At 43.1% G+C, this 124,332-nt stretch overlaps 3 protein-coding genes across 10 annotated transcripts in view; 1 reads left to right on the top strand and 2 right to left on the bottom strand.

Annotated features, from left to right (window-relative positions):
- The window catches only part of ATP8A2 (ATPase phospholipid transporting 8A2), a 432,694-nt gene extending 402,629 nt beyond the window's left edge, over nt 1-30,065 (bottom strand). For all 3 annotated transcript variants that reach the window (XM_048492830.1, XM_048492831.1, XM_048492829.1), the window contains exon 1: nt 29,939-30,065. In XM_048492830.1, coding sequence (XP_048348787.1) covers nt 29,939-30,029 — 91 coding nt within the window. In that variant the 5' untranslated portion in view covers nt 30,030-30,065. The remainder of the gene's footprint in view (nt 1-29,938) is intronic.
- Nucleotides 30,066-40,007: 9,942 nt separating this feature from the next.
- On the bottom strand, nt 40,008-49,872 carry RNF6 (ring finger protein 6). Of its 3 annotated transcripts, none has more exons than XM_048494917.1 (4): nt 49,738-49,872; nt 48,019-48,233; nt 43,745-43,846; nt 40,008-42,120 (listed from the first exon to the last, which is right to left on the bottom strand). In XM_048494917.1, the coding sequence occupies exons 2-4, from the start codon at nt 48,206-48,208 to the stop codon at nt 40,565-40,567; spliced, it is 1,848 nt and encodes a 615-aa protein (XP_048350874.1). In that variant the 5' UTR covers nt 48,209-48,233; nt 49,738-49,872; the 3' UTR covers nt 40,008-40,564. The 3 variants fall into 3 exon arrangements, with proteins under 3 accessions (XP_048350874.1, XP_048350871.1, XP_048350873.1); XM_048494914.1 differs by lacking the exon at nt 49,738-49,872 and adding an exon at nt 49,490-49,534; XM_048494916.1 differs by lacking the exon at nt 49,738-49,872 and adding an exon at nt 49,333-49,390.
- A 2,992-nt stretch (nt 49,873-52,864) lies between these two features.
- CDK8 (cyclin dependent kinase 8) lies at nt 52,865-100,787 on the top strand. 4 transcript variants are annotated; one of them, XM_048493823.1, is made up of 13 exons: nt 52,865-53,427; nt 63,018-63,093; nt 64,576-64,686; nt 68,144-68,284; nt 81,238-81,295; nt 83,910-84,041; nt 86,545-86,688; nt 87,097-87,166; nt 88,116-88,188; nt 90,456-90,553; nt 93,679-93,757; nt 98,017-98,172; nt 99,472-100,787. In XM_048493823.1, the coding sequence occupies exons 1-13, from the start codon at nt 53,294-53,296 to the stop codon at nt 99,595-99,597; spliced, it is 1,398 nt and encodes a 465-aa protein (XP_048349780.1). In that variant the 5' UTR covers nt 52,865-53,293; the 3' UTR covers nt 99,598-100,787. The 4 variants fall into 4 exon arrangements, with proteins under 4 accessions (XP_048349780.1, XP_048349779.1, XP_048349781.1 ...); XM_048493822.1 differs by having other exon boundaries at nt 52,866-53,427; nt 98,014-98,172; XM_048493824.1 differs by having other exon boundaries at nt 52,867-53,377; nt 98,014-98,172.
- The last annotated feature ends 23,545 nt before the right edge of the window (nt 100,788-124,332 follow it).

The following is a 124,332-nucleotide window of genomic DNA, read 5'->3' on the forward strand; positions in this document are numbered from 1 at the left end:
GATGCACATACAAGCTGCATTGGCTTAGGGTGGAGTACCAAATTATGTTCTAGGTTCTTGTACTAACATACAAAGCCCTGAACGATCTGGGACCAGCATACCTGAGAGACCATCTCTTCCAGTATGTATCCAAAGGTCACTCTGTTCAGCTAATACAAACCTACAGATTTTCCCCAGCCCCAAAGAAATCTGGCTGGCCACTGCCTTGTAGAATGCTCTGTCCAAGGAGACCAGGGCCCTGTGGGACCTTGTGCAGCTCCGCAGGGCCTGTAAGATGGAATTGTTCCACCAGACCAGGGGTCGGGAACCTTTTTCCCTCAAAGAGCCATTTGGCTCACCCTCCCCCGCTCACCCCCCCCCCACCGCTCGCCCGCCCACTTGCTCGCTCGCGCCCCCCCCCGCCCACTCACCCACCCACCCCGCCTGCAGGGCAGGCGTAGATGGGCCCGGCGGCTCGGCCTTGCCGGCCGCCGGGAGGCTGAAGCGCCCGCCCTGCTGCTTACAGGGCGGGTGAAGAGCGGGGGAAGGCGGGGGAAGACGGACCCGGCGGCTCGGCCTTGCCGGCCGCCGGGAGGCTAAAGCGCCCGCCCTGCTGCTTGCAGGGCGGGTGAAGGGCGGGTGAAGACGGGGGAAGGCGGGGGAAGACGGACCCGGCGGCTCGGCCTTGCCGGCCGCCGGGAGGCTGAAGCGCCCGCCCTGCTGCTTGCAGGGCGGGTGAAGACGGACCCGGCGGCTCGGCCTTGCCAGCCGCCGGGACGCTGAAGCGCCCGCCCTGCTGCTTGCAGGGCGGGGGAAGACGGACCCGGCGGCTCGGCCTTGCCAGCCGCCGGGAGACTGAAGCGCCCGCCGGGGGAAGACGGGCCCGGCGGCTCGGCTCATGGAGCCGCAGAACAGAGGCAGAAGAGCCGCATGCGGCTCGCGAGCCGCGGGTTCCCGACCCCTGCACCAGACATTTGGTTGAAGAAGCTACAATTAACATCTGCACCTCCGCTGTCTATCAACAATCATTAATTTGGTAGGATAGTTTATATTATCTGTGCCCCTTGTTGCATGAGTTTAACATCAAGATGACTCTGTAATGCTGCAGCTTGAGGTAAGGTATTTTAACTGTTCCAATTAAGGGATTCTTAATTGTTGTATGCTATGAGGAGGAAGAGTTTGGATATATATCCCACCTTTCCCTCCTGTAAGGAGACTCAAGGCAGCTTACAAACTCCGTTCTGTTCCTCTCCCCACAACAGACACCTTGTGAGGTAGGTGGGGCTGAGAAAATTCCGAAGAACTGTGACTAACCCAAGGTCACCCAGCAGGAATGTAGGATTGCGGAAACACATCTGATTCACCAGATAAGCCTCTGCCACTCACATGGAGGAGTGGGGAATCAAACTCAGTTCTTCAGATTAGAATCCACCTGCTTTTAACCAGTTCTCCATGCAGGATAGCAACACTGATAGATAAATAAATAAAGTCGGCTTAGGATTCCACAGCAAGGCTATTAACTAGGTCGAAAGCAAACAAGGTGACACTGCCTAAAGCCAGCAAGTACAATATGGCACTCTCCTTCCAGAGTGTCTGCATAGATGAAAATATCATTTATGCCTCAGATATTGTACAACCCTACATTTGAAGATCTTTACGTCCTGGCAAATGTGGAGAAAATCCGTGTGCATTCCATGATTCATAGCCAGAACCATAAAGATTCTGCACACATTGCACTTTGCAGCCTCCTTTGCTTTCTTGCAGTAACTTCAGCATTTTCATAAACAGTTTGATCATAAATAGAAAAACAGATCTATAGCCTGTTTTGTTACCACACTGCAGTACTCAGCATACTGAAGCATCAGATTTTGATGCCTTCAGTCAATAACATTCTTATCCCACCACAACTCCATCAATAGCAAGAAACCCTTTGTGCAAGACTGAACAGATGGCAGGGGTGGATGATGATTGGACCCCCACCACCTCACAAACACACACACACACTTGCTACTTGAAGCAGAGACTAACTCATGATTGGGGCAGTTCTAATCATGGCCTTGTATTGATGAATTCCCATCTTACTTAAGCAGCACAGGATGATGAGAGATGTGCAGACTGTGGGGGAGACAGGCACATCTCTATTCCCCTTATTAAAAGGCCCTGGTTGACATGACAACAGAAAGAAGGGCAGCCATTTTATGTGATGGCCTGCCCTCCCACTCCAGCTCCTCGTCCAATTGTTCAAACATATCTTTAACTTTTTTTCAATATTATATTATTCTAACACAAAACTGCAGGTGCATGCTTCCCCATACACACTCGGTTTAACCACTTTTGTGGCAATTTATTTTCAGATGAGAATCTAATTGCTGCCCAGTGATATAATTAATCCTGTCATCCAGCCAGTGGACATATTTATTTTGTCAGCAGACCAAGACACCATTCCTTTTCTGTGCCTCCAGTATAAACCCCTGGCCTCCATGCAGCGTTCGGGCCGACAACTCACCACCTCTAAAGGCAAGATTAAAGATTTTCCTGCGCACAGCCTGACCCGCTTCAAAGCATTGTTCTCGCTGCTTCCACAGCTTCATGAAAGGCACAAGGCATCTGCTCCAGCAATGGAATATCAGAGGCATATTGTTCATCCTTCCTCTCTTTTGCACAGCAGGGTGATGAAGTCAGCAGCTGTCCTCCTAAGACTTCTGAATCATTAGAGGAGCTCAGAGCTGTTTAACAGGATCCCTGCAGTAGTGTACAGAACAGATGCCTCTGACTGTTCTGTATTTGATTTACAGATGAAGAGCGACCATATACATGGATCCGTGCATGAGCGAGAAAACAAATAGATTCCTCATATTCACACATTCCAGTAAACAAAACTCACATTCTACAGAGCTGTTCTTCTGACAGCTACTGGGACAGGGGTCGGCAACCTTTACCGCCCAAAGAGCCATTTGGACCCATTTTCTATGGCCCCAAAGATCTACCAAGCTGGAGAGGCGGCTCTGCATGGAACCGCCTCCGGTTCGGCCCCTCCACTCATATTTCCTTCCAGCACGCTCTGGAGGGCTGGAGGGGCATGCCCACGCTACCCTCCGACCTCTAGGCCATGTGGAGCCACAGTATAAGGCTGAAAGAGCCACGTGCAGCTCCAGAGCCGTGGGTTGCAGACCCCTGTACTGGGAGATCACCAGCATCTGAGTCCTAACAAATTCACCCAGGCCATGGGACATGCACTCTTCCCCATATCTGGATCAGCTGGCTTTCCACTGAGGCAATCTTTTTGCCTAGCGAATTATAAAAATGTCTCATTGGGGAACCTTACAAGAAATGGATGCATCTTAGTAGGTAGGAAATCAGAAGTGTGTTTGATAGGCCCTAGGGGTTTGGGGCAAAAGGATGCTATGCCAAAGGTAGCGTGCCATTGGGCTTCAGCGTAGTTATAATAAGACCCAGCTGGGTCACTTGGGATCTCAGGTCCTATCTGCATTCTCATCTTAATGAGCTTACTGAAATTTAGATCTGCCTGCAGCCTCTGCCTGCTTCCGCAGAAGAGCTCCCATGTCTGGCACACTTCCAAAATGGTCGTGTTCATAAACACGGCAGCATCCTTAAAGTGCAGGTGGCATAGCTGTAATGGGGACATCCGGGGACAATTTTCCCAGTTAAGTCACATGGGGAAAATTGCCCTCCACAACCCCTCTCCCTTCTCCCCACCCTTGGCCAGCCCCACCCCGACAGACTGAGAGCTTCCCTTAGAAATCATTATGGAAGCAGTCTGGAGCAAACTGGCTCCACGGGAAATAGGAGATAACTTTAGTGAGCTCTGAGCCGCAAAGCCAACTGCTAGCTGTGGTGGACGATTAATGTACTGTGCAAATTCTTACCTTGTCTTTTGTCTCTTTGTTCCCTCCCCCCACGTTTTACAGATATGATATCTATACAGAAACTTTAGACTCTGTTATTTTGGCTTTGTGAGATGGAGTGTATGAGTATAGGCAGAGGAAAGAAAATACTGAGACTGAGGGATAGCATTTCGTTTAAATTGTCTGGATGTGACGGGGAGGACAGTCATCGGTTAAAGAGAGCTTGAGTTCAAATCCCGAATCAGCTGCATCATTTGGTCACAGATGTAGGCCCTTTCTGCACATGCAGAATAATGCACTTTCAATCCACTTTCAATCCACTTTGCAGCTGGATTTTACTGTGCGGAATAGCAAAATCCACTTGCAAACAATTGTGAAAGTGGATTGAAAGTGTATTATTCTGCATGTGCAGAAGGTGCCGTAGATGGAGGTGAAACCATACAGGAGTTGCCTGCATTCCTGGCTGAGCACTGAGCAGAGCTGGAAGCACTAGCTGTTACCCTGGGGGTGGGGGGGAACAGCCTAGGGCTTCCCCACCTTAATATTGTGGTTAGCCAGGCAAACAGTGGATGCTGAGCTTATCAGTTTTTACCATCAGCAGTGTGCTTTGTGTGGACTCCAGTTATGCACCTAATCTCCAAAATGTAGTTCTGAAGTTTTACCCTAACAGCTGTACTTTGACTTCTCATATGCAAACTGGTAATAACAGTCGATTGTCTCTGGGATGTTGGTGAAAAACCAAGATTAAACTTGTAAAGTGAGGGGCATTTCTGATGATCTTATTGTTAAGTGTGTGATTGGTTCAGATTTGTGAGCTGGGGCATGTTCTATAATGGGAGGGTGACTTTGAGATGACCTGGTGCAAAAAAATCATTCTTTGGCCATAGTGGGGGAGGGCGGCCTTTGGTTGTGGTGGGGGAGGGTGGCCACCCATGGGGGAAGGGGTGCGTGCAAAACTCAGGTTTTGCCCCGGGGCTCCATTTTCCCCAGCTATGCATCTGGGACTCAATGGTATCAGCAGATCTATGAACTTCCCTTTCTCTGAAACTCAAAAATGTATGAAGAATCCATCCACATACACTATCTATCCTACTTGTGCAGGATTCATTTAGCTCTCATTAAATCTCATCACAGTGATGTAAATTGCAAGTAGTGTTTGCATTTCGACCATCATTTTGTTTTCAGTGAAGGCATTAGCATACTGTCATATATTTGTTATTCTTTTAACTCAGACTCCTACATAATGTATGAGAGGTTTCCTAATGGAAACAGGTGAATTCTGTAAAACACAATTCTCCTTTTACAGAGTTACATCAAGAAGCTCAATAACTTCCATCTACTAATCCTTTCAGGAATGCCACTGCCTCTGAAAGCATCCTGTGGTCTCATATTGTACCTTTAATATGAAGTCTAAAGTCTACAGAATATGACTGGCAACTTCCCAGTACAGCCTGGAGTTCTCTTAGAATTACAACTGATTTTCAAACTACAGAGATCAATGCTACAGGAGCAGCCATAAAGTCTAGGAGAAGTTGAAGTCCTAGAGTGGCAACAAGAAGGATTTTTATTTTCTCTATTGTATACCATGAAGATGAGGAAAAACTGTACAGACAGCAAAGGCTTGAGACTGGTTATGAGAGAGATGGAACTGCTATTGGTTGGCCTCTTCCTATGAATCTTCAGACTGCGTTTTTCTTTTTAACGCTAAGAAAAACCTGCCAACAATTTCAGAGGGTTTTTTTAAAAAAAGGTTAAGCGATATGAAGCACTTGATTTAAATTTAAAATTTGGATTTTGTGGGGAGGAAGTGACCTCACAGGAAAGGGAGAAGTCAGAGATGTCTTTTACCTGTATATGAGATCATGGGGAGTGACACATTCCACAGAGCTCATTCCCCTACCCAAGAATCGCCCTCAGATCGCCAAGAATTTCCCAAGCTGGAGTTGGAGAGTCTACTAAGGCTATGAATAAGTTTTAATAAAAAGGACTTTCTGGACTCAATAGTTCAATTCTGTTTTTATTTGCACTTAAGGGGAAAAGACAGTGATCACCCACATAATACTCACAAAGTATAATATATCAAAATCAGGGTTAAATTGGATTAACTGTCAATAGTTTGCCACACCATATTTATCAAGAGAAAAGGTGGGGTGCAAATACTGTAATAAATACCTGGGATCCATAACCAGAAGAAATTGAGAATTAACATGAGGGAAAGAACTCCCTTCTACATAAAATGGGCCCTTTCAGACTTCACTAGCTTCCTGTGCAGCTGTTGCTTTAATGTAGGAGATTTATTCCCCAACTCTCCAAAATCGACTTGTGGTGGCTAGAACAAGAAAAATCAATCAGTCAATAAAAACAAGTCAATGATCGTCAAAATAATATGATAAAATTAATCTGTCAATGTAAAACTATCCCTGTATAAATAAACAGACAGGGTCTTCATCCAGAGCACAGCTGCTTCGCCGAATTGTTGATGGCCAATAAAATTTGCAAAATTTGATTTTTAATGTGGTTTTTTTCATATTGTAAACAAAATTGGGCCTGCAATGAAGGGATAAAATAAGGTTAAAAGTGCCCTAAATAAATATATACATACATCAAACATGTATTAAAACAATCCATGAAACCAGCAACGTAAAACAATTCCAACCTTAAAAACATCCATAAATAGCTCCATGACTACATTTTGTGCAGCCAGGATATGAATGAGAAAACTTGGTGCCACCTAATCAGAACAAGAATCTTTCTTAATATAAAGCCTTTTTTGATCTATAAAAAAGATTAAAAAAAACAAAGAATACAGAGCTTAAAAATAAATCATTGTGTTTAGTAAATCTGATTACTTGTCCTTTTTAAAAGCTCACTGGTTAAAAGAAAACAGGACCTAAAGTTTATTGAATCATATCTAGAAGATCTACAGTCGATTGTTCAAGATGCGGAAGAGGCAAGCTTGGTCAGTACATATAAATCATGTGTCTCCTGGTTGTTGAACGTATCATATGACTGGCAGGTAACAGGAAGGGCTGACAGAAATTGAATTGGTTCAGAAGTGACATCCGTCATGCCAGTACTAGAGGCTCTAGTCCTGGTATAACATCCAAGAAGAAGAAGATGATGAAAGAAGAAAGAAGAAAATGAATTTGGATTTATACTCCACTTTTCTCAACCATAAGGAGTCTCAAAGTGGCTTACAAACTCCTTCCCTTCTCACCACAACAGACATCTTGTGAAGTAGGTGGGGCTGACAGAGAGCTGAAAGAAGTAACCCAAGGTCACCCAGCAGGTTTCCTGTGTAGGAGTGGGAAAATAAATCTGGTTCACCAGATCAGACTTTGCTGTTCTTGCAGAGTGGGGAATCTAACCCGGTTCTCCAGATTAGAGTGTTCCACTCTCAACCATATACTGCATTGGCTCTCAAGTGGTAAGCAGACTTGAAACACTACCAACATGCCTTTTTTTTTGTAATCTAGTAAAGATTTCCATCCTAATAACTAATGTCTGGGCTTGCAAAGATGGCAACTGTGGAGTTTTGCACCCATGTGGGGAGATGTGTAATGGCAGCCAACTTAGTTGGGTCACAAGATCAGACTATCTGCAAACATCTGCAGGCATGGAAAGCTGATTAACTACTGTAACCATAACAATTACCTACACCTTTGCGTGCAAAAGCTCAATACAGTTTGGTGAATTTCTGTCTTTGTGTATGTTTTGGACTTTGATTTTGAAGTACAAATTAAAAAATTGAAACTGTAAAAAATGACAATGTAGATAAATGAGATGACGTCATCTGCTCACAACAAATTAAAGCTCTTTTAACAGAGTTAAAAACAAGAAAATAAAAAAATGTTAACTCAGTTTCAGCAAACAGACAAAAGAACACAACAGTCTTTCTACTTCTTGTTTCATGGGGTTTTCCCCCCCACTATTAGAACTAGGATTGTGAAATCCTAAGAATAGTTAGCAATAAAGACTACAATACTTCCAATTAAGAGAGTTATTTTAATTGTTCTGTAACAAATGTTATGTATTTATCTTCTGTTATCAATTTGTATAATGTTATATTTCAATTCAATAAACTCATTAAAGAAAAATTTTAAAGAAAAGAATGCTGTTAAAGAAATGGAAACCATACAAAAAATTAAGAATTAGGATAGCATCTGGGCTGCAGAACATAGGTTGGATATTCAAGAAAAAAATCAAACAGAAAGGAATTAGTAATTTAATCAATTGCCTGTGCCATTAGCTAACATTGAAACTAATTGGAATATGCTGTGCTTAGTCACTGACAAGTTGTTGATTTTTTTTTCCAGTCACGCACAACGGAGTCTGGAACACTTCCATGGAAACAAAGCTGTGAGAAACAAGATCAGTAAACGGTTGAGCTACTTTTCTGTTGTTGTTATCTTAGTGTTAATCCACACTTTGAAAAATCCTACAACAGAGAAATGAGGGAAATCAGACACTGATGAATGGAACTCCTTCTGAAACTCCTTCACAAAACGGTTTTTGAGGTGGAGCATGAAAGTCAACTGATCCTCTCAGGGTCCATTCTTCCATTACATTAGTTCTGCAGTTACTGCTTCTGTGGGAGCATTTCCCACCTGGTAACATTTGAACCGAAAGGATGGGTGACATATTTAATTCACACACCAGTGCTGGCCCTCCCTGGTGAGGAAAGAGTGGGTTCTTAAAGAAGTCACTCTCATAGGTAAATTACACATTTAACTCCCACACACAAACACCAGTTGATGGTTTCACTCTTTTCTCTGTGCCCCTATCACCACTGTCTGTTTCTTACCCATACTAGTGTTGCTAAGCAACCCCAGAATGCCATTCGTGATCTCACATGCTTTTCTGAGATCTCAGTCGGCCCCCCTCAGTCAGACCCCCAACTGTCTAACTTGGAGGGCTTTTAAACAACCCCAATTTTTGTTACTACTTTGGGATTTTTCCTAGGTTTGCTGAAAATTGCCCTTTATTTGTACACTCTGGAACCGTTGTTTAGAGACACTTTTGTTAACATTTAGGTGTGAGGCAGGGCTGCAGCGAAATCCCAGCCCCTGGAAAATGCTTCACCTGATCAGAAGTGAAATGACGCTGTGAAAGACCGAGCATTGACATATGCTGTCAACACTCAGTTGTTTGACTTCTCAGGGACAATATACGCCAACAGCTGATAATTAAACCAAATTGTTCCTGTTACACACTTGTGATAGCAGGTATTTCTATGAACTAAAAGTGAAATCACTAAGCATAGGCCCAAATCACACAAACAGCAACTGAGGTTATAGATCTAGATCTGGGCTATTAACACCTCTGATGCCAAGAGTTCAAATGGCTGAACACTTATTCACGTAAAAAATAAATAAATAACAGTCCCAGCATACTCGATAGCAGATGTCTCTAGGAGAACAGTTCTATTCCCTAAGACGCTTACATAAGAACATAAGAACAAGCCAGCTGGATCAGACCAGAGTCCATCTAGTCCAGCTCTCTGCTACTCGCAGTGGCCCACCAGGTGCCTTTGGGAGTTCACATGTAGGATGTGAAAGCAATGGCCTTCTGCGGCTGTTGCTCCCGAGCACCTGGACTGTTAAGGCATTTGCAATCTCAGATCAAAGAGGATCAAGATTGGTAGCCATAAATTGACTTCTCCTCCATAAATCTGTCCAAGCCCCTTTTAAAGCTATCCAGGTTAGTAGCCATCACCACCTCCTGTGGCAGCATATTCCAAACACCAATCACACGTTGCGTGAAGAAGTGTTTCCTTTTATTAGTTCTAATTCTTCCCCCCAGCATTTTCAATGAATGCCCCCTGGTTCTAGTATTGTGAGAAAGAGAGAAAAATTTCTCTTTGTCAACATTTTCTACCCCATGCATAATTTTATAGACTTCAATCATATCCCCCCTCAGACGTCTCCTCTCCAAACTAAAGAGTCCCAAACGCTGCAGCCTTTCCTCATAAGGAAGGTGCTCCAGTCCCTCAATCATCCTCGTTGCCCTTCTCTACACTTTTTCTATCTCTTCAATATCCTTTTTGAGATGTGGTGACCAGAACTGAACACAGTACTCCAAGTGTGGTCGCACCACGGCTTTATATAAGGGCATGACAATCTTTGCAGTTTTATTATCAATTCCTTTCCTGATTATCCCCAGCATAGAGTTTGCCTTTTTCACAGCTGCCATACATTGAGTTGACATTCCCATGGAACTATCAATTAAGATGCCCAAATCCCTTTCCTGGTCTGTGACTGATAGCACTGACCCCTGTAGCGTGTATGTGAAGTTTGGATTTTTTGCCCCTATGTGCATCACTTTGCATTTTGCTACATTGAACTGCATTTGCCATTTCTTAGCCCACTCATCTAATTTATCAAGGTCCGCTTGGACCTCCTCGCAATCCTTTGTGGTTCTCACCACCCTACATAATTTGGTATCATCTGCAAACTTGGCCACCACGCTACCCACCCCTACTTCCAGGTCATTTATGAATAGGTTAAAGAGCACTGGTCCCAAAACGGATCCTTGGGGGACACCACTCCCCACATCTCTCCATTGTGAGAATTTCCCATTTACACCCACTCTTTGCTTCCTGTTTCTCAACCAGTTTTTAATCCATAGGAGGACTTCCCCTCTTATTCCTTCATTGCTGAGTTTTCTCAATAGTCTCTGGTGAGGAACTTTGTCAAAAGCCTTTTGGAAATCCAAGTAGACAATGTCCACTGGTTCCCCCTTATCCACATGCCTATTTACATCCTCAAAGAACTCTAGTAAGTTTGTAAGACAGGATTTGCCTCTGCAAAAGCCATGCTGTCTCTTTCTCAGCAGGTCTTGCTTTTTTACATGTTTTATAATTTTATCTTTAATGACAGATTCTACTAATTTACCAGGAACAGATGTCAAACTGACTGGCCTGTAATTTCCCCCCCCTAGATCCTTTCTTAAAGATTGGTGTGACATTGGCCATCTTCCAGTCTTCAGGGATGGAGCCTGATTTCAGGATAAGTTGCATATTAAAGTGAGAACATCAGCAATTTCATGCTTGAGCTCTTTAAGAACTCTTGGGTGAATGCAATCTGGGCCAGGGGATTTGGTAGCATTTAGTTTATCAATGGCTGCCAGAACTTCTTCCTTGTCTACCACTATCTTCGTTAGTTCCTCGGATTCGCCTCCTAAGAAGCTTGGTTCAGGTGCAGGAATTTTCCTCACCTCCTCTTGGGTGAAGACAGATGCAAAGAATTCATTCAGCTTTTCTGCAATCTCCCTGTCATCTTTTAGCACACCCTTTGTTCCTTTGTCATCTAACGGGCCTACCGCTTCCTTTGCTGGCTTCCTGCTTTTGATGTACTTGAAGAACTGTTTGTTGCTGGTTTTGATGTTCACAGCCATGCGTTCCTCATAATCCTTTTTTGCCTCCCTTACAGCTAACTTGCTTCTCTTTTGCCACCATTTGTGTTCTCTCTGGTATTCTTTATCAGTTAAGTTGGACTTCCATTTTCTAAAAGACATCTTTTTTTCCCTAATAATAATAATGCTTGTTTTCTATTGATCGGGAGTTGGGTGGTGAGACATTCCTTATCACAAGAGGTATGTACAATCCACTGCTTCTTCTGTTGATGAGACCACAGAATACTCACAACAACTCGGAGTACGGCAGAAAAATGATATATAAAATACATTTATATTTTAATGTATATTTATTAAAAAAATATTTATATTTACATAAAATAAATTTACATGTAAAAACTTTAAATAAATAAATGGAGCCACCTTTCATCTAGATTACTTGGTACATTATAATGTGCACAGGAGGGGGGAAGCAGTCAATCAAACAATTTCCCTGTTTACACTGGAAAGCAAGGGGTGTTGAACTTATTTGATATGAGGGCTGGACTTGGTCAGCTGGACTTGGTCAGGCTGGGTCCTGGGGAGGGATGCTGCCTCAGCTGCTGAGCCCCCCAGCAGGCTCACCAGGCCAGATCTGGGCTGGTGAGGGAGGGTGCCTCAGTTGCAGGTTCGCCAGTTCAGATTGGCACTGGGAGCGGCTCCCTCAGCTGGTGTGCCTGCAGATTTTTTTAAAAAAGACAAGCGTGGTTGTGACATGGAAGATAGGTGTCAGACACATCTTCATATTCCAGTGAAGTGGCCCTATTAGAATGTTAGGGGAAAAAACAACTCCCCCCCCCCTAAAAAAAACCCCTAGGGGTTTTGTGGCACTTCAGTGTTGTGAGATCAGCATTCTCATTGCTTGTAAGTTCCTGTTAGTAGTTGATGCATTTTCACACAGGTTTACGTCCAGTGTCTCTCTTCGCAGATGTAAACTGCAGGTTTTTATACTGGACATGAACCTGTGTGATACTGAACCGACCACTGGAGGGAGCAAAACTTGTGCTGATCAGGAAAAAACTAAAGAAAGAAACAGGAGGTTCCAAGCCAAGAATATGACAATGTGCAAAAGCCCTTTCCCTCCCACCTGTCCCTTATCAATCTCTTCCAGAGTCATATGGCCTTGTATCATTCCTACCATCTTGTGCAAGAGGCCTGGCCATCCGGTGGCAGAATGGGAGACTCTCCTGCTGCCTGCACTACTCCAAGCTGCTGACAATCAGCTATCACTTTTGCAGGTGTCTGAAGGGACAAGTCTCTGCAGCAGCCTTCTATTCTACAGTCGTCCTTAGGCAAGGTCAGGGGTACCCAAGCCGCTGGGTAGCCAGAATAAATTCATTAGTGTCTGTGCCACAGGACTCTGGTATTTTTGCTGCAATGGACTAACACATCCTGCTGACCCTAATGAGAGTAGTTTTGGAATGGTCTTTACAGGTGGCTTCCCCCAACTCTCCAGGATAGGAAAGGACAAATACTTATTTATGCATGAGCGACCATGAAACCTTTTGCAAAACGATTCAAGGCTAACCAATTCCTGGAGCAATGCCTTTCTGTTTGAAGGACACACGATTTCGCTAGATCATTTTGTTTTCAAAGATGTGATGAAGAGATCTTATCAGCGATTCAAAAGATCACTATTCATTTAAATCTCACTTCTGCTACCAACTCACAATGTAACATTATGCAAGTCATTCTTAGACTCTGGGATAATAACAATAACAATAATAATAACATTAGAACAAATTCGATCAAGGCCAGAATAGAAAAATCCTCAGATGATGCAAAGTACAGATTGTACAAAGAACCTGACAAAACTGTAGTTCATGTACTCAGCTGCTGCAAAAAGATCGCCCAGATTGAGTACAAACAGAGACACAACTCAGTGGCCAAGATGATCCACTGGAATTTATGCAAGAATTACAACATAAGATCAGCTGAAAACTGGTGGGAACCTTGTTCAGAGAAAGTCACGGAAAATGTGGTCAAGATATTGTGGGACTTTCGAATCCAAACGGACAAAGTGTTGGCAATAATACACTGGACATCACAGTGATCGAGGACAAGAAAGTGACCAACATAGCTGTACCCGGTGACAGCAGGGTCACTAAAAAAGAACATGAGAAGGTCACTAAATACCATGATTTGAAAATCGAGATACAGCATCTATGGCACAAACCATCTGAGGTCATCCCAGTGGTAATCAGTACCCTGCGCACCATTCCAAAAATGCTGGGGCAGCACTTGAAACATCTACAAATCAACAAAATCAACCTTTGTCAGATTCAGAAGGCAGCCTTGCTGAGATCTGCACAAATAGTACGCCGATACATTATACCTTCCTAGGCCTCTGGGTGAGGCTCAAATTGTAATGAAAGGCCAACAACCAGCTAAAGAACTGGCAGCTGTGATTTCAAACAAAACAATAATAATAGTCTATCTTACAAAGACTGTTGCAAAAACTGATGTAATGATAAATATGGAGCACTTTGAATATTGAAAGGGCTATACAAATATTTTCTTTTCTTTTCCTCCTTTCTTGCTTATTTTTTCTTTTTTACCTCTTAATGTTATTATAGTATGTAATGCACATATCAAAAATGGGAACAGAAAATATTTTCCCTTCAAAGATATGGAGATAATATGATAATAAATATATATGAAGTAAAATTAACAAACTTCAATATCACAGATAATTGTATACTCTTTCTATATGTTCCCAGATACCAATAATTTTGTTTGTATTGTTATCTTCTCTTGTTTTATATTGAAAATTAAATAAACTACTTAAAAAAAAGAAAGCGCTATACAAATAGTCAATAATTATTATCATTTTACTTCCTACAAGGCCATTTAATACAAGCCTACCAGGCTCCTTCAGTACTTCTTTTTTTAATTATATTTTATGGAAGAAGGGGGCGGGGAAGGAAAGGGCAAAGTGTTTCCATTGTTCTGTAGACGAACTCTTACGATATGCAGTTTCAGTCACAAATCTCCATCTATTAGGCAAATTCCCCAGGGAAATCTGTCCATACAGCCACAAATTCAGTTCTCCCAGACACATTACCAAGGCATACATGAAGCGTGCAGGCTCTGACAATTAATTATTTACACTGCACACCTGCTCAATCGGGCCTTAACTAAGATCTGACATTACCAGACACGTTCACAGAATAACAAACAAACCCACTGACAACAGGAGACACATCAGACACCAATTAAGAGAGATCATTTTCTCACAGACACACACCCATACTGCTAAGACCACACAAGATAACAGCTGGCCAACCTTGTGATATGGTACATGACAATACCCTTGAGGACTCTGCCCGGCTGAGCCCCACCAGCCAGGAAAAAGATGTACTCTTTGCCACTGGAAAAAGAGGACTGTCACAACCGTACAGGCAGACTGGGCAGAACACTTGAATCTGCCTTATTCCATCACAGCATTAGTCTATCAAGATAACTATTCTCATCAGAAGAGCTGCAAGACCAAGCCACATAAAGAGCCATCTAGAGGGAAAGTGTTCTTACCAGACATCAAGGGAACCACTGACCGTATAGGAAAACTGATGAAGAAACATAACCTACAAACAATCTACAGACCCACTAAGAAAATTCAACAAATGCTACATTCAGCAAAGGATAAGAGGGGTCCTCTAGCTACTGCAGGAGTCTGCCGCATACCATGTAGCTGTGGACAAGTCTACATAGGAACCACCAAACGCAGCGCTCAGACACGAATTAAAGAACATGAAAGGCACTGCAGACTATTTCACCCAGAAAAATCAGCAATAGCAGGACACTTGATAAACCAACCTGGACACAGAATATTATTTGAAAACACAGAAATTCTGGACCACTCTGACAACCACTACGTCAGACTACACAAAGAAGCCATTGAAATTCACAAGCACATGGACAACTTCAACAGGAAGGAAGAAACCATGAAAATGAACAGAATTTTGGCTGCCAGTGTTGAAAAACTCTAGAATCAAGACAGTGACTAATCAGCTCCGCACAAACACAGGACAACTATAGATAATAGCAATCAAAGGAAACAAAGACCAAGATACTTCTATTCAGATGCATTCACCTATTGACCTTGCTATCTTCATTGTTACTCCCAGGCTACAGACTTCTTTGTGACTCACATACCAGGCTACTCTATTCAGAGGGCCTCACCTTTTGACCTCACAGTATATATACTCCACTTGCTTTCCATTCCTACTATCAGATCCTCTGAAGATGCCAGCCACAGATGCAGGCGAAACGTCAGGACAGAATGCTGCTAAAACATGGCCATACAGCCCGGAAACCACACAGCACCCCAGTGATTCTGGCCATGAAAGCCTTTGACAGTACAATAAGACAGCAGTCAGTGAAGCATTAATGAAAATCCTGATGTATCACTAAACCCCTTCCAAAATATGAAAAAATATTTAACTGAAATTTTTACTGATATACTGGTTTATTAAGAATGAGATTAATTTTGACTTTTATACCACAGAAGGCTACAGGTCCATTTAGACTCAAACTGTTTCCAATATTGACGTATATGGATGTTGGCAAAATAGGTTTCAGCAGACCAATATTTCAGCTGCTCGTCTTACATTAAGGAGCTGATTTCAGTCCAGCGGTAGAGCCTAGAAGTTACATACCATTTTGCAGCCCTGTCTGATGCAAAGAGAAACCACATTTTAAAACTCTCCCGGGTGTAGAAAATAATTTGCGGTTCTGCAGAAACAATCCAAGTTCAGATATAAAACAAAAGCAGTGAGGCTGGCTGTATGTGCACATCTCTGATTCGCAGCCATTATCCATAAGGTAGCTAAGAGACCTTATTGGATTTTTCCCTATCTGTTCTCCCATGAAGACATCCCCTCTAAGTCACTTAATCAATTAGATGGACCTCCTCACCCCCACTTTTATCAATTAAAAATTAACCAACTGATCATCATGCTAAAAGCTATGTCAGGACAAAACCATGTAGTGAATTAGTTGGATTAACCGACTTAACATCTTGCGATCAATTAAAATTCATCAGTCATCTAATCCTTGACATCCATGATGTACAATGTATGCATGCAGCTCTGCATAAATGACAAAGACGACACAAATACAGAAATCCCCTTAGATGGTTAGAGGTCTGACTCAGATGGTAGATTTGCAGAAGGATTGAGATCTTTCTCAGCATCTACCTTTCCCCTTGGATCCTACCAGGGCAGAGGCGTAGCTTCAAGGGGAGGGGGGGTGCATGATGCACTGGGCGTGCGCCCCTGTGAGGGTGTGGCAGGGGCATGGCGGGGGCATTCTGGGGCAAGGTGGGGGCAGAGCATGCATCATTGCACTGGGCGCTTTCCCCCCTTGCTACACCTCTGTACCAGAGGCCACACCTCATGTTCATATCTTATCCTCACAATGCCGTTGTGAACTTGCTAACAAATGTTTCTTTTAATTGCTACTCGTTCAACAAAATTACACTTTGGGTCTCCCATAGATACCTCCCATTTTGTGCAAAGCCAACAAAGCATCCTCTCTTGTTTTCAAGGGGTTTTTTCCCCTCCCAGTTGGCTCAAAACTCTCCCTTGCCCATGTTCCTCATCTCCACTTCTCCTCCACCACTATCTTCTCTTCCCGCTCTCATGTTGCCCTTTGCCCTCCAGCTCTCTCCTCTGGCAAATGAGCCATAATTGTTTTGTCCCTGAGGACCTGCTGTGCCAACTACTCTGTTCTGTTCTAATCCTGCCTCCACTGCCTATAATTATCTCTTACATTCAGAATTTGGCCCTTGATCCTTTAATTGGCTTTTGTTTAACGCTTTGATCCCTTCGTAGCTTCCTCTGTGCCAAGCAATTTTATCCTTCAGGCTCTCGACCATCGTGCTTTTTTAATCCAGATATTGACAGTGGATTTCTTTTAACCCAGTTGGGTTTCCTTGTTGTTGCCTCCCTGAATAACTGGGGAGAGAAACTACTAACAACCATCACTCAGTTGCCCAAAACATGGGTTCTGTTCCCCCCCCCCATTGAAATATGCTTCAACCATGTGTAGCACCAGCTAAAATATCCAAGGCAATTATTTCAAAATGGTTCCATGAACTGGAAGCATTTTTCCAGATCAGTAATATTCTTTATTATCCAATTGTATTTTTTCTTGGATCTATCTAATCCTGTTCACTATTTCACTTAGTTGGCACAGAAGAGAGACAAAGCTAAAGTCTCATCAGTCTTCATGTAGTTTCCTGCAGTTAAAAAAGTTTAACCAGATCTCTTCTGGGTTGTTTTTTGACTTCTGCAAATAAGATAGTCCTTCTAGTTCAGTGATAGCGAACCTTTTCAAGACCGAGTGCCCAAATTGCAACCCAAAACTCACTTATTTATCGCAAAGTGCCAACACAGCAATTTAACCTGAATACTTAGGTTTTCGTTTAGGAAAAAACAGTTGGCTCCGAGGCATGCGTTACTCAGGAGTAAGCTTGGTGGTAGTTGGTGGCTTTGTTTTGAAGCAACCGTGCAACTCTTCCAATGGGGGAATCACGATCCTAGGAGGGTTTACTCAGAAGCAAGCCCCATTGCCAGCAACCAAGATCACTCCCAGGTAAAGGATCGTGCTTGAGTTCTTCCCAAGAAAATCAGTGGGGTTTATCAGCGTTTAACAGGGTTACTTTCCCCAAAACTAGGTCTTAGGTTTAATGCTCATAATTGAGCCCAGCGGCCCAGGCCAGCCTAGATGTGGGGGGGGGGCACTCTGTTTGTGCGTGCCCACAGAGAGGGCTCTGAGTGCCACCTCTGGCACCCGTGCCATAGGTTTTCCACCACTGTTCTAGTTTCATAGGCATTCACTTACTTGTGGTGAATGATGTTCTACAGTGGCATCCTAAGGACAGCTGGCAGAAAGTGATGTCAGGTTGTAGCCAACTTCCAATGACCTTGTAGGATTTTCCAGGTAAAAGATGTTCAGAAATGGTTTGCCGTTGCCTGTCCCTGTGTAGCAACCATAGACTTCCTTGGTGATCACTCACCCAAGTGCTAACTTGGTTAAGATCAGGCTAGCTTGGGTGATCCAGGTTAGGGCTAATGGCGAAGGAGAGTTGCATTCTTCTAAGTATAATCAAGGGTCTTAGAAGGGTGTGCCTCTCAACATACATGTTCTGGAAATGTCTAGAGCAGGGGTCTGCAACCTGCAGCTCTCCAGATGTTTGTGGACTACAAATCCCATCAGCCAATGCTGGCAGGGCTGATGGGATTTGTAGTCCATGAACATCTGGAGAGCCTCAGGTTGCCGACCCCTGCTAGAGTAATCTTGCAGCTGGTCTGGTTTTTGTAATGTAAATCAGACCTTTTTTGATGGTGGCCTCTACCTTCTGGCAAGGAAAGCAATGCTGCCTCTAAGGCTCCATAGAAGATGTAAGATCTTCCTCCTTAGAATGACATTTGGCTAAAGGGGTTCTAGGGTTATTAAGTAATTTACCGGTAACTCAGCAACTGCTTAAGTTAGAAAACTGCAGTATCTTCTCTGTCCAGCTACGCCAGTGATACCCAAATATATGGGGAAAATACCAGCAGCTACTTCATCCAACAAGCCACCATGGTGATAAATGATACCCCTTCATCCTAGTTCTCAAAATGTATTGTCAGTACCGGGCAGTTCGTCCTCAACCAGGGCCAGGGCCTTTTTTGGTTGGGGCCCCTCCCTGGCAAAATTCTCTGTCTGGGGAGACAATGGCTGTGCAGGCTCTGGCCCAGTTCTGCAGGGCCAGCAAGATGAAGATGTTCTGGCAGGCACATGGTTGAGGAATTTCAGCTGCTTTATTACACTCATTGGACACCAGACAGAGCCTCCCCCTCTTCTATATGCTCCACATTTGGCCCCCTCCCCACTTACTTTGTGGATGGTCTGTTAGTTTTGGGAATCAACTCTGCTGGGAGCTCAGGGTGCCATTTTTATTACGACTTATCGCACTGGTGAGATTCAAATAATTTAACAACCAGTTCCGGTAGTGGGATTCAAATTTAACAACTGATTCTGGTGGTGGGATTCAAATAACAACTGGTTGTTTACAAGCACCATTTTAACGAACGGTTCTGCCAAAGTGGTGCGAACCTGCTGAATCCCACCACTGACTTATCATGTGTAGGGAGTTTAATCGGTTTTGATTGTTTTTGATTTTAAAAGCATATTTGACTTGTTGTTACCTGCCGCAAGCCCTGTTGTAGTGTAAAGTGGGGTACAATATAATTCTAAAATATAAACAAACAAACATACCCCCTTCATACTGAGTTCTGGCCTGTAGAACTGGCCTGAAGAACTGTGAAGTTCTATCTCCTAAGATTCCATGAATGGTTATCTGAAGTTCTGAACTACTCTTTGCTTGTGACCCTGCAAGATACTGATCTGGGTCAGGGAGAGATGTGTTTTGAGCTGGAATAAATGGCCTTCAGAAACCTGCCACTGTTTTAACTTATGCATGGTATAGGGATTTATTTATTTTTTTATATTCAATTTGTATGCCACCCTTCCCCATTGCTAGCGGCTTCCAGCACATAATAAAACCATATAATCATAATTTTAACCAGCAAATCAAACAAGATGTCAACTAGCCAATATTTAAAAAATTCTCCCTATAATTAACAATGTACCCTAGAATCCTGGAAGGGGGGCGGGAAGCAAGTGGAAAAAGGTTGAGTAGTAAACCATAGTTGCCTCAACCTAAAGCCCCTTCTGCACATGCAGATTAATGCACTTTCAATCCACACAATTATTTGCAAGTGGATTTTGCTATTCCGCACAGTAAAATCCAGCTGCAAAGTGTATTCAGAGTGGGTTGAAAGTGCATTATTCTGCATGTGCGGATGGGGCCATAGTCCTGGTGGAACAGCTCTATCTTAGAGGCCCTGAAAAATTCCATCCAGTCCTACAGGTCCTGGGTCTCACAAGAAAGAGCATTCCACCAGGTTGAGGCCAGGACCAATAATGCCCTGGCCTTGTTGAGGTCAGGCAGACATCTTTCTGGCCAGGGATCACCAGCAAATTGTTATTCACTGACTGCAGCATCCTTCAGGGGACATGGGATGCATGACTGCTCCAGCAAACTATGTGGAAATATTGTACAAAAGGTATTGGAACTGTGGGATGAAATCAGAAAACTCTTTTGCACTCCCTTCCAGAAAAGCGTACAAAAGCATCTTGGAAAGGTTACGAACTGCCGCTATGAAGCTTTCCTTTGGCTACACATCACAGTGCTTGCAATCTCTTCCAAATGCTCAAGGGGGAGGTTGAGGTTACAGAGCAAATGCAAACAGGCAGAGACAAAAAAACCTCAATATATGCCATCCCAAAGGGCACACAAATTCAGTTCATAGCTGACACCCGAGAGGCAAACTGCTAATGCTGGTGCCTCTCCGCCAGGGATGCCCAAAGAGATTCTGAGTAGTCATCTGAACAAGCTGCCCTTTCCATGCTGCAGACAAAGTCACACAATATCTTTCATATAAAGCCTGTCTCCTCCTCTACATATTGTTGGGAAAGGACCAATCGCATGTATCTTGCTGTAAGGGTATAGCTGGGGGAAGCAATACAGCATCAGAGAGCACAACGTTTTTTGCTTCCAAAAGGTCCATGGCAGGAACTATTGAGACTCCTGCATCAGATGTATAAGCAGCCAGTGGGAATGATGGAGGTAACAATGTCCGCATACCAGCAAGTTCAGTGCGATGGAATACTTAAGGCTGCCGACTTTTTTGGCCCTGCCACAATACAGTTCCAAAGTAACCGGATGCATTTATCAGAAGACATTCAGAGATGGTTTGCCCCTGATTGTCTCTGCAGAGCAACTCTGGACTTTCTCAGTGGTGCCCCATCCAAGGACTAACCAGGACTGACCATGATTAGCTTCTCTAAAGAGATCAGGCTAGCTATGGCCATCCAGTCAAGTATTCTAGCTAAGTCTGTCTTATAATATTCTACTTTTCAACACTCCAGGAGGACAGAATTTTACATGGGGACATTTTTCCACTAGGCAATATCCCACCTGTAATGTGAATTGGTACAGTCTCATCAGGGCTATACATATCAAATTCTGCCCTCCAACACTGGCCTAGTGGAAGCCTGGTTAGCATTAACCACAGCGTTGTACAAGATGTAATCAAAATGTTAAAAACTCATAAAGAACCAGAGAAGGAATTCTATCTGGAAAGGGCAAGAGAGGAGAAAGGACACAGATCTAGGCTAATTCTAGGTTCCTAGAGCATGATCCATGGCATAATATCTGCACCATGCAACACTGTCTCCTGAAAATGCATACTACACAAATTTTCATATTGTTTAGAAAGATATTAATGGAGTGGAGTTCAGGATCTTCTGCAAATCTGAATACAACCTCCACTGGGAAGACTAGATAGAAAACGTTTCTCAACCAATTCCATACCATTCTTGTTTAACATTTACCGTTCAGTTCTGGAGATCTAGAAAATAAATACTGCACGTACTGCTTTGATGCAGCAGTGTGCTGACTTCCATAGCAGATAAATCACAAAAGATCACAACAGCACTCCTTTATTTCAATCAATATGAACAACGCTAACATTTGACCTCTGTATTTCTGCCAGCCTCCAGCGGTCTTTTTGATGAAGGAAAAAAGCACTTTGTAACCACCCTGGGTGTTATTGACAATGCCTTATTTTTAGTTCCCATAAATGAGCCAGGAAGGAAAGGAGGAATGTCTTTGCAGTCTGTGGCTTCCACAGAGAGCTTCTTAAGGAATAATTTAAATCAGAATCAATCAACGGCCTTGGCTATGACTGTTTCAATGCAGAGAGAAGGATCTGGATTTTGCTAGGCCATGGCTACTGAAATGGACATGAAATGCAAGGCAGATCAATCGAATCGGGGCAATTTAAACCCTAGAAAAGAACAAAAATCACAGACGGAAATCTAGATTTCCGTTTCCTAACTCATTGGTTTTCTGAACGTACATGCCTGTGAACCGATTGCTGTAACAATAACCTTTTTAATGACCCGAATCCTAAATCTACCCTCTTGCATCTGCACCAGAGAATTTATCAAGGGAGACTCTAAGAAACGATATGTTTCAATTTGGTTCTCTTTGGACCAATGCAAGAGCACGGAGCAAGATCATTTACCTGAAGATTGATTCTGAGGACTTTCTGAAACAAGGGCAGGACAGTGTTTCTCCTTGATGTGGAAAGTGAACAGCTGTGCTGTCTGATAGTCCAAGTATTACTTAGAACATTATAGCCCACCCCCACCCCCTGTTCTAATTAAACACTCTAGGAGGCTTACAACATTAAAATTACACACAAATCAGTTTAAAGAGCAGTAAAAAGGGAATTGGCTTGTTTCTAACTTCTTTGCATTATTTGACTGTTTTAGTTGTGAGCAACTTCTAGCAGGTTCTGAAGAAATGGCAGGGCTGACATCAGCATACCTTGAGGTGGGCAGCTGTCAGGGCCCAGAGCTTCGGTCCAAGGCCACAGCTGCTGGGCACCCGCTTGGCATCTGACTGTGCACCCTTCCCTGCCCATTCATTTGCAAACACCCCATCCTCGTGCTCCCAGCTTCCGAACATTGATGGGGAAGTACATGCAAGTGATGCAGAATGGCAGGAATCTTGGTGGACAGAGTACCAGTACCAAGAGCATGTGCCGGCTAGTGCCGTCATGGGAAGCACATAAATGTGCAGCAGTCTGCTGTGATCACAAGCCATGGGAGGGTTTGTGGGTGGAGAAAGGATGCACAGTTGGGTAGGGATAACAAGTGAGTGGATGAGGGTAAATCCCGGAGCCTGGTGGAACACTCTTCCTCCATCTGTCCAGGCCCTGCGGGATCTTGGTGAGTTCCGCAGGGCCTGCAAGACTGAGTTGTTCCACCCAGCTTTTGGAGGGGCCAGCTGCTAATTGCGCCCCCTCCCATCCCTAGCTGTGTTTTTACATCTAGGGTCCCCCCCCTTCTTTCTCTTTTGTTGAGGGTTTTTAATATGGGTTAATTGCAGGACGCTGATTTTATACTGTTTATTGTATTGCATTGAACGCTGCTTTTAATGGGGTTTTTAGTATTTATGTTTTGGGAGTTTATATTGTTTTTATAATTTGTGATTGGTTCGCTGCTCCATCTGTTTTGTTGTGCGTGTGTTGTGTTGTACACTACCCAGAGCCTTTCGGGGGAAGGGCGGTATATACATTTGAGAATGAATGAATGAATGAATGAATGAATGAATGAATGAATGAATGAATGAATGAATGAATGAATGAATGAATGAATGAATGAATGAATGAATGAATGAATGAATGAATGAATGCATTTGGAGGAGGGGGACTGATGGTAGGCAGAAGGGGAGCTTCTAGGCACAGTCTTCCCAGGGCCCTCCAAAGCATGGAACCACCACTGAAAACTCTTTTTTCTCTATAAAGATACTGATTGTCCCATTAAAACGTTTCCCCTCTTTGTATTATTGTCTTATTAATCTCTGATCATTATTGAACATCTAACTCACAGGTGTTAAAACTGTTACTGCTGTTCGGCCCAGTGACAATTAGTAATGTCAAAAAGTGGCCATGTTGGCCTCTCCGTAATACAACAGTCAGATTTGACTCCAGCAGCACCTTAGAGACCAACACGATATCCAGAATAGAAGCTTTCAAGAGTCAACAGTGTGTCTGCACCGTTGTGCTTGTGTCTCCTTGATAAGTATTAGATTTTTGTGTTTGCAAATTTCTACATTCAAAATGATTCTATAATGACCTAAAAGGTTCATTTAAAAGCACCGGGAACAAAATGTCACTTTAAAAGGCCTTTTGGAATCAAGATTATTCAGCTGGTTCCAGAACACTTCTAAAAAAAGAACCACCCCATAGCACAGGCAGCAGAGGAGAATAAGAGAGTCACGTTTTGCTCAGTGCTAATGTAAGTCTATCATGTAATAATTGCAATGTTTGCACTCAAAAATCCTATTTTTATTCAGATTCAGAGACTTTTATTAGGCATATGCCACACAGGGAGAGTAAGGAGTACACACTGTTCATATTTTTACTCAGCCAACCAAGCTCTGTTTGTTACAGGATTAGAGTTTTTTAAAAAAAGAGAATAGGAGTAGAAGCCTCCATATGTTTGCTTGTGCTACATTACTTTTTAAATGAGGTTATTTTAAGGGTCACTTTATATAACTTTTTTTTAATCTGATTACTTTTTTTGAAAAGGATTCATTTGTATCTGATGAGAAGAGCAGAGAGCAGAAGTTGTAGTTCATGTTTCAGCCCACACGTGCTTATTCCTCAAGAATACTCTGCTGGCTCTCCACAAGGACTCACTGGCTCTCCTACTCATTGGGTCTGTGCAAAGGACTCTTGCCAACAATTTCTGAGGCCAACAACAAAGTAGGCTTTTAAACTCAGCAGCCCAGCAAGACAAAGTCTGAAGTCCCCATCTAACCTAAGGAGCTGTTCCCTGCAGGAAGGGTTTTTTCCACTGGACAAAGGATCCTTAGGACAGAATTACTTCAAACTTTGCTGAGTAGACTGGTAGTATACTGGTCTACTGCTTTAACCACAGGCACAGGTTGCTAAAACAAGTGTACTGAAAACATTGGATTCTGCAGTTTTCAGACCAGTCTTGCACAGAATGGGAAACCCCAATATCCACTGGCTTTATTATGCTAAAGTTACCTTCATACTGCATAAGATCAGGTAGCTAATCTTGAATGTTTTTCAGACCAAACTTTTGACCCATGTTGGGAATCTTGCCGTGCTCATCTTCCACTGATATTCCCTTTGTTCCCATACAATACCAATAGTGCTTCCTGCTAGTATAGGACCAAAGCAATAAACAAATGCAATTATCCGAAGTAAAGAAGCCAGTGGGTTCAAGAAGTTTTTCTGCTGGATCATGGGACCTGCATGTTCAAAAGCCACATGAAACTGGGGAAGTAATAAGGAGGAGAATTGGGTGAGATTGAGCCATCTGAATCCGACCCAGTAGATATAGTTAGTTATTTAGATTGTTATCCTCCATGATTGGTGCTTGGAATACACTGCCACAGGAGGTGGTGATGGCCACTAACCTGAATAGCTTTAAAGTGGGCTTGGACAGATTTAAGGAGAAGTCGATGTATGGCTACCAATCTTGATCCTCCTTGATCTGAGGTTGCAAATGCCTTAGCAGATCAGGTGCTTGGGAGCAGCAGAAGAAGAAGAAGGCCATTGCTTAAAAATCGTGCATGAGAGCTCCCAAAGGCATTTGGTGGGCCACTGCAAGTAGCAGAATGCTGGACTAGATGGACTCTGGTCTGATCCAGCAGGCTAGTTCTTATGTTCTTATGTCTACAAGACCTGAGCAAGGCTGGCTGCTAATAACAGAATGTTTCGGAGGACATTAACTGAGTCGTCATAAGTCGGAAGTGACCTAACATACACATACAACCTTTGTCCTCTCAAAGTTTTAGAATGCGTAACAATACTGGACACAAACACTGGATTAAACCAATATAAAGAAATCTAAGCCCAAAATCCAACCTGCAAGAGTGGGGCGTGTTTCATTTTCTAGATGTGCCCTGCCCTACACTTTTTGGGAAAGGGGGAGAGACTAGCACAGGGGTCTGTGACCTGCGGGTCTCCAGATGTTCATGGACTACAAATCCAATCAGCCCCTGCCAGCATGGCCAATTGGATTTGTAGTCCATGAACATCTGGAGAGCCGCAGGTTGCAGACCCCTGGACTAACATCAGAGATCATCAGAGACCATCAAAGCACTTCTGGAACAGTAAAGTTTTAGTGATCAAACCTGATAAAGGCTGAGAGAGAGTTCAAGGTGACACCTTTTGGTAAGAACTCTGTGGTAGTAAATGTGCTCAGGTGGAACATGCATTATGTTCAAACCCCAACATTTCCAGTTACAGGATCTTACACAGTCAAGCAGGGAAACACCACTAGAATTCTGTGTCACAGGTGAAAATAAGCATCGCTGAGCTATACAAAATGGTAAGATTTGAGTATAATGCAGAGTCATACATTCATTCAAGCTTTCTGTAACTGGAATTGTTTTCAAAGAACAATAAGTAGCAGTCAAGGAATGTTTAGAAGTATATGATTCCACATATGCCTTTCAACAACTAGTCAAAATTTCAGACTATAGTCAAATTTCAGCAGCTGCCAGAAGTCCTGTTTTTGGACATTACCAGTGCTGATAGGTCTCGATGCAGATATATTAGTTCACAGAAGCAGTCTCTGTGTTTTTCAAATGACTTTGCAGATGTGATTCCAACCCAGCAGATGCCCTGAGCAGATCTTTCTTCACTGAAACATTAGAAAACTATTTTATGGGGAGAGGTGGGAGTTTTTTCCTTATGAATTAAAACAGACCAGAAGGACAACAGACTGTGTTGTCTTTGGTGCCGTCCCCAAAGGACTGCACCCCTCCCAACACCTCACATCTTCTCTACTGGCTGTTGTTTCAGCATACATTGTTGTCGACATATTTGCTGTCCATCCACAGCTCTCAAAAGGTGGGCCTGTGGACAAGGTGCAAACTTGATTTCTAGAGTGAAAACGACAGGGATTTCTAGAGTGTATTCAAAGGGGAAACCCAATGAGAATGGTGATAGAAGAACTGAAACTATCCAGTTCCCAGCAGAATGAAATGCAGCAGAGTTATCAAAAGAAGTTATTCTTTAATGAACCTGGATATAAAAATGTAGGCTACAAAAAATGTACTGAACAAAGGGCTTCACAAAAAAACATACTTAACAAAAATGCACCAGCAACAAGGAAAGTAGCAGCATTCAGCAAAACAGCAGAAGGACAAGGAGAGTAAAAATGAAAAGGAAGTAGGTAGGTAGGTAGGTAGGTAGGTAGGTAGGTAGGTAGGTAGGTAGGTAGGTAGGTAGGTAGGTAGGTAGGTAGGTAGGTAGGTAGGTAGGTAGGTAGGTAGGTAGGTAGGTAGGTAGGTAGGTAGGTAGGTAGGTAGGTAGGAGCATGCAAAGCTATACCATAATATGCAGACAGTGAAAGTGACCCTCAATCATCCAATTTACTGCTCACCTGCCCTGCATTAACATAAGCAAACCAAATGGTGCAACCATCTTGCTCCTGCAATAACTTATACAAGAGATGCCAAATATTCTAACAAATGACAGGACACAAGTCTTGCATGATCAAGGCCCCAACTTGAACCCTTGGTAATACCAGGCTAGCCTGATCTCGTCAGATCCCAGAAGCTACTCAGACCAGTTAGTACTTGGATGGGAGACCACCAAGGAATTCCAGGGACGCTATGCAGAAGTGCCCCCTGTCAGTCTCTTGCCTTGAAATCCTTGCAGGGTCGCCATAAACTGGCCGCAACTTGGCAGAACTTTACACACACACAATTCCAATTCCAGTTTAGATCCTCGGATAGAGGCAGAGTGAGGCAGCTACACTGAACGGCATAGTTTGCGTACTGTGAATGGCAGAAGGATGAGAGACAGAGATACTTTAACGTTGAAGGTGCTGGATTAGGTTCCTCCTCACAATAAACCTGGGATACTTATGGCAGACTGAGGATTTTCATTCTAGCCGTACATTTTCATCCCATCCTTCCTCCAATGTTATGTTCTCACAACAACCCTGTGAGTAAAATAAGCCAAAGAAGAGATACTGACCCCAAGTCAGGCAGTAAGCTTTATAGAAGATCCCCACCACGTGAACCTTGGTCTAGCAAGGCATAATCCAGCAGGTTAACTTCTACATGACTCTCACCCTGTCTCTCTTGTCAACTAACACTACATATGAGTTGTCAACTAACACTACACACACTTACTACATATGAGTTGTTCAAATGCCCAGGAACTGCATAAGGGGGGAAGCCTCTGTGCTTTCACACCTTGTGCTAGTCACAGTTCTCTCCCAACTCTCTCAGCCCCACCTGTCTCACAAGGTGTCTGATGTGGGGAGAGGAAGGCAAAGGAGTTTGTAAGCCACCTGGAGTCTCCTTACAGGAGAGAAAGGTGGGGTATGAATCCAAACTCTTCCTCTTCTATTATACCATTGCCCTTCTCCCCAATGGTGAAGGCAGCGTGCATCTCCCGCCACTCCTCCATGTTATCCTCACAACAAACCTGTGAGGTAGATTAGAGTGAGAGATGTGACAAGTCCAAGCTCACCAATAAGGTGAGTGCGGGGCTACAAGCCCAAGTCCCCCAGGCCCTAGTCTGACACTCTAACCTGTATACAACCCTGAACCGTAGCAACTGGTGATGGGGTCTAGCTTTGATTGAGAGACTAAGGCCCCTTCCGCACACGCAGAATAATGCACTTTCAATCCACTTTCACAATTGTTTGCAAGTGGATTTTGCTGTTCTACACAGCCAAATCCAGCTGCGCAGTGCATTGAAAGTGGATTGAAAGTGCATCATTCTGCATGTGCATGGGAGACGGAGGCAGGAATGGAGTGCTGCAGTTAAACCCACCTTTAATATCTCCCCACAACCCAAATATACTCCCATGCTGCAAATGCGTACCCATGTGACGATTGTGATGTGCTCACCCACTAAGCAGATGGCTACATTTGTTGAGATTACGGTGAAACTTAGAAGGTGAACCACAAAGTCTGAGAAAGCCAGAAACAAGTGATTGAAACAGAAGGGCTGGAAGTCGGAACAGACGTTCACATGAAACTCGGGAGCGCAGGCAGCAGCACAGGGGTTAGGAGCTAAGGGCTGATTTGGCACTTGCTGTGCCTGGTGGGTGGATGGGTGGGGTGTTATTTTTAAGCATTCTTGAGAGGCAGAAATGCACACAACCCAGTTTACAGCCTAATTAAACACCCGGCGTCTACATTTGCAAGTCAGGCCCATCGGTACCTCTTCCGCCTACCGTAACTGGATTTATGCCAATTGCAATGGCCTAAATACCGAGGATGCCCACATTCAAAGTGCTACAAAGGGCCATCTGGCCGCTAAAAGTAAGCTGAAACTCAGGAAGGGAGAGTGGAGGAGGCTGCAGAGACCCCCTGAACAGGTAACTGATCTGCAGTCCGGTCATTTGCATCAGGAGTCTCACCTTGCTGGCATTTCCAAATTGGCCTGGGCCCCTGGCTGCGGAGCTGCGGGGAGCCGAGCCCAGGGCTGCGCTGGGGAATAGACCCTGACACAGCCAAAACCTCAGCACACGCGCAAAACGGAGGTGGTGGTGGTGGTTACAAACGTATATAGACTTTCTAGCGGGTTCCACACCGCCTATTTATAACGAATGGCAATCGTTATAAATGAAGTCGTTTTCTCTAAAGGGAAACTCTCCCGGGTTAATCCGGGCAACCAAACAGCAAGGCCAGCTCTGCATCTCTCTCTCTCCCTCCCCTTTCCTCCAGAGAGCACGAAAAGCAAACCAGGAGACCGATCGATCCGGAAAGATTTGTAACTCCCTCACCGCCCTCGTCGCTCGCCCGCCCCCGGGTGTCTTGCAAAGACTGGAGTTCGAGTTACATCCCCCCACCCTTTATAATGGGCTGCGCGGGCGCGCGGGCGGGCAGCGTGGGTTTGGTTGCCTTGCTCCCTTCTCAAGATGGACAGTCTGCAAGCGCTTTTGCTCCGGGCAATCCGCAGCTCCTGCGCCAGGGCAGCCGAGGGAGGGAGGGCGCAGGGCCCCCGCGGGTGGGGCGGGGGGGTCCCCTCAGAGAGGATGAAGCCGTGGAGGGGCTGGGGGGGGGGGCTTACCGGCGGCCGAGTGGATCTTGGATTTCCTCCTCTGCAGGGACATCTTCAGCGCCTGGTCGAGGCCGCCGCCGCCGCCGCCGGGGTTGGGCATGGTGCAAGCGCGGGGCCAAGTCCATAGGCCGGCTAGGGAGGCAGGAGGCGGCTCGACTGCGGCGGCAGCAGCGGCCCCACTGCCGCTTGGCCTGGGCCCCTGGCTGCGGAGCTGGGGGGAGCCGAGCCCAGGGCTGCGCTGCAGATCAGGGCCGATGCAGGCCGGGTTGCGGGGGAGGGGGGGCAGCCGCTCGGCTCGGCAGCGCAGGAGCTGCGGCGAGGGCGGGGGGGCCGGCTGGGCGCTGCTGCACGGATTTCCCTCGCGGTCTGGACCGCAGCCAAGCCGAAGCAATCCCGGGAACGAGCCTGCGGGCGTTGGCCATTGTGCATGGCCTTGATGCGGTGGCGGGGGGGGGGGGGGCATGAAGCGCCAGGCTTCGGGGATTGCCGGCCCCCCAGATTCGACAGAGACCCCGGGTGTGCCCGTCGGGACTCCGATAAACCAGCAAAAGGTCAGACCGGCGGTGGCTACCCAAACACTCTGCGGGCTGGACCCGTATAGGAGTCATAAAAGAGCTGGTTTTGATACTGTACCCATAAGGAGTCTTAAAGCATCTTACAAACCACCACCACCCCACACACACCAGGCACCTTGTAAAGTAGGTGTGGCTGAGAGAGTTCAAAGAGAACTGTGACTAGCTCAAGGTCACCCAACAGGCTTCATGTGTAGGAGGGGGAAAACAAATCCAGTTCACCAGATAAGGGTCCACCACTCATGTGGAGGAGTGAAGAATCAAACCCAGTTCTCCAGATTAGAGGCCACCAGGCTGAAAAAGAGCACATTCATTCATCTTTGCCATACACTTAGCACTAAATTACCTATAACATCAATTATGAGGGTCTCTTATGAGTCTTTTGAATATTTGTTTTAGACAGATTGTAGCCACAGGATGTTGGGAACAGGTCCTCTCCAGAGCAGTGGCTGGTTCCATACTGTGGAGGGGACAGGTTGGTACCAATAAAGCAAAATAGAAGCTCTGATAGAAAATCAGTTTGTAGTGCAAAAACAATATGGGGGAATTGGTCAAACATCCATTTGTTTCCCCCCTTCCTCGGCTACTTTGGCTTTTAACAAAAGCATGATGTTCTGATCTTCTGCATCATGTGGTGGTGGAGCCCTCTCTTTGTGGCCTTCAAGAGGGGACCTATCTATCTCCATTTAGTCCAGCAGTTAGTTTCCAGTACTAGCCAGCCAAATACATCAGACCAACTCCTGAGCAGACCTTGTGAGTTACAGCAGTCCCTGTTCTCAGCATACTGTCAAGGGAAAAACTCAAAGAAACACTGGCAGAAAATGATGCCCAGGGCAAGACAAGAGTTTTCCACCCCTGCCCCCCCCCCCCGGGCCCTCTGCCCAGCCAGCACTGGGTGCAAGACCTGGTTTTTCCACCCCCCATCAAGCCCCACTTACGGTTTCCCTGTCAGCTATGGGAACCATCCATGCGCCTCAGAAGCCATGGCTCCCCACTCCAGACTCTGGGGGCTTTGTGGGGGGGGGGGGCAGGCTGCCCAGTCCCCATGCTTAACTCGGAAGGCCCTGCATCTTTGCCAGGCCGTCTCCACCTGGGCATGTCGTGGGGAGTTTGCAGGAATGATAAACACTGTTTCTAAAAAATACCCACCCACCCCTTCTACTACAGGTTTGTCTGGTAACAAGAACACTGGAACCTTGATACTTGTTTTAAAATGAGTAGAGTACAGGTAGAGGCACTACTGCAAGGTGGCAGATTTACCCCACATCAGATCCACAAAGATAAATGGGGAAAGCCTGCTATCCAAGGCACTTCAGCCAACTCACAGTTGTCTCTCTGATTTTCTTTCTTTGCTCAAACTGCTTTTGGGGGGAAGGGCTCTCTTATTCCAACCTCTGATGGGGGCGGTGATTTGTGAGAGATTTACATGCTGCGATTGGTGGTTCCTATGCAGACTTGTCCACAGCTACATGAATTCATCAATTCAAAACTGCCATTTCTAGATGTCTTAGGCCCCTTCCGCACACGCAAAATAATGCGCTTTCAAACCACTTTCACAACTGTTTGCAAGTGGATTTTGCCATTCTGCACAGCTTCAAAGAGCACTGAAAGCAGTTTGAAAGTGCATTATTCTGCATGTGCGGAATGAGCCCTAGTCATCCGCAAACCAAACCAACAATTGGGCCACACAGTATACAGAAAACCTACACACATGAATAGATATCTACACAAAAACTCCAATCATCATCCAGGACAAAAAAGGAGCACCATAAAACTTTGGTAGATTGCGCAAACAGAATCTGTGAACCCCACCTCCTTCAAGATGAATTGAATCCCCTAAACTGGGCTCTACAGGCTAATGGTTACTCCACTACAGACATCAGAAGAGCTGCAAGACCAAGAACAAGCCACGTGAACAAAAATAAAAAGCCATCTAGAGGGAAAGTGTTCTTACCTTACATCAAGGGAACCACTGACAGCATAGGAAAACTGATGAAGAAACATAACCTACAAACAATCTACAGACCCACTAATAAAATTCAACAAATGTTCAGCAAAGGATAAGAGGGATCCTCTAGCTACTGCAGGAGTCTACTGCATACCATGTAGCTGTGGACAAGTCTACATAGGAACCACCAAACACAGCGCTCAGACACAAATCAAAGAACACGAAAGGCAGACTATTTCAGCCAGAAAAATCAGCAATAGCAGAACACATGATAAACCAACCTGGACACAGAATATTATTTGAAAACACAGAAATTCTGGACCACTTTGACAAACTACTAATGGGCCAGATCATTATTATTGGCAGCCACGAAATTCACAAGCACATGGACAATTTCAACAGGAAGGAAGAAACCATGAAAATGAACAGAATTTGGCTGCCAGTGTTGAAAAACTCTAGAATCAAGACAGTGACTAATCAGCTCCACACAAACACAGGACAACTATAGACAATAGCAATCAAAGGGAACAAAGACCAGGAAACTTCTATTCAGATGGCCTCACCTTTTGACCTCACAGTATATATACTCCACTTACTTTCCATTCCTACTATCAGATCCTCTCAAGATGCCAGCCACAGATGTAGGTGAAACGTCAGGAGAGAATGCTGCTAGAACACGGTCATACAGCCTGGAAACCACACAGCACCCCATACCAATAAAAGTCTATGATTCTATGCCTGTTCCAAAGTAACATATTTACCAGTGAATCACAGGGCTATATGGAGCTGGCTACTCTGTTCAATACTCAATCTCTATAGGTTCCAGCACTCTGAAGAGAAACCAGAAATTAATTTATTCCAGGTGTCAAGTAAAAACCTTGTGTTCTGTCACACAGATTTTTTATTTCAAATAAATTCCCCCCTTCCCCTTTACCCTCCAGCCTTCCCTTTTTATTATCTATTGTTACATTTTCTTTTTCTTTCCCTGTTAGGATTTTAATTTGCCTGCCCTTTCCCCTGTTATGTTAAAGCACCATGTTATGTTAAAGCTTGTAATCTGCGTAGCATTTCAGCATAGCCTTGGTTCTGAAGAGCAGGCAAAGTCCGTGAACAGCCTTAATAAAGTCAAGTCAGTATAGACTAATATACCAAATCAAAAGATACAGGACAGGGTCAAGATTTGAGTAAGAATGAGAGTGAATCCTTGATGGTAACATAGGTAAAGTCATAGGGAAATAGCTCTCACATCAAGTAATTACCTAACGTCAATCAAGATCCCTAATTAGTTGAGCCACAGCTGAATCCAGTTATTTCTCCCATTCCCAAAACTTAAATAGCAACTTCACCAGTTGGAAATCATGACTAATTAAGAGGGTCTGTAATTGCCAAGGCCCTATCAGCCTACAAACAGTGAAAGCCATTTCCCTTTATAAAACACCAGCTGTAAGCACTAAGATAATACAGTAGCAAATTAACCCCCAAGATGCTATAGAGGTCAGTATACAGAAATGGCTTCAGTAAGGCTAAATACATTTTTAAAGGACAACTCCTTGACACTATCCCTACTTCTTCCCAATGGCACAAAGGTTGCTCTTTGGCTGCTTAAACAACTGAGCAGAATTTGCTAGATAATCTCTGAGGGCGGGCCCATTTTAAGCAGAAGTACTGGAAAGGGAACGGGGAGAGCGGAAGAATGTACCCACTGAATAGGTCAGTTCACACATGTAGCCTACTATGAGTTAGCCTGCAAGATCAAGGCTGCAGCTCCCATTTTTAAACAAACAAGTATTTAAACCCCACCTCCTAGTTTTGTTTTAATGTACATGAGCACACATAAATGTAGCCCTCTTGCCCTCTGTGTTCAGAGCTGCCTGTTAGAAGACACTAGAGGTCAGTGCAGACAAGGAACAGGAACTACTTTCCATTAAGCAAAAAACAGATTACTTAATCCAACATAACACTTCCATTTAAATTCATTTAGCCACATATTCCTCAAACAGACACAATTCATGGCAAATAAAGAGTGAAAATGCTTGAATTTCATTTTAATTTTAGTCTTTTTTTAAAAATCCAGCCCTTTTATCCAAGGAGTACAGGGTGGCTGAGATGCTTCTTTACTACCCCGTGTATTCTCACAACTACCCTGCGAGGTAGATCAAGCTTGAGAGTGAATGAATGGCATGTTGAGTTTGATAGCAAGTGTACAGGACTGTTAGGGTAAGAAGCTAAGTAACTTGGATGCCCATCATATGTGGGCAGGGAGATTAACAGAAATACACAGGTGGTGTTTAATTCCACCTGTGCCAGGGTAAGTATCTGTACATTATGACTGGTTGGAGAGAACATACTCTGGTCCTTCATTCTGAACATTTAAAATTGCCTTACTATCAGCCTGACTAGCTCAGGATTGTCTTCTAAGTCTGGCAACGACTCTCCAAAGCTGTAGATGCAGAAATGACTTGTGCAATTGCTATTATTAGAAATACTTTAAGAGGTGCTAGGGAGTGCTTCATGCAGTCATTAAGTCACAACCCAGCCTGGTTATAAATGTGCTCAAGGTGGTTATTTATTTTATTTTTATTTTATTATACATGTACCCTGCCCATCACTGGCCCTGGCCAAACTTGGGGTGGCTTACATTCAATAAAAGCAATACATAGGAGTTGACATTAAAATAGAATTAAAACCAAACCCTATTTATTTATTTAGCTTTTAGCTTTTATACCAGGGTGATATACATCAGATTCCAATAATTCCAATAAAATCAATAAAACCAGTTTAAAATTCTCAGTATAACATCTTCTGCCAATGATGGCGATAAACACTCTTCGGCCTGAAAATCTCCAATTCAGAGTCACTGAAAGGTGACCAGGGGGAGCACAAGATGTAATTATGAAGGGGAGGTATACAATAAGTATGTATAACAGGAAGTGCTTGCTAGTATTTAATCCAATGGTCTAGATCAGCTATTCCCAACCAGGGTTCCGTGAGTGTGTCCCAGGGGTACCGCAGCAACACTACCGGCCCCCCTCACTTTTGTGGTGTCTCCCACCGGTGCCAGCAAGGACATGGAGCTGGCCCAGGAGGCAGGGCCTGCTGCAAGATCAGCAGCCAATTCCCACACACACACCCAGTGGGGGAAGTGGCAAGCAGGGGCACTGGGAGGGAAAGGTGGGGGGATGGCAGGGGTACTGTGAGATAAGAGTGCGGTCAAGGCTACCATGATGTTGGTTGGGAAACACTGGTCTAGATAATTGTTGATGGCAAATGGTCAGGAGGCCAGCAAGATAGCATTATAACAATGGATGGCCTCCACCAAAAACTCAGCAGAACATCTCTGTCTTACAGGTCATGTGGAATTGAGTAAGATCCTACAGGGCCCTGGTGAGAGCTGACAGGGAGTTCCACCAGGCTGGAGCCAGGGCCAAGAAAGCCTTGGCATTGGTCAAGGGCAACCTAATGTCCTTAGGACCAGGGTCCACCTATAAGTTTCCATCAGAAGATCGGAGTGACCTCCACAGGCAATATAGGGAAATTCAGTCGCTAAGATACAAGGGTCCAACCCATTGAATATGACCCAGAATGCAACTGACCACCAGTGCAGCTGATATAAAATGGGGTAATATGCTCCCTCACTGAAACATTTTGAACCAACTTTAGCTTCCAGATAAGACTCAAGGGTAGGCCCATTGGGGTCGGACGCCTTTTATTATGTATTATGGTTTTTTGCTGTTTTATGAGTTTTAAGCTATTTTATGGGATGGAGCCTATGTGTTTATATTTGTGTCGACGCTCCCTGTTGATGTTTATGGTGGAAATGTTGTTCACCTCCCGGAGCCCTTCAGGGATCGGGCGGTATACAAATTAAATAATTAATTAATTAATTAATTAATTAATTAATTAATTAATTAATTAATTAATTAATTAATTAAATAATAATAATAATAATAATAATAATAATAATAATAATAATAATAATAATAATAAAGCAAGTTACAGTAATCTAGCCTGGAGGTGACAGTTGCATGGATCATTATGGCTAGACCAGCACAAGAGAGGTAGGGGGCCAACTGCCTGGCTGGCAAAGGTGTAAAATGCCATTCTGAATACATGTATGTGACCTGTATGTGACCTGGGCCTCTATAGGTATGGAGGACTCTAGAATCACACCCAGGCTTTTGACGGCAGATACAGTTTGTAAATCCACTCCAACAAATTGAAGCAGTTGAAAGCCCTCAGGCATCTCCCACCAGCTCAGCCATCTTCAGTTAATTTCATCTTCAGCCTCTTCTTCATCAAACATCCATCCACAGCTTCTAAACACTGCTGCAGAGCATCTGGGGTGGCAGCTGGTCCTCCATCAACAGAGTAAGCTGGGTGTAATCAGCATATTGGTTACAACTCACCTCAAAGTCCCTGACCAATTGAGCCTCAGGGGGTTTCAACATCTGGGAAAGGAAAGCTCACACCACACTCCAGACTTAGGTGGGTGCCACTGAGACGTCTCCTTTCTGAGTGACACCTGCTGTCCCCAACTCTGGAGAAACTCTGGAGAAACTTCTCCAGCTGATGCTGGAATTCAGCATACAGCTTTGAACTGGCTGTTGTTTGAAAATAACCTGCATATTCTACACAGTAGCTATTACTTTCCTAGAGAGAACTAACTTCTGAGAACTTTTTTGATAAAACTTTTCACCCAGAATCAGTACAGATGTTTTTGAGAGTAATTATATGTAATTTATTTCCAGATATATTAGCACAAGTAGAAATTAAACTGAAAATTACTTCTATCCCATTGACCTTATACAAACTTCTGAGAACATTTCAGCACCATGGCTAGTTCCACTGAGTTCACAATAATGCAGCACTCTGTATTTCCAACTTCTAGCCCAGTGATGGCGAACCTATGGCACGGGTGCCAGAGGTGGCACTCAGAGCCCTCTCTGTGGGCACGCACAGAGTCCCCCCCCCCAATCTAGGCTGGCCTAGGCCGCTGGGCTCGATTATTAGCATTAAACCTAAGACCCAGTTTTGGGGAAGCAGTGTAGGTAACCCTGTTAAAACCCCACTGATTTTTATGCAAAGAACTAAATCCTTTACCTGGGAGTAAAGCAATACTTTACCTGGGAGTAAGCTCGGTTGCTGGCAATGGGGCTTGCTTCTGAGTAAACCCTCCTAGGGTCATGATTCACCCATTGGAAGAGTTGCACGGTTGCTTCAAAGCAAAGCCACCAACTCCCACCAAGCTTACTCCCGAGTAATGCACGCCTCGGAGCCAGCCATTTTTTCTAAACTAAAACCTCAGTATTCGGGTTAAATTGCCGTGTTGGCACTTTGCGATAAATAAGTGGGTTTTGGGATGCAATTTGGGCACTCGGTCTCGAAAAGGTTCGCCAACACTGTTCTAGCCCTTGCTGAGATTAAGCACGTACTTTTATTTGTGGCAGTACAATATTATGGGCTGTCTCCACACTAACATTATGTGGCACAAGGATTTCTCCAACTGAACCACAGTTTTCCCTCCCTCTCAAATGCCCCACCATCTTGATTCTGAAGGTGCCTATCTCCCAAGAACAAGATTTCAGGGGACAATTTGGACTGCTTTGGGGGTGGGTGGGAGAAGTCTTTGCATCTGATTTTGCAGCATCATGAATAAGGTGCCTCAAACCATCCATTCTGAACAGTGGGAAACAGCACAAAAATAGGAGCTGGTTTTCTGGAGTGGATGGCCAAGTTCTTACATCCCAGGACAAAGAATGACCAGAAGAAAGGCCATTTAGCCAGAAATGAGAGGCAGGTAGTCTTTGTGAAATACCTTAGAATTAATTCACCATGTTAACAGATCCAGGAGTTGTTGCAGGAAATATTTGACTGTCTTAGATAAACTCTACCTGATCAAACTGTGCATAAGTCAGATTACCTTCATGGTTATCAATATCTGACCATTAACAGTAATGGGTGTTTTATTGTATCAGCAGTAGAGTGGAAAGAGTCTCTCAAGAGTTTCCTGACAGTGGAGCTGGTAGCAACAATAGTAGCAGTCCACCAGCAGCGAGAGAGCCAGGGCAGGGTGCTTGTGTTCGTCGCCAAAGGCTCCTGGATGGTGATGGGGGCTAGTGGCAGGGGCCCCCATAGAGTGCCCAAGAGGTTTCCATCAAGCAGTCAGGACGGGGCATGCCCCAGGGAGGATATTTGAGACTCCTTACAGGAGAGAAAGGCAGGGTGTAAATACAAACTCCTCTTGTACAATGCAAGCAGGGAGGAGCAGAAGATAGTTAACAGGAAAAATGTGTAAGTTTTTAATATCTCCAGCAGTGGGCTAGGCCAGGGGTCAGCAACCTTTACCTCCCAAAGAGCCATTTGGACCTTTTTTTTTCCACAGCCCCGAAGATCTACCAAGCCGGAGAGGCAGCTCCGCACGGAGCTGCTTCCAGTTCTGCCCCTCCACTCACCTTTCCTTCCAGCATTGCTCTGTAGGGCCTGCCCGGTGCCACCACCTCTTGTGCTGCAGGAGACAGTGGCGCCGGGCAGGGAAACCCCCTCTGCCCGACAGAGCAGGCAGTGCCTGCTCCATGGGGCAGAGAGGGGATGGTGGCTGGGAGGATGGTGGCTGCTCTGGTTGGAGGGCAGCATAGGCATGTCCCTCCAGCCCTCCAGAGCAGCGCTGGAAAGAGATGTGAGTGGAGGGGATGCTTCCATTTTCTTGCAATGTTCGCAGTGGCATGAGTGTTATAAGGTACCCAATCTCCTGAACAGCTCTGATGTACTCTTTTGTGAAACTGTTGTGAATTTTATACTGGAAATTAGTAATTTTAACTGTATTTCTTCACCTTGTTTTGTTTTAAAATTTTGTCCTGTTTTATATGCCAATAAAGGCTTGTGTTGTTGTTGAGTGGAGGGGATGTGAAAAGCGGAGCCCTCACGCACGGAGCCGCCTCCAGTTCAGCCCCTCCACTCACCTTTCCTTCCAGCCCTGCTCTGGAGGGCTGGAGGGACACACCCACGCTACCCTCCGACCTCCAGGCCATGCGCAGCCGCAATATAAGGCTGAAAGAGCCGCATGTGGCTCCAGAGCCACGGGTTGCAGACCCCTGGGCTAGGCTAATGCTTATATGCATGCTAAAGAATTAAAATGAAAAGTTATGCCTTTTATTTAACTGTGGTAAAAAAATTAATTTCATATTGTATTTCAGATAGGGAAAGTGTATTATTTTTAAGAATTCTTGCAAATGCTGTCAAATCATGAAGACTTGTCAAGCTCCATTTCCACCTTTAAGACTGAATATCTACCCATTGTTTTCCATGCAAGGAAAATGGCAGTCACTTGAGAGAACATTTCTTTCACAAAATGGTGTCCGAATACGAGGGAACCTAGTTCACCCAAGTGGGACAACAGAGTCTGATTTTACAGCATCATGAATAAGGTGCCTCAAACCATCCATTCTGCACAGTGGAAAACAGCACAAAAATAGGAGCTGACAAAACTACATCCTGCAGGCTATAGTAGGTCACTTATCCTTGGCAGTTTTTGTTAAAAACTCAAATAATGGGAACAGCAAAAAGTCTAAATGCTCTTTAATATTTCAAAGTCCACATAGAAACAAGAGATGGCAGAACATACAAAAAATGCCTGCAAAAAAGATAAATAAAACCAACTGCGCTCAACTTATTGATTTTCACGAATATGCATCGCGTAGTAAAACATTTCAAGAAACTTAAGTGTCTTCTGCCAAGTGTCCTAGAAGATAGTCAGGAAGACCCTTTTATAACAAATGGTGTTCACATTATAAATGAAACACTATTTGATAACAACATGGAACAAACTTAACAAAAAACAACAACAATCACAAAACACATCAGGTTCTCAGCAACACAAGCTATCACATTTCTGTATTATAAAAGTACTTTTGATACCTATATATATATAAATTATAATTATGTTAAGGTAATCAGAATGACCTTTGTTTGCTCCTAAATGTAGTCAGATTTTCTCCCATTTTCAACATCAATCTCTTTTCCTTATTCAGAATAGTACAAAAATATCAGCCAGCTTCCAATAGACCCAGCAGGGTCAATAATTTGAGGACTTCTCCATTATCTCCATTATCTGTGATATCACATCACTACAGATTGCCGACAAATTGGACAAGTGGAATTTTCAGAAAGCCATCGATCGATGCAATGTACATGGAATTCATGCTTGCATGGTAACTGCCTTAGCTTGTTTCCCAGCACATATTCATTCATGCATATAGTGCAGGTCTTATTTATTTCACCCTCTACTGCAGTGGTGGCCCCATAATTGTGAGTGAAAAGACTGTCCATCTGGCCTTCGGTTAATCCCCTCAAGTGGTCACTGGTATGGTAATCTGACAAAAAATGAGGCACAAGGCGCAGAATGGGATGTGTCCCATCTCCAGTTAAATTGTTTGCATCCCGAAACCGGCTGCTATCTTGGGTTTCATCATCATCGCTGCCATGTTGCGCAGCACTGGACTCCCTGTCCCATTCTCCACTACCCTGTTCAGCGAGACTGCTGCCGAGTGATGTTTCTCTGAATTGACCAATATTGATTAGACTCTGCAAGTTAGACAGCACTGACCGCATCTCTGATAACTGATGAAGACCCATCTGCATTGCATGATGTGACCCAATGTCTATTAATGAACTTACGTCTTGTAACACAGTGATAACTTGACTTATGATTGATCTTAGAAGCACTAATGAAATTAGTGATACGCTGCCAGGAAGTGTATATGTCGTGCTATCATCAGTCTGCCTGCCTGTGTGTTCAGGTTGTGAAATGGTCAGAGAAAAACCGCCACTATTACTTTCAGCAGCAACCGAGTTCTCTGCCATGTCTGCTCTTGAATGAATTCTGTTGACAATCCTTGGCTGATCGCTGTATGCTTCAGGAAGATTTAATGTAACACCGGGATGCCTTTCAAGTATGGTTGTGAACATCCCAGAGGCCTCCTCTTCCACAATTATATCCAATGATGGCGCTTCATCTGATGGTGCTTCATCATGTGGAGGAGAATGAACTGTATGTGTTCTTCCAGACCTTGTCTGGATTTGTTGAGTATCACTAAGTTGCCATCCTTCCAACAGGATCTGACTTTGACTCCTCAACACTTTTGATCTTTGTCTTGTCTTCCTCCAAGTTCTAACTCTCTGAAGCCTCATGGATGCATCTCTATGTACTCTCCTTTGTCTGATAATGTGTTCATTGTCATCTAAGAAGGGGTTGTTCGTTGCTGAGCTGGCTGAGAAAAATCGAGGTAATTCTTCACCATTTTGAACCACTAAACCACTTCTGCTACCACTACTAGAGAAGGCAATCGTATGTCCAAATGTCTTTCTCAGTACCCTATTTCTAGTTTGGCTGACTATTTGGCTATCTGCAATTGGAGGTGTATTTTCGGCATGACTTTGGATAGTAAAGCCATGTGAGATGCCTTCAGATTCTTCATTGGGACCATTCCCACCATTATGCTCATGATTTACATTTATAAACTGGAATCCTCTGTGAGTTGGGTTCACCTGGCTCACAACTCCCCAAGTCTGGTTCCCCCTCTGTTCGCTGTGGGAGGAATTTCCTGTATGACGTAATGAATTCAGCCATTCTGGTAGGGAATCACTGGTTGAGTTTAGCCCAAGAGTCTCTGAATCTGTAAGTAGTTGAATACATATATTTTGCAAGGTGTAAAACTTCAGAAATATAGGGCAAGTAACAGCATTTCATAATAAACTGAATGTTGGAAACCACAATTTTCTGTGACCAAATAATCAGTCATCACAGAAAGAGCTCTCATTTTGATTCTTTTGAGGTGCTGCAAATGCTAGGAAATCTAAAAAGCAAGCATCTTAAAATAAACAAATGCTGCAAACTTTACTGCAGGGGACACAACTCCAGTAGCTTCAATGAGAAGCAATGGAACTTGATTGGAGCTAAATCAGCAGTCCTGTAACTGCACGTTTCTATTGTTGCCCACACAATTGCTGGGGGTGTGTGTCAGAAAACAGGGGCAACTGCCTGCACTTGTCAGCACCCCCAACTTTTGTACAAAATCACTGCTCATGCTCCCCCTCCCCCACATATTATAATACTGGAGTGGAAACCTTTTTGAGCCTGTGGGTACCTTTTTAATATTGATACAGTGTGGTGAATGTAACCACAAAATGGCTCCCACAGGAAGGAGAGGTACATGCATAAAGGAAGCCCACATGCGAGGGAGAAAAAGGGTAATTTTTTAAAAATGCACTTGGAAAGAGAAGTAAAGATAAAACACTGTGGTGGCAGCTGCTGCTAAAACGATGTTAATTTAGTCTGCCCAGCCAATTGGATCTCTAGTGGTCAGGCAAAAGCCCTGGGGGGCAAGAATCTCACCCACATTCCAATAACATTTGGGAAGGAACGATACCAGTGGGCGCCATTGAGCCCATAGGCACTGGAGTGGGAACACTTGTCACTGTATGTCACCATAAATATTGAGATCTGAATTACTGTACAAATAGTTTACATTCAGACTAATTTGTAGTTGTGAAACCCTATCCAATTTCCTCTCTTTTCTCTTAGAAAGCTTTGTATGCTTTGCATATGTATGTTCACTATTTTTTCACTATTTTTATTATTAATAAAATCCATTCCAATTAAAACAACTACCTGTTTATAAGAGTTGTCACCAGTGACAATTCTGGTATACATAGGCTATCAGTTTCAATTAGCACCTCTTCCTCTGTCTCTAACTAATTCCCCCAACTAAAGGGGAGACTGCCTACCCAGGGTAACCGGGGGTAGGGGAAGGTGGCAGAAGAAGTTGTAATTGCAGATTCCATTATTTTTTAATTTTTCCATTGTTAGTTGCATGTCTTGTGCTAATTGCTTGCACTGTTTTACTTTGTTTCAGTGAGAAAGATGAGCAATGAATAAAGTAACCAGACAAATAACTTGAAAAGTCCTGAGCAGTTCACACAACATATTCATGAGACAGTGATAGTGCAACAAGCACAAAACAGGCTCACAGAGAAGAGAGCAAAACAAGTCTTAAGAAAACAATTACGGAACATTGGACCCCTAAGCGACAGGTGCCATGTAGATTTTGCAGACCAGCTTCAGAAGTTATACACTGTTCCAATACTGCAGCTCTTCTTAACTTTTTAGCTTAGCTTTGTTCAAGGATAAGTTGCAGATTTTTAAAAATCAGTCTTTTAATGGCAATTTAGCAAAGGCTATTTTGATGAATATCTCCCAGAGATATCTCCCAGAAGCAATGAATGAAGAAGACAGCTTACCTCTAACTGTATCACCTTCCCTGTTTTTTGTATTTGACTGGGATACCAGATCTTCCTTCGCTTCTTGCAAATGACGTTGCAGATCATCTGCTGTTATTTCTCCTGAAATGTACATGGCATTGTACGACTACATTATTAATCTCATGCAAGCGTGGAATTATGGCAGCATATCTTCGTCTGCTGATTAATCCCACCCAGAGGAGAGCCTCGGCTACTGCAAGATGTAATGTGCTGCCATCAGCTCTGCTGGAGGGAAGATTCAAGAATATGGAACGTTCTAAAAGAGTTTGTTCATGTGATCTGATTACGGTTGAAACACTTGACCATTCTCTGTTTGTGTGCCCTAAATACAATAAGATACGCATGAAACACATGAATTCCATTTTCTTGCAATGTTCTCAGTGGCAAGAGCGTTATAAGATACCCAATCTCCTGAACAGCTCTGATGTGCTCTTTTGTGAAACTGTTGCAAATTTTATACTGGAAATTAGTAATTTTAACTGTATTTCTTAACTTTGTTTTGCTTTAAAATTTTGTCCTGTTTTGTATGCCAATAAAGGCTTGTGTGTGTGTGTGTGTACATGGCATTGTCAGTTTTATTGCCAGTTGAACAGTACATAGAAACAGAGCAGTTTTAAAAAAAACTATGACATATAAGAGAAAAGATGAAATAAAGTTTAGAAATCATTAAGGGGTCATAAGAGATAATCCAAGGTGACAAGAAACAAGATAGGGTTACAAACGCTTTTGAGAAACAGGAGAGACTGTGAGGCCCTTTCCACACATACAGAATAAAGCATTTTCAATCCACTTTTACAATTTACTGTCGAAAGCTTTCACGGCCAGAATCACTGCGATGTTGTGTGGTTTCTGGGCTGTATGGCTGTGATCCTATGAAGATGCCAACGACAGCCTGGACACCACATGTCCTACTTTTACAATTGTTTGCAAGTGGATTTTGCTATTTTGCACAGTAAAATCCAGCTGCAAAGTGCACTGAAAGTGGATTGAAAGAGCATTATTCTGAAAGTGCGGAAGGGACCTATGATTCTATTCGACAAGCCTTGATAAATGCTGCTTATAGCTGTGAGGCACTTATGTTGGGTGTAACTTCTCCCTTAATAATATGTTTTATAATCAAATTTAACATTAAAGGAACTGAGATCTAACATTTGCCTGTTAGTCATAGTTCCGTTTTGCATACAAGGCATTGTTCTAAGGAATAAACAAACAGGAACATAATGAGCAATAATTAGATTTAAGTCCATTAACACCTTAGCGACCCTCAAGATTTTCACGGTATAAGCTTTTGAGAATCAAAGTTCCAAGCTCTGATGCTCAAAAACTTACACCCCTAAAATCTTGTAAATGTTGGACTTGAATCTAGTTGTTCTACTGCAGACCAGCACAGCTACACTCTGAAACTATAATTTTCAATACTTGCAGTAAAAATTTCACCTCCAGTAAAATCCAGAAAACTAGAAGTAAAACATTCCCCATGAATAGGAGGACCAAATTTTTGTACAGTGGTTACAGTGCTAGATTTTGATCTGGAACACCCAGTTTTGAACACCCACTCAGCTATGGAAGCTTACTCAGTGACTTTGGTCCAGTATTACACTCTCAGGCTAGCCTGCCTCGCAGGGATATTGTGAAGATAAAATGCAAAAGAACAATGTGGGCTACTTTGGGGAGAAAGGTAGAATATACACAAAATAAATAATTATGTTTTCATGTGATTGTTTTAATTTAAAAAAAATTATGTCCCACCTTATATCCTTGGACTCAATCAGAATAACTGTGTTATTTAATTTATACTCTCTCTCACTCACTCACTCACTCTCTCAAAGTGAAGACTGGTTGTTGTGGGTTTCCTGGGGCTGTGGTCTGGTAGATCTTGATCCTAATGTTTTGCCTGCAACTCTGGCTGGCATCTTCAGAGGTGTTTCACAGTGAGAAGTCTGTTACACACTGTGTCCAGTGAGAAGGGAAAGTTTAGTGGGGTATATATTGTCCATGTCCCAGGGTGGGGAACCAATCAGTGAGTGTTTGGGTGGAACTTGCTATGCAAAGGTGTGGTTGACTGCAATGTACTGCGGGTGGGGCTTTTCAGCCCAGAGAGTGATTCACATTTGCATTCCCTGCAGCAGCAACAATCTTAGTGAATGCAAACCCTGTGTCTGGGTCATTCCTTCTTTGGGGGCAGGACTACATAGGGGACCCCAGAAGAACCACCTTGGGTTGCAGACCCCCCAGCAGCCCCACCGAGCTCCAGGGGCTTTCCTGGCAGATGGCAGGGCTGGCTGAATCCAGGTGACAAATACGATGTTAAGTTTTAAAGGAGTTATTACCTGCAGCCCTGCAAGGTTGCACTCGTCGGGGCTATTTGATAGGGAGGCAGAGGTGGGTGGGAATTGTTTGCTTCTGCATTGCCAAGGAGGGCAGGAGTGCATGGGGAAAGCCTTGCACGTGGATCTTGGAAGGTTTACTTCAGAGTAAGCCAGTGAAGGGTAAGCTTGTAGATCGTGGAAGGGAGGAAGACTGGGATCATCCTCAGCCATGGTTGTCACGGGTTGTCAACTCCTGGCGGGCAAATCCCAGGACATTTGGGGGTAGATTCTCAGCTGTGGCTTTTGGGTCCAGGGCGGGGGCCATGCTCAGTGAGGAATATGGCTGCCGAGTCCACCCTCCATGGCAGACATTTTCTCGGAGGGGGGGAGTTCAGCCCCCCCGGAAGTTGACAACCCCATTAAAGAAAACCAATTTGTTTGGTTCTGGTGGGTTTTCCGGACTGTGTGGCCGTGGTCTGGTGGATTTTGTTCCTAACGTTTCGCCTGCATCTGTGGCTGGCATCTTCACACAGTGTGAAACTTACTTTTCTCTGATACACCTCTGAAGATGCCAGCCACAGATGCAGGTGAAACGTTAGGAACAAAATCCACCAGACCATGGCCACACAGCCCGGAAAACCCACCAGAACCAGTTGAATCCGGTCATGAAAGCCTTTGACAAAACAACCAATTTTAATCCACCATCCAAGTGGAATTCCGGGGGGTTCTTTTGGGGGGGCATAATCAGTGTGTTTCAACTCAAGAAAAGAGAAATGTGTGAAATGGGGGTCATTTGAATCATGGTCAAAACAGGCTTTTTACCCCCCCCCCTTTTTTCCCCTTTGGTTTTGATGGGTAAAAATGGGCCCCAAAGAAGAGAACTTCTCCCTGCATGAGAAGATATACAGTGTTATCTTCATTTTAGATATTAAAAAGTGTTTGCGGCTCCAAGTATTTTCTTTACCGTGGAAAACGGGTCCAAATGGCTCTTTGGGTGTTAAAGGTTGCTGACCCCTGGTCTTGGTGGAGTCCATTGTCCATGAACCCAGCATGCCCTTGGCCTTTGATTCTGGTGTTTTTGGTAGTCAAGTTTTGTTAATTCTCAGAGTCTCTTCTTTCTTGTTGAAGTTTTCATGGGCTGTTTCCGCACGGCCGTCGAGGCGCCTCCACGCCGGCAAGAATTCTGCCGGCGTGGAGGCGAAGGCCGTTAAGCTCATCGCAAGCTTGTACGCGCGGCCTCCAGAGAGGCTACCGGCGAGATAGGCAGGTGGCTCCGCGATGGAGCCGCCTCTTCCCCCTTGTCCCACTCACCTTGTCCCCGTCGATGCGGCCTGCTGGCCGTGAAGCCCCGCCCATCGCTGCCCTCCGACCTCCAGGGTTGGAGGCGACAGCGTGGGCGGGGCTTCGACTGCCAGCAGGCCTAATGACGGGGTCATAGGTGAGTGGATCGCGGAAGGTGAAACAACGTGTTCCCGGTGGTGCTGTTAAGCACCGCTACCGGGCCGCGAACATGCGTTGCCGGGGGAAAAACAACCCTTTAAAGGTGTTGTTTTTCAGGGCTGCCTGACGCCCGCCCTGGGGGAGTGTTTAGCGGCGCCAGGTCAGCGCTTGCTGCTTAGCAGCAGCGCCGGCCTGCGGACAATGGCTCCCCTGAGGGACGGCAAGTTTATCCCGGGTCCCCAGGGCTGTTTTTTTCATTAAAGGGGCCAGTCTTGAACCGGCCTTGGTGAAAAGTTAGGAACAAGATCTACCACACAGCCCGGAAAACCCACACAGCCTGGAAAACCCACAACAACAAGTTTCAACTACAGTGAAAGCCTTCGACAATACATCAAAGTGAAGAAATATATCAGAGAATTAAATGAAGGAAAGAACCATAAGCTTTGCCCTGACCTACCTGAAGGAAGGGCAGGATGAAAGTGTAACATGTAAGTCACATCTCACCTGGAGTCCCAAGGAGGTTGTAATCTCTCATTAACCGATAGTCTTCATCACTGAGTTCATTAATAAATTGGTAATAGGCTTCCTCTCTACAAAGGCGTTCCTGCTGCCGTTGTCTTTCATCTTCACCACTAGGGTTTTGAAAGGTGGTTTGCCTACCACTTTTCTTTGAGCCAGACCCAGAACTGTTCATTATGGGAAGGCCAGACAGTTATACACTAGAAAGACAAGACAGTTACAAAAAGTCATGGGCTGTAAGTTTCAACTACAGTCTTGTTTATCTGTCATAATAGCTCCACGATTTCAGTGACCACATAAAAATTTAACAGCAGGTTTTTTCCCTAAAGCAAGGACATAAAAATGTGCCAATTACAGCTCTGATAGCCTTGCAGCTGTTATAGATAAAAGTACCTGTCAGGAAATGCCAAATGAAGGCAGATCAGCCATGTATGACACACCTTCAGAGAATTTAAGCAGTACAAAATCATTTCTGTATCACTACTACCCTCAGGAAAATGCAAAATTTTCATACATTTTGAGGCCTGGGCCGGGAGGGAATTCCACAAGAAAAACAATTTTCAGCCCTAAACTCCTATTTTTTCCTATGAAGTGAGTAATCTTGGTTTTTTTCAGATTAAAAAAAAGCAAAGCAGATTTCCCCCCTGTTCTCCTCCACATTTCCCAGTTTCACCACCTTACAGGTTGAGTGAGTAAAACCTTGTATCCAAAACATTTATTTCAGTCCAAAATATTTCATAGGTTTTTTTCCAGTGCCTCCCAAAAATCTGACTAGAAATATTGAGGGGGGAAAATCAAGGTTTTTTCTTACTGTATGTTTTGAATGAATAATTATCATTTTAAAAGCAAGACACATTTTCCAGTGCTCTCCAAAAATGTGTTTTCCACTAGAAAAATATGGTGGGCATGTGAACAGGACCCCCCCCCCCCCATGAATTCTTTGGAGTAGATTATTTCAGGCTTTTATATCACTATCCTTGGGAACATACTTGACGGATTATCCTTGCCATGTCCCAAGAGCCCACAGTTCCAACTATTATTCCAAGTAAAGAATGGAAAATACATATTCACATGAAGAAAGGAGGAAATCCCCAATAGTGGGATTTTAAAACTGTAAAATACTTCTACTCAAGCTTACGTGAGACAAACACAACCGTTCACAACAGCCACTGTCCACAATTCCCCCCCCCCCCTTTCCACATGTTCCCACCGACCCACCGACCCACCCACCCAACACAGGTTTGTAACCTCATAGTAAAGACACCCTTCATACACTTTACAAAACAGGCTCTAACCCACCCGAGTAGATACTATCCTGAATTGCTCAAGTTTTAAACGTCTTACAGCTTCTTTGTACAGTTGCTGTCGTTTTACTTTTAAAGCAACATAGTACCCCACCTCTAAACCAAAGGAATTTGCATTCCAACACAGGGAGGTCGCACTTATCGTGCCTTACCCAACTGGAGAGAAGGAAATCCTTTTTTTTTCTCTCGGAGAAAGGGCAGGGAGGCCTCATAAAGAATGATGGGCCCACGGGCCACCCACCCAATTGCAAAGTAAAGGATTCCGGCCAATCACACTTTCCCACCTGCACCTGCTGGGGCCGGGGGGGGGGGGGGTTGAAGACCGCCCTTGTAGGCTGTTTTGCTTCCTCCCCCGAAAAAGGGAAACCATCTTGCAGGGACCGCCTCCTCTTAAACATACCCAGTCCTGAGTCCCCCGATCTCGACGCCTGGCAGCAGCAGGCGCGACCTTTCCAAGCGCCACGTCGTTCCCTGTGCTGTGGCGGAAGGTTCCGCCGACGACTGCGCGAGCATCCAAAATCTGTTCCGTGCACCTGAAACCTTGGGGGATGATCTTGGGGAGGGGATGCCGAATCCATTCCAGATTCTCGATCCTAGTTTCCCGCTGGGATGTAAAAAAGAATTACGGCCGGTGGTCGATGGAGGGGTCTGTCAGCAGCACTAACGGATCGTTATTCCGAAGTTCTTTTGGGTTCAGTAGCATTTCAACATTGCAACCGCCTTCATGTTTACATATGATCGTCTGAGAGACATTAAACAGAGGCGGTTTGCCCTTACATTTGTGCAGCGCTTGGGTGTTTTGGTCTGCGGACCAGTGCATCCTATTTGATCCAACTTGGGCATACTTGTGTGTGTGCACAGCTGATTTATAGCGACCCGGTGGGGTTTTCAAGGCAAGAGACATGTGGAGGTGGTTTGTCATTGCCTGTCTTTGCTGGGTTCTGAGAAAATTGGGACGGCCCAAGGGCACCCATGGGGCCTTTTGTGGAAGAATCGAACCTGGCTGCTCAGATTAGGGTCCGCTACTCTTGACCACGCTGGCGTAGTTGTATCCGACACATAAACACTGCGGCTGGGTTGCACAGCGGCATTTACATCTGAGTAGTGCATGGGGTAGCAAATGAGACTGTTGTTAAGCGTTTGCTTTAGTGTTAACAAGTGAACTGCAATAACAAAGCTTCTGTTCCAGAATGAATGAAACGGTTAAGACAACTTTGCATTTTGTTACAAAGGGATTTTCTTTTAATGTAGAGGGAGGGTGGGGATTTTTAATGATGTTTTTATTGACTTTTAAAAGGATGTTTTTAATGGTAGTTTTTAATGTTTATGTTTTAATGTGTTTAGGATTGTATGTTTTAAGGGGGCTTTTAACCCCATTATGTAAGCCGCCCTGGGACTTCGGTGTAGGGCGGGGAATAAATAAATAAATCTACTAGTACTGCAACTACTTTTCTAAACCCTCGAATCATCTCTGAGATCTGTGATTTTTGTTGCCATCAAATCACATCTAATTTATGGTGACCCCTGGTGGTAGTTTTTGAGGCAAGAGACATTGGTCTATTCCACACAGCAAATGTATAACAGTTGCAGCTGTTATAAGGGAACCCATTTCGCTTTTTCCTGTTCACATGCGTGCCGTGCAGGCAGAGATCGGAGCCCACGGGAACAATCCTGGTTGCTTTTGCGCCTTCGCAAGGAGAAGCTTCGCTCTCTTTTTATTTCCGGCCACACATGTGTAGCTGCGCAGGGATATGGAAATGAAACCCCGCAGCCATGCAGATCGTCCCACAATAGGATAGCAAAATAAAATAAAAGGGACTTCCCTGCAGTGGCAGGCAGAGCCTCCCTGACTATAGGTGGCGTGATAAGGAGCCTTCTGCCTGACTGTTGGTGCTGGAGTGGTTCCAACCTGGCTTTTGCAAAAGGATTGCTGGTTTATGATTTTTGAAAATCCCAGTTCAGGGAAATTAAATGGGGCAGCCTCATTTTGGGGATGGGACCCGTGCAAAGTCCCCCCCCTGCACAGGTGTTCTACACCTGTTATATTTGCCCTGTGCAGAATCCACCATTCAGAAGTGGTTTGAACATAAGAACATAAGAACAAGCCTGCTGGATCAGACCAGCGTCCATCTAGTCCAGCATTCTGCCACTTGCAGTGGCCCACCAGGTGCCTTTGGGAGCTCACATGCAGGATGGGAAAGCAATGGCCTTCTGCTGCTGCTGTTCCTGAGCACCTGGTCCGCTAAAGCATTTGCAATCTGAGATCAAGGAGGATCAAGATTGGTAGCCATAGATCGACTTCTCTTCCATAAATCTGTCCAAGCCCTTTTTAAAGCTAAAAAGGTTTGCCCTTGCCTGCTTCCCTTGTCAGTTACCAGCAGGGTATTCAACACATGATGAAGGTCTCCAGGAGAACTCTCACCCATTACAACCACAAAAGAAAACCCTTAACAAGGTGTTAAGGGCTTATAGAAATCAAGGTCCGAGTCTGGAAGCCTTGTCTTCTGCAAAGAGCTCTTGCAGCCTTTCTGCTGCTCTGAGTCTCCACCCCTTACTGGGTCAACCCATTCTGGGCCAACCCATTCTGGGCATGGGGGTTACACACGCACAGGGGTGGTCAGGACAACTCATCCCTCCAGCGCCTGACCTGCCCCTCCTTGTCAGCCTGGCACTCTACATGGGTTTTGGGATGCCCCCAACCCAGTTATGTCTTATGCCTGCCGGGAAACCTGGCACCGGGCATTGGCAGAGAAGGGGAGGGGAGACGACTGTGTTAACGAGCTTGTACTTTTTAATTTAAAATTTAATTTAAAATTTAAAGCATATTTTCAGTTCTGCAGAGGCATATCTAGGGGAAATGGAGCCCTGGGGCGGGTGTGTGTGAAAAACTCAGATTTTGTCATCTGCTCCATATTGGACAAAACGGAAAAAGACTGTCCCAAAGATCGATAAAAATCATGCTAGTGACTAGTTTCCAAGCTGCCCCAAGACTCTTATTTTATTATTCACTGCAAACCCTTTCCATTTCCTTCCACAATGCAATGTCTCTGAAGGAGTCTCTAAACACCAGGAAACTCTCAGCGGCCCCTTGCCAAGACGTTAGGCATGGGCAAACAACATCAACACGTGACTAAGTAAAGGTAAAGTTTCCCCTTTCAGTCGTGTCCGACCCTGACATTTTTGTGGGGTAGTTTGCCATTGCTTTCCCCAGCTATTCTTTAGGTACTCATTTACCGACCAAGGAATGGCTGGATGGCTGAGTTGACCACGAGCCAGGTGCCAGGGTATTTGACCCACAGGGGGCTCGAATTCCTGACCACGTCAGTGGCAGTGCAAGCACTTAACTACTACGCCAGGCGGCTCCGCAACACATGACTACAATGTCCAAAATGCACTTGAAAACCTTTTGCAGGGCGCTTCCTCTTACGCTTGGACTACACTTCCCAAGATTCCTATCGGCAACGGGGTGGTCGCGGTGCATGGCGGGAAGCGTAGACTAAGAGCCGGCGGGATTCCACGTGGTGCGCTCGCTTGCTGCAGCACTGAGGAGCGATCCCCAGAAAGAGCGGAGCCTGAGGGCGGGGGAGGGCCTTTTTGCGACGCTTTCCTTTTGCGGCAGCGTGGTAAAGCGCGCCTGCCGTATTCCGAGCCGCAAGATACCGGCTGTTGTGAGGCTTGGCTCTTTAGCCGGCTGAGGAGAAGTGGCAGGAGGAGGAGGCGGCGAGAAAATTGAGGGCGGGGGGGATCGCCCCACTCTATTCCCCGCGCACTGCAGCCGCCCTCCCTCCCTCGCCTCCCCGCACCTGGATGGTCCGGCCGCGGCTGCGGGGCCTGCTCGTCGTCGTCGTCGTCCTCCTCCTCCCTGGTGCCTGCGGCGGTGGTGGTGGCGGCGGCGGCGACGGGCGGGGGCTCCGCGGGGCGGGGTGTGGCGTGAAGGCGGCGGGCCCGGGCCCTGAATGAAGATGGACTATGACTTCAAAGTGAAGCTGACCGGGGAGCGCGAGCGCGTGGAGGACCTCTTCGAGTACGAGGGCTGCAAGGTGGGCAGGGGCACCTACGGGCACGTCTACAAGGCCAAGAGGAAAGACGGGTGAGTGACGGGTGGGCGGGCAGGCAGGCACTCCCGAGCTCGCCGCGGGCCCTGCACGGGTCCCCCCTCCCCCGCAGCGTTGCTTCTCCCCTCTCCTTGGAAAGCCGCCCCCCTCCTTTTGGTGCCGGCCCTTCCGCCGCCCCCCTTGTTGGGGGGCTTCCTTGTCTTGCCGGGGATCGTGTCCGGGGCTCTGCACAACGCGGAGAAAGTCCCGGGCCTGGCATCTGCCCCACCTCCCTGACGCAGCTCTCTGGGGCTCATTCCACTCCGCATATTTATAAGGAACCGCAGTCGTTAAAAATGAGTTCGTTTTCAAAACGAGTTCATTTATAACGATTGCTGCTCGTTATAAATATACGGTGCGGAGTGAACCTCAGTCGTACTTTGAAATTCTCCATGATTTGTCGGCGAGTTGCCTTCCGTGCGTTTTAGAAGCGATCCTTGAAGCCGAGAACAACCTGCAGTCCAGTGGCCCCTTAAGGGACTAGCAGCTTAAGCAGCTACGTGCTTGATGGGATGAGCTCTCACTCAGAAAAGCTCCTGCTGGGATGAGGGTCAGCTAGGCTCTAAAAGGGCCGCCGGTGTTCTGTTTCATTCTGCCACAGCCATCTAACATGACTCCCTCTCCTGAATTATCCTGCACATACTTACTCGGTGGGCTTTGACCAGAGAAATTCTTCACAGGCTGCTTCTAAACCTCCCTTGCCCAACTTGATCATCTTCTGTCTCAGGGTTTTGCTTCTCTTCCTTATTGTTTTTAATCTGCATGAGGTCATTCAGTTGAAGTCTTGAGTGGCAGACATCTACTGGCTGTGTTTTCACAATCACTTGTGGTGATAGATTAGAATTGCTGGTTCTAAGCACTCCTGGGCAAAATTGACACCAGGGTCTCCCTAATAATGAATACAAAGTGGTAAAGAGTAACGGGTGTTAAATGATCTTCAGTTATGTTATGTGCTCCGTCTCTTCCTGCTTATCTTCTTACACTTGTTTTGTCTGTGGCTTTTCCCTTAACAAAGCCTCCTGCCTCCTATTCTTCCATTAATGCATTCTCAATCTCATACCTGCCCTGTTTAGTAACTGTGGTTTTATTCCTAGGATTTTTTTTAGCAGTTCTCATTTTACATCCTATTATAGATCCTTCAAGTGACAATCAGCGTGTATCCAGCAGTAGCAATCCTCTTGTATAACCTTTTGATAAGGAGAACTTTCACAACTGCATCGTGCAGAACCACAGTTTCTGTTTTTGCCAAACTTCACTGGATTTTCATGGCTTGTTCTATGATTTACTAGTTTGTCACCATTTTGTATTTTCTTTCTGCCTGCCTTTGCAATAGATATACACCACCTGTCACCAGAGGTAGTTTGTTTTTTCCTGAAATAAATTTTTATACATACTGCCAGTGGAAAGGCATGTAGGACTGACTGTGTACACCCAATGAAGTGAACTCGTGTCCATCAAAGAATAAAAACTAGTTGGTCTTTAAGGTGCCACAAGACTCCTGGATATCTAAGAAAGCAACATGTAAAGATGAAAGGGCTATGTAGACCCTTTAAGTTCTTTGGTGTGGGTGGGTGTGTATGGTTGGTAGCAAGAGAAGATTATCTTTGCATGATCTGTCATGCACACCAACAACATAGAGTTTGGGTTATTACAGGCTTGTTCAAATCTATGCTACTATGAGAACAATTTTGCACTACAGAAACTGTATTGTAGCCAGGGCCCTCAAAACATTTGTTGATTTTCAGGGCAGACCTATGTATGGCTGCTCCCCAGCTTAATCATTACTGAAAATTGGAATCTGTTTTGAATGCTGAATATAGAAGCTTTCCTTTTTTTCCTGTTCAGCTGAAAACAATGGTTAGTCTTACATGACTACATGAGGTTTTAATGTGGGAAGCAAGTGTTGAAAGGTCAGGCTATTTTAAACTCTGTTAAATAATTTTTATCAGATAAAAATAAATTCATTTCAATCAGAGAGAAGTGTCTGATGGTTATTTTGTATTGCATATCCAAGACCACTGTATATTTAGAAGGATGGTTATTAATAAAATGATTTTATATGTTGTTGCAAATAGCATTTATATCAGCGTAGAACAGACTATTGTCAGCATAAAACAAACCATTATTTTCCATTTTAAATGCATTTCCAGCAGCAGTTTGAATGTTTTGGTCACTTCTGCTTGAGAGCTGCAATTTATTTAGATGGGAAAGGTCTCTTGGCTTTAACTTTCAGTTTTGCAGTTACTATCCTGTTTTGATTAATCCCTTTTGTAGTATTTAACAGTTCAAACGTTCAGTAGTAAAGTTTCTAATTTAATCTACAAAAGATGAATTCCACCTGACTGTGAGACAAACCTAAAGCTGCATATTAGTCTCACTGGTCATTCTATCCATTTTCAATTCCGATTGTGCCGATGATTGGGTGGTGTGATGTTGCCACAGTTGTATGGTTCTTGGGTTCTTCTGTTGTATCCTTTAACTTGCAAGTTCTTCAAAATCTAGCTATCATGTGGACCAGTAGAATGCCTATCAGTTTTTGACTACTCTTGAGATGAAAAATCATACCTTAATTCTGTTTGCTCTCTTATATTGGTTTCCATGTGGATAATAGATCTACTCAGTTTTCTGAACTTAATTGCTGCTGATGTATCAAAAAGAATATTTCTAAGAACTCATATTAATTGCTTGTGTAAATAGTGACTTCTCCGCCTCATTTTAGATCATTTTGGCTTCAATACCTGTATTTTACCTGTTGTGTCATAAAATAGCCATGACTATGTGCCCCCTTATGTTTTTTTCATTTTTGCTTGCTAGATTTTTGAAAAACATATAACTATTAAATTCTGTATTTAATACAGTATTAGTAATTGTGTTATTGAATATTGTATTTAATAGTTGTATTAAATTCTTAGCTTTTTAAAGTTCGGCATGCTATCCTTTAAGAAAATATGCTGATATAGCTAGTGCAGTAAAAGTCGGGCAGTCATATGTAGTTCTTTGCAGCTTCTCATTAGCAGCTACCAGGAACCGTAACCTGATTCAGCATAGTTGACTTTATTCTTCTCTGTCACTCTTCCTTTTCACCCAGTTGTATGCCAATCACCAGTTTGTGGTTTTTTTCCCTGGCCTAGTATAGTGATTCTCTTTTGGAGCATGAGCTCAGTGTCCTGTGGTAGCTAGGAATATTTCTGCAGTAGTGAACTTTGACATGCTGGTACAGTTGTCCTCTGGGTCAGTATTTTTGAATACATCTGATCTTCAGGATGAAGTATGAGTGGCTGCTTGTCTTTGCAGATCTGCAGTGAATTTCATCTGCGGTTCTGTTACTTATATTTGAGAATGTGGAGAGCTTCCTAGGTAAGATACTGGGGCAGATTTTGAAAGAGTCAATCTGTGAGCATCTGAAGGACGACTTGGTGATCCAGGGAAGCCAGCATGGATTTGTCCCCAATGAGTCCTGCCAGACCAGCCGTGTTTCCTTCTTTGATAAAGCGACAGGCTTACTGAATTATATTTGGAAGTCTATATTTTAAAGGCTGCTAGTTAAGAGGAGGGCAAAGAGCTTTTAATTTAATTTAATTTCCTGTTTTCAATTTTTGCAAGATAGGACTTGCAATAATAGAGGTAAATTAAGTGCAGAAAGGTACTAATGGGTTATTAGGGAGGAAATTTACGGAGGAAAAATCAGTAACAATTATTCAACCGTGGAATTGGCTGCCTGTGCCTGGATTAGCGCTTCTCAGGGTTGCTTTAGGCAGTAGGAAGTTGGACTAGATGGCCTGTATAGCCCCTTCTATACTCTTCTCCACTGAAAGATCTAAGTGCAATTGTAAATTCATCCGCCACTTCTTCCTGGACCTTATTTGTAGTAGAATTCTCCGCAGGAGTTCTAGTGCCTGCCTTGTTCTGTACTACCTGCTTCTTCAGAATGAAATCATTTAAAAAATTGCCTATACCGCTTTGTAGGCGATTGAAGATTAGGCCAGGAAAAGACATTCAGGGTTACTTACTGAGTGTGGCTTCCAACTGTCCACCCTCTTCAATTCAATTTGAAGTAACAGTGAGGAGAGTTCTCTGCAGAGTTTGGAAAGCCCACACCTGCTCCATTGTCCATTTTTTCCAATGGAAAGGAGTGTCTTCATTTGAAAAAGACAAGTTTCATTGATAGTCATTTGAGGCAGTATAAATGCTCTTTTGTCAACCTACCATGTTTAATAGGGCACAGAATGATGGTTTTGATGAAGCTGCACTTTAAAATGATTCCTCAATGTTCATAGACATTCTGGACTGTTTTCACCTGTGGAAACATGCTGCTTTTACTTCTGCTGCACCATGACTGACAACACTTAGATCTTTCGGTGGAAACCCTGTGATTCTGTCTTGATTGACTTGTGATTATGCAAAACAGTGAAACTCAAAGACAGCTGGTTATCTCCTCTTCATGGTTATTCATGAAAATATGTGATTCAATACTGAAAATTGAAAACTGGAAATTAAATTTACCCAAAATTGATTGGGGTATATGTGTGTGACTGTTCAGTGTTGCATACTTTCTGTGGTGTTTCATAAGGACTAGCGTAAGAGGATATTGATGTTTGTTGCGTTCTGACTTTTTAAAAGTGAACTGTAAAAGTAGCTTTTGTAACGGGTTCACTTCATTACCTGTATTTCAGAGAACGGTCTCTAATTCTTCAAAGGCAGTTTTGTTTTTCTGACAGGCGATAGCTTTGTAAACTGTAACCTGAATCCATGAAACTACTACAAGCCCTTGATCTATCAAGGTCACTATTGTCTATTCTGACTGACAGTGGCTCTCCAGGGTCTCTGGAAGAGGTTTTTCCCTTCACGTACTAACTGATCCTTTTAACTGGAAATGCTGGTGATTGAACCTGAGACTTTCTGCATACAAAGCAGATGCTTGGCTGCTGAACCATGGCCCCTCCCTAAGGGACGCGTGCATCTGTACTTGTCAGGGTGTAAATGCAGATGTTCTTATTTTCCTGGGCCTTTCACTTGTATCCAGAATATAAAGCTCAATCTTGAACATTTTAACCATTGTTGGGCTGCCTAGCTGAGTGTCTTTGTTCAATAGTTATATGTCTAGGCTACCTTGAAAATGTGATGTGGAGATAAAGGGAAAGTGCCTTGCTTGATAAAAGTTAACTTTGGCCAGGGTTTGTCAATTGAAATGGTAGGTTCTCCTTTGTGGTAGGTGGTTGGGGTGCTTGTCTCCGCAGGTTGCCCATGGAACCTCAATCTGCATGGGACTGTGCATATCTTGCCTTCACCTCTTTTTCTGACAGCAAAGCAGACTTGTCACATTCACCTGAGTCGTGGCTAATCACTTAATTAACTAGGCTAAGACCATCATTAAAAAACACCACTGAAAATTAGTGCAAAACAATATGTGAGATGAACATGGGTTTCATGCTGAACTCTGTGATTGTACAGGTTAACCACGGCGCAAGTTTAGAAATGCTATGTCTACTCCAACGTACTGGTTACTGTAACATATGCCAATCCTTCTTAGAACAACTGTGCCCACCCATATGCCTTGGTGGAAAGGCTCATTTTCAGGGGGAAAATGTATTCCTTACTGAACAAATTCCTGTTTGCACTCTCGTTTGAGAAACTTGTGAGAATCTTTAACGTTTGTTATGAGATTTGCATGTTTAGAATCTCTAGTGTTAGCTATTTTCAGTGGCAGTTTAAATGGCTTATATGAATGATGGGTATTTAAAAGTGTTCTCTTGTTATAGTTAGTATATGGATATCATCATGCTACTGTGTGCAGCACATTGCACTTGCTCCAAAGCTTCTTGCTGTGGTGGAATACAATGCCCATAGAACAACCCACTTTTAGGTGAGTGGGGATGGGCAGCCTGTGTTTCTTGGCTTGTTCGCGTCTAGCATTTTTGAAAAAGTGTGTACAGTGGTTCAGTTGTGGGATTGGAAGACACAGGTCCATGTTTCTATCTACATGGTCATGGCAGTTCACTAGGTGACTTTGGAGTCAACTGGTGGGAAGGAAATCAGCAAAACGACCTCTTCTGTAACTGGAAATTGGCCATGGGGCACATGCTGCCTTCCACAGAGGAAGACTTGACACTGAGGGGTTCTACCAACCACTCCATTCCCTCATCGTGCAAACTTAGGGAGAAAGAAGCTAAAGGGAGTGCCTTCCTGGTATTTCTCATGATGTAAATATGAAGGACTTTTGAAGGCTGGCTGAAGTCCTTCTAAATGAAAACATCTCTTGTTACGCCATCCTTGAAGTTAAAGGTAGAATATTTTCCAACTTCTAGGTTCATTTGTGTTTTGCTTCTGACTGGAATGCAGGGCGGAAACAGCCCGGGTCATCCTATCTGTGTGAGAAGAGAAAGGATTAGCATGGTTCTTCTGATTGTCCAGGAAAACCAAAATAGCTTTTGGGTACCATCACTGATAGTGTTGTGGGCTTCTGTTGAGGATTAGAAGTAAACACTGTAGTTAGAACCTGTGGCGTGTGATAGATAGTTTGGAACATATCTGGGAGATCCAAATTTGAATCCTGTCTCTGCTGTGGAAGCTTGGCCCAGTTGCACACTCAGCCTAAACAACCTCACAGGAATGTTGTGAGGATAAAATGGAGACGAGGAGAATGATGTAAGCCTCTTTGGGTCCTCTTTGGAAAGGAAAGGTGACATATAAATGAAATAACATCTTAGTAGTAGCTTCACTGTTTTGTGGAGTAGTTCCAGAAGGTGGCGCTGGGAAAACTGCTATTCTTTTGTAAGGCGGTTTTCTTGTGGTTCGTGAAGGTTCTGTTTTGTTTCCCATGTTATTTATTATTAAGATGAGAAGAATAAATGAGGTTGTTCAAAAATGCACATTAGGAAAAAGAAGAATATCTAGAAATGCAGGATTTCTGAAACTGTATGCAGGCACCAACTATAAAGAAGAAAATTCTATCCAGTTACTATTCTGCAGCTCATGAGAGTTCCAAAAGGTTTCTCTGTGGTAAACAAGTCGTCTATTGTAACATTAGCCAACAATATTTGTCCAGTTGCAAAAATGCAAGTTTGACTAAAAATCGCTGAATGAGCAATAACAATAAACTTTCTTTAATAATCACTGGCACTGTTAAACCTAGCATGCAGGTTACCTAGACTTGCGTTATATTTCATGCTATCCTCAGTCTTCTGTTGTATACACCAAAAGTTTCAGTAATCTTTGTGTATATTTTGTTTCTGTCCTGTCCTAAAATGTTCATTAAATTACATTTCAATTCTAGGATTATCTTCCTAGGCAAAAAACCCCACTGAATAAACTTGAATGGGAATTCTGTGTCTCCTTGTTAGTAGTATAGTTGAAGCAAACGAGTTTCAGCATTAAGTAAGTTGCAATGAGAGATTCTATTGTTGAAAATTTCTTGTATTCAGCTTAACAACTTCCATCCTTTTCAGAGGATTCAGTTAATGACAATTGGTTGTGGCCTTCCTGGACTGAATATCTTGGACTTGTTCAACAGCTGGATCAGTGGTCACTGGTTTTTGTTGCTGAGCGATTACATCAATTTATCTTTGTATTAGAGCAAAGAAATTAAATCATATGTCAAATGGAAGAGGCGAGAAATCACTGCATTATTTATTTTTATTTTACTTCATTTTTGCTATCAAGTTGCCAGTGACTTATGACAACCGCAGAGGGTTTTCAAGGGAAGAGACATTCAGAGGTGGTTTGACCTTTCTTGCCTCAGTGTGGCAACCTTGGGCTTCCTTGGAGTTAATCCCAGTATTGGATTGGGTTGCCCAGGCTATCCAGATCAGAGCAATTCTGATCTTTTTAGTCCAGGGGTGTCTAACTCTGGTGCCCCAGTTGGCCATACTGGCAGGGACTGATGGGAATCGTAGTCCATGAACATCTGGGGCACCAGAGTTGGACACCCCTGTTTTAGTCAGTGTCTAAAGTTTCAGAGTTTTTAAAACAAATTTCTACGCAATGAGACTTTGCATTGTTGAATGAAGATACTGTGATTATAAACACAGTTTTTGTTCTCTCAAGCTTTCAAATGCATGCATTGTGAAACTGCCCTATTTTCTGATCATCTTCAAGAGAGAGAGACCACCAGGTCTTAAAACCACCAGGCCTTGCTTCATCTGAAGGAAAACTAGCATGATGGCAGGTGGAAGATGTAACACCTTTTTGACCACATCCTGAGAACAGCTTTTAGTGTGATACTTCAGTCTATCTTTGATCGCTCTTTTATAAGACAAAAAGTTTATGGTTGAAATACTAGATTAGATATGCCTAGTTTTTACAATCAGGACTGATTTAACTTTCTAAGAACTGTTTCAGTGCTATCCTAAGAGCTTACATTTCTGTATTTTTCATCAACTGTGTATTAAAATGCTTAAACGCTTTGAGCAGGCATCAAGATTCACTGTGGGTAGAGATGGAATCTGTCTTCTGAGATCAGGCTTCCTTTCCCAATAGAACCTAAGAGCAGCTTGGTCAGACCAATGAGCCATCTAGCTGAGCATTGTGCTTTGCATAGTGGCTAACCAAATGGTCCTTCATGACCTATTAGCATTGAATGGGAACCCAGCTCTCCCCTGTTGGGACCACTTGGATTAGAATTTATAATTTTTGTTCATGGTAGTTCTATCATAGCAGCTGACAGACTTATTTGTTACAGTGACTATCTTCCATGAACTTAATTCGCTTGTAAGTTGCCAGGACTCATTGAAGGATTTCTCCTATTTAATTATTCCAGGGTGGTTCTTCAACTGTTGCTGCACAATAAATTTTTTTTGAGTTTTTCTGTGATGTGATCTCTAAGGGAGCTTTGACTATTGAAAGCCCATAAATAAATAAAATACTCCAAAAAATCTTGTTGGTCTCTAGGGTGCTATTGATCTTGGACCTGAAATATCCGTTGTAGCTGCTTAGATTCAGGGAATTTAGCCTTCTAAAAAAATCTCCATGCATGGAATCTGTATGAAGCCAAGGATTTTATGACCGTTGTGAGATCCTGGGAATCTTGGCTGATTTTTAGAGGGGAAGAGTCTTCAGGGCTGCAATTACTTGTGAAAATATGCAGCAGATATTTAAACAGACAGAATACTTTTATTGGCATATAAAGCATACCAGGCAACCATAATCAGACCATAAACAACACTAAGAACAATCCATAACCACAAATTACAGAAAGGAAAAGTACGGTAAATGAGAATTTATTTCCCAGTCTTACTTTGACACAGCTTTATGGCATCTTGCAAAAAGTTTTGCTACTTCTTTCAAGATTGGAATTGTTCAAGAGAGAAGGAACAACTTAGCAGCATCAGAAAGTCCTGTCCTATTGGCTAACATAAGGCTTAGATACAAAGAAGTTGTATTTGGCGCGGATGAGTCTGTGCTCCTTAATTTTTGGGCTGGCGTCTCAGTCCAAAGCAGGTTTGTCAAGGCCTGCCTGCTTGTCATTTCTCCCTGTTCCAAATATTTGCTTTCTGCGGGAGGAGTGGAAAATTCTGAACTATGCTCATAATTCTTCCTCTGATATTACAAGGCTCTTCTTGAAGCTTGTTTTTTTTTCTCCCTTTCACAGGAAAGACGATAAAGATTATGCTCTAAAGCAAATAGAAGGTACTGGAATTTCTATGTCTGCTTGCAGAGAAATAGCAGTAAGTAATGATAAATATGCCTTTCTGGAAGTGAATACAGCTTAATTTATGGTTTCCCATAATGCTTTTCAAACCTGAGATGAATTCAGTATGTCACAACCTTGTGTAAAAATGCAGGCATTTCACTCCTGGCAATGAGGGACACCTCTGTCCATGAAATCCGGACCCAATTGTAACTTTGTAAAGATATGATACATCTGTATTTGTGTTCTTATTCATGCGTAAGTGTATTTAGCTTATATTTTTGATACTTGTGTGTCTAAGACAGTGGTTCTCAACCTTCCTAATGCCACGACCCTTTAATACAGCTCCTCTCCTCACTGATGCAGAGAGTCTTAGGCGACCCCTGTGAAAGGGTCATTTGACCTCCAAAGGGGCCCCGACCCCCAGGTTGAGAACCAGATGTCCTGATAGGTCAGGCTAGCCCAACTTCATCAGAACTCTAGAGCTAAGCAGGGTTAGCCTTGTTTAGTCTTTGGGTGAGAAACCACCAGGGGAAGCCCAGGGTTGTGACGCAGAGGCAAGCAATGGCAGACTGCTTTTGTATACCTCTTATCTTGAAAACCCTGTGTAGCTGCCATGAAAACCCTGTGTAGCTGCCATGTATCTACTCTTCCTGTAAAAATATATTCAACAGGTACTGCCCTATCTGTTTATTGCAAAGCTGTTACAAAAAGTTGTGTGATGGGAATAGCCACAGCAAGATGCCCTTTCTTTCATGCTGGCAGGGGATGATGGGAGCTGTAGTCTATAACATCTGGAGGGACGCGAGTTTGACACCTATGGTTTATTCAGTAGACACAGCATAAAACACAAGGTGTCACAGTTCAGTCATATTTCCTGAGATAATTTTATACAGGACTTTAAATCAGTGGGGGGGAATATTGGTATAATACAAAGCAATGAAGTTTTATAAAATGATACAACTGGCTTGTGTCACAGTATAGCGGCATAGAGTATTGGATTAAGATTTGGGAGATCCAGGCTCAAATTCCAACTCTGTCATTGACGCTCACTCTCAGCCTAACCTACCTTACTGGGTTGTTGTAAAAATAACATGGAGGAAGGGAAAACTATGTAAGTGCCTTTGGGTCCCCATTTGGGGAAAAGCAGGGTATAAATATCTAAATAAGTGCATTTGTAAAGCCTCATCCTTAGTACAGAAAGGCCCAAAGGAACTCATGGAAATAAATTCTTGTATGAGAAAACCAGTTTGCTGGTATATAAACTTAATTGTAGTTAATTATAAGCATTTAAACTTAAATAATACTATCTGCATGCTAAGGGAAATGCATTTGCCTTAATTGCAGTCTGGTTTAAGCCTCTAAGGAATGCCTTCATTAAAATGAAGCTCATGCTAGTTTAAAAACTTCAAAGATTGATTCTGCAAAACGTGCTTATTCACAGGGCTCTACAGTATAAAAAGAATGGTCAGTTCTGGCTTGTATGGATACCTTTCTAACGGATAGCTTTGTTTTGCAGCTGCTGCGGGAACTCAAGCATCCAAACGTTATTTCTCTGCAGAAGGTGTTTCTGTCTCATGCTGACAGGAAAGTGTGGCTTCTCTTTGATTATGCGGAACATGACCTCTGGGTAAGAAAGTCTGTAGTAATTGAATAAATTGTTCCGTGACAAGATAAAAACTTGTACAGCAACAAAGCGCTTGTCCCTGGGGCAATGCTGCAGTGAAAGGAAGTAGGCTGTGGAAGTACATGGCCACTTTTTGTAGTGCATCATGTTCCGTTAATTTTTTGTTGTTGTTCTTTGCAAATGCATTTTTGTCCTTGATTTGTGGCAGCTTTTCTTGTGTTCTCCTCCAAACATGGCACCTGAATGTGCAGAGATGCCCTTGGCCGATGGCAATTCGAGCATCTGGATGAATAGGATGCAATATAATAGAATAGAAATGATTCCTCTCTTCCAAAGCTTTTCTGGAGGAAAGTAGAAACTAATCAGAATGTTGCTTTGTGAAGTGTATGATTAATGGTTGAAATCTATCCTTTATCCCTTAGTCTAACCCTGGGGTCTGCAACCTGCGACTCTCCAGATGTTCATGGACTATAACTCCCATCAGCTCCTGCCACCATGGCCAGACCCCTGAACCTCTCCCAGCAGCCAGCTAGTCCTGTTGCTTCAGGTGTTACATCCCTCCCACCCACTCCCCTTACACCACTGCTTTGGCTACTGAGATGACATGAGGTCGTGCCTCACTTGGAGAGGCCCTATTTGGTCCAGTACCTTCTGGCTGCTGATTCCTGCTTCAAAGAACCCTATTTTGATAGTCCACATTTGCAAGTACAGTGTAATTGTACTGTAATATGTGGATGAGGTAGCTTACTAGACTTTTTCGCAGCTTCGGTAAAATTGCTTTGAGGAAAGCAGGTGCTGTTCATAAGTATCTGTAAAACAGGCCTTTGATCACCCTTTTGTCAGAGCTTTCAAACATTTAGTTACCAGCATTGCATTTTTAGCTGTCTAGAGCGATTTTCGAGCTCTAATGTATAGTTCAGAAAGAAGTAAATGAGCAGTGTTGGGTCGCACATTCTGTATATGTCCTTGGACAGTGTCTGTTCTGTATCTAAAAACGTTCAAGGGCTGTGAACCTTGGTGGATAAAGAATGTGAGATATTTACAGTTGTCAAAGACTTTATATAAGGCTGATAGTCCAGTCCGGGGGTGGCCAATCTATGGCGCTCCAGATGTTCATGGACTACAGTTCCCATCAGCCCCTGCCAGCATGGCCATGCTGGCAGGGGCTGATTGGAATTGTAGTCCATGAACATCTGGAGCGCCATAGATTGGCCACCCCTAGTCCAGACAGAAGTGTAAGCTCTGCTTCAGCACATTGCATTTCAGTTGTTTTCCCTTTGGACTTCTAAAATACGAATGAAGCTGCCATGTACTGAGTCCAGCCAGTTTGTCTGACTGGCAGTCAGCTCTCCGGGATCTCACTTTGAGGTTTCCAGCATCACCTATTACCTTAAACCAGGGGTCCCCAAACTTTTTAAACAGGGGGCCAGTTCACTGTCCCTCAGACTGTTGGAGGGCTGGACTAAAAAAAACTATGAACAAATTCCTATGCACAAATGATTGTAAAATGTGTGATTTCACCTTTCAGCCTTTCTGTCATGGTCTATTTTTAGAACAGTGACCAAAGTATGTCAAGTACAGGGTGGGCTCCAAATATTGTTGGGGAGGCTGTGGAATACCTTCCTCTGTAAAAAAAAACAACAAAAAAACCCCCGAACTTTCCCAATGAAGCATTCCATCTAACCCAGGATCAGGTATCTTCCTGGGTTCTTTCCTCCCTAGCAGCCAGCGAGCGATTTGCCAGCCTGGCTGATGCCAATGGGAGTGAGGCGGAACAGAAAGCCTGAGAGCAATACATGGAGTAGCTGAGAGGGAAGGGCGGAGCAGGCGTTGCCACATGTAAGGTTTCCAACTCTGGGTCAGAAAATTCATGGAGATTTGGGGGTGCCATCATGTAATTGCAATCAACAGCCGTTGGGGCCGGTTCCTCCTCTCCCTCGAGCCCCCGCTGCACATGAATGGAGCCATCGCCGCCATGCCTGGCGGGCCAGATAAATGCCTTCAGGGGGCCACATTTGGCCCCCGGGCCGTAGTTTGGGGACCCCTGCCTTAAACGGGTGATGCCAGGGATTGAACCTGGTACTTCCTGCATTCAAAGCAGGTGGGCTTCTGCTGAGCCGCGAGCGCAGTTATCCTCGTGGAACATAGGGAGAGAAGCGGTCTCACAAACAAGAAGGGCCAAGGCTGTGAAGGGTTTCGTATACCACAACAGATACCTTAAACTGGGCCCAGTAGCCAGCGGGGCGTTTGCAGAATGGGGAGTAATATGCACAATCCATCCAGCTCCAGTTGGTAGCTGAGCTGTGGAATTCTGGGCTTCTTGGGATTTCTGAGTGGCTTTTGAGGGAATGTTACTTTAACATGGATCTGTGTAGCCAGGTTAGCCGTTATCAAAATAAGGGGCCACCTCACAGCCGCTAGGCTGATAAAAAGCATATATATATTTTGCTGCATTAACTGCTCCAGTGATAAAGCCGGATCTAGTGTGACCCCTGAGGCTTTTAACAGCATATGCAAGGGTCAGTTGAACTCCCATCAAAAGTGGGGGCCGGGGGGGGGGATGTCCTTCCAGACCTCCCTCTCCCCAACCAGCATGACTTCTGTCGTCTTTAGTTTCAATTTGTTCACTTTTAGTAGGTTAACCATCACGGCCGGATAACATTTGAGGACCTTTACCACATTAACAGGAGAGTTGGATGAGAGTATTTATAACTGAGTATCATCAGCGTAAACCAACTCCAAAGCTATGAATGATTTGTCCTAAGAGCTTTACATAGATAACGAAAAGCATGGGGGAAAAAATTGCATCCTGATAGTTCTCACATCTGCGACAACTGGTTTCCAGTGATAATGTGGCGAGCTAACCACCCAAAGTCCCTGTTGAATCTGACTCTGATAACATCATGTTTGCTTATGAATCCCAACAGCAGCTTCTCTGTGGAATTTTTCCCTTCAAATCTTCTGCTGAAAAGCTGCAGCCTTCAAGTCAATTACTGAATATCCAGGGAGGATTGAAATTCTCCTCCACTGGTTTCCTGAGTCCACTGGAGCTTCTGAACAACAATCACATTTCAGATATATGATCTTTCTGATGAGATTTTTTCCCCCCTGTGTTTCTGTCACTGAGACTGGGGTCTTTAAAATACGAATAGAGAAATAATAACTTTGATGCCAGCCCTTTGAATGGGTGGGTAGAATTTATATACATGGGGCTTGGGGGACAAAGGACAAAATTACAATGAGAACGCACGAAACACTTGGGGCTGTTTTAAACATAATTGTAATACTGTTGCCAAAGGGAAATAATTCTTGTAATGGGAAAATGATTCACTCCCCTTTTGTTTAAATCTCAAGAAATGTGCCCCTCGTTAAATGAATTCAGATGAGCTTTTGACATGAAACGCTGTGTCAAAATATTAGCATATAGGTTTAGTAGGCACTCTTGTTTTCTGTTTTTCAGCACATTATAAAGTTCCACAGAGCTTCTAAGGCAAACAAGAAGCCAGTTCAGTTACCTCGGGGGATGGTGAAATCACTATTATATCAGATTCTAGATGGTATTCATTACCTACATGCTAACTGGGTGTTACACAGGGATTTGGTAAGTAGTTCTACAGTTGGGATTAGAAATAGATGCAAAGCTTATTTATTTATATTTCGTAATGTTTTTATTGAAGGTGTTAGATATGGAGTTACTAACAGTTATGTTAAATGTCTAGCAAATAAGCCTGCGTGCGTTTCTTACAAAGTTTTTTTTTCATCTGGCAAGGGAAGTGGTCTTCTCCTGTAGCTGCTCTCGCGTGGTTAAGTAAAAGCAGTGCCACAATAAGAGCAAAGTCTCACTGCAAAGTTGCATCTGTTTCTCTTGAAGTTTTGTCTTTTATGCATGATAACCTTTCAGGATGTCAGGAATTGCATTGCTGCATCAGAGCAAAGATCTAGCCCAATCCATCGCTATCTTTGGTAGTGGCCAGTGAAAAATTTCTAGAATTAGTCGTCCCCTGGTGTTTGCCCGCAGCTTGTCATAATCAGAAGTTTATTATGTCAACATGGATGTGCTGTTATGCCTAACATATATTGATAGACTCTGTTTTCCAGAATTGTCCATATCCCTCATTTAAAGCCATCTAATTGTCTAGTCCTCAGCTCATCTTGTAAGCCGTCTGTGTTGCATGATCAGATCCTTTGATTTCCTGAATCTGCTGCCAATCACATTTCATTAGATAACTTCTCTTCAAAATAGTTGTATTTTGAGAGATAAGCTGTTCACTCTATCCACTTACATAACCCTTTCTCATTTCCTCACCTCTTGAAAATGCCCCAAACTCTTAAGTCTTTCTTGGTAGGGAAGATTCTCCAATCCCTGAGGAGAGGTAACGAGAACAGAAAAAAAGTATTCAAACTGAGAGCCAGCCTGGTGTAGTGGTTAAGAACGTTGCACTAGTAATGTTGCACCTGGGAAAACCCAGGTTGAAATCCCAACCCTGCCAAGAAGCTCACCTTTGGCTCGTCACTCTGTCTCATCTTGGCCTAGCACACAGGGTTGTTGTGATGATAAAGTGGAGAAGGGGTGAAGGATGCATGCTGTTAGGAGGAAGGGTGTTATAACAATATGCATAATAAATCGTCAATGTATTATCATGTCATTCTGATACTTTACGTGATGTTTTCCAAATAATGCTAGAGCGCTGTGCTGCAAAGCAACACAAATTTCACAGATTGCCCAGTCTTTAGTGCACCCTTTCTGTGTGGTCTGTTGTCCATGACTGTTCCCTTGCCTTCTGCTGAGTGGTCTTGGGGCACGTAGGGACCTGCTTGTAGAGTCCTGGGCAAGGACCTGGGAGAGCTAGGCTGAAACCTCCACTTGCCATGAAGCTTCAGTGAGACACGAAGCTTTTGTATGAAATTATTCTGCTTTGCAACCTTAGGATTCACCCCTGTGCTTTTTAATGTAGAGACATTTCCCTCTCCAACTGCTGGGCATGCTATTGGGGAGTTTAAATGTTGAGTAAAATCCAGAAATCCGCATTCTGCACCTTTACTTAATGCTTTTATGTTCTAGTACTTCCTCCCACTGCCAGTAGCCCACAGTCTTTTTAGTGTTTATCAACTAGGAAAGTGGTAGGAACAGAAAACACGGGGAAAGGAATCCTCTTCTTCCCTACCACCATTTACCTAAGTTACTTCTGCTGCTGTGTGAGCAGGAGGCTGGCTTCACCAACTGTCCTCATTCATCGCATGGAAAGATGACAGCAAGGGGTTGGCTGAGGGATTTTGCAGTGAGGATATAATGGAGAATACTTTCCCTACATTCCTTATCCTGTAGCTGTATGGCTACTTTTCCTTTTCTACCACCACAAACCATCCTTCCCTCCAGAAGAAAACAGGCAGGCATTGGTAGGTGTCAGACCCTCTTTCAACCTCAGCCCTCCCTTCCTTTCTCAGGCTTTGGAATTATTCTATTTACATTATCTACAGTCCACCTTTCTTATTGAGAGTCACCGGTGAAAGAGGTCTTTTTAGTGGAGTCCACCAGGTTGAGCCTTCTGGAGTGTGCCTGCTGAAGTGTACAACCTCATGATTTAGATATGAACGTCATGTTGCTTTTTGAATATGTTTGAGGTAGCAGTTGCAGTAGCTTTCTGATATGCAGTATCTTGGTCTTCAGCAATTTCAGTGGCACTGCTTATTAGCTTAGCAACTTTGATCTGTAAAACAGGGCTGGGATGCATAGCTTATAACACACATCGCTAACAAAAAAGCTGCTCTTACCAACTGTTCACATTTATACACATCTGGGTTTTCAGTTTTCCTTTGCTTTTCATGAATTACTCAGAGCTTTTGAAACAGCGTCTGCAGTGTTCAGGACTTTCATCTAGCATAAATGATCCTTTTTGAAAATCTGTTCCATCGTAGATAATTGGTCTTTCATTCTCTTGCCCAGCAAATGTTTCTGACACTGCCATTCTAGATGGCTTTCTAAACAACACAGTGTGAAACAGACTTCCCTCTGAAGTCTGTGAAACAGACATACCTCTGAAGATGCCAGCCACAGATGCAGGCGAAATGTTAGGAACAAGATCCACAAGACCACTGCCACACAGCCCGGAAAACCCACCTCAACCAACTAAATGGCTTTCTCGTTACAGACCAAAAGATCAAGCAAATTTGGGTATTGGAGCAAATATTTGCATAGGAGGGCTCAGTCCAGTGAGCAGATGTGAGCAGAGATGCTCTGATGTGAGCAGAGAATCTTGTCAGTAACTGGACCTTGTGATCAGTTTGAGACTGCCTCATGAGTTGCTCAGACCACATGGAAAATCAGTGTAGGTGTGGGGGGGGGGGGATGGTGCAGGGGGCCAGACGTGTTTTCACAAAAGAACCTCCTAAAGAAGGGTCAGCGTTAAAGAAGAAAGGCAGGCACTGGATGAGCTCATAAAACTAAATAACTGAATTCTGTACAAAGCTTTTCTTGGAAGGCTGTTCTTGGAGCTGTTTGCAGATATTTTATTTATTTATTCAATTTATATACCGCCCTCCCCAAGGGGCTCAGGGCAGTTTACATCAATAAATACATTAAAACATCAACAGCTACCAACTACTAAAAACATCCCACCTGCACAAAAGTTAAAAACATATTTTCATTGATGGCGTCAGCATTATCCTTTACAATTTTTCCCTTCCCCCTCTTCCCTGTGCCCACGGGAGGCCAGATGTTATTTATAGCGACGAACTGATGTTACCCCAGCTGGCCAAATGCCTGGCGGAACAGATCTGTTTTACAGGCCCTGCTGAAACTCTGTATGTCCCGCAGGGCCCGGATCTCACCTGGGAGCCTGTTCCACCAAGTAGGGGCTATGTTTGAAGCTCATGGATGCCTCTTTCTGTCGAATGTGCAGCTGCTGTTGTCATGTAGCACCAAAAACAGGAATTTTTTTTGTGCTTAAAGTTCTGAATAATTTTTTAAAAAGGTTGGGAACCACCGGTCTAGATCAGGTCTAGATCAGGGACCTGGATCCAGTTGAATTTGTAGGCATTTTGGGATTTTGAGAACAGGGAACAACTTGCTCCCTCACACAATGACTGCCATTTTGCCAGCTGGGGCTGTTCACAATTTGTTCATCAGTAGAAGCCATGGAGGCATCTGTTGTGAATAGGTGCTCTCTGCAAACTCACAGGTATGCCTGCTTGTTTCTTCTGAAGCACCTCCTGCTTAAGTGAGGTAGAATAAAGCCAGGACTGGTTATTTGCTTTGGGGAAGAAGTAATTGGGCCTCAGGAAACGTCTCAGGAGGCACCATGATGCCCATCAGTCACACTGAGGGTCACTGGGAAAGAATGTCACCATTTCCACATTTACTGTTCAGCTGCTGTGAAGTGTTTTGGTGACCTTAAAACTGTGATCGCAGTTGGCAAGGTTTGGTTGACAGCTGTTTGGGGAGTGCTGGTATGACATGGCCAACCTCTTGCTAGGACTTAGTCCTGTGTTGTGACTTGCAGATTCCCACCAGCTCAGTACATTAGAGACAAAGCCACACTAAACATCACTCTTAATATATGAATGCAAAATATTGTAATGTAAAATATTTTATTCTGTTTTTTAGTGTTGAGATCCCCAGATATCAAAGGAACACTATGAAAATGGAAAAAGGTTGACAAAATGTCATTGTAGACACTATCAGATTGGGGAAAAGGTAGACAAAGCATCATGGGAATTAAACTGGACATTTATTTGTCTTGCAGAAGCATCAGTTAAGCCAAAAGCATTCTGAAGCAAGTTTATGTTAATCCATTTTTTTAAACTATGAGAGATGATGCCTGGAATTCCACAGGTTGTTCCTCCCCATCTCCTTCTGCCTTGTTGTGATGGAACAGAGTGTGCCAATGCTGAAAAATCTGACGCAACAAACATCTTGCCAGAGCTTTCGTACATCCTATAATCCCACATTTCCCCCTGAGAGCAAATACTGATGAGCTGCGTCTAACCTGTTAAGGGAAAAATGGGGGGAATAGAGTTTAATGTACAAATTTTGAAGATGGCACAAAGACCCTCTCCCTCCATGAATTACTGCAAACCTCCAGCCGCTTCCCTTTTAAGTTTAAACAAAGGAGGCTTTTCTTGCTCTGGCTTAATGGGGGAAGTCCAGGGAGCCCTGCAAAGGCATCTTGCTCTTAAAGAGCCTGGCGTTGTGTCGAAGCTCCCAAATAAATCAGGTGTGCTCTGTTCCACCAGGGGGAAAAAAAACCTCCCGTGGAGATTCTGCCCATAACAGAAAAGGTTTTAGGAACTGATGCAGGTAGCATACTGTAAAAGCCCCATCTCTTTTAATAAACTGCCATTGTGATGACTGGGTTTACTGCTGTGTAGACAGGGCTTTGAAAAAATCCTTGGTTTGAGCCAGTGTGGCGCAGAAGAAGAACCCTCAGTCTAACCTACTTTACAGGGTTGTAAGGATAAAATGGAGGCGTGGGAAGCCTCCCATTTCCTCAGAGGAAGGACAGATCTGCCCATATTGCGTAACTATTACAATCCAAACTGTGCTATAGGGTTAACAACAACAAAAAATGTTCCTATTCCACAGCACAGTCACTAGATGACGGCTTTCAACTGGCATGGTTTAATGAAGAGTGGCGGATTTCACTCTGCGGGGAACTGGTTTGATTCCCCATTTCTCTACACGAAGTCTGCTGGGTGACCTGGGAGCAGTCACAGTTCTTTTAAAACTTTCTCAGCCTGACAAGATGCCTCATGTGGGTGGGGGTGGGGGTGGGAGTGGGGAGTGTAAGCCACTTTGAGATTTCTTACGGTAGAAAAAAGCAGGGTATAAAAACCAGCTCTTCTTCAAGGACTGAGTATGTGAACTGAGGAAGTGTGCTTTGAATAACAAATCTCTAAGAGTAAGCAGATCCTAAACTGAGAACACAATAGATGCCTTTCTAATAGATGGCCAGTGTCTGTGCTCATTCTTTTAGGTCAAGAATTTGATGCTTTGGATTTCTGACTCCAGCCTAAAATTGCGGTTGAACCAGTCTTGCCGCTTCATTCTGCTGGCGTTGCTAAATGATGCCATGCTGCTTCTCCTCCCCTGGTGTTTGCTTCTGCAGTCACAGTCTGGAGGGAAGCAAATGGAGCTGGGTTGTCTGAAGGGATACAGTTTTGATGGTATCCCAGCGTGGTGTGGGGTTAAGAATGGTGGACTCTGATCTGGTGAACTGGGTTTGATTCCCCACTCCTCCACCTGAGTGGTGGAGGCTTATCTGGGAAACCAGATGTGTTTCTGTACTCCTACATTCCTGCTGGGTGACCTTGGGCTAGTCACAGTTGCCTTCGAACTCACTCAGCCCCACGTACTTCACAAGGTGTCTGTTGTGGAAAGAGGAAGGGAAAGGAGCTTGTAAGACACCTTGAGTCTCCTTACAGGAGAGAAAGGTGGAGTATAAATCCAAACTCTTCTTCTTCTTTTCTTGTTCCTACACATGAAGCTGGGGAGAACTGCTTTGATTCCCCATTTCTCTACACGAAGTCTGCTGGGTGACCTGGGAACAGTCACAGTTCTTTCAAAACTTTCTCAGCCTGACAAGATGCCTCATGTGGCTGGGGAGGAGTTTGTAAGCCACTTTGAGACTCCTTACAGTAGAAAAAAGCAGGGTATAAAAACCAGCTCTTCTTCAAGGACTGGGTATGTGAACTGAGGAAGTGTGCTTTGAATAACAAACCTCTAAGAGTAAGACTGAAGTTTGATGCCTGTTTTAAAGCCTACCAGTTCAGCAAGAAGATTAAATGATAACATTGGAAAATAAATTGGATGGTCTGAGAACCAACCTAATTAACAAAAAGGTAAAATACAAAAAAATTGAACAGAACAGGAAGAAGAATCATAGAAACGTAGAGTTGAAAGAGACTCCAAAGACCATCAAGTCCAACCCCCTGCAATCCGTGGTAAGAATGGTGGGCTCTGATCTGTTGAACTGGGTTTGATTTCCCGCTCCTTCACCTGAGTGGCAGACACTTATCTGGTGAACCAGATGTGATTCCGCACTCCTACCTGCTGGGTGACCTTGGGGTAGTCACAGTTGTCTCCGAACTCTCTCAGCCCCACCTACTTCACAAGGTGTTTTGGGAAGAGGAAGGGAAAGGAGCTTGTAAGTCACCTTGAATCTCCTTGCAGGAGAGAAAGGTGGGGTATAAATCCAAACTCTTCTTCTACAGTGTTCTGTGGTTCAATTCTATACAGTGGTGGTATAGAAATGTCAAGAGAGACTGAGCTGTACCTCCTTAGTCCAATCATTTTCATGCATTGTATTTAGGAACTTAAAAAAAATAAAAGCAATTCCGCGATAGGTTAGAAAGAGAGCATAGGCACTGTCATACAGAGAAATGTGTTACTAAATGAAACATTAATATAGGTCACCAAGCATTGGTCTTGTTTCATCATCTTGAAGGTTTGATCCCTGTTTTAAAGCCTATCCTATGCAATTTCCATCCAATATGAACATGAAAGGTTAAATTAGATAAATTCCAAGTGTCTGCAATATGAAATCTGCAAGAAGTAAATCTTCATTTGGATCACATGTGTTTCTTATTAAGAGTGGAGTAAGAGTAAAGATGAGATCCCTTATCAGGGGTGTCAAAGTCACGGCCCTCCAGATGCTCATGAACTACAATTCCCATCAGTGCCTCCCAACATAAGCATTGGCTATACTGGCAAGGGCTGATGGGAATTGTAGTTCATGAACATCTGGAGTTTGACACCTGTGCCTTAAGTGAATTCCCCTTTCTACAGTAATTGAGTCATCACAAATGTGTCTCGTTCAGTCTCAACCTTGCTTAGAAATGGTGATTCGTAAGTAAAAGCTACTGAATAATTCAAATATGAGATGTATTGATTCAGCTAAACACTTTCTCTCCAAAAAAATCTTACTTTATTACCTCTTGGCAGGCATCAAGTAGAAGTAGTGTATCATAGACCTGTGCAGGTGTCATCCATGGGTCACATTATTGAAAACAAACTTGGTAAACGTATACAATGGTGACAGTGTCTGTTGTGCTGAGCTCCTTCAGACAGCCTAGCACAGGTGGGTCTGCGACCTGCGGCTCTTCAGATGTTCATGGACTGCATGTAGTCCATGAACATCTAGAGAGCCGCAGGTTGCAGACCCCTGGCCTAGCAAAAACAAATTGTTTGAATCCTAGCATAATAAAGTCTCATGCTAAAGTGTTCCTGTAGATAATAGTGCATATATTTGGAAAACGTATGCCCTGCATGCTCACAGGTTTAAAGCTGGCCCACAACAGCTGTTTTATGATGTTATTTCCCTTGTGGGCCACATCTAGCAGGGCTCTGAGGAGGTGGCAAATATATTTTCTAAACTATTAGCAATAAAACATTCTGTAAACCCTGTGTGTGAGTCCCAAGCCTACGTTTCATTTTTATTGCATTTTCAACAGTTGATTTTAAAAATGGAAGCTGAAATCTTTCCACTGTAGTTGCATTTTTAAGTATTAATGGAAGTTGTTCAGAATATTGTATAATTTGATTCGATGGGAGCTTATTTACTTTGATTAAGTAATTAAGCATGATCTGAATTAAGGGGTAGCCTTTTTATCATTGTTTAGGTTGAATTGTAACTCGCTGAATGACAGGATCATATTTGAACTGCATTAAGCTAATTTGTTTAATTTGGCAAGTGTTAAAGCTGTTGCCAGCAAGGGGGGAAAGTAGGAGGATGCTAAAATGGCACCTTATTTTCTGTGAAAAAAATGACTGCTCAGTCTTTACATTAATTCAAAAGGGTTGGAATCCCACAGATCCATCCTCTGATACAAGCTGGCAAGAGTCTTTCCCAGTGTTGGGCAGTGCTCTTGTGTTCAAAAAAAAGGCTCCTTCTGCTGGAGGAAATTGCCACTGGTTGGAGAAAGAATCTGGGATCCAGCCCAATAGAGAAGTGTTGGGTGGGCTATGATACTTGTATCTGAAATGGGTTAGGGCAGAGGTCCCCTACACAGTGCCGGTGGGCACAGTAATGCACTCTACATGGTTTTAGAAGAAGGGGGACAGAGGGGCTTCTGATAGCCATTGGAGATCAGATCAGTTTTGTAGATTTTTCAAAACATTGCTCTGGCAGCAGCTGCCATCACAGCACAAGGATCTTCTCTGTGTCACTGAAGATAAGCTGTTTGTATAGTATTATTTTTAAACCGTATGCTCCTTTCAAAAGGCATCCCACATAGCCTCACTCCTTGACATGGTGGCTGTGTCCATTACCTGATATCAGAATTCCAAAGGTATCCGTAGGCTTTAAAAGTTTGGGCTAGGCAATCATATCAGTAAAGACTTTGATCAGTTCAGCAAGAAGATTGAATGATAACACCGGAAAATAAATTAGATAGTCTGAGAACCAACCTAATTCACAGAAAGGTAAAATACAGAACAAATTGAACAGAACAGGAAGAGGAATTGTAGAGTTGGAAGAGACTCCAAAGGCCATCAAGTCCAACCTCCTGCAATGCAGGAACATATAATCAAAGCACTCGTGACATCTGGCCTCTGTTTAAAAAATTCCAAAGAAGGAGACTCCACCACACTCCAAGGTAGTGCATCCCACTGTCGAACAGCCCATACTGTCAGAAGAAATGGATGATCAACTTGCTGCTGTGAAAAACTGCTGCAAGATAATTAGTTTCTAAAGTGCCATTGGATGCTTATTTGTCACACTAACAATTTATTCCAGAATAAGCATTTGTAAGACCAAGTTCACTTCATCATGCACGAAAGATATGTTCATAAAGTCAGTGAATTTATGTCCCTGCTGGGTATGGGAATGTGCCCCATGGAACATTTATTATAATCTGACTGCATATTGGTTTGTATGCAAAAGCAGTTTAGTTTAAAAGTTATTTTTGTATTTAGATTGAGATATTTATGTATTTAGATTGACAATTATACATGTATAGGTAAAATGGTTTGATGGTGATTTGTTACCTTGGTATAGTAAACTGGATGGCAAAAGCCCAAATGAAAGATCGGTCATTTCTTAATTCAGCAGATATTAGTTTTATCTCCTGAAACTTTAAGGAAACATAAGTTTGTGAAGGAGTCCACCTTTGCTAGATATGAAAAAGCTTAAGTACGAATGGATTCCCTGTTTAAATTCTTTGTGTGTATGTGTGAGCATGCACATATGAGGTTTTTAAAAGAATAAAATGCTATCAGAGTGGTTCAGGGAGATGCAGCCTTTTGTATTGCTATTTTTGTTTCTTCTATGGAGTGGGGTAGAATTTTTTTCTTCATATTTTGCTGTGTGTGTTCCTTGATCTTTATACCTGTATTATTAGTCCAGTTGGAATTCCAGTGGATGAGTTATACCTCCTGTAAAACCCTAGATTGTATTTTTAATTGCTCGATTAAAGTCTAGTAACACCTTAGAGATTAACAAGATTTTTGGGTATAAGCTGCAGAGAGTCAGCGCTCTGCACATCAGATATGAGGCAGAATAGATTGTAGCCCTGGAACTGGAGTTCCTCCTTTGCATCTTTTCTCCACCTTCTGGCTGGGCTATAAGGACGCAAATCTCCATTTTGTCTAGGAAATGAAGAGATCTTTCACTGTATAATGCTTATACTCTTAAAATCTGTCCTACTGGATAGCCTAACTGTTCTACTGCAGACCAACGCAGCTATTCTCTGAAACTTTATTTCCCAAAAAATTCAAATGATAAATAAAAGTGTCTGGAAGTGGTTAGGAAAGAGCAAGAACATGGAGTCACCCATGTCTTTGTACCTGTAAAAAAGTAAAGATACGCATTTCACTTTCTCCATGCCAAGCCTGTAGCGTCTCTCTTGATTGTAAGCATTTTTTCCCTGTTCTCAAAAGTCATATCCGATGAGTAGTGGACTAAAGTGCAATTGCACAAAATAGGAATTTGTAAGAGCTGTGCCATGGCAGCCTGACATTGTCAAAGCACACCACAACCATCACGTCGTTCCTTTCTGCAATCGCAGTGCCTCTTGTGCTAACTGTGTCCAGAGCTTGTATTCTTTCACCCTCCTCAGCAAGACACCCCTCTCTGTTGTGCCGTTCTGATGGGAAAGCCTCATCCATGACATGTTCCTCGCAAAGTATTGTGTTGGGACTGTAAGTCGGCCATGGACATAGAGCCTCCCATGAAATTCTTAGCTCCTGATTGACAGTGTGCCTGTGGCTTATTCCTCTTGTGATTCTGGCAGTGGAAACCCCTAGAAATACTTTCCTGGAGATTGGTTTTTATATTTATAGTTTTCCTTATCTATTGGCTTTTAGGGCAGCGAGTAGTGACTTGTCTTGCATATTGATAAGCTGCTTCTCAATAACATTTCCTTAACTTCTGCTTTCTAATACACGAAATGCCTTTTTTCCAGAAGAGGATTCTAATGAATGTGATTGGACTTTTTGTACAACCTCTTGACATGTAACCATGTTATGATTTATAGCTGAAATATATGGACATAAATTGAAAGTCTAAATAGCTTAAACATAGCCGTACCCAAGTTCTTGCTCAGAGCATGCAAACTGGATATCAGCATGGCGTTTGGCCTGGCTAATAGGAAGAAAAATAGCCAGACCTCTAGTCACCTTGTCCTCCTTCATCCAGTAGTTTATTGAATCCCATTCCTCTTGAGTAAAACTTAAATCTTTAGAGAGCTGCTTCACACACAGTGGACCTTGTTACATGTGTGAGGAATACATGTTTGTTTCATTCTGGAGACCTGCGATGGGTGGTAAAATGCAGACATTCCACTTGAAGTTCAGTCAAAATAATCTGAACATTCTTCGTGCTCTGGTATGTAATAACCATGGTTGGTTGCTTAATTTCTGGTCATATAGTTATGCCATGTTGCAAAAATTAGGGCTATTTTTTGCCATGCTCCTTAAAAAAAAACAACCCTTACAATATATGCATGTGCATAATTGGACTGAGAACCCGATGATTTAGTGGGATTTAAGAGGACACAAAGGGAGACCGATGCAGCCTGATGCTTTGCCACCTGTCTCTCCATTAAAAAGGGAAGAGTTTTGTTCAGTGTCTTGGCAACTTCACAAAGGTGATGAGGAGTGGCAACAGTACAGGTGAGCAGAGCAGGTTGGCTGCCCATCCCCTAAGTCGGTAGCAATCACTTCGCTCTTCTTTATAGAACCGGGAGCAGAATGGAAGGGGTTACACATCACAAGACTCTTCCAGATCCCTCATAATGAATCCCCTTTACTTAGTAATGTTTTTAGTGGCATCCAGCCGCAGCTTATGTTGGTATTTGCCATGTTGAAGCCACCTTTTAGCTGATACTATTGAATGTTTGTTCTACTGATCCTACTAGCCAGGTTGCCTAACCGTGCCATAAGGTAGTTCTAGGTTCCTTCAGCAGAGAGCATGTATTTCAATGGAACTGCATTTCGGCCATCTTTAAACCTACCCAGTGTCATGCATTTCCCTTTTCAAATCTGCTCTTCACTAATCCCTTCACACATTTATGCTGCCCCTGTAATAATAACAGGTTACAGCTGTTCATATCAAAGGTGTTTTTCATCCATCGAAAGCCTACTTAAGCTACTTTTATCGAACATATTTTATGCTGATTTAAAGTTCATAATTATGTGGTCACAGAGCACTTTCACAGTTGTGACAGTGCTGATAGGGGGGAAAACTTGCCTTTATGCATAGTTAAATGATAGCCTACTTCAAAACTTTGTGCTCTGGGTTATTGATGCGAGGTTTCCTTAAAAGAACAGTAGTAATTTCTTCTTGAAATTTGTGGGGGGAAAGGCTGAGACTGGATATATTATTCTATCTAGACCACTACAGTGGAAGTTACTTTCTATAATCTTCTAAGATAGCAATATATTAGTATTGTGATTCTCCAACTCTTTCAAAAGTGTCCGAACTTTTTTTGTCATAAGTAAAAACTTCTAAGTATTATTATTAATGTATTGAAAAAGAAAAACAGTGCCACAAATGGGAGACTTTAAAAAAAAGCCTTAATAGCAAGCTTTTAACATTTAGGTGAGGGTTAACAGTTCAGAAAAGAATGTATCTGCTGAGGGGCAAAGGCATCTGAAAGGTTGTGTGTTCAGGAATGCTAATTGGCTGAATTTTAAAACTACAATTCACTTTCATGGTTTCAGAATCTCTGGCATCATGTATCAAATTATTGTACATTAATTAGTTCACTTAGTCTTGGAGGATTATGTAAAATGGAGGCAAAATTATGTTCAGTACTTGGTTAATTTTCAATGTTACAGTGGCAGGGAGAAGCAACAGTTTTCCTGGGTGAACTCTGATACTTAGCTAAGATAGGGGAGTTTTTGAAAAGAAGTTCTGTAAGAGAGAGTAGCTCGAAATGGGCTAAGAAACTTAATAAATTTGCTCCCTGTCTAGCCTTGTGACAAACTAATTTACAGGCACTATCTATATGATACTCCACTGCATTTTAATTTAAAATTGGAAAAATCTGCTAATTTCAGGCACAAATGTCTAGGTTTATCTTGGTATATGTATTGTGTATTTATTTTTTTTTCCACAGAAACCTGCTAATATTTTAGTTATGGGTGAAGGTCCTGAGCGAGGAAGAGTAAAAATTGGTATGTTTATATCTTTGATAAGTCCCAGTGTAGCATTTAAGACAGAATGTTCTGAAGGTTTAGATGCACAGGTCAATAGTACTGTTAATGCTTTCTGGATTGCAGACAAAAACCTCATCAAATGCAGAGGTAAAATCCATTAATGGTGGACAACATCAAACAGTTTGGAGGGATTAGAGAACAAGGGAGTCCTAAAAATTTCCTTTATTTTGCTGAAAATGTTATTTTACTGAAAATGCTGAATAATAAAATATGGTTTTAGTGAGAGCTGGGGGAAGTATTGCTGAGATGGGAAGCTGTCCCTTCCCATTAGAGGAGGCAAAGAGAAAACCCACAAGCACTCATTAAGATTAGTGTCTTAAAACAGAAGATATGGGGCTACAAGTATTGGGGTAAATTTTGGCTGTAAGAACTTCCTGCAACACAGACATTCCATTATTTAAAAACACTATAAAAAGGACTTAAACTTTAGCCTGACGGTAAAATCCTCCTCATAGTGTAACCCAGCAACTGATGGGCTTTGGTGTCCTAAGGACATAAGTCAGTTGCACCAAGGAAATACCTAATATGCATCCAGTATTAAGCTAATCTAGGAGCTTCATGGCATGGGATGATCTTCTGCACTACTGCAGTCAATGCTCTGCTCAAGACCTGAGTTTGTTTTTGATGGAAGTCAGTTGCATGTTCCATCTTTCTAAGGTTGGTAAAATGAATACCCAACTTTCTGGGGGTAAAGTGTAGATGACTGGGGAAACCACTCCATAAACATAGTCTGCCTCGTAATCATTGTGGTGTGACGTTACCCCGTGGGTCAGTATTGACCCAATTCTAGGATAGAGGACTGACTACTTCACTGATAAAGCTAATGTAACCCCAAACCCATACTGAATATTTAAAGTTTTTTTTCTTTTCCCTCCCCTCTGACTCCTACTTTGAGATTATTTTTGTAACTTACATAGTATTCCATGGTTATGTGTTTTTTTTGGTTGAACGAGACTATTGGTCATTAATCTTCTAACCAGGGAGCCAATTTTTTTGTTCTTATTTGCTGGTTTTTGGCTATTTCCAACTGAAGTCAACAAGGGATTCATCATTCGGTTCGGAAGGCACAGAATTAAAATAGAGTTGAGCACGCTAGAATCCTTTAGGTTTTGTAAATAAATACAGCAGTACTAACACTGGCAGATTGTGTTCCCCTTGTCAGCAAAATATGGACAGTGAAGAGTAGGTCAGCGTCTAAATGCATTTAGTGTCAACTGTGGTGGTGTTGCTTGTGTTACAACTTAACTCATTGCTAACTGGAAATTGACCACCCAGCCTTTCTGCAAGCAGTAGCTGGTTTTGCAACATTCTGAAAAAACTGATTGCTCCTCAGATGGATTACATTTTTGGATGGGTGTGAAAGAGTCTTCCCTCCCTTCTCTATGAGTCATCCAGTGTCAGTGGGAAGGCTGACTTCCAGTAGCATGATTAAAGCAGAAGACTTATTTTATCAAACCACCCCACTCCCATTTGGAGTATCAGACTTGCTTTTTTTAAAGCACAGGTGCTTAAAAATAACACTGCACTCTTCCTCTGTAGAGCCATAAAAGATGAGTCTGCTTGTTCCCCCCCTCCCCAGCAACTAAATTCTTATCTTGCTTTTCAATAGAGAAACTTGCAGATTGTTTCCAACTCTTAAAATGAAAATAATACAGTTTTAAATAGGCCTGTGTATAGAAAGATGTGTATTTAGTTTACAGGACGTGTTAAAGAAAGCTCTCCTCTGCTGAAAATGACGTCTGCAGCCTTAGCTCCACAATCAAATAAGCTCTAGATCCTTCACAAGGGTTCATTTCTGGTTTTGCCCACAACTTGCAACATCCAATTCTCATGTCTGAAGAAATTTGCTAGCAGGAATGCATTTTGATCTGTGCTCTCAAACAGGAACAATTGGCAACAGCATTAAAAATCAGAACTGACGAATGTCCATTCTGTACGGTCTGCATCATAACTGAATTGGATGGTACAAGAAGAAAAATACACATGCTGCCAGAACAATCTGCTGCTTGAGAGCATGGATGTGAACGCACTCTGAGTTTAGTATTCAAGTGAATGAAAACTACTGAAATGAGAAAATTGCAAAAATTGGCAGTACTTCCCATTTAGGCTTCAAGGAAACCCAGCTGCAATTGGTGCATCAGTCCAGCTCCTCTAAGCTTCTTATATTAGTGGACATGAAATGTACAGGGTTCCTAGTCACTTGGGTTGTCTAATAATTTGAAATCTCTGGTCAGATTAATATGTCACTTTCCCTCTCTATATTTTTTAATTTTTTTAAAAAAAACCTTTGCAGCCTTTTCCATTGGGTTGGATTCTCCCCTACTAGTCCAGGTTTCTCAGCTTTCTTGGGGGGTTGACGAGCTTTGATTCAGAACATTGGCGAATATTTGGTTAGCTATGACTTACCGTTCTACATTTTCTTGATAATATCTTAAAAGCTTCTGTTACACTTGCTTAAGAGAGACTGGAAAAGACTTCTGCCAGAGTGTGTGTGAGTTTGAGCTGAGTCAGTTCGAAGTAAGCATCCTGTAGGCTAAAATGTAAAGCACTTTTCCCCTTCGTCCTTTTGCAGCTGACATGGGCTTTGCCCGGCTATTTAATTCACCTTTGAAGCCTTTAGCCGATCTGGATCCAGTAGTCGTAACATTCTGGTATCGCGCTCCAGAGTTGCTGCTTGGAGCAAGACATTATACCAAAGCTATTGGTAAGTAATTTTATGTTCCTGGGTCGACAGATTATATGGCCAGGGGTAGCCAACCTATGGTGCTCCAGATGTTCATGACCTACAATTCCGAATTGGCCATGCTGGCAGGGACTGATGGGAATTGTAGGTCATGAACATCTGGAGCACCATAGGTTGGCCATCCTGTTATATGCGATCTATCAAGACAGTATATTGATATTCTGGTTATATCTCAAGTGACTTTCCACATGTAAAATACCCCAAAAAAATTCATTGTAATGGACCATACCAATACTTTTCCAACACAGAGAAGACATTTCTCAAACTTTGCTTTCCCCCCTCCATTTTGTTGCATTTTGAACATTTGTAATGGTTATTTTACCTTTAAGCTGCCTTGATGACTCTGATGTTGGCAGGAAGCCATGTGTGTGTAAATAAATTAGTTACCCAAACTTGCAAATAACTAAATAAAATAAATTCAATAGACATTGAAGAAGACACCTCGCTGCCTTGTCCTGCGGCTCATGACATTTAGTAGTGCCAGGGATAGAGGAGAAATGAGATGGTTATCTCTGCCATTTACTCTTCTCCTGCTCTTCGAAGTGGTTTCCGGGTGACTAGAAGGAGCTTCAAAAGCACTTTCATGTTTGAGGCTGGCCTTGGGGATTGCTGTATGTGTGGTTTCCGGGCTGTATGGCCGTGTTCTAGCAGCATTCTCTCCTGACGTTTCGCCTGCATCTGTGGCTGGCATCTTCAGAGGATCTGAAGATGCCAGCCACAGATGCAGGCGAAACGTCAGGAGAGAATGCTGCTAGAACATGGCCATACAGCCCGGAAACCACACAGCACCCCAGTGATTCCAACCGTGAAATCCTTCGACAATACTGTGTTTGATTCTTTCCGACTTCATTTTGTTCTTACAACAACCTGGTTGGTAGGTTAATTGACTCACCCAGTAAATTGATTCACCCAGTAAACTTTACTGGGAAGTGATCATTTGAACACAAGCTTCCCCTTTCTTAATGCTACATGATATTTATACTTTGCCAGCCCACCTTCATTCCTGGTAAGAAGGTAGGCTATAAATTTAAAAATACAATATTGGCTCCCTGTTGGGGTTAGAGAGATTACTCTTGTCGAGCTTGTAGGCACTCGTGGAGTTTTGAGGACAGGGAGTGGACACCATCCCAAATAACTACCATGGTGTCAGTTGCAAAATGGCTTCCTTGGTGTGCCTGGGGCTAATGCTGGGAAGATGCAAGTCAGCCATCTTCCCACTCTGGAGACCACTGTTTCTGAATGAGCTCCTTCCTGCAAACCGTAAAGTGATGCCCCTTGGGTTCTTCCCAGCCTCCTCCAGGGAGGTAGAAGAAAGTTTTGGCTAGCTTTGGGGAAGAGGTAGTTTGTTGAAAACAAACAGGCACCAGGAAACTCACTGGCAAGCACCACGGTGCCTGATTTCCCTAGACATTCAGGGTTTAGATTCCGCTTGCTTAGGAAGTGTTCTCAAGCAGCTAGTTGAGGATTGTGTGGCTTCTTTTATTATTAATAAATTTCTATACTACCCCTTCCCTTCTTGCCCCTCTACGCCTGACTTGAAGGTTTTCCTGGATTCATACAGTCCCCTGATAACTTAAAATCAGTCTTTGGGGACCTTTGGATGTGAAATGGTGTGGCATGGGTAATTTGCTTAGTGGCTCCACAAATAGTTGGTGTAGAATACAGACGTTTTAGTGAAGCCGTGGTTGCATCTTAGTGTATGTCAAAGCTAGCTTTGAATTGCTGTAGTTTGATGGATTATTTCTCTTCGAATGTTTGCACTCCAATTTGAAAACTACTTTGAAAGAACCAGACAAAATATGACACTAACTGCACAGCCGCTCCCAAAAGTGGATTCTTTTTCTGTTGTGCATTAGCTGTTGCTTCTGTGACAGCTAGTAAAATGTACCTATATTAATGAACTCCATTTTCCTGACACTACTCTGTATTATTGGTTACTACTGGTGGGAATGTGGCGGGGGAGGGGGGAAGGAAAAAAGAATGCTGTGATATCCAAGTCAGAGACACTTACAGTAGAGGTGGCAGATGGGAGCTAAATGCTCAGCTCCACTTCATCCAGAGCTACATTTTTAGTATAACGTTTAAGCTGGCTTAAGTTGCTCTAGTGGAACCAGTTTAGAGTCCATGGTGGCTTATGCTTAATTTTGAAAAGAAAAGTCGTAGTGAGAAAACAGCGTTAGACATTTCAGGTTAAAAGTTTTAATGGTGTTCTTTGTTTACTCCATCCGAAGAAATAAAATATTACAGCATATATTGATGTCTGGCATTGTGATATGTTGTATGTCTGAGACTGAAGGGCCAGTTCTGAAACAGCAGTTAAGATGAAAATATGAACTTTTCCCAAATCATTTAAAAGCAGATTTGATTGCTGTTAAGAGGCCATATGAAAACTATGCTGCTATTTCTAAAACCATCCTTTTTCCTTTTAGAAAAAATATATGATTTTCCCTTCCTTTTTGTAAAGATATTTGGGCTATAGGGTGTATATTTGCCGAACTACTAACATCAGAGCCAATATTCCACTGCCGACAAGAAGACATAAAAACTAGCAATCCGTATCATCATGACCAACTGGACAGAATATTCAATGTAATGGGATTTCCTGCAGGTATATATTCTATTTCTTCTCTTATTGCTGCCAGGGTAGAGTTGTTGTGTATAACTTTGTCAAATTAACTGTGAAAAAATAAAACTATTAAAAATACCTTCAGTCTACCATAAAAACTCAGTCTGAAACAATGTAATGCTGCCAAAGAACACACCTTCATGTTGTAAATTGTGCAGTGCAGATACATACATTAAACATTTTTCTCTTATTGGTGAATGGGGGGAAATATCTGTTGACAGAGAGAGACAGAGACTCTCTGCTCTAAAAGATTAATCAGAGATTAATAAGAAAGAAGCAGAGTTAAGCAGTGGAAGAGTAGATCTAAGAGTTCTGAACGTGCAAGTAGTTGTTTTCTTTTTTCTCTGTAAAGTGAAGCAAGCCACATACTAATAAATTTTCACTTCATAGATAAAGATTGGGAAGATATTAAAAAGATGCCTGAGCATTCAACGTTAATGAAAGACTTTAGAAGAAACACGTAAGTTCTGCACAGATTCAGTAACCCATATACTTTGTTTTCCCCTTACCCTGGACTCCTGCATGAAGATATTTTCCCTAATGTTCTTTTTGAATTCCAAGAACTTTGAAGGGGAGAATTATGTCACTTTGCACTAGGTTTTGAGGCAGAAGCAGCAGGAGTCTTGTACTTCTTTCCTAAAAGCACTGTGAAAAGCGAACGGGTCTTTTCCTTCCCTCTCCCCAGATTCTCTGTCCTTCCAGAAAACATGGGAGGAAAGAAATGGGAATGGCAAGGAATAACTTTTCCAGGGTGGTGTGCCTGGCCACTTTGGATCTTCAGGATAAAGATAAAACTTTAAAACAAACAGGATAAAAATAAGACTGTTGAAGACAGTTTTATTTGCATTTGACTAATTTAGTTTTCATTTACTGGCCATCCTAATTGGGGATTTTAAATTGCTGTCTACTAAAACCCACCCCAGATGTGTGGATTTTTCTGCAGCATCCTTTCTGAATCATGGCAGCCACTTGGTCTGGAAAATTTTGAAATGTAGCACACAGCACATCAAATTCCTGAGGCTTTGCTGACAGGGATTTGACTTCTAGGTGCTAAATTCAAACGATTAACTTTAATGGTTTTAAAAATGGATCATCAGAATCCTAACTACTTAAAATATGTGTGTAATATGTAGAGGAGGTGAACTAAATTTTTGATTACGAATAGGTTTTTTTGCCCCTTGATTGGTTATAAAAAGCCATTCATACCATGGAAGTTTACTGGGTGACTTTGGGCTGGTCATCCTCTCTCAGCCTAACCATTTTGAATCTCCTATGAACCAGACAATTTAGAGTAACTGAGAAAAATGAAGAAAAGAGTGCTATAGATTATACCATTCAGCTCAAATATACTTTCTGTTCAGTATGCTGTAAAAGAGGCTGTGATACTATAAATCACCTTTTTTCTGCAGGTATACCAACTGCAGCCTTATCAAATATATGGAAAAACATAAAGTTAAACCGGATAGCAAAGCATTCCACTTGGTAAGCTTTTGTTAGTGTTTCGTTTTCCCCTAGGAAATTCCTACTGTTCGAAAAAGTGTTAATGGGAGATGCTTAAATTTTTGTTCGTTATATGCACAGTTAGGGAATAATTTTTCCAGGGAGGCATGCCTGGCCCCTCGCTTTGGATCTTCAGGAAACAGTTGAAGGCAGTTTCATTTAGGACTGTTTTAATTTGTGGGCAATCCTAATTGGAGATTTTAAATCGCAGTCTTTTATGCGTTGCTATAATCATTGTTTTATTTATATTGCAAGCCACCTTGAAATCTGCAAGGTATAAAGGAGGCTAATAAAAGATCTAAATAGATGAATAAATATCTGCAGATAGATAAATGAATAAATATCTGCAAATATCTGCATTATTGAAGAACTGAGCAAGGATTTCTGTGTGCAGTTTCTTTTTGGCACACACGTGCTACTATCAAATCTAGGTTTTGTGACTTCATTTTTGTTAATCTGTGGAAATATTTAATATTCAGCTGCTTTCTTATTCAGTACAACAAAACGGTACTGCTAAAATGTGTGCCTTCATTGGGGAAATAAACATGTTTCATAGGGGGAGGAGGTTTGGTGATTTCATAGTAATATTACATCTGCAAAGGAAGTAATTTGAAAGTCCTTAACCAGATGGTTGTCATGTGCTCCAAGTCAAGGTCTAACCCCAGGTTCCTTGATGTGGCGCCCATGGGAGCTCTGGTACCCACCAAGCTTTTCAGAAAATGGGTGGGGCCATTGTGGGGCAGGGCTTTTCATTCAAGGCAAAGGGTTTTCCACAGTTGCAGTATCATCTTACAGTGGCTGGATGACCAGTCAGTTTGTGGTTCCATTTTCCCTCCAAGTCTTCTTTCATTCCTCTTTCCCTCCTTACTTTCTCTCTGGAATTTTTCTTCAGTTCTTTTTGTTCTATGATCTTTCTCCCTCTCTCATCCCTCCCTTCAGATTTTATTTGGTTTCCTTTTATCCCACAATCTTTCTCCCTCCCTCTTCCCCCTCTTAAGCGTCACTTCAGTTTTTTTTAATTCCCCTTCTGCCTTTTTTTTTGCAACACAAGCAGAGTGGTATTGTGTTTGGCTCTGCCCCTTGCAACAGCTGTTCTGGGGTGGCACTCATCATCCTGTCTCAAAATTCCAAAGGGGTCCACAGACGCAAAAAGGCTGTGGATCACTGGTCCAGGCCTACATTGCCAAAACGATCGGTGAGCGTGAATTCTTTACCGTCGCATGTGGACAAGCTAGTTTTACGCAACATATCTAACAGGTGATCCTAAAAGTATGGGTTGCAAGTGATACCTTCCAGTTTAAGTACAAATTCATTTAATCTTAACCAAACCATGAAGACATACCCTTAAAACTAGTACCATACACAGTCCTCAGTAAAGAAAGATTATCTTGAAGAAAGGTGGTGACTTAGTAATAGTTAATATATCTTTGCATACCTGCTAATGATAGGACGTTTTGGAGATAATTAATTGATAAGGTTGCCAGAAGTCAAAAGCGACTTGATGGCCCATCAAACATGCCCAGCAATGCTCTACAAACATATCAAAACATATGGTTATCCTCCCCTTTCATTCCATTAAAGTCAGCCATCGAAGCCAACCCAAGTAACAACGTCTTATGATAAAAGTGCTGAATAGGTACTTCTCCACCTACAACCTGGGTGTGTGAGAAGTACAATGTTTAAAACATCTTGGAATCACCAGAGGAATGGACTCATTTATTTGGGTCTTCATAGGTCGCAACTGCACCCTGAGCTGTCTGCAGAGAAAATTAAAACCAGTGCATAGCTTACAGCATAGACACAATGTGCTCTGCAATTTAGTTCTGCGAGAAGAGTCTTTGTTCTATCATTCAGCTTCTTCTTCAGGGTTAGTACATTGTAGTGCCTGTACTGATAGTCTGATCCTCAGGGTATAAGACACATAAAGCAGTTTATATATTATGCTTCCTTGGTATAATTCAACAAATATTTTTGTGGGGTGCTGTGTGGTTTTTGGGCTGTATAGCCGTGTTCTAGCAGCATTCTCCTGATGTTTCGCCTGCATCTGTGGCTGGCATCTTCAGAAGATCTGCAGATGCCAGCCACAGATGCAGGCGAAATGTCAGAAGAGAATGCTGCTAGAACACGGCTATACAGCCCAAAAACCACACAGCACCCCAGTGATTCCGGCCATGAGAGCCTTTGACAATATATAATATTTTTGTGGTTCATTTCATAACACTGAATATTTTGTGTCTGAATTTGTTTAGCTACAGAAATTGCTTACAATGGACCCAATAAAGAGAATTACCTCAGAACAGGCTATGCAGGATCCTTATTTCTTAGAAGATCCACTTCCAACATCTGAGTAAGTGATCAGTTTATTAGCTACCATCCATGTTTTTTTTTTAAAAAAATGGAATAGCATGGAATACAGTTGTGGCAGCTGGGAATAACAGTGAGAGAAATTCTATCTGTAAAATAAATATGCTTATCATTTATAAGAAGCTTTACCATTTGCCATTTTTAAGCAATGTTCTAATTAATCTCTTGTTTCATAAGACTTTCATCCTATTATTCACTGATAGGTTGATTGTGCATGCTACAGATCTTCATAGACAACTGCAAACTGCCTGCAGGTCCTGTTCTCTCCCCTTAAATACTAGATGGCACTTAACTGATTAGTTTGTTTTTCTTCGCAAATTCAGCGGGGTGGTCAGAAGCACAAATGTTTGCCTTCATAGATCAAAATCATAGTCTGAATAGCAACTGAATTATTATTTTTTTAAAACTTAAAAATTATTTGTACCACTAGGAACAGTTTTTTTAAAAAAAAATCTCTAATGAATATAGGCAAGACTTCAATTAAATGACTCATGCATCACCTTTTGTGACTTTTACCTAGCAAGCTGGCAAAGTATTTGAGTACTGATTTGATTCATGTACCCAATTTGCTTCTTGATTACTGTAGAAAATTGCTTTTACTTTTGAGGACACATCTCAATATTTTGAACTTTAGGGCTTGCAACCCCTCCCCCCCCCCAAAAAAAAAAATAATTACTTGGTTTTAAGAACTGTTGGCAAATGACAGGTAGGATGGGGAAAGTTGGTTCCTCCCAACTGTAATCATGAGGCTTTAAAGCCATTTCTGAAAATGAACTTGACTGGCGCACATCAGTTTTTACAGACAGTCATCAAATGGCTAACTTATTCTTGTTTAAATTGCCCTTAGCAGAAGCATTTTTCTCTTTAAATCTTAAGGTGGCATTTCATCTTTTTAGATGTGTAATAAGCAGTCAATGGCTTCAGAGGTCACCGTTAAAACTATGTGCAAGGTAGTAAAAATGACTCTGTAAAAGGGGCTATGCAAGAACTGTTCAAACAGAGACATTTATAGTGTATGTAGAAATAGCATACTGAAAATCTTATGGCTGTGAAGAGATATTTGAAAGCATCTTTCTTAGCAGTTTAACTGAAAGAACAAAAAAATTAATGGAGGAAACATTAAGCCTAATTGGAATCCTTCAAGATCAGAACTATTAGATTTCATTTAACATGTACAAGAAGATTTACAGTCATAGAAAGTGTTCTTTTTTGTTTAGAAGATATAGTGTAGTGCTTGTCTTAGCTACAAATATCCTCTAAATATTGAACAGTTGGCTTGTATGATAGTTATTTGTTTACTAATACAACTGGTGTCCAGTAATCTAGAATGGACCTAAAGATAGGATATAAATCTGATAATAGCATACTTGCCTATAAGTGTTCCAGAATAATTGTTCTCATATTAGAATAATTGTTCTCAAATCCTCTGTGGTTCACTGACAAAAGACTGAGGTTTGGATCCTGACCAGATTTTTGGATTCATGGAAGTTCATGTGCAAGTTTTGGTAGTTCATCTCCTTCCATGTAGATGTTGCAGGCATGACAGGCTGTAGAAGGAGAAGGTGGGAAGGTTTGTGCTGGATGGAATCTACCTTCAGTTGTGGAATTTAGACAGCACTAGGAAAGCCCTGCTGGATCAGACCAGTGGTCCATCTGTCCATCTCGTTTCACACGGTGGCCAACCAGTTGCCCCAAAGGCTCAGTAGACAGGGTGAGAAGACAAGGTGTTCCCCTGACATCACCCTCCTGGCAGTGGTTTTCAGAGGTTTATTGACTCTGAATGTGAAGATTCCCTTTACTCATAGTGGTTGGTAGCCATTGAGGAACTACCTAACCTCTATGGACCTGCCTAACCCCCTTTTAAAGCCTTCATAATTTTTTCTAGCTCTGTGCTAAAGATACTTTGCAATAGCCTTAGAAAAGATTATCTGAAAAGTAACCCATGGTGCACTCAAAATAGAACAGTATCCCAGACGGGTGTAGAGACTGTTCACGTAGTGAAGGCTGCATCAGGAAAGGGCAGGGAGAGAAAGGGGGCCCCAAAGACAGAGTCTCTGCAATATTGTCAAGGTAGGACAAGACATACCAAATATTGTCAAGGTAGGACAAGACATACAAAACCGTTCTATGGCAGGAAGATATGCTGACTCTCAGGTGTCTGGAAGAAGTTAGGAGTAGATGCATTTGGCCTGGCTTCCTCATGCAGAAGACAGTCAGGTCTATGCAAGTACAGATTTGAAGATGACACTTAATAAAGCAAGGGTTGCCAGGCCCTCCTGGCCACCAGTGTGCGATGGAGGGGGTAGCGTTGTCAGATCCAGGTTGGGAAACTTTTAGTGATTTGAGAATGGAGCCTAAGGAGGACAAGTACCTCCCTGGGATAGGATGCCATAGAGTTCACCCTCCGAGCATAGGTGTCAAACTCAGGCCCTCCAGGTGTTCATGGACTACGGTTCCCATCAGCCCATGCCAGCAGGGCCAATTGGCCATGCTAGCTGGGGCTGCTGGGAATTTTAGTCCATGAACATCTGGAGGACCAGAGTTTGACACCTATGCTCTAAAGGATCCGTTTTCTCTAGGGGAATTGATCTTTGTAGACTGGAGATGAGTTGTAATTCCAGAGGATCCCCAGGATCCCCCTGGAGGCTGGCATTCCTATATAAACTGCATAACTAACTCTGATGAGAAGTGTAGATAGTATTTTTAATTAAATCAGGGTCTGCAACCTGCGGCTCTCCAGATGTTCATGGACTACAATTCCCATCAGCCCCTGCCAGCATGGCCAATTGGATTTGTAGTCCTTAAACATCTGGAGAGCCGCAGGTTGCAGACCCCTGAATTAAATGGTTGCCTTTACAGAAGGCTGATAACTCCCCAAAGTTGAGCTCTCACTCTTGAAAGGCTACAGTCACAACATAAAATCTCAAATGTCAAGTTTCTGCTATCACAGAGCACAGCTCCCAACAGCTGTACTTACTTCATTTATAACCTTTTAATGCTACCTGTTAAGATGAAAATGCATCTTTTAGTAGGAGCAGGGGACTAACTTGTGGTTCTAATTTAATTTGCTAAATATGATTAGATTTTTTTCTGTTCTGTTGCTTGCAGTGTGTTTGCAGGTTGTCAGATCCCGTACCCAAAACGAGAATTTTTAACTGAAGAAGAGCCAGATGACAAAGGAGACAAAGTAGGTATTGAACTGAAGTCTGTGATGGGGAAAAGTAAGTTTAGAAATATATGTTACAAATGCTCACAGTTTGTGTTTGTAATTGTTCACTGTATTTTCAATCATGTTAACGTTTCAGTTTGCAGAGAGGGAGGATATGGAGGTTGACAGGAGAAGAGAAAGTGAAAATAGTACGGAGAGGGGCAAACATGGGAAACTGAGGTGCCCCCAAGTGCTATCGTACAATTGGGGTACAGTTTTCCTAGGCAGAGGCCACTGGCAGTAGACTGAGACCTGAAGACATAGGGGTCAATAAATGTAGGCTGTCATTGGGTGGGAAGAGGGGCAAGAAAAGGGGAGAGATTATAGCAGCTTTCAGGAAAGGGAAAGAGGGAATGTTGAAGGAGGGGAAATGAGATGGCCTCCCGCAAGTCATGTGGAATCCCACATCATTGTATGTATTCTCATCATGGCCGAATCTGCGGATACTTAAATCCATAGACTGGAGCCATGAATGGACAATATCTTTCTATAAATATGAAGAATGTCCCAAATTTGTAGAAAAGTCTGAAATCTTAAATACAGTGATTTTTAAAAACCCTCAAAATAATAGAAGCATTACATATATTTATTTATTTATTTTATTTATTATTCGATTTATATCCCGCCCTCCCCAGTAGGACTCCAAAACAAATTCCCTCAAGGGCTTTTGCTAAGCAACTGCGACAGTATTTTCAGCCTTTAATTCTGTCCATAAAAGTCAGGGGAGATGGGCTATTTTAGCTGCTGAGGACTCATGAGGGCCAAGCCCAGCATCAACCGCTGGTCAACTTGCTGCCGCATCACTTGAATAGCTCACCTACTGGCTGCTTGCTACTGCAACAACAGTCACTCTATGAGAGTCAGTGTTGTGTAGTTAGAGTTTTAGCCTATGATCTGGGAGATCAAGGTTTGAATCATCACTTGGAATGGCAGCTCATTGGGTGACTAGGCAAGTTTCACACTCAGCCTAACTTCCCTCATAGGGTATAATGGAAGAGAGCAGGGTGATATGAAATTCTTTGGAATGGTGCCCATAATGGAGAAAGGAGGGATATAAATGAAGTGAATAATCGATATAGCTGAAGATCGGAGGGGCGGGGCAGATTAAAGATAGGTTGATGGGTGGGAAGAACAGAAGGAATGTTGAGGCTATGGAGTCTGCTAGGGAAGGAAAGAGGAAATCATGTAGGGAAAGGGAATGAAGGTGTAATTGAATAGCTAGATTCAAGTCCAGTAGCACTTTAGAGATCAAGGTTAAGGGGTATGAGTTTTTGAGAGTCAAAGGTCCATTCATCACATACCAAGAAATGAGGTGCCCCTTGCAAGTGCTTGTAGGTACTCCACTATATAGGTGCTCCGCTGATCCTGTCCTTGTAGGTACTCCACTATATCGGTACTCTGCTGAGCCTGCCTAGCAACCAGTACCACACAACTGGGCCATAGTTTTTGCAGGCAGAATCTGCCTGGAGAGGGGAAGAGAGAAAGCTGATTATGAAGGGCAGATGAAGATAGGTTTGGCAGGTGGGTAGAAGAAAAGGAAGCAAAAAAAAATGGCAGACCTTCTGCAGATGGTATGAATTCCACCGTAACATTCTACAGTAGAACGTGTCCTAGATTTCCTCCAAGAAGGTTTGGAGAAAGGTGTCAGCTTTGAGCACCTTGAAATTCTAAGCAACAACCATTTCTATTACTTGAGGTCATAATAAAATAAAATTATTCTCACACCATCCTCACATTTGTAGATTCCTAAGTGGAATATCATTGAGCCAGCATGTTGTAGTGGTTAAGAGTGGTTGACTCTAATCCGGAAAACTGGGTTTCTCCACATGAACAGCTGACTCTAATCTGGTGAACCAGGTTTGTTTCCCGGCTCTTCCACAGGAGGGTGGACCTTGGGCTAGTCACAGTTCTCTAAGAACTCTCTCAGCTCCACCTACTTCACAAGGTGCCTGTTGTGGGGAAAGGAAGGGAAGGAATTCGTAAGCTGCTTTGAGACTCCTTGCAGGAGAGAAAAGTGGGGATCCAAATTCTTTTTCTTAATCAAACTTTGTAGAATTGCCCTCATGGAACTTTGATACAGTTCTGCCAACACTAGGCAAGTCCCTTTTTGAGTCTTTAGAAACATGCTTTGAAAGTTCTCTCATTTAATCTCCTCTCAAAATATCACATCTCTGTGTGCACTCTCTGTTAGAAGAGAGCTAGGTGTATTCCGTACTGACATTGGTGCTCTGTATAGATCTCTATATTTCACAGGCCAGAGAATTGGCTTTCTATGACCACCACTATCACTATTACTACTACTACTAGAGAGCCAGTGGGTTTAGTGGTTAAGGGCAGGTGCACTCTAATCTGGTGAACTGGGTTTGATTCCTGCTCTGCCACTTGAGCTGTGGAGACCTATCTGATGAATCAGATTTGCTTGTGCACTCCAACACATGCCAGCTGGGTGACCTTGGACTAGTCACAGTTCTTTGGAGTTCTCTCAGCCCCACCCACCTCACATGGTGTTTGTTGGGGGGGGGGGAAGGGAAAGGAGATTGTAAGCCCCTTTGAGTTTCCTTGCAGGAGAGAAAGGGGGGATATAAATTCAAACACTTCCTCCTCCTCCTCCTCCCACTACTACTACTACTATTACTATTACTACTACTAGATGTCTAGTTCAAATAGTGACAAGCTTAGTTTGAGCTTTTCTTTTTGTTCCTTTTTTAAAGCCTTTTTTCTAGTTGTGTCCGTTTTTAGGTTGTGTATATAGGGGCTTTTTCAGACTTGCCCAGTCTGTTCCCTTGTTGCTGCACTGCAAGAGGAGGTGTCTTTCCATCTGGAGGGCTGCCCCCATTTCTCAGTCAGCATGAAATTTATTTATTCGTCTCTTTCAATGGAGACCCAGGTGGCCCATATAACCCGGGTCGCATTTTACCATCTCCGTCAGGCCCGACGGCTGGTCCCCTTCCTCTCCCAAGCTGACCTGGCCACTGTGGTCCATGCAACGGTCACCTCCAGGTTAGACTCATTGCAACTTCACGACGCTGGCCTTCTCATGCTTGAGTTCGAGATTAAAATGGTCCAGGAAATGCATGCCCGACAGTTTGCCACAGGGGGGGAGTGCCATGCGAGAACACATTACACCTGTGCTCTGAGTCAGCCTGCACTGGCTACCAGTTGAATAATCGAATCACTTCTCAAGGTGTTGGTGTTGACCTTTAAGGCCTTTACAGCTGCCTGGGGCCTCCGATGGACGGCGCGGGACCGCCTTACCTCCTATATGTTCCAAACCGCCCTCTGCGCGCTCAGCAGAGGCCAATTTACCCTGGCGATCCTTCTGGCTCCCCTCAATGATAATGCGGTTGGAGCCTCTCACTAGGCCAGAGCTCTTACGGGCTCTGGCCCTGCCTGGTGGAACGCTTCTACCACCATCTGTCCGGGCCCTGCCCGGGACCAGCTGAGTTCCGTGAGGTCTGTAAGACTGAATTGTTCCTTGAGCCTTTGTGGGCCTCGAGACCGCCGCTGATGAGGGCCCTCCCTCTCCCTCCCTCTTCGCTTACTCCCTCTGATAACATCATTGAGATCCTCCTACCAGCACCCCTAGGGTTGAGGAGCTAATAGTGGATGCCTTAATACGCACTAATGTTAATTTTTAATGCTGCTTTTAATCGGAAAAGGTTTATATTTTAGTTTTTTTTAGAGCCTGTACTATGTAACCATTGAATCAACTTGATTTTATTATATTGTGCTCTACTTATGTTGTTCACCGCCCTGAGCCCTTAGGGGGAGGGCGGTTTATAAACCGAATATATAAATAAATAAATAAATAAATAAATAAATAAATAAATAAACTTCATAATAAGTCCTAGCTTATCATTTCTAACCTTACAGTTGACTTTCCATCTTTGAGGAAACCAATAAAAATCCCAACAATGCATGATTTTACAAGATTGTCTGCAATGTCAGAGGAAAAAAAGATGATGTTGATTCATTTTAATGCTTATTGATTTTGACAGAGACTTCCATTTTAAACATGTAAAACAAGGCCTGTGTAAATTGGAATAAATCTGTGAAGGGTAGCACTATTATATGTGTAGGCATTGATAGTGATTGAGGATTTGTTATGAAAACGACAAAATTGATATTGAAGTATTTAGGTTTGTGTATCATGTAACCTTTTATGGGGTTTTGTGCATGCTCTGTATGAACTGCTTCTGAGTTATTACCTTACACTTTGTCTTCAACCAATTGAGAAGAACCAGCAGCAGCAGCAGGGCAATAACCATACAAATGGAACTGGTCACCCAGGGAACCAAGACAACAGTCATACACAAGGGCCTCCCTTGAAAAAAGTGAGAGTTGTTCCTCCTACCACTACCTCAGGTGGACTTATCATGACCTCAGACTATCAGGTATCTGTTTTCAATTTTCACATTTTGATTTTTGCATTATACATTATATTGCAAATCAATATATTTGTTTCTCAACATGATTATGTCTGGGGATACTTAAATCCAGGAACTAGAGCCATGAACAGACAACACAGATAATTGAGAGTTAGCGTGGTGTAGTGGTTAAGAGCAGGTGGATTCTAACCTGGAGAACTGGGTTTGATTTCCCCACTCCTCCATCTGAGTGGCAGAGGCATATCTGATGAACCAGATGTGTTTCCACATTCCTGCTGGGTGACCTTGGGCTGGCCACAGTTCTTTGGAGCTCTCTCATCCCACCTACCTCATAGGGTGACTGTTGTGGGGAGAGGAAGGGAAAGGAGCTTGTAAGCCACCTTGAGTCTCCTTGCAGGAGAGAAAGGTGGAGTATAAATCCAAACTTTTCTTCTTCTGGAAGAAGGGGTTAAAACCACTCAAAGTTTTGGCCTTGAGGGAGGAATCATCGTCTGGTTCACTGACAACCACCTGGCTACTTGCTGCCACCAAATTTACCCAACTCACCCAAGCGTGGCTACTTGTTACTACTCAACTGCAGCCACTCCATGAAAGCCAGTATTGTGTAGCAATTAGAGCTTCTGGCTAGGATCTGGGAGACCTAGGTTTGAATCCCCACTCCCGCCATGGATACTCCCTGTGTGACCTTAGCCACAGGATTGTTGTCAGGTTAAACTGGAAAAGAATGATACTGTGTTTCCCCAAAAATAACCCCTATTATGATTTTTCAGGATTTTTGGAGGATGCTTAAAATATAAGCCCTACTTCAAAAATAATCCCTACTGGTAGTTACAGATCAGGATGGTGTGATCCAGCAGGGTGCTCCCTGCCAATGAGGATGCAGCTTGCATCACGCATGACGGGGAAGCAACGGGGCTGCTGAGAGCCCACCTTAATGAATTGTGAAGGTACCATATTTCCCCTAAAATAAGCCCTACCCCGAAAGTAAGCCCTAATGCATCTTTTGGTGCAAAAATTAATATAAAATGCTGTCTTATTTTCGGGGAAATACAGTATAAGCTGCTGTGCGTCCTCATTGTAAGGAAGGGTGGACTGGAGCAAGGAAGAAGTCCTGTCAAGCTCCCTTTTAAAAAAAACAGCATACAAGAGGCTAAGGATAAGAGAGCTGGAGAGATCTGTGCTCAAGGAGCCTGCCGGCCAGAATAAAAAATACTTGTTGACAAATTCTCCGCAGGCTTCCAAACACACGACAGAATTCAAGCAGCAGAATGGGCTTAATTCGCTCTTTTGTGACATCTCTTTCAGCGTTCCAATCCCCATGCCGCCTATCCAAATCCCGGACCAAGCACATCGCAGCCACAGAGTAGCATGGGATATTCAACTACCTCCCAGCAGCCTCCACAGTACTCTCACCAGACGCACCGGTACTGAGCTGCACCTGAAAAAAAGTCAATGCACTGTTGCTAAGGCTGCAGGACTGGCCATGCTGCTGCCTGCCTGGAACCTGGCGTGGGCTGCAAGAATGTACTGTAACTATCGCATCTTCAAAATGTCTGATAGCCAAGTTCCACTACTTTTCACAGGTTGGGGGTAGTGGCTCCCTCAGATTGTACCCGTTTAAGGAGTTAGACTTGAAAAGAGAGTACTAGCACAGTTTGTGTTGTGGATATGCTACTTCCATAGTTTACTTGACATGGTTCAGACTGACCAACGCATTGTTTTCAGTGACAGTCTGTAGCAGTTGAAGCTGTGAAATGTGCTAGGGGCAAGCATTTTTGTTGTTGTGAATCCTATTGATGTTAACAACGTTATCTGACCAATAGTACGCAAAATCTCTTAACTGGTATTTGAAGCATACGGTGTGTGTTAACGAGACGGAAAAACTAACTGTGGCTCCAATTGAGAGGATTTTGATATACATTGATTTTTAGTGACTTTTTCGTGGGTTGATTCATTTTTCCACACTGATCAATGTTTTATGACCAACAAATTTGCTACAAGGAGATTTTTTTATCAAAAAAGAAAAAAAAACAATAGAAAATGAGCGTTTTCCAGCAGATTTACGAGCCTCCCAAAGATTAATTTTCAACATATGTTTATTTTGTTCTCGAATCTATGACTTGACTGGTATTAAAGCTGCTATTCAATAGTAAATGAGTGTGTTATTGAACATGTTTGGTCCAGAAAACAAACTGAAATGATTGTCATAGACAGTGTTTTATTTTTTCCTATTGGTGTTACTGATTTGTGAGCATGCTTTGGAATTTTAAAAAAAGCATGAGTGACGTTCCCTGCAAAAAATAAAAACAAAAAAACGAACAGTGCGGCATTAATTCAGATTTTTTTTTTGGTCATGATTTTTGAGAGCTGGCTTGATGTAGTGGATTTTAAATTTCGTTAATTATTTTTTAATACGGTCGCACGTTTGTGTAGGGGGTATCCTTATGAAAGCAAAGGTTTAAGGTGTTAGGAGAACCTTAGGATTTGAGGAAAAATATACCATACAATGTACTGTATCAAAACTATTTTCCATGAATGATGCAGGTATTCTGAATTTTAAAACAAAATCAACATTGTTAAAAACAAGGTGTTATGTAATAAAATTATTTTTCATAAATCTGCATATGAATTTTGCCTGTGTTCTTGTTCACTGACATCAAAAGGTATATAGTCTAGCTATTATACACCCCTGTTGTTGGTGGATAACTACATTTGTAAATGGGAGGAAGCTAATGTGGCCAAGCTATTAAGCACAGTTAGGTGGGGTGTCTGGAGCAAACTAATCAAGGACTTATTTTTGGGAACCTTTTTTAACAATTCAGTTCTTGTATCATAGTTCCCACATTGCCTTTAACGTCTTCTTACCATTTTACTTGCTTCCACTAACATCTCCTACACCCACAAGTAGGACTAGATTCCTAAGCTGAGAACAGCAGTGGCGTAGTGGTAAAGAGCAGGTGCACTCTAATCTGATTGAAGAACCGGGCTCTGCCACTTGAGCTGTGGAGGCTTATCTGGGGAACTAGATTAGCCTGTGCACTCCAACACACACCAGCTGGTTGACCTTGGGCTAGTCACAGCTCTTCAGAGCTCTCTCAGCCCCACCCACCTCACAGGGTGTCTGTTGTGAGGGGGGTAGGGCAAGGAGTTTGTAAGGAGACCCTTTGAGTCTTCTTACAGGAGAGAGTTTTTTAAATTCTCCTCCTCCTCCTCCTTCTTCTTCTTGAGATATTGTTATGGCCCCACATTTTATTTTGATGTGCTATGCAGCATGATGCTGAGCTAGAAGGGCCAGTGGTCTCACACAGTGTGGCTCCTATTACATCCTTCCCTTTTGTTCTTCCGTGACTGGAAAAAAAGTTGACACATCTAGCACTCCCATCTTTCCCCTGATGACCTTATCTCTGAACATTTATAGAACTGACCTTATCTCTGAACCTTTTATAGAACTAAGAAGTGTTTTTTACTGCATGTAATTGATCTTTCCTAAAAGGCAAAAAGATGCTGCCCCTACAGGAAACAAGCCTCAGCTGAATTCGAGTAGACAAGCTACTGCTGCCTTCCATTAGGTTCCAACTCAAGAAAATGATTTTGGACATGCATGAGCTTATGTTGTCTAGTCTTCAGCTTAGATTATTTTTCCCTGTCCGTAACTGACCGAGAACATGGAGACCAATGGTAGAGTACACATAGTGATTGTATAAAGTTAAATAAGAACATAAGAACATAAGAACAAGCCAGCTGGATCAGACCAAAGTCCATCTAGTCCAGCTCTCTGCTACTCGCAGTGGCCCACCAGGTGCCTTTGGGAGCTCACATGTAAGATGTGAACGCAATGGCCTTCTGCGGCTGTTGCTCCCGATCACCTGGTCTGTTAAGGCATTTGCAATCTCAGATCAAAGAGGATCAAGATTGGTAGCCATAAATCGACTTCTCCTCCATAAATCTGTCCAAGCCCCTTTTAAAGCTATCCAGGTTAGTGGCCATCACCACCTCCTGTGGCAGCATATTCCAAACACCAATCACACGTTGCGTGAAGAAGTGTTTCCTTTTATTAGTCCTAATTCTTCCCCCCACCCCAGCATTTTCAATGAATGCCCCCTGGTTCTAGTATTGTGAGAAAGAGAGAAAAATTTCTCTCTGTCAACATTTTCTACCCCATGCATAATTTTGTAGACTTCAATCATATCCCCCCTCAGCCGCCTCCTCTCCAAACTAAAGAGTCCCAAACGCTGCAGCCTCTCCTCATAGGAAAGGTGCTCCAGTCCCTCAATCATCCTTGTTGCCCTTCTCTGCACTTTTTCTATCTCCTCAATATCCTTTTTGAGATGCGGCGACCAGAACTGGACACAGTACTCCAAGTGCGGTCGCACCACTGCTTTATATAAGGGCATGACAATCTTTGCAGTTTTATTATCAATTCCTTTTCTAATGATTCCCAGCATAGAGTTTGCCTTTTTCACAGCTGCCATGCATTGAGTTGACATTCTCATGGAACTATCAACTAAGACGCCTAAATCCCTTTCCTGGTCTGTGACTGATAGCACTGACCCCTGTAGCGTGTATGTGAAGTTTGGATTTTTTGCCCCTATGTGCATCACTTTACATTTTGCTACATTGAACTGCATTTGCCATTTCTGAGCCCACTCACCTAATTTATCAAGGTCCGCTTGGAGCTCTTCGCAATCCTTTGTGGTTCTCACCACCCTACATAATTTGGTATCATCTGCAAACTTGGCCACCACGCTACCCACCCCTACTTCCAGGTCATTTATGAATAGGTTAAAGAGCACTGGTCCCAAAACGGATCCTTGGGGGGGACACCACTCCCTACATCTCTCCATTGTGAGAACTTCCCATTTACACCCACTCTTTGTTTCCTGTTTCTCAACCAGTTTTTAATCCATAGGAGGACTTCCCCTCTTATTCCTTCATTGCTGAGTTTTCTCAACAGTCTCTGGTGAGGAACTTTGTCAAAAGCCTTTTGGAAATCCAAGTAGACAATGTCCACCGGTTCACCCCTGTCCATATGCCTGTTTACACCCTCAAAGAACTCTAGTAAGTTTGTAAGACAGGATTTGCCTCTGCAAAAGCCATGCTGACTCTTTCTCAGCAGGTCTTGCTTTTCTACATGTTTTATAATTGTATCTTTAATGATAGATTCTACTAATTTACCAGGAACAGATGTCAAACTGACTGGCCTGTAATTTCCCGGGTCCCCCCTAGATCCTTTCTTAAAGATTGGTGTGACATTGGCCATCTTCCAGTCTTCAGGGATGGAGCCTGATTTCAGGTTCCACATTCAATGCCTGTCAACTCCATCTAAGAGATCAGGCTGAGGTGGCCTTTGCCCTGGAAAACCCACTGCCAGCGGGAGATGCTAACTAAACACAGCAACGTCCATAAACAAGTCAGTAACTGATAAACTGGTGAAATGTGGTCACTGCTGCATCCATTTCTCAGCACTCTGGTTCCTGTGTTTTGAAGCAGCTGAAGCTTCCAAGAGATCTTCACATCGGTCTTCCTCCAAATTAACTCCAACAGTAAAAGACCAAAGTGTGGTTAACTTTATCCAGGGGATACCTTTCCAGGAAAGAGTGTAACTTTCATATCAGTGGAGCTTGTCAAACGCTGCTTTGAGCCATGGATGTCACTTGGGATTTTAAAATATCTCCAAGGTACAGATTTGTTCCTTAAAAGTTGGGAGGTAGGGGTGGGGAAAGATACCATCCCATCAAGAACAGTTAATAAGCAACCATCATGGTGTGAACCTCTGTCTAACAGCACATTGCTGGATTTAGCTTTAGATGGTTTGCAGTTATCTGACATGTGAACTTCTGTAGGCACCTGTTCAGCAGTTTGTGCACTGAAACTATGTTTTTAAGCTCAATTGAAATACACCCAGTAACCAGTTTCATCCAAAAGCACCTAGGGTGGTAGAATCACTCCTGATCAGCTGGCTCAAGAAAGGGGCTTGCAATCTGCTAAAAGTTGGAACTATCTCAGGCATTTCCGAAAGTTGTTTTAAGGAGTGGTCTCATAATTACCTCCTTCAAGGCAGTTGGAACTATCCTCTCAAACAGGAATTCTTAATCTAGGTCCAGCCATCACTTCACTCTGACACAGTATGCGAAGAAGGATTGGGGGGGGGGGGGGGCAGGTAAGAAGCAGGGTCAACTTCCCCATCCAACATCTTCATGTTGCAAAAAATGACTATGGTCTCTTTGGTTGAGGCACTGACGCAGAAACACAGTGCCCAGAGCAGATGTAACTTTATTTGCCAAAAGTTTGCAAATATTTCACAGCGGTTGGTCAAAGGTTCCTTAGCCTTGTTGCTCGAATTCATATAAAACAGGTGTCTCGCCACACTCAACAGTTCTTTGGAATAGATCTGAGTGAATAAGATGGGGGCAAAGAGAGAATTTGTTTGCTTCTGTCACCAGTTCAGAATAGGTTGTCAGCTATGTGCATATTAAGAGTTCCTCCACCTACTATATGGTCATCATCTCTGTTGCTTCGTTGTCATAAATTCCTGGTATGCTGTACAGGCTCATTTGGATGGAAGCGAACATCTAGGAGCAGTTGTGTCAGCTGCCTGGGTCATTGATTCTTGAAGTCCTGCAAGGAGGTCTCTTATCAACAAAGCCAAGACCACCTCTCAAGTACGGATATCAGGTAAGGTGATCAGTATACCAACAGAATGACTGTTGTGCCATTTGTATTCAACATGGTAGAAATACACAAAGAAATACACAAATACAGACTGGGTGGCTGGTAATGGAGGGATTGATTGCACATTTCTGACTTTTGGCCATCAATATTTTAGTTATTGATACCTCAAGGTTCTGGTGTTTTCTTGTTGTGTATAATATACTCTATAACAGTGATGGCAAACCTATGGCACGGGTGCCAGAGGTGGCACTCAGAGCCCTTTCTGTGGGCACGCACAAACCAGAGTCTCCATCATGTAAAATCGCCAATAACCACATCTAGGCTGGCCTGGAGCCCACTGGACTCTGATTATTAGCAGTTAAACCCTAAAAGACCCTAGTTTTGGGAAAGCAGAAAGTGTAGGTAACCCTGTTAAAGCGGCTTTCATTAAGCTCCCAACTGATTTTCAAGAACCGAAGAACCAAAAGTGCGTTGATCATTTACCTGGGAGTAAGCTTGGTTGCTGGCAATAGAGCTTGCTTCTGAGTAAACCTTCCTAGGGTCGTGATTCACCCATTGGAAGAGTTGCACGGTTGCGTCAAAGCAAAGCCACTGACTACCACCAAGCTTACTCTCGAGTAACACATGCCTCGGAGCCAACCGTTTTTTCGAAACTAAAACCTCAGTATTCAGGTTAAATTACTGTGTTGGCACTTTGTGATAAATAAGTGGGTTTTGGGTTGCAATTTGGGCACTCGGTCTCGAAAAGGTTCGCCATCACTGCTCTATAATCTATCTTAGCAGGTATGTCTTCAAAATTTCAACAGCAATCCTAAACTGGCCTATTCAGGTCTATTCATTGTGGTTTCCTCCCTGGAAAATATCCTTAGTATTGCTCCAATATTTTCTCCCAGAAGTCTATATTAGGTCCACTGAAACCATCGTGAATAGACAAAAATCAAGAATTCATTATGCCAAAATGATCAGTCTAATGCAGGGGGGGCCAACCTATGATGCTCCAGATGTTCATGGACTACAATTCCCAATTGGCCATGCTGGCAGGGGCTTATGGGAATTGTAGTTCATAGACATCTGGAGCACCATAGGTTGGCCACCCCTGGTTTAATGCAATAGGGCGTGAACCTGTACTTTTACTGTACATTCCTAAATAGAATGATTTCCCTCTGAAGCCCACTGATTTCAATGGATCTAAAAGGGTTAACTGCTTAAGGTTGCACTAATCATTTAGCAGGGGGGTGGGAAGCACTAGTGCAAATGACTTGCTGAATATGGAAAGTAAGCTGTTTTTTTCCCTTTACAACCTAGTGAGAAAATACTGTCTCGTTTCCTAGTCACATGATTCCATTCTGATCTTGCCCAGTAGATTTGTACTTGTTATTTTGCAAAAGATAAAGACCCTACGGCTGTGATGGCTCCACTGGAAGAAAAGGCACAGTACAGTGCTTGAAAAGCTTGAGGAAAAAAATCTCACGAGAAACGATGCTTGAAAACTGGTCTCGGGCTTTTAACTCTGAAATGTCATGTAGACAATTTAACTGCTGATAAATATCTGAGGCCCTGGCACTCCAGAGACTCTTGCCACTGGAGGCTGTTTGGTGTTTCCTGTCTAGCACAAATGGGTAAATTGCTGCCTTAGGTATGCCGGCTCTTGATGTATGTCCCTCGGCAAGATGTCTCAGGGTGATGTGCATTTAATAGAGTGAGGTTAATATCGTGGTGATTTATCTCATTGTGGTAAGATCATGCCTGAAAGTCAATAATCCCAGGAGTTACGTTTTAAAGTGTTCAATAAAGATGATTTAATAGAACAGCTCACACTAGTGATCGGTTCAAGAACAGAGATGGTAATCTTTGTAATAAAACAAAAAACTGGAAGATGACAATTAGCCTCTGGAATTTATTGGTAGGTTAAATTGTTAGATTAATATACATATATATAAGCTAAGCGACACTGAAGGACGATAGACACGGGTTACAGGCACTGCGGGGGAGAGATGTCCAGCATCCCTTTGGAGCACCTTCTCCCTTCACCTTTTATTATTAATCTTATCAGGGTAAAAGACAATGGGACCAGCGGGGGATTACAGGCAAGGGTTGCACCACCGTGGTCAGCGAAGGCATGTTCTTGCAGGAGCCAGAGAGTCTGCAAGTCAGCAGTTTCTGCCCGAATACACATTAGCCCAGAGGAGAGGGTGGGCACGTGAATGACCCGTGAGCTGAGAGGGAACTCCTGGCCAGGAGTGTGCTCACTGGGCGGGGCGCCTCCCGGCGTCCAGGCTTCCCAACACGATACATGCTTTGGCTTTTAAAGATATATGGTTAGAGCTGACCTGAAAATCTCCTGGCTGAGATAGCAATATTAGCTGTTCTATACATGGCCCACACAATCATGCTCTGCATGTGAACTACCCAGAGGTATCAGCTAGTCTAGGGGTGGCCAACCTATGGTGCTCCAGATGTTCATGGACTTCAATTCCCATCAGCCCCTGGCAGCATGGCCAATTATTTGATTTATCACACAATGCAAATAAATCTTATGTTTGTGTGAATGATAAGAACATAAGAACATAAGAACAAGCCAGCTGGATCAGACCAGAGTCCATCTAGTCCAGCTCTCTGCTACTCGCAGTGGCCCACCAGGTGCCTTTGGGAGCTCACATGCAGGATGTGAAAGCAAACGGGCCTTCATGGGCAGCTGTTAAGCTCCTGCAAGCACCTGGACTGTTAAGGGCGGCATTTGCAATCTCAGATCAAAGAAGATCAAGGATTGGTAGCCATAAATCGACTTTCTCTCCCTCCATAAATCTGTCCAAGTTTTCCCTTTTAAAGCTATCCAGGTTAGTGGCTATCACTACAATCTCCTGTATGGCAGCATATTCTCTTAAACACCTAATCACACGTTGTGTGAAGAAGTGTTTCCTTTTATTAGTCCGAATTCTTCCCCCCCCATGCATTTTCTGCAGTGAATGCCCCTGGTTTTCTTAGTGGAGTTGTGAGAAAGAGAGAAAAATTTCTCTCTGTCAACATTTTCTACCCCACGCATAATTTTATAGACTTCAATCATATCCCCCCTCAGCCGCCTCCTCTCCAAACTAAAGAGTCCCAAACGCTGCAGCCTCTCCTCATAAGGAAGGTGCTCCAGTTATCATTTTAGTTATCATTTTAACTAAATGATAGTTATCATTTTAAATATGGGAAGAAGGGGAGAGACATCTAAACCTCTAACTTGGCCTTCAGAAATAATAGCAGTGAATTCTGCAAGTCAGGTTGGCGCCATTAACGAAGCAGTTAAAATGACTTGAAATGGGGAATTGGCAAGGGGTTGCGCAAACATGTTTACTCCCTCCACTGGCATCAGGAGCACCTGCACCAGTGGAGGGGGCAAAGGCACTGCCAGCCAACCATGCCTCAGCTCTACAATGGCAAAAGCTGAATGTCTGGACCACCATGGAGCTGCGCTGCTGTCTCAGTTGGACTCCAGTGGCCGGGGGGTGGGGGTATGGAATTTTCAGGGGTGGAGCTGATGTTAGCTTGCACTGCGGGTTTCCCGCTAGTTGTTCTGTGGCCTGGGTCCATTAAGTCCTATGGGGGGCTTTCTGACAGCAGGGTTTTCTGGGGGGATTTTTCTGCCTCCCCGTGCCACCGGAAAGCCCTGTGGAGGCAATGGGGCAGCACCACAGTGGTGTCATTCCCAGCTGCCAGGGGCTCTACACTGGGCTGCCTGATCCTCTCCCTCTCAATCAATATTTTTGGCTATAATAATTTAAAACATATTTTCTTCAAAAGCTCTCCTGTATATTTTAGCATCAGTGACTTTAGAACATGTAATGGGACAGTTTCAAGAGCGTGGGGCTGAATGTTGCCTGCATTAAGAACTGAGAAACAGGCCTTCTGAATGTAGAAAGTTGTGCACAGGAAGAAAGGAAGCATAAGAAAAAACTGCTTGCTCCCAGCATGGACAAACAGAGGTTGTCATCATCCCTGAATGTCATGGTCAGGAGTGTGCTGCCCATGGGCACATGGGATATCCCATGTTCCCCGGAGCACACCATTTTATCATGCCATGTGTCTCATGCCTGCCCCCTGCCCCTCCTCCTGCTGTGTGGTAGCTCTGGTGCAGCTACTCCCCCCAAGTGCCAGGGACACCACTTCCTCGCTGGCCGAAAGCTATCCTCTAGGCTCCCCAGGCCAGCTCCCATTCCCCCCAGGGAGGGGAGGAGCCAGCCTGCTGCTGCAGTGCCCACTCGAGCAGCCCATCCAAGCCACCCACCACTGGGCGCCACTCTCTGGCCTCCCTGCAGGTCCTGGGGAGGGCATCCAGCCTGCTGGGAGGACAGGGGGGCAGGGCTCAGCAACAGGAGGCCTAAGTGGGCACCACGGTGGCAGGCCAGCTCCGGGAGGGCAGGAGCTGATCTTCTGCTGTGGCGCCCACCCAAGCTGCCTGTCGTCGAGCCCTGCCTCCTGGCTGCCGTAAGTGGGGCACGGGGGCGTGGGGAGCCAGGCTGGGTGGTGCGGGGAGCCGGAGGGGTGGGGTCATGCCCCAGGCACCATTTAGGCCTGGTACACCTATGATTATGATACCTGCTCTATTTTTACTTGTCTTTGAATTATTCTGAAAATGCTCTAGGGGTACAAGATCTATTTTGGAGGGGTGCCTGGGGAGCACAAAGGGCAGGCACGAAAGGGTGCCAGGTGCTCTAAGAATTCACTCGAAGAACTGTTTCCCCCAGACTCTGCAGAGTCCATCCTCCAAAGCTTCCATTTTCCCCAGGAGGACGGATCTCTCCAGTCTGAGGGTCGGTTGTAATTTCATAAGGACTCCAGGCCCTAAACTGCTCTGGTATTTATGGTTGTCTTGACTTCATTTTTTCCTAGCTGTAAGTTTCACTCTGCTTTTTCATTCTTTCCTTATTTTTTTTAACCCGGTCTGTACTGTTTAAATGATCCTAGCTGCCTTGTATGCTTTTAGCTGTGTCTGTACTATATAAATCTTTTAATTTTAAACTCATCGTGTGCAGTTTTTACAGAATCCACCAGAGGGCAAATCTCTCAGGTTTTGGTTTTAAAGATTTATTTTAGAAGTACTGTTGAAAAACTGAGTTTTAAATTGCTCCTGCCATCAACATTTTTTTCTGCAATAATATTAGTCGAACCACATTGTATTTGTATATGTTTCTTTTAAAAACTGATCTTCAATTTAAGTAATAAATTGAAATTTTCCTAGTAACCAAGCAAAGTGATCTTCAGTACAATGATGGAAAAGGATGCAGGAATGCTGACAGTTACAGGAAAACAGTCAGAGGAACCAATGAGGTGTAGTGGTTAAGAGCAGTTGGATTCTAATCTGGAGAACTGGGTTTGATTCCCCACTCCTCCACCTGAGTGGCAGAGGCTTATCTGATGAACCAGATGTGTTTCCACATTCCTGCTGGGTGGCCTTGGGCTGGCCACAGTTCTTTGGAGCTCTCTCAGCCCCACCTACCTCACAAGGTGTCTGTTGTGAAGAGAGGAGAGGAAAGGAGTTTTGTAAGTCACCTTGAGTCTCCTTACGGGAGATAAAGATGGGGTGTAAATCCAAACTCTTTTTCTTTATCATCACCTTTTGAAATGCCAAAACACAGTAGACGCAGTGGTGGCGAACCTTTGGCACTCCAGATGTTATGGACTACAATTCCCATCAGCCCCTACAATTGGCCATGCTGGCAGGGGCTGATGGGAATTGTAGTCCATAACATCTGGAGTGCCAAAGGTTCGCCACCACGGCAGTAGAGCAGCATTTTAAGTGGTGTTGAAAAGGGTGATGATACATTTTTGGAAGATGATACATTTTGCATGATGATACATTTTGCATGATGATACATTTTTGGAAGAAAAGAAAGAATTAGCTATTTTTTTAAAGTTTGTACTCCAGAACATATCTGAAGTTCTGCTTGAATGAAGACATTACATAGATGAGAAGTAATGTTCTAGTTGTTTTCCCTGTACATTCAAATATCAATTAGAATGGCTTTCTTGTGTCAGACTCAAGAGAGAAGTGATAGGAATGACAGAGCTATGTGCTGTGGATAATTACTTCCACTACCACTGTGGATAATTACTTCCACTATCATATGTGTTATGCTTAGCAAGGGAATGAAAGAACTCTTGTCATACGTGGTATCAATAGAAGATCTTTCAACCCCCTTTTAAAATCCTGAGAATCTGCACTTTCTGTGTTCAAAAGTTATATTCTCGCCTAGGAGGTTGCAGCATAAAATTGTGATTATTCATCAGGGGTTTCTATATCTGTTCCAGTAGTTCTGGACTGAATCACTGCCTTTGAATCTTCCTTTTCATAGCAAAATCTCTTTGTGTCCTCTCCAAATCATGAAAGCGACATGAAAATCCAAAGCAACCAATATTGATAATATTGTGTTGGTCCATGTTGGTGGGCGTGTAGATCTTAGCAGAAGGGTGATATAAACCAAACAGCCAGCTCTGCCTAATATCTAACTACTGTTTGAACCAACTACAGTTTCTGAACCACCTTTGAGTTAAATAATGTATTTAGCACGTTTCAGGAATCAAGATACAAGCCCTTTGTAGAGGGCAACATAAGGATGGCACATCCCATAAGCTTGAATCTAACAATCTGTCAGTGGGTGGTGCTGGTGGAAGTAGATTTTCACTTCTTGGGGCAGAAACTTATGGCTTGGATCCAGTAGTCTTGTAATCAAGGATTGAGGGGTGTTTCGCCATGCCTTTTCTGCCGCCTCTTTGATTCCCCAGAAAGTTGATGAACAACCATGCAGGTTAGGCAGCTGTAATGAGGAGGAAGAAAGAGGGAAATCTACTTGCACAGGGAGGGTTGAATTCACCCCCCCTTCCCTACCTCACTGCAGTCCCCTGACCCCAGAGGCGTAGCGCCAAGGGGACGGTGGGGGGGGGGGTGCACGACGCACCAGGTGTGCACCCCTTTGGGGGCGTGGCGAGGTGGGGACGTTCCGGGACGGGGCTGAGGATGCTCCTATGCACTCGGCGCTTTCCCCCCTTGCTCTGCCTGACCCACGTTACTGTTTGCTTGTGATCTCAGAAATAAACTTTTAGAGGAATTGGAAGGGACTGTGTTGCTTACCTCTTTTGAGATTCAAGAGGAAGAATGCAAAGGAAATTAATAGGTTAACAGGAAAAGTACTGATGTTGTGAAGTCAACAACATTTGGGAAAGAATAAGACAAAGAGAGCTACGAAGCACAGTATTCTAAGGAGAGATTGGGAAATCCCATCAGATTTTGCTGTCTATCTTGCTTGGTGTTTCAAAGAACTCTTTCCATTCCCTTCTTGCTTGCTGTGAGTGCCACATAAACACTGGCAGATGGAGACTGTCGGAGCAGTCGAGGGATCTGAGGAGTGAGGAAACTGCTAAGAAGCTGGAGAGTGGAACAAAAGAGACTTTGTGTGTGTCCTGATTTGGCTTCAGGGATTTAACAGCTGATCCTTCCCTCAATCTAAGAGCAATAGCTGTGGGTGTGCTCAATCAAACTGAGAATAGACATGAAAACTAAACATGCCTGGTACATTTACGAGAAACTTCTAGCGTTATAATGAAATGTGCCCCTTTTGTATGATCATAACCCACAACCCCTTTCAGATGGAATGGATAGGTCTAAGCTAACTAGTAGATGGATCAGTAAATAGGAGTACATACGCAGTACTTTCATGTAAATCATGCATTTAATGGATATCATGTGTGCCACTATTAACTTCACAGGATGTAGATGAAATTCTGCAGGGGCAGCTCCGTATTCCCTCCCTGATGCACTTTCCTCTACAGTGCACAAATGTTGTCAGTGCAGCAGCCGTGTTTAGTATGGTAGAGCCACTGAGAACAATGATTCTATTTATGGATTTCTCCAGTATCTAATGAGTTTAGCTCATTACAGCACGTTCATCAGACTGTGAAGCATTTTTACATATGGCACTAATAAAAAGGAGAAGAGTTTGGATTTATACCCCCCCTTTCTCTCCTGTAAGGAGACTCAAGGTGGCTTACAAACTCCTTTTCCCTTCCTCTCCCCACCACAGACACCTTGTCAGGTGGGTGGGGCTGAGAGGGCTCCGAAGAGCTGTGACTAGCCCAAGGTCACCCAGCAGGAATGTCGGAGTGGGGAATCAAACCCATTCCTGCAGATTAGAGTCTCCTGCTCTCAGCCACTACACCACACTCTAATAAGGACATTTGCACCTCCTTCACTTTCTTTGAACCACATATAAATAGTGTTAATGCAAGAAAGAATTTGGGAGAAAAATCAAATGTACCTTACAGCGGATTATTTAGAAACTGCTTTATCAGTCAAAATGGCCATTGTCTCTTAATTCATCGTTGAGCATAAATCAATTGTAAGTGATGAATGACATCCTGACACTTGAAAATACATATACAGTGGAACTTCGGTTTTCATTGCCTTCGGTTTTAATCGGTTTTGGTTTTCATCGATATGAAGTAAGGTGCAGGGGTTTGTGGAGAAAAATCACCCAGACAAAGCTGTTGCAGGCCGTGTCTGCAACTTGTTTAATGATAATGTCTTGCCCCATTTCAGACAAATCTTAAAGAGGCGTCAGAAACAGACTGCTTTTGACAGCTTTCTGGTGCGACATTGGTCCACTGGCTCTGAAGCTGGTCCTAGTGTTATTGTTTGTTACTGTTTTCCCCATTAAACTCTATGTTTATTCACCAAAAAAAAATGTGTTTTTGGTATGTTTTTTGGAGTGCCTAGAACGGATTAATTGGATTTACATTGATTCCTATGGAAAAGTTTGCCTCGGTTTTCATCGGTTTCGGTTTTCATCGGTTCTTTTCGGACGGATTACCAACGAAAACCGAGGTTCCGCTGTACTATGTACATACAGTTATCACATCAGCTGGAATTGGATGCAGCTTCCTGCTGGATATGTCCTGTGGAAAACTCAGGCTTACTGGTCTGCAATATGTGGAGTAGCTCAGTCAGATGCAGCCTAAGCAGCAATAACAATCAAATGTTTCAATCTTCTGGGTTGTTAAAACTTGGCATCTTCACTTTATTTTTGGTGATCCGGTGGGGTTCAAGGGCTTTCAAATATGGGTGTGTGAAAGGCGTATCAAAGGTTGCCACTTTCCCAAGGAAGGCCTTAAAATCCAAATGACACAGCTGTAATTTGTGATTTAGATGTCGTTTTAGAGAGATTATCTCAAGAAGATTCACTCAGTGGTAAGTTTTCTGCAAATCACATTCATGGACTGATTCAATTTGCAGTGCAATCCTGAGGAGAGTTACGCCCTTTTACGTCTGTTGTAGTCAACAGACTTTAAAAGATGTCAATCTGTTCAGGTTTGCACAGCCAATATGTCGGGTCTTCAGCCCAACAGACTTAACTGACCTAGGAAGGTCACTAAGATGCTAAGTAGTCAACATCCTTAAATAATTAAAAGCATTTTTGCCTGAGAGTAAGTGAGGTACAGTCATTCCCTCTGACTGGAGATGCTCATGTGGGGGGGGGGGGGGGTGAGAGAAAGAATGTTCTCTAGATTTCTATTCACTGCTGCAATAAAGAGACTATTCACGGGATCTGAGATTAATTTCTCTAAAGCTTAATCCAAACAACCAGCAGACAGTTTTGTATTTATATCCAAGCAGGAGAAAAAGAAACAAAATCAGTGTGTTTGCATATTTTAAAATTGCTTGTTACTTCTAATTGGTGCTGTTTTGTTTTGATTTTTACAGCGGTATAAAAAGAAGGGGTAGCTTAAAAATAAGTAGCAACAGGACTGGGAAATCCCCCAAATGTCTAAAACCTTGGTGCTAATACCCTCTGGAATGCTTTGACTCCACACAGCTGGCTTCTAGGAATTTCCTCGCTTTAAATAGGACTCTTCGAAGGACTAGCTTTATTGCCGCAGAAATAAATTAATGTCAGAAGGAGGACTAATTCAAACCCTCTTTGCTAAGTTTTTCATGAGAAATCCGAATTTGTATTCTTCTGAATTTCTTTCTTGAATTATTTAAGGATTTTAAGATGGAAAAGGTGTATGAGGATTATATTTGGTATGTTTGGCCAGACAACATTTAGACAGAAAAAAGGAAATGTCTCATAGCATGAATTTACTGCAACAAAATACGATCATGGTGGTCATAGCTTAGGTAGCTTTAAAAGTGACAAATTGATAAAGGATGTGTCTGTCAATAGGACAGCTAAATGCAATCTCCATGTTTAGAGGCAATATAACTAAATAGCAGGTACCAGGAACAAAAAATAGAAGAAGGATACTAGTGGAATTGCGTTTCAGAGGGTAGATGTGTTGGTCTATTGGATGGAAAGACAGGACAGAAATGTTTTAAATAAAATAAATAATATTATTCCATCACTTCCTCTGAGTTTCGGCTTTGTGGTAGATATAGTCATATATGGCAAAGCTGATTTTGCCTGACACCATTCACTTAGCCAATTTAAGGAAACTATAGCTTGTTTCTTAAGAGAAACATCTGACGGAATAATTTTAAAATTCCTCTCATAACCTCTTATCTGGAGATGAAATTCTTTTTTCAGTGCAGTCTTCTGTGGAATTATTCCAATCAAAGCCCATTGAATTGTCTGGGCTCAGGCTTGGAGTAATTTTGCATAAGATTTTATTATGAAACTAAGAAAGCTCTGCAAAGGATGATCTGTTAGGGAAGAACTGGAGCAACAATGCCATTTGCACAAATTGCAGATCTCTCCAGGTCTGTTTGACAGTTAAATTATAGAGTGCCTGCAAATTCCCTTCTGCAGCTGTGGGCCGTTCACTGTGTGAAAGTACAAGGCTGGAAAAAAAGATGGGAAATGCAAACAGGTAATCATATATAGGCAGGATGTGAAAGCATGTGAGCTCCCAAAGGCATCTGGTGGGCCACTGCGAGTAGCAGAGTGCTGGACTAGATGGACTCTGGTCTGATCCAGCAGGCTCTTTCTTATGTTCTTAACATTTGTGCGTATATGTGATTACCTGTTTGTATGTTGGGTGTATGCATGTTTGCATTATATGTCCCTTTCAATCCATTTCAAATATTTTATACTTCAGATGACAACCAAGATTCAAAAATCCATTTAACATGTGCCCAAACCCTTAAGGATATCCAGCAGACTTTTTCCATGGTTCCTTTTAATAACAAGATTCCATGTCATATTGTTAACTGCTTGTGGACATGTGCCATATTTGTGGATTGTATTTGTGGATTCTTATCTTTAAACAAGTATGTTGACTGTTCAGTGCTGCCTTCGTAGAAGAAACTGCTGCTCTCCATGGTGCTGAATGTATACTAGCAATAGCATGAATTATCACTCGATTGATAAATGAAAGGGAATCGTTCAAATTGGATAAGCAACAGAGGAAAACCCTACGCTGGTTCTCAAGCCCCCCAAAGTAATTAGCCTTAGTGCCATGAAAGTACTGATCTTTTACAGGTCTCCACAAATTGAAGTGATACAAGTCAATGGTTATTCTTTATTGACTGTATGCAGTATAAGATTTTTGTTGCCAGATTAACCATGCAAACGAAAAAAGTAATTATATGGTTTGCATGGGTCCTACCTTTTACTAGCTAGATGACCTTGCTAAATGATGCTGTTGTGATGGACTGCGCAGATAAATAAGGTTTGGAAGTGCAGCCAAAGTAGAGTCGCAAACAAAGTGTAAGGGGAAAAACTACACAGGAACTGAACAGCACTCTGATTGGGTAAACTGACCCAATCTGACTGGTGGAGCAATCAACTGACTAATAGATGGAGGAAGTGTCTCTCTGAGATTGAACATCTTTTGGATTTGAATTCCTGTGTGTTAATATCAAGTCTCCTAACTGTGTGTGAAAATTTATCTTGAGAGGATTTCAGTCAGAGGGTGAATCTGATCTGAAATATGGGGTGTGTCAGTGTATGCTGAGAGCAAAAATACAGACAAAATAACTGTAAGTTTATTTGCTAGTTAAGCCAGAGGTGGTGAAAATGGAGACTTTCCACAGTGACCATAAATAAAGGATGAGGGGAATATAACCTCTGGGACATAGAATTCCTAAGCCAGTTATAAAAGAACTTGAAGGAAGATTCCCTGCCTGGCAGTGGCGTAGCGCCAACGGGTGGTGGTTAAGAATCTGTGGCCAAGGTCCTGGAGTTAACCATAACACAGTGGCACTGATTAATCATACTGGCGGCTTGGTTGATTTTCTTTTAGGAGAGCCCAGCCTGATATGGAGCAATGAAGCTCCTGGAGGTGGTTTAATTGGTAAATAGAGGAAATATTGGGTTTCCTGGAGGAAAGCTGCAAGTCCTTCTCTGATAAGCACTGTGTGAGATAGACACTCTAAATTAGAAATTATCTTAGAGTTGAGGAACTGTGTAGGTTATACTTACCTGAGGGTAGAAATTGTGGCTTTGTTAGAACATAAACTAGAGAGCCAATCAGAAAACTGAACACTTATCTTAGTGGGTCCTCAGTTTGTGGAAACTTTAAGTGACTGTAACATCTTGAAGGCACTAAAGATGTGTGAACCTGTATCAACTGTAAAAAGATACTGAAACAACTTGTAAAGAGGAGACTCTCAAGTCTCTGGTGCCAGTTTATTATTTTTTTTCTGACAGAAAGGAAAATATTATTTTGGTGTCTTACAAGAGCTGCTAATCTTCCTGTCTGTGAAGTGCCCCAGTTGAATAACTAAAGACCTTTCTTACTGTTTAATTTAAGTTATAAAAGTGGGAATTCGCAAAGTGTATACACAAAGTCTAAATTACCAAATTCATGCTACTGCATTGCATACTGACAAACAAACAAAAGAGCAGTCAATGCATAATTGTTTGAATTTTGGAGGGAAAAATCTCCTCAGGGCACAAGTCAGTGGGAAAGCACTTCAGGGCACCAAAGACACAGACTCCAAGGCATTATATCTGCTGAAGTTTGTTCCTTCCCCAAACTCTCCATCCCAAGGCTCCATCTTCAAATCTCTAGGGCCGCTTCGCAGCCGCGCCGCCCTCGTGCTGCCTGCCCAGCGCCGAGCCGGCGTTTTCAGAGTGCGCTGAGAAGCGCACTTTTCTGAAACTGCCGGCTGGAAGCACGGCAGCGGCTTTCCGGAGCTTTCCCCCCCCCCCACTCCCTGCCTTCACTCACCTGCTCTCCGGCCCTCCGGCGCATCGCCGGGGCCTGGGGACACGCCCCCCTGCTCTGCGACACGGAAGCAGGCGCGCAGGGCAGGGGAGGCGTGTCCCCAGGCCCCGGCGACGCGCCGGAGAGCAGGTGAGTCAATCGAGCGATGGCGCCCAGCGGCGCTGTCTTCCCGGTTCTTTCTGGGACCGTCCATGCGGACGGTCCCAGCGTCGTCAGGTCAGCGTCAGAAACGCCGACCCAAGCCCTTCCGCCTCCGTGCGGAAAGGGCCTAGGAATTTCCCAACCTGCAGCTAGCAACTGCAGCTGGAAGATCCATTATGACTCCAGGAGATCTGAAGGCCCCATCTGGAAATTGGCAACCCTTACAGGGTGAGAAGGAAGCAGGAAAAGGGGAGAGGCTAAGGGAGCTTTCAGGGTGGGGTAAGAAGAAATGGTGGGGAAGGGGAAAATGAGGTACCTCTGGCAGATTCTTGTAAGTTCCCAGTTGTCATTATCTAATCACATTAAAATGTTCATAATGTACATTTGAAGTGATTAAATCTTGCCTTTAAAAGCATTTCACTAATTCCAAAAGAAGAAGTATTTTTATATGTCTTCCCCCCCCCCCCATATTTTTCCTTCAGAAAGAAAATGAGGAGGGAAAGACCCTGGCTCCCCCCAAAAAGAAAAAAGGTTTTCTTCCTCAGGCCCAAAAGGACCAATTCTTGTCCAGATGGGCCAACTCAAAATGATGAATCAAAATGATTCCAGGGGTTTAATGCAGCAATTATTCTTACAGTTTATCCTGTTTACAGCAGTTTTCTGAGACTATCTTATCGTGCCATTTGAATATGAATCTAAACACAAATACTTGGAAGTCATTTCCATTTAAATAAGTGGGCATGCTTCCCATTAAATATTTTTAGGACATAGTCATTATTTATATAAAGAATGAAGGCATTTAAAATAACACAGCATTCAGCCTACATTTAGAATTTAGTCTACAATATCAGAAAAACTAGAGAGACTAATACACTTTCATGTGGTACAGTAAAAATATGATCTACACTGCTCAGATACCAAGGAGTGTAAGATCTTTGCCACAGTAAACAATGCAAAACGGAAAAGTCCGATTACACAGAAACAGCCATCACACTGTGAAAATAAAAAAATAATTAAAATGCTTAAAGCGAAGATCATTCCATGTTCTTTGTTTTCTAAGTTTCAAACATATGCATTAATTCTAAAGTACCGTTTATTCACTCCATCAGAAATCAAACACAAAAAGTACCTATTTTTCCAGGCAATTAAGTGTTCGCTGAAGAAAGGATTCAGCTAGTATTATAGTTGAAATCCTTTCACTCTTTATCCCTTTCTGCTTGCTATTCATAGTGTAAAGATATTCATTTTCAATTTTCACATCCACAATTGTCTTTCTTTTTTTAAAAAAAGCTCTTTGTTTGCCAAAAACATCTGCTTTTACAAGTTAACAATGCTTGCAATTATTCTATCAGCTGAATTGATGATCTGCTACTGAACGTTGAACATTCTTTTTAGTACGGTTTTCACAGCTTTTCGACACTCTTTCATGCAAACAGGAACACTGTCTGGAGAAGTGCATCTAGCAATAACACTGACTCTGGGCCAGAGGAACAAAAACTATAGGTAAACAGATTTGTTTGTGTTATTGCCAGTGTATTTGTATGCTCTGCTATGTCCACATTTAGAATTCTTAATTGGGAATGAACTTTATCAGACATTACATATTGATTTAATCTGATCTATGATCTTTTAAAAGGCGGAAAATTAACACATTGCTTTAAACTTATTCCCTAATGCTTGACACAATTAAGAACTTGTTCATATAAATACATACCCGTATTTACCTGAAAGCAAGATGACCCTGAGTGTAAAATGATCCCCTCCCCACAAAAGTTCTAGACAAAATGTTTTTTTAAAAATTTCTGTGCATAACTGTAGTGTGTACGCAAATTGAAGACAGACCCCTCTGTTTCGTGATAGCCCATAAGGAAAAAAAACTCGTTTTCCTTTCAGGCAGATAAGATGAGATATAAATTTTGTATAATATTATTAGTCACCACAGTGAATCTGCTTGAATACTGTCACCTGAATACTGAAACAGCATCAAATCAAAATACAATCTGAGTGAACTAAGTTTCTCAACCGCTTCGTGGTGGAAGTATGCATGCAAATGGGAAAATATGCTTTAAAGCAGTGGTGGGTTTTTAGTCTACTGTCTACTTTGTTTTTACTTCCCTTTCCATAGCTTACTGGTGTGTTTTAAATGCACAGAACTAGGCCACATACTCAGTTAAGTGTAGGGGTGAGCCCGCGAACCCAGCAGAACCGTAGAAAGAGCGCCTGGCATGCCGGTGCCGGCTACGGCCTTCTGGGCGCACAAGCTCCCCCACCCCCCAGTCCCCCGTGAGTCACAGGTCATGAGATGCCTGACTCACGGTCACCAGATGTCCCAGACAAAGGGACAAAGGGGGCTCTTGCCCTCCAGGTGTGGATTAGACCCAGACGTGGATGCTTCCTCCTGCACGTAGTAGCCCAATGAGATCATGCATCACATGATGATCTCCCGCTCTCCCGCTCTCCTGCCTCCCGGTCCGCCCACATTGCCCCCCCTCTTGTAAACCCTAATAAAAGGAGGCAGAGCCTAGCACACGGCAGAGTTGCCAGGATCACGGAATCCCGCGCTTCCTGCCGCTGGCGCTCTCCACCAGATGGAATCTCCACGTCTCGTCTCTTCCTTGGGGCCTCGTGGGCAAGACTACAGTTAAGGCAGAAGTAATCTTAATCTATATTAACTGATCTCTTGTTTAAGAATATAAAAAGTAAAAGGCGGAAGATTTATACGATCTGAAGAGAAACCAGAGTATATGGTTTTGAGAGGGGAATTTCCCACAGAACCCACCTCCCAAAAAGCTTCGGACCTAAAACCTGAATTAAATGAAAGTCACTAAATTAGTGACATTTTTCCTTTAACCTGGGTTTCAAACACTTCCTGCTTGCCTGTGCAAACTATAATAAGCAGGAAGCATCTAATTTCCATCCCTTTCCATCCACCATTATGCTGGATTCCCCAGGCAGCTGCCATTAGAGTGGATTCTCTAATCGGCAGTGGATTCTCTAATAAGCAGTGGATTCTCTAATCGGCGGCTGTCATGTTGTGCCGGTAAGTGGGGGTGGGATTCTTGGGCGGGGGGTGGATCCTCGGCTGTGCGGTTCACACGGAAACACAGTGTTTCCTGTGTGAACTGTACCACCTCCTGCCATCAGAATCCCAGAGATCCCGGCTGACCCCTCACCTGCTGTGCAAATGGCAGCACAGGCAACTGAAACAGGTTACATGAGCCCATGTTACCGATGCAGAATCAGCCATTGAAAGCAAAAGTACAGGGTACAGTAAGGAGTGAAAAGTTAAACTTCTTACTCTTAGGGAGCTCCATGATGAAGATGGGAAGTGCCATATTCTTATTGGTACTCTGTACTGACCTCTACCAGTTTACTTCCCTTCTGGACAGCAATCTATATTTAAGTTAAAATACTAGAGACAAAATGAACTTCCTGGAAATCAAAAAGCACTAGCTGTGGCCCAGAAAGGGAACAAAATAATTCTCCCGACACTCCACTATGAATTTGGCTAGCCCTGGAACTACCTGTCACGTACTAATGCACTGGATATGTTATCTGCTGTTGGCCTTTTTTCCTAATTCAATGACTTAATTCAAGGCTCAGAAACCTTTTTGAAGAGTCTGGAGGGAAAGGTAATTTATTTCACATGCTGCTTCAGCACAAAACTCTCCTTACACAAACCAGTGCTTCGCTGATAATTATTGTGAGGCACTAATTATTAGAAGCAGTGTAAATTACTCTTGACAGTTTTTTAAAATATTAATTGTAAACATCATGTGTGTTTTGAGGATTGAGAAGCAGGCCTTTAAAACAACATTATAAACATGCATATATATATATATATCTGTGGATTGCAAATCTGGATGTAAAAAAAGGTAACCAAGCCTTGCTAGGACTAAGCAGTAGTACGTGTAAAAAAAACTCAGACAGAAATAGGTAAGGGCTTTGCCCATAACTATAACAACAAGGCTGCCAAGCTGCTTATATTTAATCAGGTACAACAGAGGCCTTAATACTTCATGGAGGAACTAGTCCCCCTGCTGCCTGTGTCTTCAATTTGTGCCTTGTCTCTCAGAAATCCCCAGTTTTAGACTCTCTGGGTAAAAGTCATAATAACAATTTTTGGACGATATGTAGAACCGTCTACTTTCCTCAGATAGTCTAAAAAGACTAATTGATTTAAGATAGCTTGAAAAGGGAACATCATCTATTTCCTCCCACTCTGCAAAACCTTACCCATTTGACATCTGGCTTATTTTTCCCCTCCAGTTCTTTAAACATACTAAACAAAAGCCTTTGTCCCAGGGCAAGCTGCAAAGGACAAAACCCCAAAGAAAGATCAGGCTTCATTGTTCATGCAGCATTAGTTTTCACAATACAGGCATGTCAGGAGCCTCCCCACTTTCCCATGACCAACACTTCTCTTTTTCTACAACAGTTTAAATATCCCCCATGGAAATGCAAAAATAAATACCCATATTAAATTTCTTGGCAATTGGTGGAGAAACGTAATTCTGAAAACAGTTTCCCCAGAAACAAATACCATCAGGTTCAACAGCCAAGGTTAGTTGTGGGAAAATTCCTTGTTGACTACCTTTAGAAGTTACATACTTAAATAGCAGAGACAGCCAAAAACATTTCTGTGCACAAGGCAGAAAATCTAAATGCCCCCCACCCCCCCACCCCCCCCGGCAGTAAAAGCAATTTAACTGACATTTTAAAATAATCCCTCACACTGCCTAATGCATTTGCTAGTAGGTTTCAGAGCATTTGGGGGGAATCAAACGATGACTCTGTAATTTATATGTTATATTTTTACTGAGGGTTGCTAACTTGCAAATGGAACCTGGGGTTCTCCCAAAATTATAATGATCTCCAAGTGGCAAATATCACTTCCTCTGAAGAAAATGGCTGCTTTGGAGGCTAGGCTCTATGACAGGGGTGTCCACTCTGGAGCCCCAGATGTTCATGGACTATAATTCGCATCAGCCCCTGCCAGAATGGCCAATTGGTTCTGCCCTCCTCAAACCCCATCCGTCGGGGTCTGCCCCCCAAATATTCAGGAATTTCCTAACCCAAATTCCAGCCCCTATTTTCATCCCATCCTTCCTCAATGCAGTAGTGGTGGTTTTATCCTCACAATCCTGTGAGTTAACTTAATACTGAAAGTGAGGAAAGATGCCTGGCACAAGATCACCCTGAGAAAGTGATTAGCTAAGTAAGAATTTGAACCCGGATCTCTCAAAAGAGAATCTGCAGCAACAAGAACTCCAGGATGATAGTTTCAGCCCTGCCGATCTCCAGTAATATGGCTTTTCAGTTTGAAAGGGGAGGGGAGTAGAGGGAGTCTGGTGGTCTTATTGCTAGATTTGAGTCCTATAGAGCCATAGCAACCAACAAGATTTTTAGAGTATGAGCTTTCGAGAATCAAAACTCCCTGACTCTCGAAAGCTTATACCCGGACAATCTTGTTGGTCTATAACCGTGGTGGCGAACCTTTGGCACTCCAGATGCTATGAACTACAATTCCCATCAGCCCCGGCCAGCATGGGCAATTGGCCATGCTGGCAGGGGCTGATGGGAATTGTAGTCCATAACATCTGGAGTGCCAAAGGTTCACCACCACTGGTCTATAAGGAGTTACTGGAAGACCGCCAGGGTCCCTGCCCCCTTCCCATTTTAAATGGAAAAGCCACATTAAAAACAGGTTCAGCACTGCCTTCTGTTAGACATATTCTGCACAAGCAGAATAATGCACTTTCAATGCACTTTGCAGCTGGATTTTACTGTGTGGAATAGCAAATCAACTTGCAAACAATTGTGAAAGTGGATTGAAAGTGTGGTGTGGTCTGCATGTGTGGAAGGGGCCATAGGGTTTATGGGGCCCAGAGTTATGTAAGAGGAGGAGTATGGGGACTCTGTATGGTACCTCTAATTCTGCACAGCGTATTTATAACGAGTTCCAATCATTATAAATGAACTCATTTCCCCTTTTTATTAATGGAAAACGAATTCCTATATAACGATTGCAACTTGTTATAAATATGCTGTGCGGAATCCACTTTTGTGACAGAGAGGGAGTCCGAACCTACCTCAAAGAGGTATAATGCAAAGCTTTTCTGACCACAGTCCAGAAAATGCACAGCAGCAGAAGTGTGTGAGGACAGAGGGCCATCTAGTCAGACTGAATTAGGGAACACAAATGGA

Source organism: Sphaerodactylus townsendi, linkage group LG04, assembly GCF_021028975.2.
Source record: "Sphaerodactylus townsendi isolate TG3544 linkage group LG04, MPM_Stown_v2.3, whole genome shotgun sequence".
NCBI classification, from domain to species: Eukaryota; Metazoa; Chordata; class Lepidosauria; order Squamata; family Sphaerodactylidae; genus Sphaerodactylus; species Sphaerodactylus townsendi.

Excerpts from the sequence above, each read along its gene's own strand:
- RNF6 (XM_048494917.1), bottom strand. The coding sequence starts at position 48,208 with ATGAACAGTTCTGGGTCTGGCTCAAAGAAAAGTGGTAGGCAAACCACC. Across the intron at positions 43,847-48,018 it reads CAACCTCCTTGGGACTCCAG|GAGAAATAACAGCAGATGAT; the intron begins GTGAGATGTGAC and ends TGTACATTTCAG. Across the intron at positions 42,121-43,744 it reads GGAAGGTGATACAGTTAGAG|ATTCAGAGACTCTTGGGCTA; the intron begins GTAAGCTGTCTT and ends AACTACTTACAG.
- CDK8 (XM_048493822.1), top strand. The coding sequence starts at position 53,294 with ATGAAGATGGACTATGACTTCAAAGTGAAGCTGACCGGGGAGCGCGAG. Across the intron at positions 86,689-87,096 it reads TGTAATGGGATTTCCTGCAG|ATAAAGATTGGGAAGATATT; the intron begins GTATATATTCTA and ends TTCACTTCATAG. Across the intron at positions 88,189-90,455 it reads ATAGCAAAGCATTCCACTTG|CTACAGAAATTGCTTACAAT; the intron begins GTAAGCTTTTGT and ends GAATTTGTTTAG.